Below are 101663 nucleotides of genomic sequence, written 5' to 3'. Positions count from 1 at the left end.
AACGCGTGGTGTGTGAGGTCTCCACAAAAAGCCAATAGCTCACTGGTCATCATATTTATTATGAAATGTATGGATGGATATTTTTTAAGGAGTTATGTATATATCCTGAAAATTATGTTCTTAACATCTGTGAGTCAGGGCTGGTCACCAGAAGGTGATAAACAGGTTCCTTTCAAGCAGGAGGTAAGAACGCTTATCTCTGTCTGGTCCTGTGTGTATTGTATGTCTCCCAGTGTAAGTCAATTTGTGTATTGAGCCTCCAAGCTAATCAAGTTTACAAAATCCCAAGAGAGGGAAAGTTGCAGGGAAAAAAACAAAACAGCAAGGTGTATCATGTTTACCAGTGAAGACAATAGATTTTAAGTGTGTAACAGGGAATACTCTCCTTCCCTTAGGGGAGAAGCTGCCAGTGTGCATGTCTTATGAACAGAGAATCACAGCCAATCAGGGCTGGTAAGCACTGTGACAAACACTTGGGGGTGAGCTAAACTTTATTAGACAGGAAAGTACCTTGTTAATCAAGTCTAGGACTTAGAATGCATGCTATGGTTTTCTTTTATATGTGACCAATTGTTTCCAATACTTCTACCTACTTCCTATTACTTGAATCTTGATTCTTTGTTAAATAAACACATACGAATTAAGCAGAGACAGTGGTCTGAGATGAAGCTGGTAAACAAGGGGTACTGTTCCTTTGGGAACAGCAGCTCCAGAAATTCTATGAATGTCCAGTGGAACAGGGGCTGGACGCTCCAAGGGGATGCTCGGAGGACTTGGGGGTTGGAGCATGCCTATTGCTAACTTGCAGAGGGACAGTGAAGATTGTATATGCTGAGTGAGGATTGCTTGTGTTGCCCAGGGCTGGTGGAGTCAGGGAGATGACCTAAAGCTTCCTCATGCTAAGGGCAGGTGGTAGTGAGGTGCTTCACAATGCTGGGTACCCCCACGAAATGTCATACACCCCTTTTGCACTGGGAGCCTCCACTACAAAGACACACCCCACCCCACTCAAAGCATTCCAGGTCACAATGCCACCCACTCAAATTTGGCCCTGCTGTCCCCGTCATGATGGAGGGGCATCCAGATCAAATCTGTAAGCTGGTGCTTTGTCTCCTCAGTTATTCCATAACAATCAGAAGCCTCTCTCCCTCGCCACAGCTGGGAACCTCTGTGTTATCAGACATAAGGCTTGTTCACATGGCACTACAGACTAGCCTAGAGGGGTACGAACTGCAGAGCATTCTAATGTGTAGTGTTCTCATTGCCCCGTGTAAACCCTGCTGATGTGAACTAAAAGGTGCCTAGTGTGTGTTAATGTAGTCCAGATTACACCAACCCAAACTCTTAGTTTGCACTAGCAGGGTCTACACGGGCAGTTAGAGCACTACACATTAGAGCACTCTGCAATTCACATCCCCATAAATAGGTCTGTGGTTCCATGATGACAAAGAGCCTCTCCCAGAAATCTGCTGCCCTAGGCAGCTGCTTAGTTTGCCTCCAGCTACAGTGGGCCCATCCCAGGCTATCACTCTAATCATTGGACCAACCTTCCTCACAGTTGGGACTCTAAGAGGCACAATAATCCTCTCCTCTGTTCGGGGATTCAGGTTGTCTCCTCTGTCCTCCAGCCTAGGCATCTCCATTTATGTATCTTATTAACTGGCTATATTATTTTGTGGTTGTTGTTTTTAGTTATGTTTTATTTGCATTAATTTTCTGTCAGGTGACCAGGATGAAAGTAGTCTAGCCTAATGGTCAGAGCAGGTGTCATGCCTAGGGTTCAGAGCAGGCGTCTGGAACCAAGCCTCAGAATGAGAAGCCAGAGCAACAGGTCAAGCCAGGTGACAGGAACTGGAATGAGCAGGGGAGAGAGCCAGGAGTGGTTCATGGCAGGGGAAGGTCCAAGGCAGGAGCAGTATGAACAAGGTAACACAGGAGCAATCACAGTGGTGGATGTAAGCATTTATCCCTCCAGTAAGCTGCTGAGGGTTTAAGACTTGGCCTGTTGGCCCCTGCAGCCAATCGGATGGCATGGCCAATCAGTCAATCTGCTTTAGTTGTACTGATGAGGTAGCTTGGAGACTAGCTCTGCTGCAGACTGTGATTCCTGACAAGAGTAGCAAGTGGACTCATTGAGTATTGAGCCTGTCATCTGATGCAGTCACCATTATCCAGAGAAAAAAGAACAGGAGTACTTGTGGCACCCTAGAGACTAACCAATTTATTTGAGCATAAGCTTTCATGAGCTACAGCTCACTTCATCGGATGCATAGCTCACGAAAGCTTATGCTCGAATAAATTGGTTAGTCTCTAAGGTGCCACAAGTCCTCCTGTTCTTTTTGCGGATACAGACTAACAGGGCTGCTACTCTGAAACCCATTATCCAGAAATAGCTGAAACCTTTCTTTTTTTTAAAAAAAACTTTTCTCTACATTTTTCAGGGCAAAACTGGAAGCCCCAAAACATAAACTGCCTAGTTTTCAGGGCTTTCTTTTTTTCAACAAAACCCAAACAAAACCAGGCCTCGAGGAAGTGGCGAGGCTCGAGGGTTCGGTTTTGTGCCAACAGAAAGTTAAGGGGAGCAGCCTGACCCCCGTCCCCAGGAGTAGGGGGGTCCAGGAAGAAATTTTGCCCAGGGCCCTTACCACAGAGTGGCGGGGCTCAGCGTCCAGTGGCCCTGCCTGTGCCCCGAACGCTTGCGGGTGCTTTGCGATGCGTTCTCTCCTGTCACCCAACAAGCCCCTGGGTTCTGGGAGGCTGCCTGGCCGCGGCCTGCGCCTCTGCGCACCAGCGGGACTTGCTGGATGAGCTCCGCGGGGCCGGGGGGGGACGCCTCTGCCTGAGTCCTCCCCAGGGCCCGGCCGGGCCTGAGCGAGGCCTGAGGCGCGAGGTGCGACTCGCCTGGTCCCCGCCATACACCCAAAGCCAGAGGCCGGGGCGCGGCTTGTGTTCGTGGTCTGTGCACGGAGCTGTTTGTCTCCGCGGCGCACACGGGGGACGGCCTCGGTCCTGCGCGTACCGCTGGGGGGCGGCCACAGGCCGGGGAAGGGCGAGAGCCGGTAGGCTGGGGACGGCCCCAGCGCGGAACTGCTCGGCCCGGGGAGCTGCTTCCCGGCGGGGACGGGTTCAGGGACGCACCTGCCGCCGCCGCCGCCGGACCCAGAAACCGCCGCCGCCGCCGCCCGGTTCCTCGGCCCGGCCACCCCGGGCGGGGGAGCAGGAGCTGGTCCCGCTTCGGTGCCGCCGCCCGCCGGGGGTCTGGGGCTGAGCCCCCGGGCGGGGCCATGGCGATCCCAATGGTGCCGATGGAGACCCAGCTGCAGAGCATCTTCGAGGAGGTGGTGGTGAGTCACCGAGCCGGGCCGCCCCCCAGGGGGCCTAGGGGACTGCGGGGGCCTCTGGGGCGTTGGGCGGCGGGTCTGGGTGTTGCAGGGTCTGTGGGATGTGAGGAGCTGGAGGGGGGTTTGGCCCGAGACTTTTTTACAAATTGGGGAGTGATCCATGCTTGCCTTGTGGCCCTTGCTGATGCTGTCCCCGCAGCGGGGGCCGGGGGGCAGTACGGGCCCCTGTGTGGTGATGTTACGGTAGGAAAGAGCGGGTGTGTCCCGCTCATGAGGGGTTGAAAGAACGAGGCAGCAGTGAAGCAGTTTGGTGGAAGAACGTAAGTCCCAGCTCGCTACTTGGCCTAACCGAAGCTAGATTGTGGTGGTTGGTAGATACGGCAGAAGTTGGTTTTAAGGAAGGATTTAAACGGAGGACAGATGGTGGCTTTGACAATTCTGATGGGAAGGGGTTTTTTTTTTTTTTTTTGTTTTTTCAAGAATAGGGGGATGACTTGGGAGAAATCATGGAAATACTTGAAAGAGAAGGGGGTGATCAAGGCAGGCATCATTGGCAGAGCAAAGACAGGGTTGATGGGTCATTCAGTTGTCGAGCTGAGTAGCACAGAACTAAATGATAAAAACACCTGAAAAGCAAAACTGAGGAGTTTGTGTTTGATACGGTGGAGGAGAGGGGAGCCAGTAGAGTACAACGAGTAGGGAGATGTGGTTGAAGCCAGGAAGACGATCCCAGTATTTTTAGTGGACTTAAGGAATGTGATGTGGCAGGTATCAAAGTCAGCGAGGTTGGGTTACAGTAGTCAATGCCTGGGATGACAAGGGCCTCAACGAGAGATCTGGCAGTTGGACAGAAAAGACTGAAACTTAAGCAGAAGCAACAAAACTTGCATAAGGCCTGGATATGTAGGTCTTAAAGTAGTCGTTTTCACAACAAACTCTTGCTGGTGGCCAGTCTGACGTGTTTTCCGAAAATACTTAATTAACTTCAGGCAAAACAAATAAATATGTACCTATACGTATCCAAATCATTGTAACATATTAATGTAGGTTTTTTTTCAGATTAATAGTAAAAATAATATAAAGTTCTCTCTATTCTTTACTGGACCTAAACAGAATAGAAACCCAAATAAAGTGTTTTCCATCTTCTTGTTTTGTGTTGGTTGTTCCTTTTGCTCTTTTGGATACCTTTTTTGTTAGTAAGTCTGCTTCTGTGAAAAATGATAGTTGCTTGTTAATATCACTTTTCACAGCAAGTCCTGGGACAAATTAAGCCCGGGATGGGGGGAGGCAGTGGAGGCCGGGAGGACTGGGGGAGAGATGGGAGTTGCGAGGGAGACATGGGGGGGGGGGGGTTTGAGCCACGAAGCCCAGCGGACAAAGCCGGAGACCAGTGCCCGAAGCCCCATGGCCGGAGCTGGAGGCCAGAACCCCGGGGCCAGAGCCTGAAGCTCTGGAGTCAGAGCCTAAAATCCTGCCGGCCCGCCACCCCAGGGCCGAAGCCCGAAACCTGGAAGATGGGTTCCCGCATTGTGTGTCTCCAGAAGCCGTACAGCACCAACTACTGCTGGTAGGTACTGGCCTCAGCAACCAATGCCAAGGCGGTGCATCCAGGAACAGTAGGGAGGGGCCAGGCCGCTGCTCCTTCCCTCTCCCCCACCCCCATTACGGCTTAGGGAGGAGGCCGTTGCTTATTTTTTAACAGAAAAATGTATTTAAATTAGGGCTGTCAAGCAGTTAAAAAAATTAATCACTACTAATTGCATGATTAAAAAATTAATAGCTATTAATTGCACTGTTAAACAATAATGCAATACCATTTATTTAGATATTTTTGGATATTTTGTACATTTTCAAATATATTGATTTCAATTACAACACAGAATTCAAAGTATACAGTTCTCACTTTTTATATTTATTTATTAGAAATATTTGGCACTGTAAAAAAACCAAAAGAAATCATATTGTTCAGTTCACCTAGTACAAGTACTGTGGCGCAATCTCTTTATCATGAAAATTGGTTTTACAAATGTAGAGTTATGTACAAAAAATAACTGCATTCAAAAATAAAACAATGTAAAACTTTAGAGCCTGCAAGTCCACTCAGTCCTACTTCTTGTTCAACCAACTGCTCAGACAGACAAGCTTGTTTACATTTGCAGGAGATAATGGTGCCAGTGTGTTTACAAAAAGAAAAGGAGTACTTGTGGTGCCTTAGAGACTAACCAATTTATTTGAACATAAGCTTTCGTGAGCTACAGCTCACTTCATCAGATGCATACTGTGGAAAATACAGAAGATGTTTGTTTTTATACACACAAATCATGAAAAAATGGGTGTTTATCACTACAAAAGGTTTTCTCTCCCCCCACCCCACTCTCCTGCTGGTAACAGCTTACGTAAAGTGGTCACTCTCCTTACAGTGTGTATGATAATCAAGGTGGGCCATTGCCAGCACAAGTCCAGGGTTTAACAAGAACGTCTGAGAAAGGGGGGGGGAGGGGGGGTTAGGAAAACAAGGGGAAATAGGTTACCTTGCATAATGACTTAGCCACTCCCGGTCTCTATTCAAGCCTAAGTTAATTGTATCCAATTTGCAAATAATTCCAATTCAGCAGTCTCTCACTGGAGTCTGGATTGGAAGGTTTTCTGTTGTAATATCGCAACTTTCATGTCTGTAATTGCGTGACCCGAGAGATTGAAGTGTTCTCCGACTGGTTTATGAACGTTATAATTCTTGACATCTGATTTGTGTCCATTTATTCTTTTACGTAGAGACTGTCCAGTTTGACCAATGTACATGGCAGAGGGGCATTGCTGGCACATGATGGCATATATCACATTGGTAGATGTGCAGGTGAATGAGCCTCTGAGCCTCTCCCCCCCCCCCCCTTTCTCAGACGTTCTTGTTAAACCCTGGACTTGTGCTGGAAATGGCCCACCTTGATTATCATACACATTGTAAGGAGAGTGATCACTTTACATAAGCTATTACCAGCAGGAGAGTGGGGTAGGGGGAGAGAAAACCTTTTGTAGTGATAAACACCCATTTTTTCATGGTTTGTGTGTATAAAAACAAACATCTTCTGTATTTTCCACAGTATGCATCCGATGAAGTGATCTGTAGCTCACAAAAGCTTATGCTCAAATTGGTTAGTCTCTAAGGTGCCACAAGTACTCCTTTTCTTTTTGTGAATACAGACTAACACGGCTGTTACTCTGAAACCATTGTGTTTACAATGTCACCTGAAAATGAGAGCAGGTGTTCACATGGCACTGTTGAAGTCCATGTTACAAGATATTTATGTGCCAGATGCATAAAGATACATATGTCCCTTCATGCTTCGACTACCATTCCAGAGGACATGCATCCATGCTGATGATGGGTTCTGCTCCAAACGATCCAAAGCAATGCGGACCAATGCATGTTCATTTTCATCATCTGAATCAGATGCAGCCAGCAGAAGGTTGATTTTCTTTTTCGGTGGTTCGGGTTCTGTGGTTTCCACATTGGAGTTTTGCTCTTTTAAGACTTCTGAAAACATGCTCCACACCTCATCCCTCTCAGATTGTGGAAGGCACTTAGATTTTTAAACCTTGGATTGAGTGCTGTAGCTATCTTTAGAAATCTCACATTGGTACCTTCTTTGAGTTCTGTCAAATCTGCAGTTAAAGTGTTCTTAAAATGAACAGCATGTGCTGGGTCATCATCCGAGACAGCTGTAACATGAAATATATGGCAGAATGCAGGTAAAACAGAGCAGGAGACATACAATTCTCCCCCAAGGAGTTCAGTCACAAATGTAATTAATGCATTATTTTTTTAACTAGCGTAATCAGCATGGAAGCATGTCCTCTGGAATTGCGGCCGAAGCATGAAGGTTCATACAAATGGTTAACATATCTGGCATGTAAATACCTTGCAATGCCGGCTACAAAAGTGCCATGCGAACGTCTGTTCTCACTTTCAGGTGATATTGTAAATAAGAAGCTGGCAGCATTATCTCCCTCAGATGTAAACTGACTTGTTTGTCTTAGTGATTGGCTGAACAAGAAATAAGACTGAGTGGATTGTAGGCTCTAAATTTTTACATTGTTTTGTTTTTGAGTGCAGTTAACCAAAAAAAAATCTACATATGTAATTTGCACTTTCAGGATAAAGAGATTACTCTATAGTACTTGTTATGAGGTGAATTGAAAAATACTATTTCTTTATCATTTTTGCAGAGCAATTGTTTGTAATAAAAAATAATAAAAAGTGAGCACTGTACACTTTGTATTCTGTGTTGTAATTGAAATCAATATATTTGACAATACAGAAAAACATCCAAAAAATGTAATAAATTTCAATTGGTATTCTATTGTTTAACAGTGCAATTAAAACTGTGATTAATTACGATTAATTTTTTCGAGTTAATCGCGTGAGTTAACTGCTATTAATCGACAGCTCTAATTTAAATATCTTTTTATATCCGCCCTGAAGCGACAAAAGAACATCATTAACAAACTTGAAATATTTTTTCTGAGAAGCTTGCTTTTGTCTGCAAAATTGTTTTGGGCTTATGGTTGTGAAGATCATCTGATAATGTGAACTGATCAAATACTGTGTCTGAATGTTAGGACAGACGCTTCCAATGGTTCTATTGTACTCATGGCTTTGCTGACCACTAGGGAAATTAACAAATAGTTGCTTTCAGTGCTGCTATTTGTAACTTTCATTACTCTGTGGATAGCTGTGAAACTAAGGGTATGTCTACACTGGAAACTTCAAAGTGCTGCTGTGGGAACCAGTGTGGTCATGCACGAGTGCTGGGAGAGAGCTCTCCCAGCACTCCTGGTAATCCACCTCCATCAGGGGATTAGCTCCGAGCGCTGGGAGTGTGGCTCCCTGCGTCTCATGCCTGTCTACACTCGCTCTTTAAAGTGCTCAGACTTGCTGTGCTCGGGGGGATGATTTTTCACACCCCTGAGCCAGCAAGTTAGAGCACTATAAAATGTAAGTGTAGACAAGCCCTAAGTATCAGAAGGGTAGCCATGTTAGTCTGTATCCACAAAAACAAGGAGGAGTCCGGGGGCACCTTAAAGACTAACAATCTGTTAGTCTTTAAGGTGCCCCCGGACTCCTAGCTATGAAACTGACTTTAGTTTCTGTCAAGAACGTAGGAGAGTCAATTCTTTGCAGGTACTTGGAAAAGCTATAAGCTGCTGTAAGCAGGCAATGCAAGGACTTGCAGGTGAAAAGGACTGTCAAAGGCACCCTCTATTCCTTCACATCCTATTACCAGTAGAAAATAATACTTAAAATATTTAATGTCATTATATATATATACATTGATGTGGTGCCATCATCTTGAATATTGCGTTCAGCACTAGACACCCTATCTAAATATAAAAGAAGTGTGAAAGGACCATACAAGGGCAACAAAAATTATTAGAGGGATGGAAATAATCTCACTTTTCTCCTTTCTGAAGTCTTTTTTAGTATATCATGTAAGAGGATATGTAAAATAATGAATGGTATAAGGAAGGTAAATTGAGTATTTCTATGTATCCTTATAATCCAAGACCATAGGATCATCCAGTAAAATTAAAAGTCAACAGATGTAAATTAAATAAAAGGAAATACTTTTATACGCAAAGCATAATTAACCGGTGGAACTCACTGCTGCATAATATAATTTAGGAAGAGAACTCGGTAGGATTCAGACAATTAGATCTGTATATTTATAAGAAGATCCACAGTTATACAAGCTAGAATAAAAAGTGAATAAAATAGAAATCCTCCTACTTCAGTACATAAATCAATCACTGTGGGTTAGAGAGAAACTCCCTCCACCCAACTGCTCAAGAAATGTTGTTGTATATTTGTCAAAGGGCATGGGAGGGCAGGAGGGACATTGTACCTGCTGAAGCATCTGGTGCAGGTCACTTTCAAGCGACAGTATATCAGGCTAGAAAGACCATTGGTGTGATCCTATGTTACTTTTTACTGAACATGCCTCATCTTGATAATTCTGTTTTCATTATTACTAAGTGTATCTGTAGCAGAGCTTTAGATCATTTTGCCATTAATCACGAAGAGTTGAACCTCAGTGTCTTTCTCTTACAGAAAACAGAAGTTATAGAGGAGGCTTTCCCTGGGTGAGTGTAATGACAATTTATTTGTGCATGTGATTCACTGTGACTATCTTCTATATCTGCTGTTTTAATTGTGCTACCTTTCAAGAACACATTGCAGATAACTAGTGTTCTTATTTGCAATAGCATGTTTATGGACACTCCTGAAGATGAGAGAACCAAATTGATCAGCTGCCTGGGAGCTTTTAGACAGTTCTGGAGCAGTCTTTCCCAGGTAAGCATTTCAGTATTGCTAATGTAGCTATATTTTACAGCACCTGATAGTGTACTAGATACATAGCTAAGGCATGATTCCTGTCCCAGACAGCTCACAGTCTAATTTCAGATGTGGGAAAGAAAAGTTGTAGGGAAATAACAAAACACTATGGTGATCTTAGACAGGAAGGATATTGATGACATCAGTGCAATTACATGATTACTTGGCAAAGGCTGGTGCATAACATGGTATAGTAGTAAAGAGTAACTCCTTTTATAAATATAAATATCAAAAGTACAGGGTCATTTCTGGGGTAAATGGGGTAATTTCTTATAGCTGTTGTGATCTAAGAGGTTCTGAAGGAGGGGCTTGAATGAAAGGAGGGATATATTTCACGAAAAACATTTATGCATAAAATATTACTATCCCATGACTCAACCATTCTTGCAACACATGGGTCTTTGATATAGGTAGAAAGAAATGCATTATGCATAGGGTTTTCTAAAGCAATCATTGAACTTCTCTGTTTACTTTATGCACTGCAAAAATTCACTCAAATCTCTGTTGATGCATCCTGTGTTCGGCAGCCTATTCCACTCTATTTCAAAGTAATCTGATTAATTGTTCCTGTTCTCAAGTATCATTCCTTACTTTGGTATATCCTCCTATTATAAAATGTTAATATTGGCAAATTAATGGTTTAATTTAATTACATACTGGATATATGAAGTCTTCATTTCAACTCTGTAGTCAGACCAGCAATATACTTTCTTTGTTTCTCTTCACATAGGCTGTTGGGATATAACTTTGTATGTCACTGCTTGGGGAAATTTCTTGAAATAAGATAAAAGTGGATGCTAAAGAAGCAATCTTTGACAGATTAAATACCCAGAAGTTATTATCTCTCATTTATTCCTTTTTCTCATAGTGTAGCAATTTGTGGTTTTAAGAAGAAGTTACTTACATTGCCATAGTAAGTAGTTTATTTTTCCCCTCCACTGTTTTCCAGGAATCTCATGAACAATGTGTCCAGTGGATTGTAAGATTCATCCACAGCCAGCACAGTCCTAAAAGAATTTCTTTCTTGTATGACTGTTTAGCAATGGCAGTCGAGACTGGTCTGTTGCCACCCAGGTATGTCTAGTGTGCGTGAAGCAAGAAATGCAATATGCGTAAGTTGTAGTATTGTAGACTAGTTAAAAAAGATTCCTTAAAACTAGTGTTCGTTGGAAATCATCTGCTTATTTTTATACATCACTCACTGTTGTGTTCTTTTTTTCCTAGAATGGTGTGTGAATCTCTAATAAACTCGGACACCCTTGAATGGGAAAGGACACAGCTGTGGGCATTAACATTTAAACTGGTCCGGAAAATAATTGGAGGTGTAGACTACAAGGTACTTTTCCTAAGAAAGTTTGGAAACTCTGGTGTTTTTTATAAGTTTACAGTGCATCTTTCTGGTGTTCCAGAGAAAGTGTTGAACCTGTCTCTGTCAGTTTAGTATTTCGTCATCAATTAAACCAGATATTCTTAACTTGTTTTCCTAGTGCGGGCCACATCTTAATTAATATTTTCTGATGTACACCTCACTTCCCAGTCATGGTCACAGAGTCAGCTTACTTTCCATTTTCAATTCTAAACTAAATAATATTCCTAATGCAATTTCAACAATTGTTTTCCTGGAAAAGTATTATTATAAAAGCATTTAGGGTAATATCCTCACCCACATCTCTATGCTGTGTAAAGGGTCAGACTGAGCAGCAATCTGTAGGTGTAAAAGGCACCTAAAAGAAGCACTGTATCTGGTGTGGGAAGATTTTGCCAGTGCAGGCACTGAGGAAGACATTCGTAAATCTGCCTCTTGGGGTATGTCTACACAGCAAAGAAAAACCCTTCGCTGGCCCATGCCAGCTGATTCAGACTCGCGAGGCTTGGGGTGCGGGACAGTTTCATTGCTGTGATGACTTCCAGGCTCAGGCTGGAACCCGGGCAGTGGGTTCTGTACTGTGACTCTTAGAAGCAAAGCACTGAACCTTACCCGTAATATTTTCTGAGCTGTCTTCTGATACGCTTTGGCTGCTAGAAATTGAGAATTTTTGTGAACGTTAATTTCTATATGATTTTCTCTCAGGGTGTGCGAGATCTGTTGAAGGTGATCCTGGAGAAAATCCTAACTATTCCTAACACAGTGAGCTCAGCTGTTGTACAGCAGCTCTTAGCAGCAAGAGAGGTAACTCTAAAATGTTATACGGTGTCACAATGGAAGAGTTGGTCTCGATCTTTTGTCATGGATTTTCACAGTATTCTAAAGTGGATCTCTTTGGAGCCTTTTAGATCTGATATAAATGAATAGCTAAAGCTGATGATGTGTTTTCTACTGGCTCTTGTGCTAGTGTATTTCAGGGTCATCTAATGGTGAGCCTTCTCGTATTATCTACAACAGTGGTTTTCTACCTGAGGTCCGTGACCCCTGGGGATCTACAGACTACATCTAAGATTTCCAAAGGGGTCTGCGCCTCCATTGGAAATTTTTTAAGGGTTCACAAATGAAAAAAGGTTGAAAACCACTGATCTACAACATTGCCATTTCCAGGCTATCTGAGCTCCTGAAATGCCCGGGTATAGTAGAATGCAGTGATGTAACCATGTCGATCCCAGGATATTAGAGACACAAGGTGGTTTACCTCTCCCACCTGGGCATAGTAAAGTCCGTTTAGAATCTCAGCCTTAAAGGGATGCTAAATAAGCTTTATGAAATCAGTATTAATATTTTCATTAAACCAAATAAAAAGAAAAACAGTTTGGATTTAAATATTTTCCATTGTTGCAACCAGATATTGCAATGTTGTGCTAGCGCATTAGAACCAGAAATTGAATCTCACCACTCTTCTTTCATTGTTCCAACTGAGTAAAATGTAAAAAGCAAACAGCATAAATGGTGAAAAACAAAATACAATTTAATTACAATTTCATTATAATCTAATGTGATACTAGTTAACACAAGTCACAGTTTAGAAAAGTAACTTAATGTCCCTTCAAATCTTATATGTCTAGCTTCTAGAGCTCATTGTAGTTTAAATATTTTGAAATAATTTGTTTATGGTAATTGTCCAAATTGCCTTACATTTTTAAATTTTACTTATTTCTAGGTTGTAGCCTATATTTTGGAAAGAAATGCTTGTTTATTACCTGCCTACTTCGCAGTTACAGAGATAAGAAAACTGTACCCTGAGGGAAAGCTTCCTCATTGGGTAAGGGTTTATTCATTATATTTTATAAAGTGATATGCTCCTCATTCTCTCCATACAAAATATTGGGTGTGATTTTTTAAAAAAAAAAAAGGATGTCTAATGCCTTGTCTATATCTAAAATTTAGGTTGACCTAACTACATCACTCAGGGCTGTGAAAAATTTCATGTCCTGTGCAATATAGTTTGGTCAACCTAACCCGCACTGTAGGTGCAGCAAGGTCAACAGAAGAATTCTTCCATCAACCTAGCTGTCATCTCTCAAGGGGTGAATTTACTGGAATAACAGAAAAAACCCTGCCATCGCTGTAGTATTTGTCTGCGCTACAGCGGCATAGCTGCAGCTGTGCTTCTGTAGCACTTGCAAATATACACTTAGTCTCTATTTGAGCACTAAATGAGGCCCCTATCCTGCAGTTGATTTGCTGGCAGATCCCTGTGCTTGCATGGAGTTAATGGCATGATCTGAGCATAAGTGCCTAACTTTCAAAATCGTTGAGTGCTCAGCAGGTCACATTGATTTAAAATTTGTAAAACTAGGCAATTTACTTAAGTGCCTAAATATGGACTTAAATTAGGCACCTCTTTAAAAACAACAACAAAAATGACACACAAACTTTGGCCATATTGCTTTAGATGTGCATCTGAATGTTATGTTCTTGAATTTTAGCATTTGAGACTAGGTTGAAATTCTTCCTGTGCCTACCAGCTTTATTCACACTCTCCATATGACTCGGAAGATAAGCAAATAGCTTTAATTTTCCAGTATGGCCAGTTTTGTGGCGTGATATTCACCATTACGGAATTATTTGGCATTCTTAAATAATGAAAACAGCCTTCACTTCCATTCAGTACACGTTTCCCTTGTCCTTTTGGTTCTTTTGAAGAACCAGATCTCTGGTTTTGCTTGCACAGAAAGGGGCATGTTTCTTTGATTAGAGGAGATAAGGGGTGAAACTCCCACTGATTTCACTGGGGCCAAGATTTCATCCAAGAAGTGGTAAGTTAAGTGCCTTTGAGGAATTGCTCAGGAGAAGAAAATGGTGTTCTATTGCTAAATAGAATTTTAAACCTGACATGAAAAGCACGAAATAATGTACATTGCAAGAATGTTGTACATATGAAAAGTAGCTATTTCGATTTGCTCTGATTTCTGCCAAAAAGAGCATATATCCTTCAAGTAGCTTACCTGATTTAATGTCTTGTTTTAAATTGAATATTGTGTTAATGTAAATAATTTAGTATTAATAATCTTCTTTCAGTTGCTAGGTAACTTAGTATCAGACTTTGTGGATACCTTCAGACCCACCGCAAGAATAAATTCCATTTGTGGTAAGAAAGCATGAGTGAATTGAATTTTTAGCCAGTAGGCCTAGCTAATTTGGGTTTAGCTTTATATGTTAATCCATGCAAAATGCTTGAGTGGGTAGCATTTATGTAATACCTATCAATGACTTTTTTTATCCTGCCTCAATTTTTAAAAAGTTTGAAAATTTATTTGGATTAACCAGATTAAAAATACTGCTTTAAGCACAGATAGAAAGTGGAAAATTGCTTCTTTTCACTTGCCCCTCTGCACAAAGTGATATTGTCCTTTCTGTGGTTTTAACCTGGCCTATGAATTTAAGGGTGTGCCTATATTTAATTACCTTTGCACTGGTGTAGATATGCTATGTGTCAGACTTAATGGACATTTTCTGAATCAACATCTAGACTAGGGATTTGCACCATTGCCGAATTCCCTAATTTATGTGAGCCTTTAGTCTCCATAAAAAAAGGCTCTTTCATTCAGTTTTACTTTTCTCAAGAAATCTGCAAAAGTTTGATTAGGGCATTTCAGTCCTGTTTAATACTATTTTTGCTCTTTTAGAAGAAGAGGGATGCTTTTTTTCCTGTACATCTTAAGAAAAGTAACTCCTGTATTTACTGCTGTTATTTCATTCGTCTCTGTACAGGACCTAAAATTCTGAGAGCTTCGATTATCTCCAGTTGATTCCTTTAATACACAAAAGCAACATAGTGGGATTAAGGATGTAATGTCAGCTGTAAACCACTGAGTTCCTTGATTTTTTTTTTTTTAATTTGTTTTTGCAAGAGTATGCACACACTCTTAAGTATATTTTACCGAACACATGGAAAAGATTTATTCATGTGACTCTCAGTCCTGTGTATAGTAGTCCAGCCCACACCCACTGCTACTACAGTATAGTGGTATAACTACTGCAGAAGGCAGGAAACCAGAGTGGGTGGACTAACCATCTACAATAACTCCTCACTTAACGTCGCCCCGGTTAACGTTGTTTCGTTGTTACGTTGCTGATCAATTAGAGAACATGCTCGTTTAAAGTTGTACAGTGCTCCTTTACAATGTTGTTTGGCAGCCGCCTGCTTTGTCCACTGATTGCAGAAAGAGCAGCCCGTTGGAGATAGCTGGTGGGGGCTTGGAACCAGGGTGGACTGGCAGCCCCTCATCAGCTCCCCTAAGTTCCCTGTGCGGCAGCCGCCCAGCAGGCTATCAATTACCGGGCAGTTCAGCTGTCCCTCCTCCCACTGCCATGTGCTGCTCCTGCCCTCTGCCTTGTAGCTGCTCCTAGAAGCCTCCTGCTTGCTGTGCGGGGGGGAGAGGGAGGAAGGGGGTGCTAATGTCAGGGTGTCTCCCTCCCCTCGCTCCTGCCCCCCCATCTCCACAGAGCAGCGGGGGACACCACAGGGCTCAGGACGGAGGGAGCTCGCTGTCAGCAGCTCCTGTCTCAACTTGCTGATCTACTTAAAAAGTCAATGTACTTAGAGTGGAGTCAGCGTACTGAAAGGGGCAATGCAAGTCTCTCTCTGTCTCTCATACTCACATGGTGTCTCTGTCTCTCTCTGCCATGCTGTCTCCCCTCCCTCCATTCATGCTGCCTTGTAGAGTGTGAGGCTACATTAACAGCAATGTGTTAATCCTTGAGGGCTTAGCTGAGTGCTAGTTCATCATTCAGCAGTAAGGCATTCCCTGGGAAATATCCCACCCTCTTCCACCCTCTGACTTCACCACCTCAACCAACCTTCACAATCATCATTGCTGTGTACAGTATTACATTGTTTGTTTAAAACTTATACTGTGTGTGTGTATGTATGTATAGATATAATACTACACACGCATATACAGAGAGAGAGTCTTTTGTCTGGTGAAAAAAATTTTCCCTAGAACCAAACCCCCTCCATTTACATTAATTCTTATGGGGAAATTGGATTTGCTTAACATCGTTTCGCTTAAAGTAGTATTTTTCAGGAACATAATTACAACTTTAAGCGAGGAGTTACTGTACTTTAATAGGGTGAATGGGGGAAAATAGTTATCCTTTAATTTCATTTTGTTTGAGGGAAGTTGAAGGCTCAGTGTAGCCAAACTGAATATTATTACATTACTTCTCTTGTGCTTTTGGATGTAATGACAATAAAAGAACTATGACCATCCAGCGAAGAGGCTTGACCCATTTACAGTAAAAGGTCCATAATGGACCATTATGGCTGAAATACAACTCTGCTTTAGTTATAAACATTTATTGGACAAAAAAAAAGTTTTATGGTCTGGGCATATGCTGTGAATAGGAAGACTTCTGAGGATAAATAGTATATTTTAGTGTCATATTACAAGTATTTTAATATATCTGGGGATGTCCAAACTGAACAGTTTATAGCAAAACATAATAGTTGAGTTTGCCCTTTAGCTAATGAGTTGAAATTTCTAATGCAAAAGGAATGATTGGTAACGTTGGGAGCTTCATGCTAGCCAATTCCTGAGGTGGGAGATAACAGATTTAAATAAATGTAGTGGAAAGGAGTATTGTTAGTAGTTTCCGAGGTGGGTTCTTGACCTTTAATGATTAAGTGCCATAGCCGCTCAACTTCCTTAGCATTTATCCTTTCTCATTCTGTGTAATATGTGCAGGACGTTGTAGTCTTCTTCCTGTGGTAAATAACTCTGGCGCCATGTGTAACTCATGGAAGCTGGATCCTACAACCCTTCGTTTCCCTTTGAAAGGACTCTTGCCATATGATAAGGTATGCATGTGTAAGCCTCTTAGTTATGAAAGCTTTGTGTGTTTAATCTATGAAATTACTATTTATTTGTAGATTAGAGAAAGGAAGAGGGCAATAATTTTGAAAACTTGGGCTATCCCATTTTCAGTTAGAACTTCAAAATTAATGAATTTAGTAGTTTACTAACAGATTAAAATCCTCCAAATACATGACACAGCAATGGCAAACCATACACACACCAGGTGGTATGTGATGTTTTTACTGCCTGGCACACTGATGCCCTGAGTTCTGAGAAGCAGTAGGTGTTGCATGCACCTGTTCTGCGTCTGTGTGTGTGAGAGAGGAAGATACAGAGGAAATGGAATGTGGAAAAAAAGAACTGTGTAGTTCATGCCTTGCATAACGGGGCAGGAAACTTGATTTCACATTTTAAATTGGTCTCAGACCCCAGGAGCACTGTGGAGGCAGTGTGCTCAGCCCCTTATTGAGAGGGATCTCGTTGGTCTCCTGAAGGTGCTCTACCCACATTTCAAAGATGTTTTCCAAAAAGTATCCCATCTTCATGTTGTCGAAGAAGGTCCCCCACAATTAGAAGTGTAAAACCAGGAGGAAGACACTCTCTGCTGATACTTACCTTCCTCTTGGGTATTTGAGAACAAAATAGTTCACCACCAGATGGTACATACCTGCAAATATAAACGTATTGAAAAGAATGCATTTTTAATTTTGTTACATTTAATTTAATCTTGAGGCAATGTTCGCGTATGTTTGTTTGTTTGTTTGTTTTTAAGGATCTGTTTGAGCCACAGACTGCTTTGTTGAGATATGTGCTGGAACAACCGTATTCCAGGGATATGGTCTGCAATATGCTAGGTCTGAATAAGCAGGTACTGTACTATACTGTGCTGCACAATTTAATTCTGCATAGAATCTGCACTATTCTTTTCTCTTTTCTTTGCTATAGCTAACTGAGCAAAACAGTTTAGGTCCAGACAGTGATTTTTTTTTTAATATCATATTAGGTAAATTGGATTCTATATTGTACCTATCATTTTTATATTGCTTTAAGGGTGTTTAAATTGAAAAGTAGAGATTTAAAATATTGATTTTTTTTTTTTTGCATTGCTTTTTTTTCCTATAAGGCCAGCCTCAAATATACCTTTGACAGACTATAACTTACCAAAGACAATTAGTTTTTTTTTTTAAAAAAAAGTTCTTGTTAATGTTCATTTAATTAGTTCCCAGAACTTTGTTGTACCTTGTTACTTTGGCATGTTACAGCATTCAATCAATGGAGCACTGATTATATTTTTTTATACCTTTAAGTGGGAGGGCTTGGTCTGACTTGGGATTCCTTGAGGCTGGCCTCATAGTCACTGTTTTGTCTTTTCTTTTTTTCTTCCTTTATTTTTGTTCTGTCCTGTCTTGTCCTGCCCATCCTCCAATGCTCTAGACCTTGAACATTGCTCAGGTATGTTCACAACCTTACTGTTGTATTGTGACTAACGATACGCTGGCCGCTTTGTAGCCACTGATTCCAGTTAGAGAATACATGTACGGTCAGGGCTTGAAATTGGCAGGACCATTAGATGCTAGGACAAGGGCAAATTCTCATTAAAATCTCTTAGGAAATGAGAGATTTATTTAATATGAAAATGTACAGCCCCAGTGGTCCTCTGATCCTAAAATTTTGGTTGGTTTGGACCACCACCACTTCCCCACCTGATCTATAGGCTTTTTCTTGGTTTGCTGGAATTTTCAGATGAAGAGAGATTATTGGTTCAGTCCTTTCTTTCCTTATGTGGATAGAAGAACATTCCTTGAATTCACTTTTAGCACTGTAAATCTGGAGTGGCAAAAACTGCTGAAATGGAGCTTGATGGGGATGTCACATTATCAGGCAGCCTCTGTGACAAATTCCCTTTCCTACATTAACCTTCTAGTGTCCTCCAAGCAGGGTGAACTAAGACAATACAAAGTGCTCGAAAAAATGCTTTTTTAAGCCAAATTTTATAAACCTTCTGTTTTATTTCTTATCCAAATTTACTGTATGGACTTATGCTTGAAATTTTAAATATCGGTCATTGCAGCCTTTTTATTCTTTAAATTTTGAATCCTTCTTAGAGTAGTAACCAGATCAACATCTATTTTTTTTAAAAAAAGTAATATCTGAGATATGTAAAATAGCGTTGCTGTTTGCAATACTATGGTGAAGGTTGTGTCAGTGTTTCCATTTATAAAACTTCTTTCAGGGATTTGTAACTTGATTGTAAAATTTGCATGACTCTGAAACCTTGTGTGTAATATCTTCCACTGTAAATAAAAAAACGATCACATTACACAAATTTCTTTATTTTATCAATGTATTTGACAAATAATACTCCATGGCATGTAATTATCCTAAATATTTTAAAACCAAAATCATATAAGGCAGCTGAAATGTTAAAATATGAAAACTAGCCTCTAGATTAATATTTAAATTAATAGGATTTTTTACCGTGTCTAAATTTCTATTTAGACAATAGATTAGGTTGTCACTTTGTGCAGCTTTTCATGGTTTAGTTGGTAAATAGCACAAGACATAGGCTAAAATGTGTACTGAATGTGTTGTATTTAGTTTATTCGTGGTGGTCTGCCCTTTCAGGCCAGAAGATCAAAGTTAGAATGTTAATTTTAACTCTAAGTTTGCTATTCTCTAATTAAAAGATAACTGAAATACTTTTTTTTTAGTTTAGTTTTTTGAGTTCTAGATGGTAATTTCTACAGTGTTTCAACCTAGAGTGAATTTTTATGGCTAAGAAACAAACCCTTGAAAAACATGGCTTATAATGGAAATGCTGACAGAACATGAACTGTAGCTGTGCTACCATAATACCAATATGTGGGCTTTCAGACCATTGTATTTGCCAGTAAAAGTTTAAGCATGAAATAGGGGGTGTATCAGGATAGAAGAGAAAATATTAAACTGTACACCTTAAAAATCCTATTTTTCACAGTTTTAAGTAGAATATGAAAGTTTATTCACATTTGGGTGTAGGTTAATTTATTATGACTGCATTGATATTTCCAGTAACTTCAATAAAATGTTATAGCATGCTCTTCAGGAAGTGCTATACTGGTGATGCTACCTATAGTAAAATTCTTAACTATTTTTGTGATGATAATCCATCCAGATCTAATAATAATAATAATAATATAAGATCTGAGTTAACCTGTTAAAGGCCAAGTGGTTGTCAGTATAACTGAAACTATTGAAAATGTAAAGAAAATCATTAATAGTGTAAACTTTGTTTTAAAAACTAATTTTGTGCCTTACCAACTCTTAGAAATAAATGCAGAAACAATTAAATCTAGGACCATGATCCTACAGTCATATCTGCCCCTTTTACTTAGCTATGCCTTGCAGACCCTCACTTATCTATCCACACAGATCCAGTTGCAGGATTGGAGCCTTCATGTGTACCTGTTAGCTCATTACAGTAGAAATGTGTTCAGGATAAATGTGATACAGGTAAACAGGACCCTTGACCTGATTATCAAATATTCTTAAAGGTGAACAGCAAAACTGTTAGTATTATTTTTGTTTTTGAACAATGTATAGATTTATTTTAGAAATATTTACTTTGAAAAAGTTCTTTAAGGTACGTGAAAAGTACAAATTAAACTGTTTTTCATATTAACCTTGTAGAGAAAACATCAAGGCAGAGAAAGATACACAATTTTGTACACTGATTCCAGGATTCTCAGTTTTTGTTTAGTCTTTTACGGCTATTTCTATCATATGGCTCTTGATGAAAAATTATAACTTCAAAATATTCTTTTAGTGTGGGGGTTCTGGCAGTTTTCCAATTTCTAGTAATGCACAATTTGGCATGCGAATGTGTGGTACACCATCTTTTGCGTAAGTGTTAAAAATCAAATCGTCCTTTAGGATGTACAGTTTGATCTAATTTGTATTTCATCTCCATCAATATATTACTAATTTCTTCCCAATATTTGTTTAACTTTGTACAGTTTCGTAGAATGTTCGTTATAGCAAATACTTGAAATATGATTAGTTATTTTGGATGCCATAAATTTCGGGACGCCAAATTGCCCTTCAAGGGGCCTCCTTTTCAGAAACTGCTGAACAGTCACCCCTTTATCATGTTTCAGGCTGGCATCCCATATTGGAGTATTACTTTATTTTCTCTGTGACAAATAAACATACATTTAAAACAAATTGAAAACCAGTTCCTCTTTAGCTTAGTTGCTTAGAGTTTGGGTTCCTTGATGGTATCTCTGACCCCTCAAACAGTGGAGTGCTCCAAGCTTTCTTTAACGTGTGATTTCTATCGCTTAGCAAGTGTACATGAAAGATAGCTTGAAACATTTTGTTTCTGTACCTGTAATTATTGTCTGCTGTTAATAATTTTGGACCTTGAAACAATTTTACTCATATTAAAATAGAAAGGAACATAAATTCTGGCAAGTCAAGTGTAAAAGTATAATTAGATGGGCCAAAAAAGAATTTGAAGCAAAAGATACACAGACTCAACAACAAACTTTTTTTTTTTTTTTTTAAAGTACATCAGAAGCAGGAAGCCTGCCAAACAATCAGTAGGGCCACTGAACAATCGAGGTGCTGAAGAAGCTTTCAAAGAAGACAAGGCCATTGTGGAGAAGCTAAATAAATTCTTTGCATCAGTCTTCTCTGCAGAGGATGCTAGGGAGGTTCCCAAACCTGAGCCATTCTTTTAGGTGACAAATCTGAGGAACTGTCCCAGACTGAAGTATCAGTAGAGGAGGCTTTGGAACAAACTGATAAAGTAAACAGTAATAAGTCACAGGACCAGATGGTATTTAGTCAAGAGCTCTGAAGGAACTCACTATGAAATTGCAGAACTACTAACTGTGGTATGTAACCTATTGCTTAAATTGACCTCTATACCACCTGACTGGCTGATAGCTAATGTGATGCCGATCTTTAAAAAAGGCTTCAGTGGCAAACCTAGTAATTACAGCCTAACTTCAGCAGCAGGCAAGTTGGTTAAAACTATAGTAAAGAACAAAATTATCAGACACATGATATGTTGGGGAAGAGTCAACACGGCTTTTGTAATTGGAAATCATGCCTCACCAATCTATTAGAATTCTTTTATGGGTTCAACATACATGTTGACAAAGGGTCCCTCACCAAAGACTCTTAAGCAAACTAAGCAGTCATGGGATAAGAGGGAAGGTCATATCATGGATCAGTAACTGGTTAAAAGATAGGACACAAAGAATAGGAATAAATGGTCAGTTTTCCGAATGGAGTGGGGGTCCCTTAAGGATCTGCACTGGTAACTGTGCTGGTCAACATATCCATAAATGATCTGGAAAAGGAGGTAAAGAGTGAGGTGGCAAAGTTTGCAGACAATGCAGAATTACTCAAGATGGCTAAACCAAACGCAGATTGAGAAGAGTTACGAGGGGATCTCACAAAACTGGGTGACTGGGCAAGAAATGAAATACAGTGTTGATAAATGCAAAGTAATGCACATTGGAAAACATAATCCCAACTATACAGACAAAATGATGGGGTCTAAATTAGCTGTTACCACGGAAGAAAAAGGTCTCTGAGTCATTATGGATAGTTCTCTGAAAACGTGCTCAGTGCGCAGCAGCAGTCCAAAAAGCTAACAATGTTAGGAAACCATTAGGAAAGGGTTAGATAATAAGGTAGACAATATTATGATACCTCTCTATAAATCCATGGTATGCCCACACCTTGAATACTGTGTGCAGTTCTGGTCGCCCCCCTCTCAAAAAGATATATTAAAAATGAAAAAGGTGTAGAGAAGGGCAGCAAAAATTATTAGGGGTATGCAACAGCAAAAATGATTAGGGGTATGAGGAGAGATTAAAAAGACTCAGCTTGGAAAAGAGACCACTAGAAGGCAATATGTTAGAGGTCTATAAAATCATGAATGAGGACGTGTTCACGAAACTTGAACCAGGGGGTCACCTGATGAAATTAATAGGCAGCAGGTTTGAAACAAACAAAAGGAAGTGCTTCTTTGCACAATGCACAGTCAACCTGCGGAACTCATTGTCAGGATGTTGTGAAGACCAAAAATATAACGGTTCAGAAAAGAACTAGATAAGTTCTCGGAGGATAGGTCTATCAGTGGCTATTAGCCAGCATGGTCAGGGACCATGCTCAAGATGTCCCTAGCCTCTGACAGCTAGAAGCAGGAACGGGACAACGGGATGGATCACTTGATAAATTGCTCTGTTTTGTTACTCCCTCTGAAGCATTTGGCTCCGGTCACTGAAGACAGAATACTGGGCTTGATGAACTGTTGGTCTGACCTAGGATGGCTGTTCATATGTTCTTAAAATCTTTGCTGTTCACCTTTTCAGCCAGCCGTGATGGTATAAAGGTTAAAGTAGAATATCCTCTTCTATGCCTTCTCCCAAGCCAGGTTGTAGTTTCATCTCTGCCTAAATCCATTTGTGCCAGGTTGTTTGAGAAAGGAGTTGTTGATTTTACCTTTGTCTATTCATCCTGGAAATGGAATTGAAGCATGAAGTGAAAGGAATGACTTAATACAGTATTATTCAGTTGACTTTCCTTTCCTTCTTCTTTTTATCACATTGTCTGTTTGGTACTAGGAATTTGAATTTCCTGGTATTTCACAGTATTAATATGACAAACATTATGGATCCACTGGTGCTAAGGTGTAAAGTAATCCTTTGATATTTTTTCCATTCGTATGGTTGCATGACAGAAATGACACATACCTCTATTTACTGGGATTGATTCAGCTCCTATTGAAGAAAATGGCAAAATGTTCATTAAACTGGTAGAAGTAGGATTAGACTCGATACAAATGACTGGTTGGAATTTTAACAAGCTAGTTACGAGCCTGGATAACCACCATATTTGGAAAAGAGGGCAATTTGTACCAGTTTTATCCATAATGTCTAAATCATTTATTAATTGTTCGTCAGATAGCTCAACCATCCATATTTTATAAAATATTTGAGAACTATGAGGACAGTTACATTATTTATTGAATTATTAAAATCGTTTAAAAATGTGTTTTCTCTAAATATTTTTTTTATTAGAAGCCAGTGGAAGTTTTTACCAGTTAACTATGGCATTCTTCAGGGATTGGTCTTATAAACTTTTTCAGAAAGTCAGAAATGGCCATTGTAGCACTATTCTGATTTTTTTTCATATTTGTTTGTGGTTTAATCACAGTTTCAAATATAAATCCCCATTTTTCAAGCATTTAAAAACTAGTTTCAGGATGAAACTCCAATTACTAGTCTGGCAATCATTTTTTTAAACCAAATTTAAAAAATTTTATTGTAATAAGTGGGTCTTAGAGGAGAAGTCTTAATTGTTCCAGATACTTCTTAAAATTCATGTATAATTCCAAAAATAGTCCTTTAACCCAAAAAAGGCAAATTAGTAACTGCTACTTCTGGTATTTTAAGGAGTTAAACCATGAGGCTATAGCAGAGTGGGGTGGGAGGAGGTATTTTTTCATGCTTTGTGTGTATATAAAAAGATCTTCTACACTTTCCACAGTATGCATCCGATGAAGTGAGCTGTAGCTCACGAAAGCTTATGCTCAAATAAATTGGTTAGTCTCTAAGGTGCCACAAGTACTCCTTTTCTTTTTGCGAATACAGACTAACATGGCTGTTACTCTGAAACATGCAATAGACTAGTCCATGGGATATGCCTGTTCTTAATAAATTAAAGCCCCAAACCTGCAAACGTTCACATGTGCATAAATTTACTCATGTGAGTAGTCCAAAGCATGAGGTTTACATGTAAGCTGCTTCAAACCTTTATGTACGGAAAATAGTAAAATGCCAGATATTGAGTTAATGCTGAAAGACTGTACTCAAAAACCATTGTTAAGCTTCTTCCCAATACCTTGAAAGTTATTTTAAAGCAATATGAATAGAGGATAAAGTGATCAGCTGTATGTTTGAATTTCCTGGCTCCAAAGTTTGTCCGAACCTTGATATTATTTAAATGTTAAAATATATATTTATTAAGACTTGTTCCTTAATTAAATGTACTGGGGATTTGACTACCGTTTTGTCAATTTTATTATAAACTATAGAATAAAATGTACATTACTAGTGGAAAATTCCTGCTGGAAATTCTGGCTTTCTTTTTCACGGTCATATTTTCCTGTCTATTGTATAACTTGAATAACTTTTATTTTTTAATATAGGCTAAGGTTGGTGGGCTGTTGGACATTAACCCACTGCCTATCAAGCTAGTGAATTTCAAGCCCTGTACACAGTAGTTTTGCATGCTGGATTATGAAATAGTCTGTAGTGTTGTCTGTTGCACCCTGCTCTGCTTCATAATTAGTTGCATTTGGAAAAAAGTATTCTCAACTGGTGGTGTTAATATTGCTCTTTGTAAACCTGTAATGTGGTTGATATGTGACAATGGCATTGTGTATTTGGAAGAGAAGGTGAAACAGAAATTGATGCTTCCCTTTTTAGTTAGAAGTTTGTGTTAAGCATGCTTCAAGAAAGCACAGCTAAACTTGTAGCTTTCTGCAGTTTTGAGCTGGCAAAGAGCATGTAAAAGAGGGGATGATGTTCACTATGTTTGTCAAGTTTTTCCATTCTTGCATTTTATTCTTAATTTGAAGGAAAAAAATCCCTTTTTCATGGCAAAAGACTAATATTGGTTAAAATTAGAATGAGCATCTCCTTTTAGCAATTCTTTCCTTTTTTATTAAAAAGGTTTTTAGGCTGCCTGGCTAGCAAGTCAATGAATTCATTTGTTAAGAAAGCCCTACATGTATTTTGGTAAAAAAAAAATTAAACTTCTCTTTTCTTTTAAAATAATAATTTTTTAAAAAGCCTTTTTTGCCTCTAGAAAGGGACACTGTATTTTCATGACTAGTATTTGAGCAGCTCAGTTCCTTCTTTTCTGTCATCATTAAAGTAATACTTTTTTCTTTAATTAAGGTTGCATTATGTTACAGGCATTAGGTGTAAAAATCTAAATGTAACTATTTTTAAACCTAGTCTGCAGAATGACGCAATAGATCTTCAAGCCTTAGCACTGTATGGAATGAGTCAAATTACACTCAGCTTTCCACCCCCTCAATAGCATGTAGGGCTTATCATTCTGTTTGAAAATGTATAAACATAAAGTAATACACAGTTCCTTACAAAAGTGTTTACAATATAAATTATGCACAGAAAATAGTCTAAACTTGTACCAAAAACTTCGAGTACTGCAGCTATTTTATTTTTCTCTATATATACACACACATATGTACCCACACATAATGAATATATTCTGTATTTGGTCATTGTTAAAAGACATCACGGAAGAGAGGTATTTTAAGAGGTGATTTATTTATTTGTGTGTTTAGGGGCCTGGAAATTGCTTATCACACTGTGGAGAAGCTGCAAGCTAAATAATTTTTGTGGTTCTCATCACCGTGGTATATAAACTAGTGCTTCACCATTACTTGGGACACTAATAATGTCTAAGACTATGTCTACCACTTGGAGCTAGTTGTGTGATTCCCAGCTTGAGTAGACATGTGGGGTGAAATTCCCAGCTTGAGTAGACATGCTCCCACTAGCTCTAATCGAACTAGCTTGCTAAAAATAGTAGCATAGCTGCAGTATCATAGACAGTGGTGAGCCACAGTATGCACTAACTGCCCTGAGTACAAAACTCCCAAACCTTAGGGGTATGTACTCAGGGTGGCTAACCTGGGCCACTGCTCTCCATTGCCCTTGCTACTGCAGCTATCCTACTATTTTTAGCACTCTAGCCCTCAAAGGAGGGATCACACCCCAGTTCCAAGTGTAGGAGACCATGATTTATAAAATAAAAATTGTTAGTGTACCGTTCACCTTTAGGATCCTAACCAAAGGCCGTTTCTTGCTGCCATTGAAATCATTGAGATTTCTGCTGTCAACTTTAATTGGAACAGAATTGAACCGGAATTGAAAGCGATCATACATCCCCTTAAGATAGCCTATCTGAATATTTGTTGTCTTTGGAATCCATCCTTTGTTTTTAGTGGTACAATTAGTGTTTTCTCTTCATATACACATAGACTCAGATTTAGAACACTTGGGCTTTGCAGGTGCCTATTAGATTCATGAATACTATGGCAGAAAAATAACATTTTGTACTGAAGAAAACTGTTAAATAATTCTCAGTTGATACTTGGTGTATGCGTGGAGGGGCAGGGAATTAATATGTGGTAGAATGTAAAATTATTTGTGACCTGTAACACAGTGCAGCTTTAATACACTGGCTTATCCTTTAACTTCTTAAGTTCAGACTTCATTTCATGCTTCCCAGCCTTCTGTCGAAATACTGTACTGAAATTGTTACCATTGTGTTGAAGTTAATTGAAAAGCTTTTGGAATACTGTATCTGGTCTCTGCCTTGCAGCACAAACAGCGCTGTCCTGTGCTGGAAGACCAGTTGGTGGATCTCGTTGTATATGCCATGGAACGTTCGGAGACTGAGGAGAAGTTTGACGATGGTGGAACCAGCCAGTTGTTGTGGCAGCACCTTTCCAGCCAGCTCATTTTCTTCGTGCTCTTTCAGTTTGCAAGCTTTCCTCACATGGTCCTGTCACTCCATCAAAAGGTACCTTTTCTGTGGCATTCTCTTTTGGTAAGATGTGAAAAAAATCTGTCTCTGTGAGACTGAAGCTTATAATCACACTGGCAGAGATGAGATGAAGTATTCATACAACATAAATCATTGTGTTCTTCTTAGCATATGCACAATGTGCCTCAGGTCTCATGTGACCAGGACTCATCACCAAATTTGGTCTGCTGGTTGGATCATTAGCTTCCCCAGCTTGGGCCGAGTACTGATGGGGAGTGCGACGTGGACACTGATTCATCCCCTGCTCCCTATCATGGCATTAACTGGTTAGGTCTTTCTCTTCGTTGCATTAGACTACAGGATACCATGCTGTACTTGGATACATTGTAAAATACATTTGCAGCTGGATTTTGAAGGTGGCCTTGTTTTCTTTCAGATTATACTGTTATACCCTTGTACTCAAACTAAATATTGTAGACCTAGCCTTTATAAAAAGCAGCTGATTTTCAAACCCATGACCCTTTTAGTTTTTGAGACCATTGTGCCCATGTTGTCCCAGTTATGGAAATGCAAATCCAGTGTTTCTAAGAAGTTTTTTTAATGTTCCCCAACAACTTGTGGAAAGCTTAACTATTTTAACTTACTGCTATATATATATATATATATATGAATGAATCTTAAGTGTTAATGTGCAAGAACTGGTTGGTTAGAGGCAATTTTTCCTCTGCCTGCAGTGTATCTGTTCCTAAATAAGGTGGGGTTTTTTGTGTTTTTTTTTTTAAACAGTTGGCAGGACGAGGTCTTATTAAAGGCAGAGACCATCTGATGTGGGTACTATTGCAATTCATCTCTGGCAGCATTCAAAAAAATGCACTGGCTGACTTCCTCCCAGTTATGAAGCTTTTTGATCTCCTTTACCCTGAAAAAGAAGTGAGTTTTCCATACAAAATTTAAAGCCAGAGTCATAATTGAATGTGTTAATTAAAATGAGCCTTCAGGAGTAATAATAATAATACTAGCTCTTAACGTGTACCTTAATAGTGTGTCACATAATTCAACAGGGAATTACAAAAATAAAGTGAAAACTACCGTAAGCTCAAATTTTATGTGCTGAATTTCTCTAATAATTAAATTTGGGTGGAGGGGACACATTTGGCACCACAATAAGTTGTAACTAATCTTTTAAGAATTTTTTCTATTCTGTGAAAGTCTCAAGGACTTCTTTTTCTTCTCTATCAATGTTTGGTGGCATTTCTGATACAAAGGGTTTCAATGAGTCTTTGGGTATCTGGGATAATGCAAAATGATGCATTCTCATATTTTTAGTGAACAAGGCATTTTAGGGGTATTGTTTGTACTTTTAAAAGGTTAACTAACATGATTTGAAGTGATGTTGTATGCAATTGCAAACCCACACTGTGAAGTTACTGTAGGGGTGGAGGTGAGGGGGAGAGTTGTGTGTGTATAAATGGCTAAATAAAGGGCAAAAATAGTAGCAGCCATCAGGTGTCTGACAGCATCTCTCTTTGAGAGATAATGTTGACTGTAACAGTGTCTGCTTTAAGTTTATAATCTGATTTGCAGAGGTGCTGAGTATCCACAGCTCCACTTGCAGGCAAAAAGGACTCTAGATGCTCAGCATTTCTGAAAATCAGACGCACTGATGTTAAATAAGGTACATACTTTACCCTTGATCTTTGTACGATCTTCTAACTGGTATCAGTTAATGTTGCAGACCTGGCCCACAGAAGATGATAATTAAGAGCTCATTTGTGGCTTTGACAGGAACTCTAAGCAAGAGGCAACACATTAGTACCTCAGGAGAGTCCCAGGAAGCAGATTGTGGTCAAGTCACAATCTGCCTCCTAGTTTAACTCTGCTTGATGGGGGAAAGCCCCTGTGGGAGGCCTCTTGTACCTAGTGCTAGGCAATGTGTTGTAGTGGAGGCTGGAGCCTAAGCTCTGCCCACTCCTCACCCTGTCCTGTCCCCTTTTGCGGAGGGAGGTATAGCAGCCCTTCAGACAGCACTATTCCTCCTTTCCCTTCTTCCTTCTTTCCCTCCACCTATCCCCAACCACTGCTACCTCTGAGTCACGAAACCAGCACAATGGAGTAAAGGGGGCACTTTATTCTCCTTGACTCCTTTGCACTGCTGTGCACACAGAACCACCATCTGGCCTTAAATATATAATTTGGCTGTCTTCACAGCCTTAGTTTTACACCTGTTTCATGCTGAATGCCTCCCCTGACCTGGTAGTGCGATCTTCAGCACACAGCTATGCTTTACACAACTTTCATTTCAGCACTGCAGTTCTTCTTTTCTCCTTAAGGAAAAATTAATCTTTTCTCAAGTGAGAGAGTGGGTGGAGTTTTTAAAATTATTTCATGCCATAAATAGAGTAAATAAGAAAATATCTTCTTTCAGAAAGGGCCCCCATACGAGAGCACGAACCACAAAAGTGATACTAATTTTGTATTCTGACTGGCAGTGATTTACCACACCGCTTTCCCATCCTGAAATGCACACTGTCCTGATTAGTTGCTGAAGTTGGGCATGGGGACACATGCTCGCGCACACAAATAGTTTCTGTAATGTTTGTGTGCATAGTTCCCATTGCCAGCTGTGAGATGAGCACTCAGACTTGCAGTCACACATCCTGCACATTGCACCCTGCTTGCAAGTAGCTCCTGTCACTTTGGATTTATGAACAGGCTCTTTGTGCATTTTTGTAGGAGCGAGAACTAAGTTAGAACATTTACTTTTTGATACTTCTCTGTCCTTGGGTTCTCTGGTGTGCATCAGTGTATAAAACCAACTGGATTTTGTCTCTTTCTACAAACCAGTTTTAAATGCAATTTAAGTAAATTGAGCAGATTACATCTTTTTCTTGTGGGATATTTGACTGTCAGATGCAAAGGCATCCTTTTTCCTGATGGGCTGTTAATGGAAGTTTTATATTGACTGTCAAAACTACTGTTGTTCTCTGTCTTTCTGTATTTTATCTCTCTTTCCATTTTTGAGCTTTATATCCCATAACCAATCTCTGAAATTTGTGCTATGCAAAACAGTCTGCGTCTGAAAGCATTTGGTTGTAACAAAAATAAGTATTTAATTCCCTTGACTCCTATATATTGTAAATGTAAGCATTTATCCACTGAAGTTTTTGAATGATTTATTAGGTTCTCTCTCATTCAGTCCTTGGTTCCTTTTGACTTCAGCTGGAGTTGTATGCACATGTGTGAGACCAAATTTTTTTATGTAAGTGTCAGAGTAGCAGCCGTGTTAGTCTGTATCCGCAAAAAGAAAAGGAGGACTTGTGGCACCTTGGAGACTAACAAATTTATTTGAGCATAAGCTTTCGTGAGCTACAGCTCACTTCGTAGCTCACGAAAGCTTATGCTCACATAAATTTGTTAGTCTCTAAGGTGCCACAAGTCCTCCTTTTCTTTTTACATAAGTGTGTTGCATATCAGAAAAAGACACTGGATCAGTGAATGTTAGTTTTGTTCCAAAGGTTATACATACAATATGTAATTTGTGTGTTCTTTCTTTAGTGTATTCCTGTACCTGATATTAACAAACCACAGTCAACTCATGCCTTTGCAATGACCTGTATATGGATACACCTGAACCGAAAGGCTCACAGTGACAACTCCAAATTACAGATTCCCATTCCTCATTCTCTTAAGCTTCATCATGAGTAAGCTTGGTTTGTTTCGGTTTTTGGTTGGTTGGTTGGTTTTTGGATTTTTTTTGTTTGGTTTTTAATTCCATATTACTGCTTATTCCTAGTCAGGACTAAAGAAGAAAAAAGAAAGTTCTAAATCCATGTTTAGAATTTGTTTTGTGTGATATGACGCAGTGTCAGTTTTTTCAGTTACTCTTAAAAACATTGAAGGTGAATTATTTTGATCATGTTTTAAAGGACTGTTGTCAGGTAGCTCAAGCCCAAATGAGTGTCACATAAACTAATGTTAAATATTTTCATGGCATTTTTAAGAAGAATAATTTCTCTTTTGACTTTAAACAGGTTTCTGTTTTCCTTACAACTCTACCATTACACTTGTGCTATTTATTGAGTACCAGAAAGTGAAACAGACTATTTTCCTGTTCAAAGTGTGTGAAATGCAAAAAAGTAAACAGTCAATAAATGGTGAATACTAAATTATGTTTCGTTTTCAGTTTTAATAATCTAAAATATAAATAACAAAAATAGGATTATTAAATAACTTTTAGCCTAACACATAACTCCAACAATTGTCCCTTTACCCAAGACTTATGAAGCTATTCTAATATTTACCTGCCTGGGCACAAAATCCTAATCACCTATTTACCATGATCGTTGAATGATAATGAAAAAACAAAAACTTTACAATGGAGTTACATGAAGGATTAATTTGGCCTCATATTTGCAGTGCAGATAGGTCTTGTTTTTCTTTCTCTTTTTCTGTTCTTTCACTTAACATTTAACCTGTCTTGATTATGCAGGTTCCTTCAACAGAGTCTAAGGAATAAAAGTTTACAGATGAATGACTACAAGATCGCCTTATTATGTAATGCATATTCAACCAATTCAGAATGTTTCACATTGCCTATGGGTGTTCTAGTAGAAACTATTTATGGTAATGGCAACATGAGGATACCTCTTCCAGGAACAAATTGCATGGCTTCCGGATCTATCACCCCATTACCAATGAACCTCTTGGATTCGCTTACAGTTCATGCCAAAATGAGGTACAGTAATATGGTTTTAAAATGTAATCGATTTACTTTTATCTGTGGATCTTAATGTAAGTGTAACTGTATAAAGAGGAAAGTTCATTGTTTTGTTTTCTTCAAAATGTATAGAACTTCTATCTGCTTATACAACTAATTTCTTAATAGTTTCAAGTACATACTTTTTTTTATTTTTATTTTTTTCAGTCTTATTCACAGCATAGCTACCAGGGTGATTAAACTGGCCCATGCAAAGTCTAGTCTGGCCTTGGCACCAGCACTTGTGGAGACATACAGTCGCTTATTGGTTTATATGGAAATAGAGTCCTTGGGCATCAAAGGCTTTATCAGTAAGAAAAAATGTTTTATTTAATAATACTTTATATTTCATTAGTACCCAGAAGCTATAATCAAGGTCAGAGCCCCACTGTTCAAGGGGCTGTATAAATATTTAGGAAGAAACAAAGAGTTGCTGCCCCAAAGAGTTCATATTATATAGCCCCAGTCCTGCAATAGATTCTACACGAGAACACCACTGTGCCTGCGTGCCATCTATTGTAGGATCAGGGCCTAAGTATTCTGACTGTTGTGCATAAGTATGTTGTTATCCTCTACAGATTCTCTCTTAAGCTTAAATATACTTAATTGGTCAAGCTCAACGTGCAAGTACATTTTCACTTTACTTATTTGTACATCTGCACTATATTGAATTTTTAATTAGTCAGTATGGAATAAATGTAATGCACACATCTGAAGAGAAATAACACATATTAGAGATGATACTTGTGCGTGTAGTGTTAGAGCTAATTCATTCTTTTAGTAGTTTAGGGCTTGCAATTTAATATAATAACTATGCTTTTACATCAGGTATAGATTTCATTTTCATGTCCGATGTTAAGAGGAGTTGGTGATGCGGTAGTATGTTTTTCTTAGGATAGACTTAAAACGCCTATAACTAGATAAAATATCACTAAAGATTTGCCTGATCTTGTGGTTTAAATGGGAGAGGCATCTAGCTACTCGGTACATATTTTATAAAAGGGTGTATATTTGCTCATATGAGTAAAATAGCCTTTTCCAAATGATCTCACTGGAAAATACTTGATACATTCTCTTCTCTCTTATTAGGTCAGCTGTTGCCAACAGTGTTTAAATCTCATGCTTGGGGAATTTTGCACACGCTGTTGGAGATGTTCAGCTACCGTATGCATCACATCCAGCCTCACTACAGAGTCCAGCTGCTGAGCCATCTTCATTCTTTGGCTGCTGTGCCACAGACCAATCAGAACCAGCTTCATCTCTGGTGAGTGAGGGTAACCATCACTAAACTTTTATCCCCTTCCTTAGTAATTTATTGAAAATCCTGCAGGACCTTTACAAGATAGGTTGTCAGTGTTTGCCTGATACACGCATCCTGCTAGCAGCTGTTGATTCTGCGAGGAAAGTGTTAAATGGGTTCTACTGAATCTGAAGAAGGTGGCTTCATTGAATGTAATGGAGCAAGATACTATCAGGGTATGGACTGAACAGTAGGACTAGCCAGAAGACAAGAATTCCATTTCACAACAAATTTCAAGGTTTTAGCATTTGGTTTTGTTCTGCATCATTGCAAGACCTTTAAAAGTGTTCTACGAAAAGCCAAAGAGAGATACTGTCCCACCACAGAGTGGCAAATAACCCAGGAGTTAGGGCACTCTCACTGGGATGTGGGAGACCCGGGTTCAAGTCCTTGCTCTGCCTGATTTGCAGCTGCAACTTGAACTTGTCTCTCCCACATCCCACCTGAGTGCCCTAAACGCAGGGCTATTGAGTTAGTGTCACTCTCTCTGACCCAGTGAATATTTAATTATTAATCAAAGTGGAACCACACCAATTGGAGAGATTAGTGGACACCCCCTGCAGAATACTCACTAACCCAGTGATTAGGGCTTTCATCAAAAAATTCCCTACCAGCTCCACTGAGAGTCCTGTGATAGAAGCTCGAGGTGCAGTCAAGTGTGGGGAAATGGCTTGAGTTGAACTTAATTGTTGAAAGGTCCTTGTTAATAAAGCCAAACTCTAGGAAGGGTATGAGCTCTTGAGTGAGTATCAAGCTCCTTTGTCCAGATCAGTTTTCTCAGTTGATACCAAGGAAGTCCTTCTGACTACATTCTGATCTCTTAGCCCAAGTACAACTGTAAGTTGCTTAGTAATTACCCATCTCTGCTGAGAGAGCAGGGAAAAAGTGAGGGGGTCAGAAAAGTGGAGGAGTCTGTTGTCATTGATTATGAACTTTTGCGTGTCTCTTGAAAGATAAGATCATAGTAGAGACCTGTCAACACGGAATTAGAGGTACACAACTAGAAATGAAACAATTGGACTCTGCATTGTAGGTTTCAGAGTAACAGCCATGTTAGTCTGTATTCGCAAAAAGAAAAGGAGTACTTGTGGCACCTTAGAGACTAACCAATTTATTTGAGCATGAGCTTTCGTGAGCTACAGCTCACTTCACGAAAGCTCATGCTCAAATAAATTGGTTAGTCTCTAAGGTGCCACAAGTACTCCTTTTCTTTTTGCATTGTAGGTGTTTAAGTAAATTTAGATGATACAATGTCATTATCTCTTAAATTGCTTCTGACTAGCAAGTGAGAAAACTAGTTGTAATTGGACCAGTGAAGAACTTAAAATAATGCACCTCAAATGAAAAGCAATATTTTATTTCCCTTCTCCACCCCCTCCCCCTTTGATTTTAATTCAAACAGTATAATAACTATCTGGCACTGTAAATGGAGAAGTTAGCTTTGCAACTTCCTGTACCACATTTATCTCTTTAAATAATGACTTCAGATCTTTGGACCGAGATTCTCAAATGTAAAAAAAAAAAAAAAAAAAAAAAAGATTTTTGGGTGCCCCACTGGGGAGTTCTTGCCCCTTTTCAGAAGGTATGTGCTCAGCACTTTCTTAAAACCCAAAGATGGAGGCATCCAAAATCACTAATCACCTAAAATTCTTGGCCCTATCCACCAAGAAGCACAAATACATTGTTCTTTCCCTACTAAAACTGTTTTGAAAACAATTATATACATATTATATGAAGCAAAAAGGTAACAAATGACAAGGAGTACTAAAGTTTTTCAGTTTTATAGTAGCAGTGTATTTATTTTTATATTTATTTATTTATTATAAAAAGCCTAACTTTTTTCCTTCTCTTCTTTAGTGTTGAGAGCACTGCTTTAAGACTAATCACAGCGTTGGGCAGCTCTGAGGTCCAACCACAATTTACACGTTTCCTTAGTGACCCTAAAACAGTTCTTTCAGCAGAGTCAGAAGAACTCAACAGGGCTCTGATTTTGACTCTAGCAAGAGCAACACATGTGACAGGTAAGAGTGAATTTGTCAAATAAGGGATAATCTATGTGAAAGTGAATTAAATCATCTTCCTCCAAATAGAGAGATACCACTCGGAGGTCAGCAGCTAGCATTAATGCAGTACTAACATTCTGAAATCAAGAATTAAATGTCAGTAATTCTGAAGTTAGTTTATTCTACAATGTAAAGTCAGTTAAGTTGCACATAGATAGTTTCCATTTTAGTTTTCCTTATTAAATTTAAATGCTCACGTACTAATGCACACCATAAATATATATGGAATGTGCAACAGGGCTAAAGTTAATGTTGTGGAAGAAGCCTTCTTAAAGGCGATCTGCAAAGCAAAAGAAAACTTGGCTTTTATGTCCTTTTTTACCTTTTTATGATTTATAAAGGTCTGATTTATGAAAGCTTTTTTTTTTCCTGGTTTTTTTTTTTTTTTTTTTTACTTTGAAATTTCAGATCTAGTCTGGAGACTGACTGGAGAATTAGTACAATTATAATATCAGAAAATCCAAGAGAGTGAAAATTTGAATGGGGAAGGGATTTTTGGCATTTTCTGACTGTTTTGCTCGATTTTTTTGCAACCTTAACATTGCATTATCACTAGCTTTTTACATTGACTAAGTTAGAATGTTTAATAGGATAATGCTTCACATGCATTTCTGTTTGGAAAAGTTGATTTGATTCTTTAAAAATGATTCTTGGAATTCCATGTTTATTGTCTCTCAATGATTTCCATATCATACCTACTCGGTTTACAAGCAAGGTGTGTTTTGCAATTGCCAGTTCAGCAAGCTAAGCCTAGTATCTTAAAATGAAACTGGGTTATTTCTAGCTCATTTGTCAACAACCATAAAGATTCTGCAACTGCAGCATAGGAATTCTGAAACTCTTATCACTTCTTACTTTGCGTCTTCAGCAAGATAGAATCCAGCCCATTCTCCCCACAGGTATGTTGGTTCTACAGAATTAATCAGGAGTGTGAAAAAGGAAAAAAGGGAGGATGGGCAATATAAACATTTTAGACAGACAAATAAGTAAACCTGTCTGTGTTTTCCAAGATTTAAGTCCTACTAATATAAAAGCCTAAGGAGGAAATGTCAGTTTTATGTGAAGATCCAATTTCACCAATCCGTTGTGTTTGATTAATGTTGCATATGTGTCCATTTAGACTTTTTCACAGGCTCCGATTCAATTCAGGGAACTTGGTGCAAGGACATATTGCAGACTATCATGAGTTTCACTCCCCATAACTGGGCTTCACACACACTAAGCTGTTTTCCAGCTCCACTGCAGGTAATTGTTTCAACCTAAGTGCTTGAACAGCTGGGAAAATAATTATCTCAGTGGGATCTTTGTTGTCCCCTTCATAGTTAGTTTTCTTCCCTTCTACATTATGCTCAAGTCACATGAGAAATCATGCATGGTTTTGAAATGGTAGGTGTTTTAGGATAAAATGTTTGAGAAGTGGTTGTTACCAAAAAAAGATAAAGCAGTGTTTGCAGATCTTTGCAAAATTATCCAGTTGATGTACATGACAAATGACTTCTTTCACATTGGAAAAGGTTTTCATTCACAGTGGAGATATGTCAGCAGGTTTTGCATCTGTAGTTCTGGCAGGGTGTGCTGCCACTTTGAGGTGTCCTGGTTTGTGGGGAGCTTGCTTTTGATGATGAGATTGGGGCGGGGAGCTGTTTGAAGGCCAAAAGTGGGGGGTTCAGAAAAGATTTCTTTAAGGATGGGATCCCCATTGAATGAGTTGTAGTTGTTTGATGATACCCCAGATGGGTTCCAGTGTGGGGTAATAGGTGACAACTAGGGGTGTGTGGTCAGAGGGGGTTTTATTTCTGTATTGAAGCAGCTTCTCTCAGGGTGTTAAGGTGGCTGTGACACTGAGTACATTTCCCAGACCTGAAGAAGAGCTTTGTGTAAGCTTGAAAGCTTCTCTCTCTCCAACAGAGGTTGGTCCAATAAAAGATATTAACTTGTCTCTTTAATATTCTGGGACTGACATAGCTATAACAACATGGCTTAAATGTTTCAGACTTGTCAGTTAATAACAAACAAACTTTATTTCAGGCATTTTTCAAACAGAATAATGTTCCCCAAGAAAGCCGTTTTAACCTAAAGAAGAATGTGGAAGAGGAATACCGAAAGTGGAAGTCTATGACCAATGAGAATGATATAATCACCCACTTTTCCATGCAGGGCTCCCCTCCCCTATTCCTTTGCCTCCTATGGAAGATGCTGTTAGAGACTGATCACATTAATCAGATTGGCTACAGGTGAGCTTTTAGAAGTGTAACTGCATTCTGTACCAGTTATAGCTTAAGGGGGTGGTAAGCTTTCTTAAGTACAGTGGGCACAGTTCTTCTATACTAGGGTAGCAGATTTAGTACATTGTTAGATGGTGGGTTTTGATGTACAGTTAGAAGGATTAACATACTTTAAGGATTGCATAATGTCTAACAGTAGTGCTTACTACTGGTTGGTCCTCTTTTTATCTCCTGATAAAAGTGACAGATGCAGGTGAACGATTCAGCTGTTGAGTTGGAGTTTTCTGGGTGGTGGGGAGAGATAAGCAGTCTACAAAGTCAGAGTTTTATTTATATTGAAGTACTGTTTTGGACAATCTTTCAGTTCATTATTTACTATTTATTTGAAATATTTTAATAACTTTAGTCAAAAGCAAATACTAAAAGCTTTATTGGGTTTGACTGCTCAGAAGGCTTATTTCTGAATTGAAGAAGTCAATAATTTTCATGGCTGTCTAACTCTCATTTCCAGTTTTAGAAAGCTTAACACGTGCTGTACCCACACAAAATCAGTTATCCTCTTTCCTCCCTCACTAGGCCTGTCAGAGCAATTACTAAATATCTGATAAAATGTTTGATAGGCTTCCCTACAGTTAGGAAATGTGACACCTTTGGTACTGTGTGTGTAAAAAATATTACAGAAAAAATTAACTAGTTTTAGCAGCATGTCATATCCTACTGAAGAATTCAGTTCTACAAGACTGATGCATGTATATTTTTAAAGACTTGTGGCCAGAATCTATCCATGAAGCTGAAAATGATTTATTTTTACTGCTAATTAGCAGCTTGTGGCATCCTGACCTTGGAGTGCCCTCACTTCTGGGAGTTGGGTTACACTTATTAGCATGTTTTGATGTTGTATTTGAATGCATATTTTGTATAAAAACTTGAAACACAATCCTGCAAAATTGGCCAGATAAAAATGTGTCAGGATTTCTATAAATTATGCAGACTGCTTCTGCTATGTGCATATTACAGTAACAAGATCATTTCTTTTCCTCTGCTTGCTAGAGTTTTAGAGAGAATTGGGGCTAGAGCTCTGGTTGCTCACGTTAGGACATTTGCGGATTTCTTGGTCTATGAGTTCTCCACATCAGCCGGAGGCCAGCAGCTCAACAAATGTATTGAGATTCTTAATGACATGGTGTGGAAATATAACATTGTAACACTGGACAGGCTGATACTGTGCTTGGTAAGTATGACCTTAGTAGGTTAGGTGCAAGATGTTTCTTTATCCAAAATTTGGCCAATGTCTTCTGATCCACTTCTACAGCAGTCACTTGCATAGGTGTATTTTGACTTCAGTTTTTGGGGAAGCAGCTCCAGGGCGGCACATAGAGGGCAAATTCCATGCCTGCCTGAGGCTTGCTGTTTGGGAGGCAACACCCTACTGTTCCCCCTGCCCCCTCAAACTATGCCCATTCTTGTGCAAATATATTGAATTGAATAGTGACTAATTACTAGTTCAATAATCAAGTAGTACTATAGAATTACAGATTTTTTTTCCCCCCTAAGTGAGTGAGTGAAAACTAGGAGTATCACAATTGTCTCATTCTCTGGTGGGAAGAACTCTGTCTAGCTTTATTGATCATATAACAGCATTGAATGAATTGGAATTATTGAGAACCAGCCCCATACAATGGTGTTGGTTCTCTTCCCTCTTAGCTTTGCAATGACTGTTCATAGTTTGAAAGGGAACAAGGTGCATGACTGATGCCATATTGGAAAATAAATGGAAAACCTCATGTGGCCTTTGCACAATGCTATCTTTGTTTCAGGGAGGTTAAAGATCTGCCAGCTGTCTCAAAAGGGTGGGTGCAAGGGATTGTATGCTCTGTCTCCTTTAAGTTCCCTAGCTCTTTTCATTGGTTAGTAATTATCAAAAAACTAGCTAAAATATTGCTTCAGGAGGTACTATCCTTTCACCAGATTTTAAAATGTCTCTTCCTGGTATGGATCTAGTGCTACCAAAAGAAATGTCCAAGATGATACATTAAAAACTGAATGCAGTGTTTGCAGTTTCACAAGTACCTATCCCTGGAATGACTAGAATTTTGAAACTGACATACCTTTCTTGATACTATCAGTGTTGGAGGGATGTTCATAAAATGGTTTTGGCAGATGGGTCAAAGCTATGATAGGGGATGCCTCTCACTGAGGAACATGGGAGAATTTGTCCACTGGGAAATGAGTGTGTTGATGAGCACTTATCAATGGGAGGGTATGGTGTCCAGAGTTCAGACCCTTGTTTCCATTCTGTGTCTACACGCACAGAATATAGTGAATGGGTGTGTTGGCTGGCCAATTATATTAAAATTAAGATGTTTAATCACCCTAAAGTCATTAACGATGAGGATACTTAATCATTGGAACAATTTACCAAGAGTTGCGGTAGATTCTCCGTCACTGGCAATTGTTAAATCAAGATGGAATGTTTTTTTCAAAAAGATCTGCTTTAGGAATTATTTCGGGGAAGTTCAATGGCAGGGGTGGCCAACCTGAGCCTTAGAAGGAGCCAGATTTGCCAATGTACATTGCCAAGGAGCCACAGTAAAACATCAGTCACCCCCCATCAGTTTCTCCCCCCGATCAGCTCCCCCGCCCGACTCCCAGCGCCTCCCGGCCACTGTCAGCCTTGCTGATCAGTGCTTCCCCCTCCCTCCACGCACCTCCTGATCAGCTGTTTTGTGGCATGCAGGAGGCTCTGGGAGGGAGGGGGAAGAGTGAGGGCACGGCAGGCTCGGGAGGGGGCGGGAAGGGGTGGAGTGGGGGCAGGGTCTGTGGCAGAGCCAGGGTTTGAGCAGTGAGCACCCCCCGGCACATTGGAAAGTTGGCGCCTGTAGCTCCAGCCCTGGAATCAGTGCCTAGACAAGGAGCCGCGTCTTAACGTCTGAAGAGCCGCGTGCGGCTCCGGAGCCAAAGGTTGGCCACCCCTGTTCTATGGCCTTTGTTATACAAGAGATCTGACTAGATGACAATGGTCCCTTCTGGCCTTGGAATCTATGAATGAAAGCAGACAGCATGAGCTGTAATTTTACATTGTTCTGCAATCTAATACTTGTGTTGTTTGTTAAAGGCTATGCGCAGCCATGAAGGAAATGAAGCGCAGGTCTGCTACTTCATAATTCAGTTACTCTTACTGAAGCCTAATGATTTCAGAAACCGAGTGAGTGATTTTGTGAAGGAGAACTCTCCAGAGCACTGGCTACAGAATGATTGGCATACTAAGCACATGAGTTATCATAAGGTACTATAGATTACACCAGAGGATTGTGCAATGTGTGCTGTGCAGTTGGGATGCTGAAGCTGTCCTTTGTTTTGTGTATTATTTGCATTTTGGTTATATGCCTTGTTCTGCTATTCAGTGTGTCATTTAATACCACAGCAATAACTTTTAAAGATACATTTAACATTAGTAACTTTTGAATATTTGGGTTAATGTAAAATAATTTTATGTTTACAGAATAATGTAAAAAGAAAATGTGCATGTAATACTAAAAGATAGAAGTGACTGAAGAATTAGGAGTCTCTGCTCATCTGAATATAGTTTAATCCCACATTTAATGCTTAATTTTTTCTGGAAGCCAGTCAGAAAGAATAAGGACCCAGTTTCTCTTTTGTGTTTGTGAATTGGGGAAAATATAGATTATTTGTTTTTTCATTAATATGGGTTTAACCATTAGTAATCATTAAGGGGCAGTTTTAACTAGGCTTCTGCAAGCTTCCACAGTATTGAAAATAGAATGTAACACTCACAGGAAGGGAAACATTCCAGATTTTAGTGTTGCCCAAAAAGTGGGAACTGCTGGCTGGGGCAGGGCGGGGCGTGACAGTTGGAATATTATATAAATCTTAAACTGTTCCCCGTCACATGATATATAAGCACCATCCCGCTATGCTTTATATGTCATGCGTGTGGTTCCTTCTCATTCCTTTCCCCAGGGAGAAATCACATACAAATTATTTTTAATGTATTGATTCAACATATGACAGACCAGTGTTCTCAGACTCCAGGGGAAGCATGTAATGTAAAATAGAGTTGATTTCTCTCTTGATCTTCCTTGGAGTCTTTGACAAGAAGGGTGGATAAATGATGGTATCATTGCCTGCCTGCTATCAGGATTAATTTCCTTTTAGTACTTTACACCTCCCTGAACCAGTTTTAGTGAATCTGAAACTATCTTTCTTTTTTTAAATACTTTTTCAAGAAAAAATGAGTTTATTATATTTTGTCCAATTATATTTAGTTACTGTGTTCATACCTTCTCTTTGCATGTATGTGTATACGTATAATTCCAAATTGTTTGGAGTGTCTACAGAATAGAGTACAATGTAGCTTCAGTACATTTTTAAAGTATTGCAAGTAGTCAGTAATGTTTTCAGTATATTTTTTTAAGAAATCTGTGTTTGATTTCCACAGAAATATCCTGAAAAGCTGTATTTTGAAGGCTTGGCAGAACAAGTCAATCCTCCTGTTCAGATCCAACCCCAGTACCTACCCATCTACTTTGGCAATGTGTGCCTCCGCTTCCTGCCAGTATTTGATATTGTAATCCACAGATTTCTGGAATTGCTTCCAGTGTCCAAATCACTGGAGACTCTACTGGATCATCTAGGAGGCTTATACAAATTCCATGGTAAGCTCTTCAAGCCCATTAGCTCTTTATACTTGCGATACAGTCACTGCAGATTCTTCATCATGGTGCATATCAGTAAAGGCCTGTCCATGATGGGAAACCAAACCTTATTAGCTGTCTGTCTGTTCTGAAGAGAAGCTTGGTTTACTAGCAGAACCATAATGGCTGACTCTTTTTGAACACTGATTTAGCTGTTTCAGTGTTGCATGGGCTTTGATACAGTAAACCTTGTTAGCAAAAATCTTGTTCAATGCTACCCACTCTATCCATCCTCTTCCTTCTCAGCAGGGTTCAAACACAGTTTTTTAACTTGGTTTTAACATGATTTTGTAATCATTTTGAGTGTGACGCAAACCATGTTGTAATAATGGCACAACAGTGTCAGTCTTGTTCTTTCTACTCCTTGTTTCTTGTCAAGGTCTCCGCATGAGATGCTCTCTAATGCTGTGTATTTAGCTATTTGTAAATAACGTTTTAAGCAATATCACGAACATAGAAATATTGGTTTTGACCCCCTTTCAGATAAACTTTTTGTCCAGTTTCATTTAACACAGTGGTACAGTAACAATAAAAACATGAGGCATTTCTACTTGGTGTATCTGTTTTTACATCACCCTTACTTTTGCATAAGCTTACTATTACCAATATAAAATTAAGTGCGATGCTACTGTGTTTCTGGGGTTTTTTTGTTGGCAGACCGTCCAGTGACATACCTATACAATACTCTTCATTATTACGAGAGGCATCTCAGAGAACGCACAAACCTCAAGCGGAAGCTTGTCCATGCCATCATTGGTTCTCTCAAAGATAATCGACCACAAGGCTGGTGTCTAAGTGACACTTACATCAAGTCTGCTATGAATGTACGAGAAGATAATCCGTGGATCCCCGATGACACTTATTATTGCAAACTGATTGGAAGACTAGTAGACAATATCCTTTTTATAATGATTTGTGCTAAAGGAAAATTATCAGTATTGTAGTTTCAGTTCACCAGAGTTTAGTTATGTTCCATACAGTTGAAACACTGTAGGACTGAGGGCTTGTCTCCACTTACTGATCGATCCACCGGCGGTCAATTTAGCGGGTCTAGTGAAGACCCGCTAAATCGATCACCAATCGCTCTCCCGTCGATTCCGGTACTCCACCGGAACGAGAAGCATAAGGTAAGTCGACGGGACCCAGCGTGGTGTAGACACCGCAATAAGTCGACCTAAGGTACTCAACTCCAACTGTGTTGTTCACATAGCTGGAGTTGCATAACTTAAGTCGATTTAGCCCCATAGTGTAGACCTGCTCTGACTCTCCCTGCCCATCCTCTTCCCCTTTTCTCTAATGCTAACCTGCTGGGAAGTTTGCTAGTTCTCTGTGCACCTTTGTTATCCTCCTCCCACAGCTCCACCGTTTCCTCTACTTGGCTGAGATGTCCAACTACAGGGGAGCTGGACTTCTCTCTGATTAAGGGAAACTAAAAGCATATAAACCCCTAGTTTACATAAGTTTTAAGCGTCTAATGATGCCAGTGATTCCACTGTCCTATAAGTAGAAAAAAGCACTTTGTGGTGGTGTTGTTCTGGAATGCCTCTAATTTTCAGTGGCAATCAGATAGTCGCTGGTATTTGTTCTTTGTCTATTCAAGACTTCAATTTTTTTCAGTGTTGCCACCTGAAAAATTCTAATACGAGTAGTATGTTTATATTTAACAATATACTTCAAAACAGATTATTGATAGCGTAGAAAATTCTCAGCATTTTTCTAATAAAATATCTTAGGTGTAGAGTAAATGGACTCTGACGTGGCCCAAACACAATGAATCTTCCTGTCAGAAAAGTATCTGTTGTATTGTGTGTATGTGTTTCTATATATACAGATATTTCTCTAGATATTTATTTTAAAAATGCTTTCCAATAACTGACTTATCATCTTAAATATGTGCCTTTGATTGACTGTGGCCATTAGTTTCATTCAGTACTGTCGTGTGTGTGTGCGTGTGTGTTTTATAAAAAATACATACACACACACACACACACACGTATATATTATCAGGAATTTGTGGGACTCTATTGTTTTGTTTGTGTATTAGATATATTTTGTTATAAATACATTGTGTACATGCAGAACTATACTGTTTGCTTCTTACCAGTCCCCATGTGGGAATTTGTTGTTTTCCTTAATCATTGTTACCTATGGCTGGCAAGTCACCTGGTCCATTTCCAAACTGCGACTGGAGATTCAATGAGTTTCCTAACCCAGCTGCCCATGCTCTTCATGTTACCTGTGTTGAACTCATGGCTTTGGCTGTTCCAGGAAAGGATGTGGGCAATGCACTTCTCAATGTTGTGTTAAAGAGGTACGCTGGACTTACAGAACTGCCCTCAACAAAAAGCAGTACAGTGGTTAAAAATCACTGGTTCTGAAACTTCCTTTTCTTAAACGTTGTTTTATATATTGCTATCTCTGGGAGGCGAGCAGTAGTATGGTGTTGGATGCCATTCTAAGAGCCAAGAACAAAAAATGCGTGTGGCGAATACCTGTACAATACCTTAAATCCCGGTGCTGGTGTTGACTGAGACTCAGCTTCATGTGGGAGAAATGGAGGAAGTACTGTACATTTGTCAGCAAATTGTCCAGTGTGTTCATAGGCGTTAACAGGAGAGGAAAGGAGTCATGTATAGCACTCCTTGTCCAGAGGGGGAGGGCCATCAGTTGCTGCAACAAAAGATCTTTGACTGCAGGGAGGAAAGCAGAAAAATTGGTAGGATGCTTGAGGTCCAAAAGTGCATCATAGTTTATATTTTTATACACATTTAATATCTGTTGTTATAATTTTCATTGTTGTCATCTGATATTGGAACTGCATTTTACAGATCTCATTCTGTGTTGCCACATGACACATTTGGCTTGATTCCTAGACTCAGTGACTTGCTTTTTGGGCCAGCAGGAACTGAAAGAGTTGTAAAGGGACGAACCACCTTGCATTTAATTAGTGATTCAGATGGCCATCTCTAAGTGGTAATGATGTGTTGAAAGAAAGGATTCCTTTCCCACCTTACTCAGCCAAGGAAGGTCGCCCTGATGCAGGCTTTGGGACCATGGGGAAATGAGTCATCAAAGGAACTGATATCACTGTGAAGACTTTATTCATACAAATGCCTCTAATGAAAATAACTTAAAAGAAAACATGCTACAGGAACAAAATTGTTTTAAAAGTTTTCTATGCAGTGTCAATGTGGTACTCAACTAACCAGTCATGCATTTGTATATATAGCTTTTTCGTAAGACAAAATGTCTATAATTTCTCTAGGAATATATTTCAGTCATCATAAATACATTAAAAGTCATGAGAAATTATGTATAACTTCAGAGGTTGTTTTTTTCTCTCCCTATTTGTAGTCAGCCTCTGGTGCCAAGGGAGAATATCACAGCTTGGATGAATGCTATTGGACTGATTATCACAGCCTTACCAGTGAGTTTGTATGTATTTTAAAATTTTCTGAACAGAGAAGAGAATGCATTCTTCCGTAAAAGCTGATATAGATGGTAATTTCAGTGAGGGATTAGTGCAACTAGTTTCTTTCTGATGCTCCTGGAGTAGTTCCAGAAGCCACTGGAAAGCTTATGAAACACCTGTGCTTTGTCCTTCATTGTCTGACCAAACTCACTGTGGGATTGGGGGAAGAGGGAGCACGAGAACTGGACTTTTCACAATCTTGTTTCCTTGGTACCTTGTAGGAAAATAAAGTTGCTATACTTTAACTACAAAAAATTTCTTGTGCAGTGTTTAAGCTTGAGAATGAAGTCAGAAAATTCTCTAAGATAAGAAGTCTGATGGAACATTAACTCTGCACGTCCCATATAGCTTTACTGAGCATAATGCAAGAGGAATACATTATAGAAAGGAAGTGTAAAATTTAACAAGGGAAACAAGAATAGAAAATATGTATAATTGAGTTTAAAATGTTTTAGTAGACTTTTTCACCTTTTGAAGATGCTGAGTTTTAGTGTTTGATGACTCAGCTTCAACACTGGATGAATATTTTTGATTTAATTTCCTTTTTTCACCCGTTTTCTGCTCCACTTTCCACTTGATCTACCAAAGTTATTTTCACACCCTCCACAGTTACATCATGCATCCCTTTGAAACCCTCTATTGTCTTCCTATTTCTCATTGTAAAAAATGTAAGCTTCTCATCTTCATCTACAAGTTCCTGCATCTCTGCTTTCTTTGCCCCCTCTTCAGTCTCCTACCTTAACATCTCCCTTTGTATTCTTTTCCCATCCTTGTCCCTAGCCTCTGTTTGCCAGAAGCTGGGAATGGACGACAGGGGATGGATCACTTGATGATTTCCTGTTCTGTTCATTCCCTCTGAAGCACCTGGCATTGGCCACTGTTGGAAGACAGGATACTGGGCAAGATGGACAATTGGTCTGATCCAGTATGGCCGTTCTTATGTTCTTAGCTTGTGTCTTGTATTGTTCCTATGCCTGGAACAGTTCCCCGATCCCCTTCCACCAACTGCCACTCTTTTCTGCTTCAGATCACTCTTTAAATTCCATATTTTCAAACAGTCCCTCCACCCTTCTTTTCATTAACAATCCCCATGCTCCCTCTCTCCTGGACTGGTGGTATGTTGTCTTATTTAGATATTCAGATATTTGTCAGGAAATGGGTAGGTAAAGTATTTGTATAAATTAAGAATGTTATATAAATATTTTTAATAATTTACAGTAATCTGCAGGAGGTGGGGGAGAAAGTATTACCTTTTCGTCTAAAAATTAAAAGAATAAAAATCATTTGGAGTTTTTTGTTTTGCCAGGAGCCATACTGGATTGTCCTCCATGATCGAATTGTCAGTGTTATCAACAGTCCTAGCTTGACTTCAGAGACAGAGTGGGTTGGTTACCCATTCCAGCTCTTTGACTTCACAGCTTGCCATCAGTCTTACTCTGAGATGAGCTGTAGCTACACTTTAGCATTGGCACATGCCGTGTGGCACCATTCTAGCATTGGCCAACTTTCCCTCATTCCAAAGTATGTATAATGAAATTTAACTGATTTTTAAAATTTAACTAATAGTTTAAAGTACACTTTTGACACCCCTTCCGTATTGTGTACAGCAAAATAATATGTCCAATATGTACACAAAGAAGTATATGGCGGAGAGAGAAAGCGAACCAGAACAAGTAATAAAAAAATCCTCTAAAACATGGGTGATGGTAGGGTTTTTTGGTTTTTAAGCTGGTTCTTGTCTCTCTTATAATATATCTTTGGGCTCTCCACCAGTGTGATAACCTCAGGGTATGATAAAGCAGGGATTGGCAACGTTTGGCCCGCGGCCCACCAGGGTAAGGTTTGTTTACCTGCTGCATCCGCAGGTTCAGCCGATCTCTGCTCCCACTGGCCATAGTTCACCGCTCCAGGCCAATAGGGGCTGCGGGAAGCAGCGCGGGCTGAGGGACGTGCTGGTCACTGCTTACCGCAGTCCCCATTGGCCTGGAGCGGTGAACCGTGGCCAGTGGGAGCCGCGATCGGCTGAACCTGTGGACGCGGCAGGTAAAGAAACTGGCCCGGCCCGCCAGCGGGCTTACCCTGGTGGGCAGCGCGCCAAAGATTGCCGATCCCTCATGTAAAGCATATTATATCTCATTTAGCTTGTGTTTGTTTTTTTCTTACTCGTTACAGTTTGGCTGCAGCTTATACTGGCAGTGGCAATACACTTGCTTAATGCCATCCGTTATGATCAACTCTGTGTAATTTTGTCTTCAATCTTTGTATGTAGCATTTGTTGCCAGTGGGGGAACTGCTTTGTAAATTAATAGACATTGCAGTGATACACTAGGAGATGTCCTTAGCAAGCCAGGAAGCTGTAGCATTTCATACCTTGCAGTTTATTAAAAATTTAGTTAAAATGTATTTCCATACTGCCTTATTAATGGGAGCGTTCAGAGCATGTATGGGGGCTTTAACTCAGCTTCCATTTTAGTTTTTCAGTTCACCTTTTAATATTCTTCTCCTGGATTTATCATTGTCTACATAAGTGGGAGATGGCATGAAGTACTCATGACAATTAGGTGACCCTATTCAGAGACTTAGTTTCAGTGTCATAACCCAAGAGGCCTGCATTTGACTCTCCCTTTCATTCTCCAGGCTGATCTTGGGTGAGCCTATGCAGTTTCTAGCCCTTGGGACTGTGTGAACCATTCATAGCTCAGTCATGATCCCTATGGCTACTTTTGCTGATAGACTAAGTATGGTTCTATGAGTGTTATTCAGCAAGTGTTCAATCATTTTTAACATGAACACTCAAGTTTGGGTTTTAGGGGAGGATGAAACACTTTGACTGTATTTCCACCATAGCAAAATGCTGTCACTCCCAACCAGTCTGAGGTAGAGCAAGAAAACCCCAAATGTAGTGATAAATGTCTGAGCCTAATGAGTGACGATAGTATTGAATGTTGAAAAATGGTGTTGATTTTGGTGGCATGACTACTTTAACATAAGATAAATGTACAAAACAGTGATGTGTCCTCTTTGAAATACTGCAGATTCCTCACTGAAGTCTTGATACCCATAGTGAAGACAGAATTCCAGTTACTTTACGTTTACCACCTTGTTGGTCCTTTTCTACAGCGGTTTCAGCAAGAGAGGACACGGTGTATGATAGAGGTAAAATATAGCTCTTGTCCTGGCTTTTATAGTCTAATTCAGCCTGGTCTTTGAAACTCAAAAGCAGGGGAAAATCTTTGAAATTAAAGCCCCAGTCCTGCAATTATAGGTGCTGACTTTTGGTTTTGCCAGTGGGTACCCCATCCTGGCTCTGCTCCCTACCCCAAGGCTCCGCACTCACTCTGCCCCACTCCACCTCTTCCTGTCCTCGCTCTGCCCCCTCCCCTTAGGTCTTCTCCCCTGAGCATCTCCTGCCCACTGCTCACTCCTTTCTGCTCCCTCCCTCCCACACACACCCGTGAAGGTGAGGTGTGTGTGTTTGGGGGGGTCAGTCTCCCCCGAAAACTGGCAATTTTCAGCATATTTATACACTTCTTTCATATTCTGTCATGGAATGTGTGTCTATCATTGGCATCTTAATGTAATCATTATTAAAATAGTAATATATCGTTACATTATCATGAATTACAGTATATTAAAGTCATTACACTCAGCTACAAGCTGTCTTCACTAACATCCCAGTTTAAAGACATTATGTTCAGTCTGGGCTTCATACCTCCTTAGGGCCTGTTTGGGAGCTGAGGCCACTGGTGGCTGTGGGAAGAAGGTGGATGGGAGGGACAAGCAGTGGAGAGTCTTTCTCCTCTCCCTTCCTTTCGTTCTCCCTGCCCCTTTCCCTTTCTCTTGTTTCTTCTCTAAGTCCTTGCTCCCCTTCCTGATGTTTCCCACTTCTTGCTTCCCACCCATGTCCCTTTTCCCATCTCTCTCCGCTCCCCACCTCCTGGTGGCTGTCTAGTGCCTGCTCCCAACCCCATCCTTGGGTGGGAAGATTGCGTCGTGGTAAATGCATAGGCCTCGGGCTCAGGTGTTCTGGGTTTGATTCTCTGCTCTGCCACAGATTTCCTGATTAGCCTTGGGAAAGTCACTTCATCTCTGTGACTTATCTCATCTTAGATCCCACCTGCCAAATGGGGCTAATGCTGACCCTGCCTCCTAGGCTAAATTCATTCATGGCTGTGTGATGATGGGGGAAATGGAGATACCAGTGTGGGTAGATTTGGGCTGAATTCCTCCACAGCCGGAGAGTGACAGCCAGCTCCACAGGGGGGACGGGAGAAAGAGAGGCTCAGGCCAGCTCCGCACAGAGTGGGGTCGGGGCTTCAGCCCTGCAGCTTCTGCCACTATGGTGGCTGGGGCTTCCGAGCCGGGGACTTCCACCCCACATCTTCTCCCAGGGTCCAGGGCTTCTCCTCCCCTCCCTTCCCCCCACGATTCCTGGCGGGGTCCGGGGATTCTCCTCTCCTCCCCGCCTGCCCCCCAGCACAGCTCTTGCTGGGGTCCAGACCTTCTCCCCCGAGAGTGCGAATCCTGATGGGGTCCAGGGCTTCTCCTCCCCCTAATCTACCACTGCACCCAGCCCTAGCCTAGCTGGGCTCCCTTGGGTCACCTGATGCCTGCTGTGGCCAGAGTCGAGCCTGGCTGGCAGGGAGCAACCATACACGTGGCCATCAGCCCAAGAGGTGTGGGGCGGCCCTAGGTGAGCAGGGGCTGGCTGTGCTGCTGCTGATAGCCCAGCACTCCCGCCCATGCCTAACCCTTAGGCTTTTTTTCTTTTGTGAGACTCACTCAGCCCCTGCCAGAGCAGAGAGGTGGGAAACAGCTGATCTGAGCTGGCCCGCCAAACAGCTGATCGCAGCTGCACGCAGGCTGCCCATAGGAAACAGCTCATCTGCTGAGGCACCCGCAAAACCGTTGATCCCTGGCTGCCAACAGCTGGTCATCCCAGTGGGTGCTGAGCACCCCCTATTTTTTTTCCATGGGTGCTCCAGCCCCGCAGCACCCACGGAGTCGGCGCCTATGCCTGCAGTGAGCTCTGCGTGAACAGAACCCTGTGCTTTCATGGCGCTCGCTACGTGAAGGGAACTAACCCACCAGTTTATTGAAAATGTATTACTTTTTAGTATAGAATGAACTTAGCATTTAAAGAAATTAAACATCAGGGTCAAATATATACACACATTTTATCACTGTTGCAGTGTATGCATAATAAATTATAGACAGGACTGGTTGCGCTAGTTAAGCCTTTAGTTAAGGTTGCCCAAAGCTCTCCATTATAAGTAAGGCCGTACCAAATTCATGGTCCATTTTGATCAATTTCACGGTCATAGGATTTTAAAAATCGTAAATTTCACGATTTCAGCTATTTCAATCTGAAATTTCACAATGTTGTAATTGTAAGGGTCCTGACCCAAAAAGGAGTTGTTGGGGGGGTCGCAGAGTTATTGTAGCGGGGATTGTGGTTCTGCTACTCTTACTTCTGCGCAGGTGCTGGCAGGGCACTGCCTTCAGAGCTGGGCACCTGGAGTGTGGTGGCTGCTGGCTGGGAGCCCAGCTCTGAAGGCAGAGCCACCGCCAGTAGCAGCACAGAAGGAAGGATGGCATGTTATGGTGTTGCCACCCTTACCTCTAGGCTGCTGCATGCAGAGCTGGGTCCTCAATCAGCCACCACCACTCTCCAGGAGCCCAGCTCTGAAGGCAGTAGCGCAGAAGTAAGGGTGGCATGGTATGGTATTGCCACCCTTACTTCTGTGCTGCATCGGTGGGGCGCTGCCTTCAGAGCTGGGTGTCTGGCAAACAGCCGCCACTCTGCAGCCGCCCAGCTCTGAAGGCAGCGCAGAAGTAAGGGTGGCAATACCATGACCCCCCTAAAATAACCTTGTGACCCCCCTTAACTTCCTTTTGGGTTAGGACCCCCAATTTGAGAAACGCTGGTCTCCCCTGCGAAATCTGTATAGTAGAGGTTAAAAGCACACAGAAGACCAGATTTCCCAGAGGGAGACCGGATTTCACGGTCCATGATGCGTTTTTTGTGGCCATGAATTTGGTAGGGACCTAATTATAAGACCCTTTTTCAGGTGCGTACAACTTTGCCAAACTTCAGCCATTCAAGTTGAAATTTTTGATGCTGGCTATCTGCCTCAGGTTGAATATTTTTTGTAAAGTTTTCATTAAAATGCTTCCACTGTTTCTGAGCATGTACCCATGATTTTTAAAAAAAATGTATAAATCTTGCAATTGTTTCATTACTTACATGTTTTGGAGTAAATGCTTGAAATTTGGCAGGGGAGTCACCTAAGTGTCATGGATGCATCTTGCCAGCCATGTGAAATTTCCCCAAATTTGGCCAAGTTATAAGCCTCTGTAAAGTTCCAGCTTTGACATGCTAAGCTAAATTATTAGACTTATTAGCGTGTAGCAGCTAAATTCTCTGAAGATTCTCAGTGCTCCCCTTGGTGTACCTCAGTACACCAGCAGCATGGAGGATGAGGAAGATCTATCCTGACTGGATTGCAGGAGGGGTAGGGCAGAGAGAGAGGGAATTGCAGGACCCAGAGGATGGGAGGACAACAGAAGGGGGTAGGAGCCAGGGGTTGGCGATAGGAGATGGTGGGGTGAATAGCAGCAATGGGGAAGGAGGAGAAAAGAGGGGGGGGAGTATACAGACACAAACTGGGGAATGTATAGGAACAGAGGTGGGCCAAACAGCCTGGGGGCACGGGGGAGAGAGGTCTTTAACTACTAGAGAATACTCCTCTCCAGAATTTGGAATTAACTGAGGAATCCTGAGTCTTTACTTTCCTCTGTTGTCAGGAAATAGTATGTATCTTATCTCCCTCTACTGCAGGGATGGACAAACTTTTTGGCCCGAGAGCCACACCGGCGTTGCGAAACTGTATGGAGGGCCGGGTAGGGAAGGCTGTGCCTCCCCAAACAGCCTGGCCCCTGCCCTCTATCCGCCCCCTCCCCCTCAGAACCTCCAACCCATCCAACGCCCCCTTCTCCTTGTCCCCTGACCGCCTCCTCCTGGGACCCCCGCCCCTAACCAACCTCCTGGGACCCCACCCCGCATCCAACCCCCCGCTCCCTGTCCCCTGACTGCCCCGACCCCTATCCACACTCCCGACCCTGACAGTCCTCCCGGGACTCCCACGCCTATCCAACTCACCCTGCTCCCTGTCCCCTGACTGCCCACGGTACCCTCTGCCCCTTATCAAACCCCCACTCTCCCCGCCCCCTTACCATGCTGCTCAGAGCAGCAGGAGCTCATGCAGGAGCTCGCAGCCCCGCCGCCAGTGCTGCCTGAAGGAGCGGCACACCATAGCGCTGGCGGTACAGCGAGCTGAGGCTGTGGGGGAGGGGAGACAGCAGGGGAGGGGCCGGGGACTAGCCTCCCAGACCGGGAGCGCAGGGGCCAGGCAGGACGGTTCTGCGGGACATAGTTTGCCCACCTCTGCTCCAGTGACTGGTCTACATAGAGGCTAGCAACTGACTATGGCTACCAGTTACTCTATTATCTCAACTGGTAGAGGTCTGTGCTGTGGATCTTAAGATCAAAACCCTGCTGATGATCTAAGTTGGGGGTCAGTATGACTCCACAGAAGGCAACTTCTGGGTTTTTTGTTTTGTTTTTCAGTTGTCTTTTTTAAAAGACGGAGGGTTTTTTTTTAATGTAATTTCTTATGTTAAAAGAACATTAGGGCTACATGCCTGCAAGGGGGGCAAATTTCCTATCTTAACATGACATTTAGGAGTTCTTGACTATGCAACTTTAATATTATTTTAATGTTTTTGGATGTAATGTGTGAACATATGATGGAATAGGTGTATATATAGTGTAGCTAAGTAATCATGTAACCTTGTTATTGTATATTTATGACCTTGCTCCTTATTTCTCCCGTTTCTTTGTCACTGTCTCCTATTACCTTATGCTGACTCTTGGGTTTAATTTTATTTCTTTAGACTTACAAAACAACAAAAAATGCATATTCTGTGCTTCAGGCATCCCTTAACCCTTCTTTAAATAATAACACATATCACAACAGAAAGACAACACTGCAACAAATTCCATCATTCGCCAGCACTAATTTGCTAAACCCTACGGCAAAAAGATTGAAGAATAAAAAAGAGGAAAAATAAACTATTCAGGGCAGGAGGGAGCATCTTTTTATACATTTCTATAAAGTGTCTAGCACGCTTCTGAGTGCTGTATACTGTAAACAGACACTAAATATTGCCTCCAGTGGCTTCTTTCTTCCCTGAGGAAGAAAATAGATTTTTTTTATATCTGTATTCCACATGTAGAGCAAGAGTATAATACTCTTCTAGAAAAGTAAAGGGAAAAAACTTAAAATTTCTTAGTCTCTTTAGTCCACTGACCACCTCGTTACTTCTCCATAAAATTCACTCTCCTCCAGCAAATCACATAAGCACACGCTTAAAGTCTGTTTCAGTCAATGAGACTTAAGTTTGTGCTTAGAACTTTGCTGAAGAGGAATAGTTTGCTGACTCTGGACATAGTAAAAATCTGATTAAAAGCATTGGGTATCAAACTACATGAATAAAGCTACCATAATTCAGATTTTTAGGACGGTTATTAAATTATTGTAATTTCCAAAGTGAGGCACCGTGGGGCTAGTTAGGCTACATGTATGCTATGAGCTAGGAGGTGATTCCCTTGCTCATGTACACATACTCATGCTAGCTCTCATCAAACCAGTACGAGCACAAATAGCAGTGCAGCTGGGGTACCGCAGGTAGGGCAGCGTAGGCTCAGCTGAGCCAGGCCTCATACAAATCCACCTGAAACTGGTTGGTATGTATTCGGCACAACCGCGCCTCTGCTGCCGCTGCCTGTGCTGCCATGGCCACGATGCTGGGTGTACTCGTGCTAGCTCAATGAGCGCCTGCGTGAGCATATGTACATGAGCAGGGGAATCACACTGCCGGGTCATAGTGTAGACATAACCTTAGAGTTGTCGGTCTTCTTTCACAAGAAACCAGATATTTACCGGGAAGTTCAGATAAGTAGAAGATGCACATAATAAATGTTTCTCCTTCACAAAAGAATAAACTTAAAAATATAGCATGTAAATCCAGACAGCAATGTTTTAAACTTTTTATTTTCATTTCATGAAAACAGATTGGGGTGGCGTTTTATGAAATGCTTCTGGATGTGGACCAATGCAGTACACATCTGAACTACATGGATCCCATATGTGATTTCTTGTATCATATGAAGTACATGTTTACCGGGGACAGCGTGAAAGATCAAGTAAGTTAACAATATACCTTGAAGCTAAAAGCAAGGGTACATTTAATATAACAATTTGTACCAGGATCTTTTTGTGTATGATCTTAAATGTAAAAGGATCACAAATCCCTTCACAGTTGATCAGTCTGTCCATTCCCAATCAATTACTGGTACAGTTTTTCATCGTTAAAAGCTGTAGGTCAGATTTTGAGACAAATTTCAGACCACAGGGAAATTGTGACTAGAGTTTGATTTTCTTTATGAGATGGCAATAGGAGTGCTGCTATATAAACGTCATAAGCATTTATATTTAGATTTTTGTGCTGTTTCAATCCACACCTTCTGAGTTTTACTTTGAGCTTTGGGTTCAAATTAAATAACCAAATTCCATCTGGTTTTGTTGCAAAAGCATAAATCATCCCATGTTCACCAAAAGGATTCTTGAACTTTAATTAATCTTTTACTGAAACCTGATGCAGGTTTCTATTTTGTAACAAAGTGTAAAGTCCAGATAAGTGTTATGTTTCCTGAATGCATTTTGCACGGCTTTGGTTGAGTCCTAATCGAGGAGGTTTTGGGACGAGAACTGACGAGATTCAGGGATTCATTTAGGTAACACTTACGATAAATCTGTCTTGCCGTATTGTTCTAGGGTTCATTCCTCTCTTGCATTAAAAATGTGTCAAATTACTTTGTGTTTTGATAATGCTTTGTCCACGTTTGTGGGTACGTCTAAATGACAGCTGGGAACATACTTCCCAGTGTGGGAAGACGGATGCGCTACCAGTGTAGCCAAGGGAGCACAAGTTGCTGCTCAAGTGAGTTGCCTGAGCACAAACCTGACCAGCTCCCCTGGGAATGTACTTTAGTGGCTAGCCCGAGCCGTTGCCCTTGCTATCCCCCAGCTATATTGCTGTGTTTAGCGCACTAGCTTGAGAAGAGCTAGTGCATGTCTGTTTGCCTGCACTGGGAAGCATGCTCCCAGCTGCAGTGTCGATGTATCCTGAGGGGTCTTTTTTTGTTTCGTGTTTTATAGGTAGAGAAAATTATTTGCAATTTAAGACCGTCTTTGAAACTCCGTCTACGTTTCATAACACATATCAGCAAAATGGAACCAGCTGCTATTCCTCAGCAATCCATCAACAGCGGGTCTCCAGCACCACAGCCTAGCCAAGTGCCTGTTAATGTTGCTTAGCCCGTAACACAACAGAGCAGGACATCATACTGGTGTCTATGTGAAGACTCTTTTCTATTGATCCAGATGAAACACTCTTTGGTCTGAACTTGGTGACATTGTGTAACAAGGGATGAGAATTATCTCCAGCCTGCTGCTTCATTTTGATTTGTGTGGTGAATCAGTTTGTGCATCATCTGCACTCCATTCTTCCTGTCTATTTGTATCAGAGACTAGATAAGGTATGTGTTGAACTGATCAAAGGTATGCTGCAAACAGTGGCATTTATGGATGTATGATAAGATGACTATTTTGTAAAGCAGCTCCATATCCCTCTTCAAGCCATCTTAGTTTTCCTTATTTCTGTCTGTCTATATTAGCTTTTTTCAGAGGTGTCTAGCATGGTGGTATGTAAACACCTAGTTTTCTTTTAAATGAAAATGTTGAACCTAAATGTCAGCCAGATCCTCTCTTCAAACCCTGGGGTCGAATATTAATCCATGGACTAAACATAAAGATGGACACTTCAATTGTAATTCACCAGTACTGTCTACTTAATCACTGGGGGACAGATACTGATGTCCTCCCTCATCTTGAGCACTGCCTTTTTGAAATCAGCGGGACTACCCATGTAATAAGGTACCATCCGACATGAGTAGAGGCGGCACAGTCAGCTCTTGCGTGCACAAATCCCTTTTACTTGACCTCCTGCTCATGAAGAGGTGGGGCGGTGCGGGTGGATTAATGTTCTTGATTTTTGATCATATGAACAAGTTTAGTCCCACAGGGAGAGTGCTTAACTACATGCTTAAGTTCCAGTGGCATAAGTCAACGGAACTTGCATATCAGGTTAAAGTTAAGGATATGTTTAAATGCTTTCTTCAATTGGGGAGTTAGGGCTTGTCTGCACATACCGCACTGCAGGGGCGCAGCTGCAGGAGAGCATCTTCTGTCGGCGTAGAATCCACCTCCATGAGAGGTGGTAGTTATGTCGACAGGAGAAGCTCTCTCCCCCGCCCCCCCGCGCGTTGACAGCGCTGTATATGCTGCGGGTTAGGTTGGTACGACTACTTTGCTCAGCGGGGTGGATTTTTCACACCACTGAGCAATGTAGTTACACCAATGTAAATTTGTAATGTAGACCTGGCCTCAGTCTCTTTAAAGACTGTGGATGACTCTTGTAAAGTAGGGAACTTACTGATGTCTTCATTAAAGTAAATAGATGAGCAGTGGCTTTGATCTAGCATGAACTAACAGGCTGCTAGATTATTAGCCAAAGACAATCGGAAATGGAACCGTGTTTAAAATCTGTGTATTCTATTAAGATTTGCTGGTTGATTTTTATTTTTTTTCTCCCCTAGTTGGGAAATGGTGTAATTTTTATTAGTCATTCATGGTTGGATTTTTATCACATCTAAGCTTTATTTTAGGTTTGTATAATCTACTACTTTAATTCCTCAAATTTTATTTGTGTATGTGTACTCTCAGTTGTTTACTAGGTATGACTCAATAACAAAAGTGAAAATAGTCTCAGTTAAGATCTGTAAAATACTGATCGTATTTGACATTTTTAAAGACTTTTTTTTAATTAAAAAACCCCTTGAAGTTTATGGTAATACCATTTGCCATCTTACGTCTTATTGTTTATTTGCCATGCTTTTCAGTTTAAAAATAGGGGTTGGTTAGATCATCGAAGTCTCTGTGTCCTCAATCTTCAGTTCTACAATAATACCATCTCAGACGATGATCTCAACAGAACTCACACGTTTAGTAAGGTTAGGCCTCATCAGCACCTCCTGCTAAAAGCCCTGGCGCTATAAAAAATAGCGTTGATTCAGTAGAAAGAATTCTTCATATCAGTCTGCATAGTCTACACCTAGTATAGTGTTAGAAGGCACTGTGTTGTCAAGATGCTATCTTTTAAATCATACATACCCCCTGGGATTCTAACAAGTGGTCCAGTGTGAATAATTACGAACTGCCTTATCTATATTCATCTTACGGTTTGCATAAGGTATGCAACTTCACAGGCAGTTTAGGACAGGAAGAGTAGGACTTCTGCATGCCTTTTAAAAAGCCGTCTTGTTCCATTCCAAAGTTGAGTTAAGTGATTCTTGTTTCTCCCAGACTGGATTTGGTAACACACTGCACCTAGGTGCCCTCCAGAAATCCAGTACACATCTTGGAAGTTTAGTCTGCTTCTCCAGAAGCCTCTCCAAAGGTTATTTTGGGGAAGAGCCAAAGGGTCAGTTGATAGGGTTGGGACACAGAAGGGCTGAGGTCTGTTCCCAGGTCTGCTATATCACTTTGGTCAAATCACTCACCACTCTGTATTTCAATTTACTTCTCTGTAAAACTGAGGTAATACTTGCTCACCTTTCTAAACAGGTTTAAAATGTATGAATGAAAAATGCAGTGTAAGTATCAAGCTTGATTATTGGTGTGTGCGTGCCCTCTGACCAAACAATAGCAACTTACTCTGTGCACGCACACGACAGAATAGTCCTATACTATGTAGAAATAATTCTTGGGATTGGCCTGGGACTACAGTGTACATCTGCAGTTCTTTGTAGCACCTGTTTACGGTCATTGGTCTTGCGTGGAGAGTAACAGAGAATTTGGCCTCCTGCCTTTAGGAGCAAATGTTTAGAGCTATTGGTAACCCGAAAACCTGTGAGGTTTTTCTCACCTTTTAAAATTGGAGCCTGAAATCTTTTGTTTCTTCACTAAGCAAGCTGCAACAATGTAAATTAGGCCTCTCCATCCATCTAGGGTCTACCTGTGTATATAAATGGGTTCAGTAGCTCAGTGTCTAAGCTCCTTCTGTTCCTGGCCTATGCAGAGATGACAAAATGTGAAATTGGGCTGAGGCCATCAAAAGATAATGTTTGGCCACTACCAGCCTGGGTTTGAACCTGTGACCTAAAGCTGAAAGGCTCTCTGTCCCATTAACAGTCTCCTGAGTCATTCTGTCTTTAGCTAGGTGGTAGAATTACTATCCAATGGGTTTAAGTATTTTTTAAATACATAAACGTGTTGGGATAAAGTCTCCTTTTGATGTGTGTGCAAAGCTCATTAGCAGGCTTCCGAGGTTGTCGCTCTAGACCAGTGGTTCTCAACTGATTACACATTGTGGGCCACAGGGGCCAGTTGGCAGGGCAGCGGCAGCCCTGACCCTGTCCCTCGCTGCGCAGGCCACCCAACTGCCCGCCCTGGACCCCACGGGGCTGACTGGCTACCCTGGACCTCAGCACATGGCCCCGGGCCCTGCAGGGCCGGCCAACTGCCCACCCCAGACACCTTTTGAACCACGCCAAGGGAACAACTCTACACGTTCATTCTCCACACATTTCACTTTTTCACCGTTGTGCCCGCCACGATACCAAGTGGCAGGACCTTCTACCACCTGTAGAGGGTGAGGAACCCCAGTGGATCAGTCTATATTGCACCCTATTCCCATGGCCTGTCCGGGATGTTGGTTGGTGGCTCCTCAATAGAGCCGTGAGCACGGGCGTGTACCTGGCGCACTTCACCCCCATCCCCGATGCCTGCCCCTTTTGCTATGTGAGGGTGACCCTGGCGCATGTCCATCTAGAACATGCTAGGTTGCAGCCCCTATTCCGGCTCCTCCAAGACCTCCTGGAGAGGTTCTGGCTGCACTTCTCCCCACACCTTTTCAAATACGCACACCCTGTCCATGGCCCCACGAAGTCACGAGACCTCCTAGTCAGCCTCCTCCTGGCCGTGTTGAATTGTTCCCTTGGCATGGTTTGAAAGCGAACTGGCAAGCTCCAAAGTGGCCATATATACAATACCAGGAGGAGGATGCTGGACGGAGAGGTGTGCTGTGACTGTGGGGCCTATTTCCATTCCTCCTTTGTCTCACGTATCTGGGTGGCGTCTGCTGGCTCCCTAGACAGCTTTGAGGAGTCGTGTGGCTATCTACGGTTCTCTGCTCGGTGTCTCCATCTGGATCCCTAGTTTTGAACCTATGACCCCAACTCCCTGCCCTGTTCTTCCTTAGTTGTCCCTCGTCTTCAGTTGGATCCCGGGTCCAATGGCTCCTCCTGCAAGGCTGGGGGAGGGGCCTTTAGATGTGGCCTGGCTTCTGCCCGCCTGCCTCCTGGGATTTCAGTAAGGCCCTGGAGCTCGCAGGACCAGCTGGTTCCCTGGACCCTGCCAGTCCAGCCAGCAGCCCCTGACCCCGCGGGACTGGTCGGCTGCCCCGGAGCACGCGGGGCGGGCTGGCTGCCCTGGACCTGGACCCCAGAGCTCGTGGGGCTGGGTAACTGCTCTGGACCCAGACTCTGCTGGAGCCCCTGACCCCACGGGCCTGCTAGCAGCCCCAACCCTGGATTCCCACCATGCAGGGCACGCCGGAAGCCCCGATCCTGTCCCCGCCACCCTAGGCATGCAGGTGGGCCTTTAACACGCATCTGAGCTGGGCTGCAGTTGTGTGTTAATTCCGTGGGCTGCAGGTTGAAAATTGCTGCCCTAGACAGTTGTAATAAGGTACCTGACCAACAGAAACAGATACCAGCATTGTTTGATGTGAAAGTCCTTTAATCTCTTATCTTAATCATCAGTGGTCTAAAAAGAAATGATTGTTTGCCTAATATTGCCTACGTTGGACTGAATGTTTTTGGTTAGAAGTTGCGCTTTTTTGCTCATGCTTTAAATTACTATCACAGCAAGCCTAGTTTGGGTACAATTTCAGTCCTACATGTGGGTAGCTGATTGTAGATTTTAAAACGGAAGGTGAGACCCTCAGCTGCCAAGACAATGGCAACATGGGTTAATGTTTGTGGCAAACACAGCAGGTGTGAATAATCAGATTTGTGGGAGGCGATAGAAGGGCCTGATGCGTAAGCATTGAGAGATTGTTCTCTGTGTAGGAGGCAGCATGGAGAATGCAGAGGCATGCACATGGTTGACTATTTTTAACTATCTGGTATTTTCACGGTGACCATATGTCCTGGTTTGGCCAGGACAGTTCCTTTTTTAAGCCCTGTCCCAGCTGTCCTGACATTTTTGGCAAAAGTGGGCAAGTGTCCTGTTTGCTCTTGCCAACTTGATCAATTCGCAAGAGCAAGTGGGACAAATGCCCACTTCTGTCAAAGAAGTGCGGTGCAGAGGAATGTGCAGGGGAGTGGGCGAGCGGCGACGCCAGCCCCGTGTGGAGGTGGGGAAGCAGGGGTCAGGTGAGCAGTGGTGGTAGGGGGGGCCCGGGCTACCCCAGGCAGTATTCTGTTTTCCCTTAGGGAAATATGGTCACCCTAGGTATTTTTGTATATAATGTATTTGATCAAAGAAAACTCATCTAGTAAGACTTGAACAACTGTCTGTAATGCCAAAGTCATCTGACTTAATTGGGATCAGTCTCTGAAAGAAGTTCAATTTAGTTATTAGCCACCAGAGGGAGCTTACATGGTGCATTCCCGTTCCATGGTTTCATAGAGCCATAAATTCTGAGGCCAGAAGAGACCACTGTGATCCTCTATTCTGACCGCTTGTAGAACACGGGCAATAGAACTTCCCCAAAATAATGCCTAGAGCACATCTGTATATTAGTCTGTCTGCAAAATTTCAATATAATGTTAATTAATATTTCATTTATAATGAAACCTACATACCCATTATAAAACTATTTCCCAAATCCAGTTATTTGGTATTTTAAAATGTAAATTTCTTTTTAATTTGTAAGATAACATGTTGGATGTGTTGACTCTAGCTCACTTTCTGCATTACTAAAACTTAAGTAATGTTACTTACTACATAGGGGGTTGTTTTTTAAGGAGTATCTAGTACTAACAGTTTGAAATCTCTTCCAGAAAACTTAGTTTAGTGCACAAGAAAAATGTCCACTTTCTTTTTAACGAACCAAGAACTTTATAGAGAGCAACGAAAACAAGGTAAGTAAATAGAGGTAATAATGTGATTTACTGCATAATGGTGGTAATAAATTATTTGACTTGACTTTTAGAATTTGTCATAAAGTAGAAAACAGCATGAGCAAATCTGACACTTTTTACTTCACCAGCCTCCATTAGCATGAGTGACAATTACTGTCTCATTAGTGTCTGAGCTTCAACGAAAAGCTTATTTTTGTGCTTGAGGTTACCAAAGTCATTCAGTAAGCAACAGTCATTAACAAAATATTATACTTTAGGACTGAAAAACTTCTTGGAACATAACTGTATATGTTCAGATGGATTTTTGTGGCTGGGGTATACGGTAACTGGAACTATGAGAACCTTCACGTGCTTTACCAAAACAGGACAAGATAATTGAAACAGCTGTGTTGACCGTTGTGTTAACTTCTTCTTGTGTCTTCCCACGAGCTGGATTGATCTCCATTATATCTACTACCGATAGCAACCCTGCAATAACAAATGACAATTCTACTGAGAAAAATTTCAATTGATACATAATTTTCTTTTCAGGTCAAGAAATTCAAAACTCACTACCACAGAGTTCCAAAGCAGGATGTATTTTTCCCCTTTGGGATTTTGTCTTTGTTCTTTATCAACATTAACAAAGGCTCGTATAAGAAGACAACCAGTAGTGTGCCTTTTCCCAGCGTAGGATAAAGATATTTAGAGTCAGATATTCTACTGTGCTCATCTTTGCTGGACACCACAACAAGGAGCTGATATCAGAGAGCTAATTCTGACTCTAATCCTCAGCCTCAAGCATCATTGGGGGGCTACTCTAATTTGAACCAGGTAGCTTTGTCCCCAAGGGTTCATACACTACCTGAGGCATAGCCAAAGTGCAGAATGCTCTGGATACTCCTCCCTCCCTGCCCAGAACCCATTCAGTCCCACCCCCAATATGTCATCTGAGCCAAAGGGTGTAAAGAAGAAGTCATAGGAGCCAGCTGCATCAGCTCTATGCCTGTTGGGGCTCCCATACTACAAAGTTGCATGTAATTTCTAACCTTTTTGTCCGTTTTTTTTACATTTTATCGAACGCCTGCGTTCCAATGAATTGACAAAGCACTTCACAAATTAAATGCTACTAAAAGACAGGTAGCTGTGGTGGTAGCTATGCAGAGACCAGAGTGCTACCCAGTAGGTACAGCATGGAAAATTTAGCCTCTGGACATCAGTAAATCCCTATTCATGCAAAATGTGCTATGAGCGCAGACAGGACCTCAGTTAAAGGTCTTTCCCAAAAGCCCTGCGCAGTTTATCTCTCTGAAGGAAGGATGAGGAGATGTTGAGGAGATTTGAACCTTTGGTTCCAGAACATCTAGGTCTGCAAAACCTGCTATTTAAGTCGCTACTCTGTCTCCTCCAATTTTAATTTTCATGAGCTCCACTCTTCAGCAATACTTTTGTTTTCTTTTCCTACACTAAGAGGGAGTGATACTTTCTCTGCTTTGATTAAATTTTCAATCCTAATGCTGTTTTAATCTGTAGGCAAAGAGGTGAGGTGATATTACCAGATGTGAGTACACTGGTTTGAGATCATGTGGATTCACTATTTAGAATGCCATGGGCAAAGTATTCCTGAAAGTTTAGATTTGAATGGGCCCTTAGAATATGTGTTAACTACTTATGCTAAACTGTTTGATCTCTTATTTAGCTGTAGTACTTTTCCCAGACCTGAAAAAGAGCTCTGTGTCGCTTGACAGCTTGTCTCTCTCACCAACTGAAGTTGGTCCAATAAACAATATTACTCACCCACCTTGTTCCACTAATATCCTGGGACTGACACCGCTACAACAACATTGTGCCTTCCCTGTTGTCTTTTTGCCTTTATTTTGGACTGGAATTCCAAGAGGTGGTGATAGTGTACATTGCAAAGCAGTCAAGGGCTGTAAACACTGAATGACTTTCCTCTGGCAATACAATGGGTATGCTAAAGAAGGTGGCAAGCTGCAAGAAACCAGTTTTTCCAGTCTGGACTTTGGTGAGTTGTAACCAAAAAATGGATCACCTAAGCAAGGGCCTTGATCACCTGACGGGGAGACCAGGAGGGTCACATGTCAGAGGGGGCTTGAAGTTATAAATGGACATGACCTGTTCTTAGCAGCTGTTTCTCAGTGACCAGGACAAGAATACAAGACTGAGCAGGAGAAAGGAAGGACTTGGGACACTAAAAGGAGTGACCAAAACCCAAAGGGGCTCCGCCTGGTGAGGACAAAGGAGGGTGAGATATGTTTGTGAAGGCTTTGTTACTTTTGCACGCATCTTAAGTCTCTTATGCTTGCTGAGTGAAGTGTCGGGGGAAGGGTATGTTAAGTTATTGGTGAGACTTGGGGGTGGTAGTTCAGCATTGGTCTTAAGCCTACTGCATTTGGATGATGGGGTCCCACTTACAAAAAGGGGTACCATCCAGGGAGTCTGAAAACTGGAAGAGATCCTGAGAATCCTGTTTCTCAGACTCAGTGGGCTTAATAGCATGCACGATCCAGTACTTGAATTTCAAACATAGGAGTCTAGTGAGTATTCAGCAGTGGGCGCTCTGCCAGATCTGTATCACTACCCATTCCAAGTAAAGCATGGCAAATAGGATTCATTTTCTTTTCCTTTTCTTTCTCCTACTCAAGAGCCACAAGCTATTGTAGTTTTAATGACAGGTATGGCTGAGGGTTTGTCTACACTTACCAGAGGATTGAAGCTGCAGTGATCGATGCAGTGGCAGTCGATTTATCAGGTCTAGTGAAGACCCGCTAAATCGGACCCGATAAATTGACTGCTGATTGCTCTCCCATCGACTTCTGTACTCCATCGGATCGAGAAGAGTAAGGGTAGTTGATGGGAGAGTGTCTCCTGTCGACGTCACGTAGTGTGAATCCATTCACATAACTCACATTGCGTAGCTTAGATCAACTTTTCCCTTTAGTGTAGACAAGGCCTTAGGCAATGCTCACCTAGTTTTAACTATAGACTAAGAACTAAATCGGGCTTTACTCTGGACATCCACAGCTAAACTGTGAGCTCATCAGCCTTCATCCTACATTATTACTATGAAGGAGAGTATTCTTGCAGTACTGAATATCACATTCTCTTATTTGATTTGTGAATTCCTCTTATATTAAAGCAGTGAAAAAATCCAATATGTACCTCAAAGTTAGAAAATCCCTCAGCATAACACTTCAAATGCTGAAGGTAGACATTATAAATGTTAAATCTAAAACTATATTAAGAATTTTCAGGTGTTTATTGTACCTGTTCTATAAAGTTCTTCTGCTATATAGATACCCTCCCTCAAAGTCACTCCTCCAGGAACTGGGGTCCCTGTAGCTGATGCCAGAGAGGGATCCAAGCCATCAACATCAAAACTTAAGTGAATTGGTCTCTTCTTACTTTATTGGTGGAAAGCAAGAGAATAAAATTAAACACATATGTTCAGAAAAGCTGTAAAGTGGTCCTGTGAAAATGTTCTTCACAAACAATGAAAAAACTTAAGCCCCCTGATTCAGACTTCTTGTGTCCTACTTAGAAAACGTTTGTGCCACATAACAAAGTTATGGAATGACATTCTGCCTTGGACGGCATCACAGTGAAGCAAGGAACAGATTGTAAATTGGCTCCATGTTTTTCATGGAAGTCACGGATTTCGTGACCTCTGTGACTTCTGCAGCAGCCAATGCTGGAGCAGTCTCGAGCCCCACCCAGACCCCCAGCAGCAGGAGTTTGGGTGTGGGGAGTCTCAGGGTTGGGGGTTGAGGTGCGTGGAGGTGCTTACCTCGGGGGATGCTCCCCAGAAGGGCAACAGCAACTCCTATCCTTCAGCTCCTAGCTCCATGTGCTGTCTCCACCACGGTTCCCAGCCAATGGGAGCTGCAGAACCAGGGCTTGGGGCAGAGCGGAGGCAGCACATGGAGCTAGGAGCTGGGGGGTCACCACTTCCCAGAAGCTGGGTAGGGATCCTGCCCCAGCCCCACCAAACCCCCCCTCGCCCCCCCAGCCTCCATGGTGCCCCCTGGACTGCAACTTCCTTCCCCCCGAGCACCATGGCACCCCCTGGGCTGCAACTCCCTGCCCCACCAGCACCTGTGGTGCCCTCCTGAGCAGGCCACCCTCCTCCCCCCCCCACAAGTTTTAGTAAGGGGTATATAGTAAATGTCATGGACAGGTCATGGGCCGTGAATTTTTGTTTACTGCCCATGACCTGTCCATGACTTTTACTAAAAGTACCCATGACTAAAATCTAGCCTTATTTATAAAGCATCTAGTATGTACATTAGGGCTGTAAAACTAGAGATGGGGGAGACCAATAGGGTCTTCTGATCTATCCTGCTAACAGTAAAGGAGTGTTCCCTAGAATATATTCACTAGAGTAAAATGAACAAACTTGAGCTAAATTGATGATGCTGTCACCATTTCCCGATGTGAGACTGTTCTAGTCTTACAATCTCCTTGGGACAAAGCTTTCCCTGAATTCCGCCTAAAGTTGTGCTGTTTTTTTTTTTAATTTCATCCTATCACTCCTTCCTGTTACTACTACCCTCTTTTACTACCCCCCATAAGACTGTAGCCCCCAGGATGGAGAGTTCCAATGGTAGCAGCAGGTGGGGGAAGCCCTAGCAGCCTAGCTCTGTTTGATCTGTGGGTGGGAGGAAGAACCTAGAGCCAGTATGGAGGCACTTATTATTACTTGTGTTCCCGTAGCACCTAGGAGCCCCAGTCATGAACCAGAATCCCATAGTGGTAGGCATTGTACAAACACAGAACAAAAAGAGTCCCTGCCATAAAGTACATGGCATGAAGTCACTAGAGGCCTCTGAAATTACCCAGGGGCCTAGAACAGTGCCTGATGACTTCCTTTGTAGTCATCCAGTGCCAAAGAGAGACTTGGACACAGTTGTGAGCAGCCAGTGGGGCTGATTTGAGTATTCACATCAAACTTTAAATTACACCAATTTAAATACCATTAAAATAAACCCTCTGTGTTTTAAATGTACGTCATGCAGGGGAGTTTTGAAGTGATCTTTGACAATATGATCAACAATACTTAGTGGGTCTTCTGTAACTGTCAAGGCAGAAATTTTGTTTCTCTGATCTTTGTGATCAGATTGACAGTACATAAATTGGGCTTGATTTATATGCATGAGTATTTGGCAAAATGTGCCGTGTTCTCTTAGATCTGTTGAACTTTAACACAACCACATAGTCCTATTACATATAGAGGAGCTCTTCTCCCACTGTCCTAGAACAATTTTGCTGTACTGTCCTGGCAGGTATCTATTCAGCATCCCTGGAGTGCGCCAGTGACTGACTGGGATCTCAAAATTCTGGGGTGATTTACCTGCTCATTTTTGTGCATGGGTTGCAGTGTAATTTTTATTCTGTTTAAAAAAAAATGAAATAGTTTCTTTACTTACTTGGCCAGCAAATAACTAAGTGTTTCTTCCATCACCTTCCCAATCCCAAGTTGATCTATTTCAGTCATCGAATAGTATTTAATACCCACAGATTTCAGAATACAGCTGAAAGAGACAGGGCAGACACATTAACAGCTTATGAATGCAACTAAAAGTACATTGTTTTTTCAGCATTTTGTAAATATACTGACATCTGAAATGTTTATCTTCCATCAGAGAACTAAGTACAAATATTAAGTAAATTTTACATTTTAATTCTGCTTACAAATTATCAACCAGATGAATTAATTATAAAGGCAAGAGTGGGGGGTAAAGTATTCTGCTTATATTCAAGTGCTTAATTTTCGAACTTGGGTATCTGAGCACATATATAGGCACCTAATCTATATTGGTTATATTTGAAATATGTATTTAGTTAATATGAACTTGGATGCCTTAAGTCACCATTTAGGTGCCTACAAATCAATATTTAAGTTCTTAAATTTGGATTTAAAATGTATGTATTTATTATACACATGCTGGTTTAGGCAAACAGGGGAAGGATAGGGAGCAATAGCTGGACAGGCAGGAGCAGTTGATCAAAGATATTTTTTGATTGAAGAAGCAGATGATTGAAGATGAAAGAACCAGATGGGTGGGTGAGGATAAGAGAAGAGGCAAAGAAGAGCAGGGAAAGCTAAGAGATGATGTAGAGAGAGTGGATTGGGTATTAGAGGACAAGGAGGAGACAGACCTGTGAGTCAGACTGGGGTGAAAAAGATGAAATGTACAGAGTAGGGGATGGGCAGGAAGGTGAGAGTTCTTGCTGGATTGCATCTTTTCTCTTTGAAGAAATTGGAGAGACTCCTCAGCACAGGAGAGGAGCAAGCAGCTGGTTTGAGGAGAGAGCCAAAGGTAGAGAAGAGGTGTTGATAGCTCTGGGTGCAGGCTTCATTCAGTCAGCAAAAAGGGGTTGAGCAGTTTGGGAGGAAGTTTTTGCAGTCACTGGATTTTCCCCCCATGTTTCACTCATGAACATGAGCGGAGAAAGCAGATATGAGAGGAGGGGAGGGAAATCACTTCTGGTGAATGTAGCATGACCTTTTGAGGTAAGATATTTAAAGATACTGTCTGCTCCCTGCAGTTATTGATTTATATATTGCAGATTTTGTCTGTCTTTGGGGAAGGTGGGCCTATTTTCTGCTTTATTTTCTCCCATCATAGAAATCTAGGGCTGAGGCAGGACCAAGTAAACCTAGACCATTCCTGGTAGGTATTTGTCTAATCTGTCCTTAAAAACCTCCAAAGACAGGGACTCTACAACCTCCCTTGGAAGCCTATCGTAGTCCTTAACTATCCTTTATACTTAGTTTTCCAAATAACTAACCTAAATCTCCCTTGTTGCAGATTAAGCCCCATTACTTCTTGTCCGACCTTCAGTAGACAGGGAGACCAATAGATCACCATCCTCTTTATAACAGCCATTAACGTATTTGAAGACTGTTATCAGATCCCCCCTCAGTCTTCTTTTCTCAAAGACTAAACAAACACATTTTATTTTTAACATTTCCTTGGAGGCCAGGTTTTCTAACACTTTTCTCATTTCTGTTGCTTTCCTCTGGACACACTCTGATTTAGCCACATCTTTCCTAAAGTGTGGTGCCCAGAATTGGACACAGTACTCCAGCTGAGGGTTCACCAGGGCCAGGTAGAGCGGGACAATTACCTCCTGTGTTTTACATACAACACTCTGTTAATATACCCCAGAATATTAGACTTTTTCTACAACTGCATCACATTATTGGCTCATGTTCAAATTGTGATCTACTATATCCTCCCTCCCACCCCATCCCCCAGTTCTTTTCTGCAGTATTACTGCCTAGCCAGTTATTTCCAAATCACATCACATTAAGCCTCACACTGGTCAAGGAGGCACCTACTCTGCAGTCTGCAACAACACCACACATCCATTTAGGCAAGGGAAATGTGGCATTTGAGCACTACTGAGAGAGGAACTAGACTCACTGTTCAGCAGTGTCCACATCTCTTAGTCCAATATACACAATGTCTTCAGCAGACAGGCACGGGGTTATCCACGAGAATCCTGGAACATCAGGCATCTCAGAGGATCAAAAGAGGTTTTATTTTTACTAGGTTATCCCCATAACAACCAGCCTCCTCCTCAAAGGGGGAGGGTGGAGAATAAGACTTGACTTCTTAAAAAGCCCAAAATGTGAGTGTAGAAAGGTTGGATGGATTGAGAGCAGGCTGAATTTCAGACCTTGCCCCCAAATCAGAGCCATAGGACACTGGGTCCTTGGAGATCCTCCTTTACCATGGCTCCCGACCAGTGGCAAAGCTTTGAAGCCCCTTGCTAACCCCAAGGGTTCAGGGCAGGGACTACCAGACTTCTTGCCCACAGGAGCCATGGGTGATCCATGGGGAAGAAGGGGTCCCAATATGAGGAAATAGGTGGGCAGGTTCCCTTGCTAATTCTAAATGTTACAATAGTAATAAGGGGGAGAAGAGGATGAGCAAAAACCCACATCTGTTTAGGACGAGTTTCCAAGATACTTGCAATGTAAAGAGGTGATGGCAATTGTATTACCTTGTCCTTCAATTCCTTTAGAAGGAAAGCCACTGGCTGCCCATGCATGTTCCCAGATGATGATGTCAATGGAGTGTTAATATCAGCATGGGCATCAACCCAAATTACAGCAAGATCAGGGTGAATCTTTGCATGGCCAGATATGCTTCCAATTGCCAAGCTGAATAGACAGAGAGTTGTGTGTAAACACAGGCATTACATGGCACAGCACACAAGATATTTTCCTTCTCACAGCACCATGCTAAACTTATTTGTAAAAGTATTTGTTGTTGGAAAACATTCTCTGAGGTTGAAAATCTGCAGCCCACTGTGCAGCCAAGGAAGGCTCGTCATGCGCTGGGAATGCTATATTTCTTCCTCTTCCTGGGGAGAAGCCAGGAAGAGGAAGGCTGGAAAAGGAAAAGGTGTGGCTGGCTTCCTGTGTCCTATGGAGTTGAGCTCGGGGGTCAACACTCTCTCAGACACACAGGGCAAAATTCTGGAACATTGGCAGGAACATGGCTAGCGAGTTCACATACTACCGAGATTCCCTGGTCCAGAATGGTCATTTGGGCTCTGATCCAGCAAAGCACTCAAGCATGTGTAGAACGTGAGTTGTCCCCTTCACTCTGCTGGGTATACTCAAGTGCTTAAAGATGCACAATTTGAATAGTCCCAATGAAGTGAATGAGACTCTTTGTTGTTGAGACCTGGCCTGAAATAATTAACATCTGTGTGGAGACCTTATTCTTTGGAATATAGGATTAGGGAGGTAAATGAATCGTCAGGCTGAAAACAGGACATTTGTGCTAAATAAGATAAGTAGATAGGTCAGTAGGCTAAAAAGACAATGAGTGAGTTAGCTAAAATGAGAGGTAGAACACCCAGGGAACTATTTACTATGAACTAAATAACAAGGGACAAAGTAAATTAGGAATGTAGAGAATGAGGGAAAGAGAAAGTCTAAAATGGACAGCATGTGGATAGAACATGTGGTACTGGGATCGGTTCCTACAGATTAACCAATCTGATCCTAAAGTGAGTGATGCAGCGTCCAGTAAATGTAATGCCATGTGTGAATGTGTACAAAGAGAAATAGTTTCTGTATAACTTTGGAGCTGTGATGTTCCCTGATCAACTCAGCGTAGCATTGCTGTATGCCAAATTACGATACCTGAGTGACGAAATCTGGAGTCAAACTGAGTTCTTGGGAAGCTGAATGAAAAGAGATCTCCAAGGGAATCCCAACACCATTTACATTCTTTAAAGCTATGCTCATGCTTGAGTGCTTTGCTGGATCGGTGCTTTGGTGAACAGCCACGTTAACTACCCACCCCTCCCTTACTGGAACTATTTGCACTGTGTAAAATTATGCACTTGCATAAGTGTTTATAGGATCAGGACCCAAATCTACATAAAACTCCAAGGCTGATTATCTCTTCTACCAATCTTTTTAAAGGGATGTTGGCATGGGAAAAGGCTTTTGATCAGATTTAACAGACAGCCGCTAGTCTTGAAACTGAACTGAAAGAACTTAGCTAAAAATGAACTGGCTTTTCATTTGGGTAGTCTGTGCAGCTCTGAAAGCCATTCATGCTTTTATACAGACAAGTATAACAAAGGACCTGTGATCACCGCCAACTACCAAACAGGTTTTTCCACTCTTCTTCGCTTCTGCCACAACGCTGGCTAGCTTCTCATTTGCGCTCCCAACGCTTCTAGGATTTTTTGCATTATGACATGGTCTGTCATTGGGAATGTCATCAAACTGCAAGGCTCCATAATCTTTAACATCACACCCTGGGATTAGCACAGTGGAAAGAAGTTAAAGGTCACAAGGAAGTACATTTTTCATTTAAAATTTCCTGTTCAAAACAATTGAACATTATTGTGTAGCAGGTAATACGGAGTAAATCACATGTCATTTGCAAAGCTATTTTATGCTTAGGTGTGTTTATTGTTTGCAGCTTAATCTATAACTCTGCTTTTCTTCTTTAGCTCCTTATTGAGCAGTTCCTAACCCAACTCACCCATTTGCCTCGGTTACCATTCTGAAAATCCGGAGGCTGGAGCTTATGCTGCTATTACTAGCATGGCTTCCAGAGGTATGTGTAGGAGAGCAAACTTTCACCCCCCAGAATAGCTAAGAGATGGTCAGCAAGGGCAGGTGTGGAAGGAACTAGCTGCTAGCTTAGAGGGAAAGGAGCTCTTGGGGGACAGGGATTGGTGTTTTGTTCTGTGGTTGTACAGCACCTAGCTCAATGGAGTCCTGGTTCTCCTAGGTGCTGCAGTAATACCAATAATAATAATAATTCGTAATGGTGCAATGGTTACAGTGTTGTCCTAGATTTGAGAGTCCCTGGTTCAATTCCCTGCTCTGCTGCAGGCTGCCTGTGTAACCTTAGGCAAGTGACTTTGTTGGTCTGTGCCTGAGTTCCCCTGCTGAAAAATGGGGCTAATAGCACTTCTCTACCTCCCACGTGTGAGCATAAATACATCCAAGACTGTAGAGCACTCGGATACTATGGCAATGGGGGCTATATAAGTACCAAGTAGGCAGCAGTGTACAAGTACAAGGCAGCGCTCTGTCAGATGGGGAGGCAGCAGTTAATTCAACACCAAATGAATGTTGGGTTCTGCTACTTCTGCAAGGCTTCAGCAGAGTTCTAAGCCTCCCAAGCACCATCGGGGCTGTGACCTAGGCAGCTTCCCTCTGCTCCAGAAAAGTTTGAAGAACATCTCTCCAGTGATTTTGAGCTTGGAGGAGTGGGGATGGGAAACATATTTTCAGCCTAAGCCCGCTTTTTTCATTCACACACATTTGAAAGGCCAGCCTTCGAAAAATATAAAGTTTCACAGTAAGTGATTGGGGGGGAAATCTACTTTTGGACATACGAAGTGAGTATCTGCTAAGATGACATCACCAGAAATCTAAAATAAGTACATGCTTTGTGCTGGCCAAGAGGAGGGGCAGGGTAGAATTGGGGCTTCTGGGTCAATTTGCATGAAGAAGGTAAGAGTCTCAAAACACTTAAGAAATCCTCTCGGGTGACAAAAAAATTGTGAGCACAAAACTTGTACAGCTTCTGTGATTTTTAGGTACTTTGCAATTTTCTGCAAATTTTCAAACATAGTGTTTTGGTTTTATTTAAACATTTGTCATTTTTTTTCATTGAAGATGCCAGAGCATTGCTTGCGTACTTGTTGGTATGTTTATAAAGGATAATGTTAATTGTATTTAAATTTGTGTTTTCCATTTGAAAAATACCTTGGGCTGTTAGTTTATCAATCAGGCCAGCTTCCTTCACCGCTGCCGGCCCGTCTTCCACTCCTTCCCGTGCCTATTAATAAGAAATATAATAAGTCAGGCAGATCATGTACCTGAGTAATTACGTAAGAGAAAAACCTGTTTTGGAGCAGAATTTACATTAAACACTACATTATGTGCAAATGTGCTGCTCTAAAATAATTTGATTGGAAGAAAAACAAGTATATCACCTCGTCTGTTCTGATGTAAGTGCAGGAGGCAAAAATCTATCCAGGAAAGAAATGTGGATCCCTATCCTGCAAGCTGATCCATGTTGAAATGAATCAGGCTCTGCATGGGTCCACCCACATGGACCCAGTTCATAGATTCATAGATATTTAGGTCAGAAGGGACCATTATGATCATCTAGTCTGACCTCCTGCACAACGCAGGCCACAGAATTTCACCCACCACTCCTACAAAAAAAACCTCACACCTATATCTGTGCTATTGAAGTCCTCAAATTGTAGTTTAAAGACCTCAAGGAGCAGAGAATCCTCCAGCAAGTGACCCGTGCCCCATGCTACAGAGGAAGGCGAAAAACCTCCAGGGCCTCTTCCAATCTGCCCTGGAGGAAAATTCCTTCCCGACCCCAAATATGGCGATCAGCTAAACCCTGAGCATATGGGCAAGATTCATCAGCCAGATACTACAGAAAATTCTTTCCCAGAAAATTCTTTCCCAGGTAACTTGGATCTTACCCCATCTAAAACCCATCACAGGCCATTGGGCCTATTTACCATGAATATTTAATTACCAAAACCATGTTATCCCATCATACCATCTCCTCCATAAACTTATCGAGTTTAATCTTAAAGCAAGATAGATCTTTTGCCCCCACTACTTCCCTCGGAAGGCTATTCCAAAACTTCACTCCTCTGATGGTTAGAAACCTTCGTCTAATTTCTAATCTAAATTTCCTAGTGGCCAGTTTATATCCATTTGTTCTTGTGTCCACATTGGTACTGAGTTTAAATAATTCCTCTCCCTCTCTGGTATTTATCCCTCTGATATATTTATAGAGAGCAATCATATCTCCCCTCAGCCTTCTTTTAGTTGCAGGATCGGGGCTGTAGTTGAAATAGGGCACAGAAAATAAATTGCTGTAATAGATCCATGGGTGCACATAACTGCACCTTAAGGGAGCCTAGATACTTGAAAAGTAGTTTACAAGCATCAAGCAGAATCTAGTTTGAAAGAAGAAAATAATTTCCCTGTATTCTAATTTTTCAGGTAATGGTAATTTTTCAGCCATTCTCTGTGTTTAAACAGTTCTATCAGCTAACAAAATTGATCTCTTTTTCATATCCAACCTGGCCTAGGAATTCTCAAGCATGACTTCTGGTCATTTCAAACAACTGAAAGCAAAAATCATTGTCGTCTTGTATACGTTTTGTTCGATATGAAATTACCGAAAGCTTCTGTCTAAGGGTTTGTCTTCATCCCCCACTACATCGGCACTGCTGCGATCGATGCAGCAGCGTTGATTTAGTGGGTCTGATGTGGATGCGATACGTTTACAGGTGAGCGCCCTCCCATCGACATAATTATTCCACTTGAACAAGAGGCAGAAGTTATGTCAATGGGAGAGCGTGTCCCACCAACATAGCATGGTGTAGACACCGTGTTAAGTGGATGTAAGTTACATCACTCTTTCTTTACACCCCTAAGCAACATAACTTACGTTGACTTAAGTGGTAGTATAGACAAGGTGTTAGTTACATGCAAGGAAAAGAACGGTTCTGGATGTAGGGAATGTTAACAATACAGAAACAAACGTTCACTACAGGTTCACCAGAGCATTTGTATCCTTTGTAAGGGTAACGGTTTCTTCTATTGCCTATTAAAGAAAATGATCATGTCCTTTTCAATGTATCATTTAAAATAATTATTAGCCAGCTCTGAGACTGAAACTGAACTCATTGTGCCATAGAGAGCAGCTGCTGTATTGTGCCCAGTCCATCTGCCTGATACATGTGTAGCTCACACTGACGTTAATGGGAGGTGAGTTGTTTTAAAGGTAAACTGGCTCCTCTTCATATCTATAGATAAAGGTTTGTCAGAGGCCGACTGCTTGGGAAACGTGGCGGCTGGACCGGAGGAGGGACACAGCAGTCTTTGAAGTTTCTCTCCTGGTTCCTCTGAAGTAACCCAGCTTCAGAGGGGAGAATTACATTTCTCTTCTAGCCAAGCAACAGCACAGAGCTGTGGCTGGGCTATTTTACAGTCTGACTTTTAATTAAAAAGTTGAAATGGGAACTGGCTGACTGGTCCCAAAGTAGTGCTGTAAGTACAAGCTACATTTTAAAGCAGCCCAGCTGTCTTTGAAGTGCACAGCGCAGCTGCATGAGGGAGGAGAGACTGCTGGAGGCCTCAAAGGCACAAAACAGCCAGTTTTAAATAGCTCCCATGTGCCTGGATTCAGCAATGTCCTTTCTGCAGCACTTCGCTGATAATACCACTCCGTTCTTTATTATAGAAATAAGCTAGAAGTTTGACACTCCAGATTCAGGGCACCATTATGCAAGGCTCCACTCATGTTTATGAGCTCTACTTATCGGAGCTATCCCTTTGAATTCAATGAAACCATGTGTGTGAATGAGAATTACTTGTATGAGCAAGACTTGTAGGACTCAGTTGTTTGCAGTGGAAAATGAGAACGGAACATGCCAGCTAGGATACAAATTATTGCCAGAAGACACCTGGATTCAAGGGAGAAGTCCAGGTAACCTTAATAAAATATATTATTTTAGTTACAGTAGCACCTACAAGCCCCAGCTAAGATTAGTTATTGTATTGTCCACATTACTGCAGTATCTGAGCACCTCACAATCTTTAATGGGCTTATTGTCACAACACCCTGTGAGGAGAAGTGCTATTACCTCCATTTTACAGAGGGGGATCTGAGAGTCCAAGTGATTTCCCCAAGGTCACACAGTTAGTGTGTGGTGGAGCAGGGGCTTGAACCCAGGATTCCCAAATCCTAAGTTAATGCCCTAATCACACTGGTGCGTCCTTCTATTAGATATACATATATATAGTAAGAGACTTTGCCCTGAAGAGTTTACAATCTAAATAGATCAAAAAGTGGGAGAAAAGAAGTACTGTCATGTTACAGACAGGGAACTGAGGCTCAGAAAGATTAAATGACTTGCTCAAGGTTACTTAGGAAGTCTGTGGCAGAGCATGACCTGAACCCATGTCTCCTGAGTACCAGTCCAGTGCCAGAAATACAAAACAAAGTCTCTATCATTTATTCCTCTCTATGTTCTTATCTTTCTACTACAAACTATTTCACAGTGGAAAGAGATGCTTTATCTAACACTAAAATGAGTTTTTGAAACAAACACATTTAAAATGAAATAGCTATATTCTAATACCAATAAATTATGTCATAAGAGAAACAGCCTTGCTGAATCAGACCAGAGTTCCATCTACTCCCATATCCTGTCTCCATCAATGTCTGGTACCACCTAACTGGGCTAGAAGAGAAATGTAATTTTTCCCCTTTGAAGGTGGAAGAAACCCTAAAATAGGCAAATATGAAATAACTTGTCCCCATAGAGTAAGTTTCTTTTTAAACGCATCAGTTAGTGGCTTCACTTATGCTCAGAAACAAGAGGGTATATATAACTTGCAAATGTTGAATCTTATCTGATTTTCAAAGGGGTGGAGCACTCATTGGCCCCGTTGCAGTGTATAACTTTGATATTCACACTTGCAAATGTTAGGAATTTCATTCTCAGTGTTGCTTAACAGATTCCACTCCACACACTCTTTAAATTCCTTGCTTGTTATTGGGGGGGGGGGGGTTTGTGTGTTTTTGAGATATGATCATGTCTGAAAGTGATCAGCTGCCACCGTTGGAGCCAGATTTTCAAAAGCACTTGGAACATTGGAGGCTGAGCTCTTTTGAAAATCTGGCCTTACATTTACACATTCATTCTGGGACTTGGGACCCCAGAGGCTGCAACTCCTTACACATCACATATTGTAGGCTAATTAATAGAAAGGGAGAAAGAAAAGCAAGTCCAGCTAACGCCTCTGAGTACAAGCAGCGCAGCCAAAGCAGAACGTTATGTATTATGTGTTTGTATCAGTCTAGACATTATAATTTTTTGTGATACTTGGGGTAAGGTTTTCTAAGGAATGGATTGCAGAAATGGAATAACTCTCAAAAAGAATAAATGGGTATGTTACTTTAATTATTAGTGCAGGTAGAAGGGGAATGAGCGTCTCCACAGCTAACTACAAGTCATGCCCTCACCCTCAGGTGCACTTTACAGTTTGAAAATGGAGAGCGTAGAAAGAGAGTGTGCTGGTACCAGGAGCAAGCACATTCCAGGTTGGAAAGAGAATCTGTTTCTTTTCCAGTGTGTGTAATTTTGTTTCTGAGACAAAGCTGAACTGGGCTACAGCATTATGCTGCTAGCTGAATAAAAAGGGACTGAAGACCATGCCCTTACAGCAGGCTGAAGAAGGCAGGGTTTTTCTTAAGGAAAAGCTCAGCTTGGGGGTGATGCAGTAAGTTTATCTGAAGGAAAGCCTTACAAAAGAGGACCTAATATTTAAAAGTGCTGAACACCTACATCTGCAATTGATTTTTAACTGGAAGGGTAGGTGCTCAGCACCCTTGAAAATAAGGTGACTTAAATTTAGTTTTCTATATAACTCTGTTTAGTCATATAGTCATACTGTTTATATCGGAAGGCCACCTAGACAGTGGTCAGCTTTGCCACTGGAATGCTTAAAGCTGATCAAGGTAGGAATTTCTAAACATACTAGGGCTGATTGAAAATTTCCATCAAACCCTGATTTTCAATGGAAATTTGCATTTTAGACCAAACAATTTATTTGTTCAAATTATCTGCCCCACCCCCTCCCCCCGAAAACTGAATACCAAGACATTTCACTCGTGAAGTGCTGCTGTGGTGCCTCATGCCACTATTCTCATCTATGGGCCAGGCCGCTGCTGGACTTCATCTTCCGTGATGCACTATGGCCGCTTGATTCCCATGATGCCTCAGCCTCCTACCCCTACAACGCCACTGAGGGGAGACTGTGATACATTATGGGAGGTGTAGTCTGACCAGGGAGCCTGGCTTGTAGAGGAGAACAGGAGCAAGATACACCTGAATTACAACTCACATGAGACACAGTGGCAAAACTTCAGAACTGAAATATTTCAGTTTTTAATTTTTCTCTGAAAACATTTTTTCCTGCAGAAAAACGTTTTCTAACCAGCTCTTTATTCTTTGTATTAGTTATGTTTTTGAATAGTATTGCATCACAAAAGTTAATGAGCTAATATTTCCATACCAGTATGCTCTCTTTACTTGTGTATTTATTTATTTCCTATGTCACTGCCAAGAACCTCATGTCTGTGTGTGTTAGGAGGAGGGGGGAAGTTACCATCTTCATCATTAAAGGACTAAACCTCATTCTTGGAAGCAGATTATTACATATATGATGGTGGAGGGTGTAATCTGGAAGCAAGTATAATCACATCAGAGGCATTGTGTATGCTGTGCCTAATTATTGAAATAAGCATGACTGCAGTAATTTCAATGTGCTCGGCAGGTGTATATCCGGAACTCCCCCTTACAAGATCCCATTAAGATTAGGAGAACTCCCATATTACACAAATAAAGAATGTAAATTGCTAACAATTTTAGTGTAATTATGTTTAACCCTACTTTTTGCTCATCCATGAATGAACACTATGTTCATGACAAATGGAGAATATTAATAAGGGAGTTTTGAGATCTACAAAGCTGGTGTGGGCAGAGAAGTTCTCTTGTGCTTCAGTTGCTCAAACCAAACAGAATTTAACTGAACTTTTTTGAAATATAACATTTGCACTAAGAACAAAACAACGCTAAGTGTTGCCTTTGGGACTGACATGGGTGAAAGTGCCTTCTCATCCAGAGCTGTGGAAAGCTGTGCTAAACGTGTAGCTTACTCCATATTCTTTATGCCTCCCTTTCTAATAAAGAGAATGAGACAAAGAGAAACCAGGAACAAAGGTCACAGACAGTAGTGGCTTCATAATTTCCAGTCTATAACCCCTAAACATAAGTGTTTATAAACACATTTTAGAAAAATTGGAAACACTCTACCTGTCCTTTTGAAAAAGGAGCCCAGATGATTCCAGCTGAGGTCTTCGGTCTTTCACTCATTCTGCTACACACCTTGCCCTCTGGGATCTCACCAAAATGGAACAGGTACCTCCCTCTGACTGGCAGAGGTCAGATTTCTCCCATTTATAACAGAAGGGAAGCTATTTACCATTGTGTGTGTGGGGTGGGGTCTTTTCCTCCACCCACTGAAAAGAGCAATTGCACAAGCACAGATCAGCAGTTGTCACTTTCCTGTCCTTGAGTCTATGCAACAGAATAACCCCATTAACTGTGTATTTTGTATTCGTTATTGTTTAATTTTACATAACTATGGCAAGCTTGTTAATTCAGAGCCTTTTTTTGAGTGCCAGACTTCTAGCTCTTTTGCAGGTGTTAAGTGGCACACCCTGCTGTGGTGTGCATTACACGGCAATATGTTCTTTGGGTATATTGTGAAGTAGAAGGCCTCTATCCGTCAGGAAAGTACACCCTGCTGCAGCCTGTTGCTGTTCTACTATAGCTATAGCTTCTTAATTTTAAATTCAGTGGTTTAAAAGAAACCTTAAAATCCAACTTTTGTGATATTTATGCAACAGCCTTCTAAGTGTTAATATATCCTTTTGTAGTAAATGGATGGATACGTCTTCATTAAGTGACAGGTTTATAAACAACTCCCCTGTGCTCCAGTAACTATTATTAAAAAGCCTTTTTAGGTTTCCTGAACCCACTCCCTGCCTCATATCACCCAATCAGTATGATTTGTCCTGTAATAGGAAGGCTCAGGACCTGCACTATCTGGAAGGGACAGACAAAAAGAGAACATAGTCATAGCTCACATCTCTGCAGTCCCTTGAAGATACTTTTGTGCATCAGCACTAGATATGCACTCCAATGCACACACAGGAGATAACAAGGGTGTGCCTGCCCACTATGAAATCTAACTCCCCGTCTCTGAAAATAGCTACCTGAGTCTGTTCAGGGAGTGGAGTGTATAGTCCAAATACAATTTTGATGATAGGGGATAAAATCTGAAAGAAACAAACTTACTCCTTTTGGGAACTTAACAGCCTTATGTTGCTGTCAACAAGTCTAGCAAGTGTTAAAACACTGCTGAGTCAGGCAAGCCAGGACCACAAAATTGAGGGCTTCTGAGCAACAGCCAAGGTTTTCAAGTGACTAGTTATTTTTTGGTGCCTCCATTTTTTGAAGACCCGATCTGAGATACCCGGAAAGAGACTGATTCTTTTAGCACACTTTCTAAAAATCAGAACTCATCGAAGCATGTCAAGTTAGGCATCCATAATCACTAGCCCCCCACTTCTGGAAAACTTGGCAAGCAACCACTAAGATTTCTAGAGATAAGAGCTATTCACATCTACAAAGTTCTCTTGACAGAATTTGATTTTTTTTAAAATCTCCCTTAGCCCCACAAAGATGCTAAGTATGGGCACAGTCCCATGAGGATAAAAGGCCAGGTTCTCCTGAACTTTTTTCTCCCCTTGTGTAATTCCTGCTCCCTCTCCACATCACTTCTCCCTGAAAATTCAGACCAAGTTACTTGTGTGGCAGCATACATATAAAAACAGCTCAGATGTATCTGCTGGGCTGCAGTGGAAGCAGTCATAGTAAATGCTTCCTGCATATTGGGGGAGTACATTAAGAGCCATCATTGCCAGAGCCATTTTACCTACAAGGGCAGCGGGGGAAAATCACTGAGAACCTCCGGAGGTGAGTGGATGCTGTCCAAATAACCGAGTCCCATGGAGTATATACTTTGTTCCACTCCTTTCCACCCAAAAGAAGGTTATGTCTTTTGGAGCTTAGGGTTATTAACCTGGCAGATGACGGGGGCATGAACTTTTGCAATCTGACCTACGTCAAGTGAGTGCAGCCAGGAAATAAAGTCCAGCTGCTGGAAGCCCTCCTGTGTGTCACCCATTTGTTACACTAGTGCAGTGATTTTCAACCTGTTGTCCACGGACCCCTGGGATTCCTCAGACTATGTCTAAGGGATCCACAAGAGGTTGTCTTTACCATAGAACAGTGGTTTTCAACCTGTATGTCTAAGATTTCCAAAAGGGTCTGCATTTCCATTTGAAATTTTTTAGGCGTCTGCAAATGAAAAAAGGTTGAAAACCAACGCACTAGTGAATCTTGAACTAACTAAATGATTTTTTCATAGTCACCTGACATAGGTCACGGTTGCCAAATTTATTACAGTCACCTCAATGCAATGTCACAATAGAGCCAACCTAGTATGCCTTGTTTTGGGACATTAGACACATCCTTTATAGTAGTCGACAGCGGTAAAATCCAATTACTTTTGCCTACGCTGCTTTTTTTCAGACTTCTTAACAGCTCTCCTGTGTGCCACCCTACTGGCGAAACCAGAACTAGTAAGGTGACTTCAAGGGACCTTGAGTGGGATAGTAAGGAGTGAAGGCACATTTTCATGCTTCTCTCAGTTTTCAGGTTTCCATTTCTAGTCACTGGGAGAGGTATGATGAAGGGACTAAAAGTAGAGGGAATAAGCAGAAAAAACGCAAAACATACAAGGAGACCCTTTCCTTGAGGATATCTGTACTTACTGTTCCTTTAAATCTGAAGCAGGGAGCCAGACGGGAAGGTCTAAGCAGAAGCTCTGCATTTAAACAGACTGAGGGACAGAATAAGTTTAGGAATAATGCTGTTTTCCTTGTTTTAATACAGTTTCTTGTTCAGTGTTACAAGAAAGTTGCTCCTCGGGCGCTTTACCGTTGTCGCATGGCATCCTTCCTTCTTCCTGTGTATATCCTGGTTTGTGGGGGGGAGAAAGACCGAACACTTAAAGATGACATAAGTCAGTTCAATAGAAAGTTTGGCAAAATTGTTTCTCTAGCACTATTGGTATACCTGGTATTACACAACTGGAGAGCTGTGCCAGAGCAACTAGAGGATTCTTGCCCTGATGTCCTTGCATTCTAAGGGCACACACTGGCAGAATACAATACAGGAAAATATAGTGGTGAGTATAAAATCAAATGCTTCATTTTTATCAGAAGATATCAAGAGAACATGACTATGTGGGAAGTGAGGGCATGGTGTAACTCCTTGCCAGAGGATGTTGTGAAGGCCAAGATTATAACAGGGTTCAAAAAAGAACTAGATAAATTCATGGAGGATAGGTCTATCAATGGCTATTAGCCAGGATGGGCAGGGATTGTGTCCCTAGCTTCTGTTTGTCAGAAGCTGGGAATGGGTGACAGGGGATGGATCACTTGATTTACCTGTTTTGTTCATTCTTCTGGGCACCTGGCATTGGCCACTGTCGGAAGATAGGATACTGGGCTAGATGGACCTTTGGTCTGACCCAGTATGGTTGGTCTTGGGAGTCCAGTGTTCCTTCATAGGGGAGATGTTGGCTTGGACTAAAACAGGGTGTATGTGTGTCATGCAATGGGATAGTCAATATTTTTGGAATCATACTTCAATAACTACTGCTGGATGTTGAGCTCTTTTCAAAGTCGGGTCATTACTGTATTTGCATGGGTTTTTATCAGCTTGTGCATGTCTGAAGGATATGCAGACAAATGGGCTTGGGCTTGCAAGTGGCTGTGGTGCATATTCATGGATTTGAGAACCTAATTTATGGAACCTACCCCATGGAAAGTTGTTCCATTACTGATTATTTTTCCATATAAATGCATTAAACCTTTGTTCTGCAGTGTCACCATTTTCTACATTGCTGGAAATTGCATCTGCTGGAAAGGATACCATTTTAATGTTGTTATCTGAATAAAACAAAATCCTCCCTGCTTGTTTCCAGTCCATCCCATATTCCCTATCAGCTCTTTTATGATGTGGTTAGAGTTCTCATACTGTGGCATCAAAGCTGTATACAAGTGAACTAGAAAAGACAGCTTTTGAACTTGCAGTAGAACCTAATGGGTCTTTTTGAGAAGACAGTTTGGGCAAGAGTATGGGCAAACCCTATAATGAATACCGTACTTACTGTCAAAGTCAGATTCAGGACTCACATAATTTGTCAGACCACTCTGTTTATTAGCAAGCGCTTTGCTAATGCACCCAGATGTGAGCCCCTCTCTGAGGCTCAAGATAACTTATTTATACAGCTAAGCCAAAGCCAATTTAACATAAGAGACAAAAGAAAGCAGAAACTGACAAATATACATACATATCTTATTTGCATACTAACGTTTACCAATCTCCTAGCTCAGTAGGAGCTCTAAGTTAATTAGTTTGAGGACCCATTGTCTCACACTCCTTAATGTTTCTCTTCCTGACAACTATATTCAACAAACCCTTCAAGTAGCATTTCTTTAATGAATTATAATGTCAATATAATTCATTCTACTTTCACAATCCCTCCTTTTGGTCAAGCTACACAATGACCAACAATGACTGGGTTCCACATATCAATCGTTCTTTATCTCTTTGTTCATCAGTGATATTTAAAATAATCAAATTAGCACTCTGGTTTGGGGCAGCTATCTGTGTAGCATGCCTGACACAATTTTGGATACAACAGGAAAGTAACTGAAAACATACAAAAATTATTAGGATTCCAAACAGGAGAGTTAGGGCTCCCTGAAACAACCAGTTTCCTATGCCAGAGAAATTGAAAAGGTTACTTAGCCTCCATACAGAACTTGGCTCTTTGTGGGGAAGATATGTGATTTGTTCTAAGTGGCTAGCACAATCTATTACCTCATTGGTGTTGTCTGGTATATACACACAGCAGTCTTTTCCAATGAGAGCACAAGTCCCTCCTTTTGCCGCCAGCACTATGTCCAATGCCTGACGGTTTTGGAGGGCTATCTGTCAGCTTGCCCCTGTTTCTTTGGCCAGGGCTCTTAAACTTTCTCCGGTTTCATTTGCCATTATTTCAACTACTGCTTGTAACCTTAGCAGCCTTTTTGCATGATGTATTACTCCCCCTAATGGTATTAAGGAGCTGCCAATGGCCTCTTCCCAGGTTAAGGGGCTTATGTTGTTTACATACCATTGGGCATCTGTTAAGTCCCTTCTTTTTTGCCTGAAATTGCGGAGGCGTTCTCGAGGGAAGCTTCCTAGCACTCGGAATTGTGGGAAGAGTCAGGCGGGATAACAGATTCCTGACCAATTAGCTGGTAGTGCAGTATAAGCTCTGGTCCCACACACCCAGTGATGGCCTATTAAGGCCAGGAAGGGTCGGTTGCACCCATTTGTCATATAGGTGTTTGCAAAGGAGGAGTAGTATCCCCCAAAGGGTACAGGGTAATTCTCCTTACTAGGAGTGGTGTTATTTGCATGACATTGAAAGATTGTATTGATTTCACTAAGGTTACCGTAGGGGGAACTTGAGTGATTTCTCTGTTTGATCCCAGGTTGAGAAAAAAATTCATAACTCCATACCCGGCCCGCCACTTTTTAGTTTTGTTTGAATAATCCCATACATCATTGGCCACAATATGCTGAAGGCAACGGCTTTTCCCCAGATTCAGCCCTGTCCCATTACACACCCCACACCGATGACCTTTTCCCTCCACCACACTTATCCATTGAGATGCATTTATTCCCACCGCTTCCCAAGTGTCATTGCTGTTCCATATTTTGTTAAACGGACGAGGCCCTCCAGTGAGGTCTGGGGACTTGAGTGGGTTAGCCAGGACAGGAACACCAGTTTGAGAGTGGGCTGGGATGTGGCTGCAGACCCAGCAATTAGAAATATTAAGGGTCTGAGCTATCCACACCTGCTGCTGGATAAAAGAATTGTCATCGTGGTCTCCCCAGACCGTAAGATACCAGCAGCCAAGGAACAGGCAGAGGCACATGTTGGAGGCAAGGCTCTTCTGGTTCTGACAACCTCAACTGAGGGAACCGCAGTCACGGTTTTATGCCCACCAGGCAGTAGGCGCTAGGTTCGCTACTGCTTTTTTTTCTTTTCTTTTTTTTTTTGTTCGTCGTCTGCTTCTGGCAACCCTTACGAGAGCGTGTGTTAGGATATAGGTATTCAGGCCTGTCTGTAAAGGCCTATACTCTAAGAATTTAGGTGTATTCTTATCACTTGGCTAATTATAGAGGTATAAAAGAAAGAATCAAAATCACTATCTGCTGGTGTAAGGGCCTTCTCTTACTGTGACAGTCTGAGGCCCTGTGCTTAGGCTCAGGCCTTTGGCTAAGCAACAGAGGCAGCCATAAGCTGGGAAGCGACTGGTCACCTCCTCACATTCCAAACTAGTCACATTGAAATAAGGTGCTATTGGGCTGTTAGGCACTATCAGGACAGGATTGTATTCCTATCACCTCCAGAGAAAGGGAAGTGTCTAGAAAATGTAAAAGGAAACTTAGTTTGACAGCATCCTGTGTGGCAAGAACTCACTTATCAATAGCTGGGATGTGAAATCCTCACTTCTGTATTGTTTTGTCATTATAGTTCCCACTTTGCTATTGTTTGTCTGTATAATCTCTCTGGTTCTGTGATTGTTCCTGTCTGCTGTATAATTAATTTTGCTGGGTGTAAACTAATTAAGGTGGCGGGATATAATTGGTTACATAATCATGTTACAATATGTTAGGATTGGTTAGTTAAATTTCAGGAAAATGATTGGTTAAGGTATAGCTAAGCAGAACTCAAGTTTTACTATATAATCTGTAGTCAATGAGGAAGTGGGGGTGGGTGTGTGGGAGATGGGAACAGGGAATGGGGTTAAGGAAATTGCAATCATGTTTTGCTAAAGGGGGAAATGGGAACAGGGAATGGGGGTAAGGAAATTGGAATAATGTTTTGCTAAGGGCAGGAATGGGAACAGGGACACAGGTGTAAGGCTCTGTGGTGTCAGAGCTGGGAAGGAGGACACTAAGGAAGGAAACTGGAATCATGCTTGCTGGAAGTTCACCCCAATAAACATCGAATTGTTTGCACCTTTGGACTTCAGGTATTGTTGCTCTCTGTTCATGCGAGAAGGACCAGGGAAGTAAGTGGGTGAAGGAATAAGCCCCCTAACAGCGTAGATTGTAAGGTATTGCAGACTGTTCCTCTACGTCGTCTTCTGGAGTCAAAATTGACTCTGCGTTGTCCTGAGGTGATGATTGGTTCTCTGGGGATGGTGCCTTCTTACACTGTGAAGCATGTATCCACGCTGCGATGCCAGATAGTTTAACAGCCGTCTGTGTAGTGAGCAGTACCTGATGAGGACCCTTCCACCGGGGCTCCAAGGCGTGCTTTCGATGATGGCGCTGTACGTAGACTCAATCACCTGGCTCGAGGTTGTGGCAAGCGTCGGAGGTGGGTTCCGTGGGCCAGGCAGCTCGAACCTGTGAATGGAAGTGACTTACAGCTTGCATTAGTCCCTTGCAATACTGAAGGAGCGCACTGTGAGTCAAGTTCAAATCTGGAACGGGAGTAATGGTAGTCATAGCTCGCATAGGGCGTCCCATAACAATTTCAAAGGGACTTAATTTATGCCTTTGGGATGGAGTGGATCTCAGGTCCATAAGGGCTAATGGTAAGGCTACTGGCCAGCTTAATCCTGTTGAGTCACAAATTTTAGCAAGCGTATTCTTAAGTACACCATTTCGTCTTTCAACTGCACCTGCACTCTGTGGGTGGTAGGGACAGTGCAACAGGTGTTTGATATGTAATACACGGTCCAGGTGTTGAACAAGTTGTCCAGTAAAATGTGTACCCCGATCACTGGACAGAGTAGCAGGAATTCCCTTGGCAGGCATAATATGATTTAACAGACATTTGGCAACAGACAGTGAGTCAGCCTTGTGACAAGGAAAGGCTTCAATCCAACCAGAGAATAAACATACCATAACCAATATAAATTCATATTGTTGACACTTAGGCATTTGTGCAAGAACAGTGCTTGAGGCAGGCCCTGGAACCCCTGGGCCACTTTTACAGGTTTACCTGTAAATATTATGGCTTTGGCAAATGGTACAGGCTGCACAGTGGCGGGCTGCAAAAGAGCTAAAATGGGGGGGCCCACCATCCTGTCTTTGTTACAGCAGAGACCATCCCCTCTTTCCGACATGCAAAACACCGTGTAGCAGGGCGGCCAGAGATGGGTAGAGTGAAAAGGGGGCTACAAAGGTGCCAGTAGGCGAGCGCCAAAAGGAATCAGGATGTAGAGAGCAACTCTGGGCAACCCAGGATTCTCTCTCGGTTTCTGGGGCAGAGTCTTGGAGCAGGGTGAGGTCAATGAGGGACCAGGAGGGTAAGAGGAGAGCGGAGAACAAGGGAATCAGACATTTCGACTAGGCGCGCTGCAGCAGCCACAGCACGCAGGCAGGGGGGTAAGCCTTGGGCAACAGGGTCTAAAGTGGCAGAGAAATAAGCCACTGGGCGGTTCTTTTCTCCGTGCATCTGAGTGAGAACTCAGAGTGCACACCCAGATTGTTCGTGGCAGAAAAGGGTAAAAGGCTTAGAATAGTCAGGCAGCCCTAAGGCAGGGGCAGAAGCCAAACCCTGTTTGAGGGAAACAAAGGCAGAATTGGCCTCAGGGGGCCACGGCATGGGGTCAGGCACAGAGAATTGAGTGAGTTCCTGGAGAGGTTTTGCAAGGGAGGCATATTGGGGAATCCATTGTCTGCAAAATCCAGCCATGCCTAAAAACTTCCGGACCTGGCGTGGGGAGCGGGGTCGGGGAAAGCTAAGAATAGCTTGGACGTGGGTGGGAGAAAGTGCACAGTAACCCTGGGAGAGGAGAAAGCCAAGGTATGTGACAGAAGCTTGACAGAGTTGTAGTTTAGAGTGAGAAGCTTTGTGACCCTTATTTGCTAGGGCAGTAAGGAGCACTAAAGAGTCAGTTTCAGAGGCAGACAATGAAGGGGAACCGAGGAGTAGATCATCTACATATTGGACTAGTGTGGACCTGGACGGGAAAACAAGGTCAGCAAGGTCTCGGGCTAATGCTTGGGAAAAATATGACGGGCTTTCAGTATACCCCTGAGGCAGTGTGGTCCATGTGTACTGTTGCCCCTTGTAAGAAAAGGCAAACAAGAACTGGGAGTCAGGGTGAACCGGGACAGAAAAGAAAGCAGAGCACAAATCAACAACAGTAAAATGAGTTGCATCTGGTGGGATAGAAACCAGAATCTTTGAGAGAGGCAAGTTTTGATTCTGTCCACCTATGATTTGCCTCTTCCCACCACTGCATGAAACAATCAACCTCTCCTTTTGCCAATTTAGTTTTAGGTTGGCCGAGTTTGTCTTTTAAGACGTCTACTCGGTCTTTGTCCCAAGATCCTAACAGTGGCCACTGAATTTTGGGATTCTCCTGAGTTAGCCTTTTGCATTCCCATACACATCTTCCCCCCTCCCCCCCCAAGGTCAGCCTTTTGAAGCCATCCCCCACCCATGTCATGAGGTTTTCTGTTCATTAAAACACAACAATGCTAGCAACAAGACAAACACCACAGACAAACAACACAAAACATAGATCCATGGTATTCTGAGTTATTCTTCTGCTGGCGCCAGCTTGCTTGTAGAGTCTAAAAACAAAAGAAACAATTTGCACCCCCCTGGTGGGGACAGATTATTGCTTCATAATAATACCACTTTCTTTTACAAATTTCCTTGCTAATTGCAGGAAAAACAGAAGAATTACCTCCAGGCTGTTCTATAGTCAGGCTGGTGAATTACCCCACTCACTGGTCATTTATGAAATTCATGAGGTGGTGTATCTCAGTTTCCCCTCTTGTGCAATAGACCATGTTTGCAATAGTTTCTCTGCTGTACCAAGCTATAAGTTTATTCTCAGGTAATAGCTGAGACACAGCTTCAGATTTTAGCACTATACACACACACAAAATTCTCTTTTGCCTAACATCCCTTGCACTGTGATTACTCTTTTACACAACTGTACCCCAATTACACTTCCATCTTGTACAACTAGACACAACCAGGAGCAGCCAAGTTAAGTTCCAATAGAAACCCCTTACATCCTTTAGTGATTTTGATTACATTACCCAATAGTCAAACAATTTTGATCAGATTCTCTCTCTGCCTGCAGCAGTCCCTTATAGACCATTTCTGTGGGAAAAGGACACATTTTCCCTCAGAATAGCTGTAAAGTCTTCCGGGGACAGAAGCGTAGTGGTGGTAGTAGCCACTCTACCTGACCCCCTTAGCCTAGACCATTTTTCCAGAAATTTACAGGAGTCTGGACTCTTCCTAAAATACATAAACTGAGCCGGCATTCCTTTAGGGAACTGTCCCGACTTAGACGTCTGGTTACCCATACAGGAGGACTTTACACACCAATCACACAAGAAGGAAAGTTGGGTTCGTCAGAGCGATGCCCGGTGCAACACACAAAAGGAGCCCACAGGCTACTGCCTCAATTGCTCTTGCTTTCACACCAAGGGTTTTACCCAAGGCGCAGTGCGGCTGTGATTGTGCAGATTTCACTCACTCAGACCGTGGGGACAGGAACCTTTTGGTCAGCCGATCCCTGGACGGAGATGGCGCCCAGACTCAAACACACCACAGGGAGGACGGATAGACACAGAGACAAGACAGTCCTCAGTCCGGACAAAACACAGAAATAATTACCTGACCAGATTCCTGATGTCAGATCTCAGGATCTCTACCAGAACAGAGTGGGAACCGACAGGTTCGATGGCGTAGACTTCACTGTGGTCATGCACTCTTCCGTTCTGGCGGAGGATCGCTCGGAATGCCCAGGTGCCGGCTTGCCGCGGCCGTCCTAAGAACAGTCAGGAGTCACACAGCCCCAGAGAAGACGGTTGCCATCTCGGTGGAACCTCCAAATTGTCAAAGTCAGATTCAGGACTCACATAATTTGTCAGACCACTCTGTTTATTAGCAAACTGCTTTGCTAATGCACCCAGATGTGAGCCCCTCTCTGAGGCTCAAGATAACTTATTTATACAGCTAAGCCAAAGCCAATTTAACATAAGAGACAAAAGAAAGCAGAAACTGACAAATATACATACATATCTTATTTGCATACTAACGTTTACCAATCTCCTAGCTCAGTAGGAGCTCTAAGTTAATTAGTTTGAGGACCCATTGTCTCACACTCCTTAATGTTTCTCTTCCTGACAACTATATTTCAACAAACCCTTCAAGTAGCATTTCTTTAATGAATTATAATTTCAATATAATTCATTCTACTTTCACATTTCTTACTGCTATTTTTGAGTATTCTATCTGTTTTTCATATCTGATACTAAGAACACTAGTGAATGTAAAGTATTCTTACCTTTATTTTTTGTTATCCAAAAATATGCTTTCTAGAGTGAAAGAAATCTCTTAGACTTGGGGTATACCTATTACAATATCTCTAATGCTGGATGTGCAAACTTCTAGTTAATTTTGAGCCTACTAAAACATTGTGGGTTCAAAGTTACAAAAACAGAACTTGAAACTTTGGAGGCTCGTTGGTCCTACAATTATCATTATTTATTTATATTACTACAACACCTATGAGCCACAGTCATGAACCAGGACCTCATCGTGATAGGTGCTGTACAAATACAGAATGAAAAGATGGTCCCTGCCCAGATAATTTACCATCTAAGTATAAGACAAAAGATGGATGTAAACAGATAGGAGAGTAAAAGGAAACAATGAGACCGTATTGTCAACAAGATAGGCAATGGTCTCGGCACATGAGCAGCGTAACTATTGTCAGGATTTTTGTAGGCATCATGCCAGAGTTTTAAGGATGGATTTAAAGATGGATAATTGAGGAGCTTTGTGGATGGTTACTGGGATCTCCTCCCAACCACAATGGGGCAAAGATACCTCGTAATGCAATGAACTACCCAACTGGGAACCACAAGAACAGGTTTCCCTGTTTTAGTATGGACATCTCTTTAAGATGTTGGTCCTTGCCTTTAAAAAGGGAAAAGAAAAAAATCACCATAATCAAGAAAATCACAAGGCTGTTCATTAGCAGGGTCCATTTTATTATGAAGTATTTTCTGAGGAGATGCTAAAAAGGTCATTTAATGGCCCAAAAATGCAGTTAAAATATATTCACTGGACAGCTTTGATAAAGTACAAATTTTTGTTGTGTTTCTTTACAGTTTTTCTCCTTTTGAATAAGTTCTCATTCAGCACTTTCCACTCGTTTCCAGACTCCTGGCCAAACAAGTGCAGAGGATATATTCAACCCACACAGTACTGCCGCTATTTAATTTTCCTTTCCTTAACTTCCTGTGAGATGCGCTGTCACATGAATCTTGGCAATAGTCCAACCTCAAGGTATACAAAGTGATTTGTCAACCCTGTTGACAGTGCATTCACCTCTCTCTGTCTCCTATACCAACTGTGTGTTTGCTTTTGTCTTCAGAATACCCACTGTGGCTTTTCTTTTTAATTCTTTTTTCTTTTGATGTGTGAAGTCAGTGTCAACAAAAGATCAGGAATGCTGGAGCGTACAAGTAGAGCCTGAGCAGTTGTAATGCAAGCTTCTCCATGGAATCCTGCCAATACATCTTCGTCTAGGTGCTATCCACTCTAGAAAAATGTGTAACCATATTTAATATGTCTAAGCTGTAGTGTAGAGAGGATACAGCTATTTTTAATACGGTATCAGCTAACCCTTTCTTCTCTACGTGTTAAAATGCTACAACAACCCTTAGTGCTGCACCCATTCTATGAGCCTAAGTAGTTCAAATTATTCTATCATAGATAGGGCCTAGAATGTATAGGGTTATTCAAACTCCATGTTTATTCAAGATGAGTTCCAAATGTCATTGAAGCCAATGGAAAGGAGTACTAGTGGCACCTTAGAGACTAACAAATTTATTTGAGCATAAGCTTTCGTGAGCTACAGCTCACTTCATCGGATGCATACTGTGGAAACTGCTCTAATAAATTGGTTAGTCTCTAAGGTGCCACAAGTACTCCTTTTCTTTTTGCGAATACAGACTAACACGGCTGTTACTCTGAAGCCAATGGGTGTCTTTCCACTGATTTCAGTTGGCTTTGGTCAGGATCTCAATCTTTAGCCACTCTGAGACTCCCAAAACATGTACCAATTGTGGTGGTTTCTATGATGTGCCTACCTGTCTGCCAAACAGCCATGAGGTATGCATTGACCTGAAGCAGGGAGCACATTGTAGACACTCTGTCTAAAATTTTGTAGCTGTCTTGTAAATAAACCAGCACATGTATGTATATTTTTTTAAAGAGGAAAGGATGGGAAAATGAGTCTGCAGGGTTCAGCCAACTTGACAGCTTGTCATAGGATAGGAAAGGAAAAGCAAATATAGGGCAGTTGCTTGTATGAATTAAAAATTGAGACTACATTTTGATTTGTATGCAACAAGTCTAGGATTGCCTAAAATGTCAAGGAAACAATGCTGTCAGAGAAAGACGGGGCTTGTGAAATAGATGTGACTCCATAAAACCCAAATTTCTATACTTCATTGGCAAACTAAGTGATAAGTTGACAGGTTTGTCTTAAAAAATATTTTCAACTCACCTAATAAATTATAAACTGAATCTAGCCAATGGCATATTTCCTCTGATGTGACACAAATCCAAAATGGATGTTCAGTAGTGCTGTTAGTTTACATAAAGGGCTTTGCAGAGACCATTGGCATTGGCTGTCTCTCTGTCTGAATTTAGATAACCTGAAAGACAGCCCTATATGGCAGCATAACAAACTATAGGGATTAAATGTTATAGATTTGGCGAGGGGAGGTATTTATTAAAAATCGCCGTCCTGCCTTCAGTCTTACAAATAGAGAGGGGGGATGGCCCAGTGGTTAAGACATCAGCCCAGGATTTGGGAGACCCAGATTCAATTCACTGGGGTGATCTTGGGATCTTTGTAAAAATGGGAATGACAGCACTGCCCTGCATCACAGAGATGTTGTGAGAATAAATACTTAGAGGTTGTGAGCTGCTCAGATATGAGAGGAATAGAGGCCATATAAGTACCTTAGATAGAAGAAAAGATCCTAAACCAATCTGTTGATAGGATCCTTTCTGATTAACTTAATACTGTTCATTTCAGTATCAGTTCTGCCACCATTTTCAACGTTATCCCCTTTTCATACACCATGGACGCAGGCTCTGTGCTGCAATGAGAAATAGGACATTAAGGTGGCAGCCACTGCTCCAAAGGTCTTGTTCCTCCTCCTGGGCACTAAGATTATCATCTCTTCTCAGCAGCATTTGTACTCTTCTACATCTCCATCCCTCACATCTTCACTTCTCACCTATTGCCTACAACAGTGTTAGGAGATTATAGGGAATCTTCTTCAGAATAAGGAGCAGCAGGAACACCATTGGGAGGACCTGTTCCCTTTTCTCTGGCTGTCTTCATTTTGTGGGAAAATATCTCATGCAACAGACAAGACATAATTTACACAAGGTACTAAAAGGGTGTGTAGGCTTCTGGAAGGCCCAGCACTAGAGATCAAAATAATCCCTGGAGTAACTCCATTATTTGGCCAACCCTTCAATCTGATACAACCAGCAGGTATTTTACCCTTGTGAAACTAAGCCCTTATCTACACTCAACTAAACCCTTATCTACTTAAACTATACTGGTATGAGTATAACTGAATCCATATTGAGGTTTGTACAGGTATAACTATTTCAATTAAAAAAAAATTCAATAACTGTGAGTAAGCCAGGCCAGGAAAGCCATTATAGTAGCTAAAGTTTGTATAGCACTTTGTAAATGGCTTGTGCTATAGTTATTGTTGTGACTTACCAATCACCCATCACTGAAGTTTCTGTTGCATTTCACACGGTGTAGATTAAACGCAAATTTTCCCAGTTATGGAAAGCATATATACTGCAACCCTCCAGCCTCATTTTCTCCTCTAGCTAGACATTCATTAACCTTTGCTGGCAAAGACAGCCTGGCTGATCCCTTCTGGCTTAAACTCTTTGAATCTTTGAACTCTGGGGTGTCCAACTTGAGAAAACTTGTACCTGAATTTCAAGGGATCATCTGATGAGAACTGTGGGTGTTCAGCAGCTCTGAAAAATCAAAGAACAAAGGCCCAGGTTTTCCAAGGTATTTAGGCACTTAACTCCTACTGAAATCAATGGGAATTAGGTGCCTAAATAACTTTGGTAATCTGGACCTAAGTGTGTCAGATTGGAACCACCAGAATACACACACAGGATCAATGACATTTTTGAAATTGTGGTTCTATGTGCATTATGGAAGAGTGGGAACCTAGGCATCCCTGTATTCATACTCTACATACTACTGCAATAATATTTGTACAAAATATGCCTTGTGGGGTATCATATGAAAGCAAATAAAATGCTGGTTATTAATATAATAAAATACATGTGTTAATGTTATATGTGAAGTTATGAATTCCCTCTGTATGATATTACTATAACATGCTTAAGACCAGACAGCCTAGCATAAGAAAAGGTGATAAACAGTCTGTCCTACAAAAGCAGTGTGGGTTTACCTCAGTTTACATATGAACAGTAAACAAAGCCATCAAACCAAATCAGTCTGGGTTATTCTGATCCTGAACTCAAGAGACAGAAAATTAACATAGCTCCTGCACCCCAGAGAGACACAGGAGACTGAATCCCTAGAAGGCCTTCCTAACATCTCTTTGGGGGTATAAGGAACAGAGAGAGACTCCATCTTTACCCTTCACTTTAGGAGATAAAGGACCCAAGTGATTTGATCTTTGTGATGGGTCCTGGCCAGGCTCAAAAAGAGACTGTGGATGAGAGAAACCATCTTGAACAAAGGCTGTATCTTGACAGATTGTTTTAGATTTTTAGACACGTTTTCACTTTTACTTGCTTGTAACCATTGCTACGTTTATCCCTTTCACTTGGTCTATGAAATCATGAATGGTGTGGAGAAAGTAGATAAGGAAGTGTTATTTACGCCTTCTTGTAACACAAGAACTAGGGGTCATCAAATGAAATTAATAGGCAGCAGGGTTTTTTTAAAAAGGAAGTATTTCTTCACACAACGCACAGCCAACCTGTGGAACTCTTTGCCAGAGGATGTTGTGAAGGTGAAGACTATAATAGGGTTCAAAAAAGAACTAGATAAATTCATAGAGGACAGGTCCATCAATGGCTATTAGCCAGGATGGGCAGGGAGGGTGTCCCTAGTCACTGTTTGCCAGAAGCTGGAAATGGGCGACAGAGGATGGATCACTTGATGATTACCTGTTCTGTTCATTCCCTCTGAAGCACCTGCAATTGGCCACTGTTGGAAGACAGAATACTGGGCTAGATGGACCTTTGGTCTGCCCCAGTATGGCCATTTTAATGGTATCCCTTAATCCCTACTCTTTTGCTAATAACCTTGTTTTGCTTTCATTGTAAATCATCAGTGCTGTGTAAGTTCAGTAAAGTGAGCGCTTCTAGAAAGCTGACATGTTGGAGTGTTTTACTGTCTTTGTAAAGGCAGTGAACCTAACATTTTCTCTGTGAGGGTCCAGTGAGAGGGACTGATCCTTGCAGCAGGAAGGTTTGGGGTTCAATTCAGGGCTGAAAGGGTGCTAAGGTCAGCCTACAAGGAGTAACCAGGTTGGGCAAAGCCAGAGTGGGGCTTCTGGGCTGCTGGTAAGCAGTTGGGGTCAATTGTCTAGACCAAAGCTGCACAGTCGGAAGACACCCAGGGTTACAAGGCAGATGGTGACTGAACCTCTTACCGGTGTGGGTGAACCCCAAAATGTTACAAAGAGACGTTTCAAAATGGTTACAGATATCCAGACAGAAGGGAAAGGTTAGTTTCAAGCTTTGATAGAAATGTCAGTGACGGGGGGAACCAACCAAACTTTTTAACCAACCATAGTGGACACCCTTTAAACTTGAACCAAGGCTAATTTTAAGTGCATTTTAAGTTTGTTCAATATTTCAAACAGCCCTATTTAAAAATAAAATGAAAGTGAACAGTTCACCACCCTCCACCCCCAAGTAGACTGTATATGTTCATGGTCTCCCTTTATCCTAATTATAGGTAAATCTATCTCTCAAAGGTTTAGATATGATAAACTTATAACCTACTGCAAGTAATTTACAGTTTACAATTTATATTACTGCCCATATTACTTGGGTTCTTCATAGTTTTGTCAGCAACGCCAAACCTGTTGCTGCCTCTCTTGGTGGCTTGTTTATGATGTTTCAGACCAGTTTCCTTGTTGATGGAGGAGTCATAGCAAGGAATATTTACTTGAGGTAAAACTCCCCTCTTTGGTCCATGATGTAGATACTCTCTTTTATGTCATGCCTTTTTTCTATGAGTAGAATTCATGTTGATATCAACAGGAGTTCCACACACACAATGTACAGGAGAGAAGAACTAGAGGAGTATGATAACACTAATAGCCCCTGACTGGCTACAGTATATTAATGATGTTTGCTTCTGCTACTGAATGAGATACAGCTGAAGAATACAGCCAGCCAGTTTTTCTTCAGTGGTATTTCAAATAGTAACAGTAGCTCCTGCTACCTCATCTTAAATTAATTTAATAATACAGAAGCAACTATGCTGGGGTAGCAAATCCCCACCAAGAGGTAAGGATGCTCAGTCTTTAGCGCCTGCTCCTTCTAACATTTGGTAAATTTGGGCATAGGAAACACCTGTGATTATTCTTTCTATCAGTTTTTCTGGGCCATTTCCAGATTGAGCATTTTAATGATTAGATTTGTCTGTCTTTGGCAGCTCTTTAGTTGGTTAAGGCTGGCAGGTAACATACAGAGTAATCTGTGTAATAACTATGAAGTTAGAGTCCCAGGTTTTGGTGTGAAGCCACCTGCCTAGGCACCTTTGCTCTTCAAGGTGTTTCTGCAGTGAGTCTGCAAACTGCTGATCAAAATAGACAGGATCCAGCTGGTTACAGGTAGAATTTCCCTTTTGTGCTTCACTGCAGAAGACAGTTGAAGACCACGCTAGTACAGAGCAGTTTGGGTCCATGAAAGTGACAATTGTTTTTTGTAGAATATAGTTTCTCTGATGCCCTTCATATTTAACCCAAAGCTAGAGAATGGCAGTGCAGATTCTCGGGGCTTCACTGTGCCTTAAAGACACAGCTCTGTGTTGGGGGCTGAATTGCATCCCAAAATTGTCTGGGTAGCATACTGCACTGTTTGTTCCTTTGCCCACTTCCTAGCCAGGGGATAAGAGCCCCTGGGAGAGCACGCTTAGAGTCTGATTTGCTCTGCCTGAGCCTAGGGTAGTGAATCCCCTCCCTACACACAGCTGCCCAGGACAGTCTAGGAAAGTGCAGAAAGGAGAAACTGAGACCCAACAATTAGTTACCACTCTAATTTCTCTGCAGCACCCCTAACCCAGATTAGAGCTGTAATGGAGTGGTAAACTGTATTTTACTCTTCAGCCACCAGGTAGCGGTATGCATAACATACCTTATTTAAGCTAACTTTAGCCATCCCTGGCAGAACATGAAAAGATCTTATAATGAACGCGTCTGGTGTGTATCTCTCTAAGAATGAAGCTCTGAAATCAATCCCTATCTGGTACAAAAGCCTGACCTGCTAATAGCAGCACTGCAACCTACCATGTACAAGGTGCACATGACAGAGCAACCTGGGGGCACCTCTAGCTTGCATACAGCTCAATGTTTCCCAAGTGACCGAACACCAGCTGGGGTTGGCTGGAGTGCTGTTGCCCTACGGTATCTCCATGTCAAGCCAAGCAGGTGGTTTTACTCCCTTTCTACTTCCCTCTGCCACCTGAGCAGTCCATGGGGAATGGAAGAAGAGGAGAGAGTCTGCCTCGAAGCATTTATTGTAGCTTCTTGACCTGTTTGAAATATGCTTGGCCCGCATGCTGAATACTACTGCAGTAGAGGCCCCAAATAAGATCAGAGACGCATAGTGGTGGACACTGTACATGCGAAGAGCAAGAGACAGCTCCTGTTCCTAAGAGCTTGTAGTCTAAATGGACAAGACAGACAAAGAATGGGAGAAAGTTTCCAAATTATATCCTAACAAAGATACGAACTCTGGCCCTTCAGGTTAATTCTGATGCTGAATCAAGGAAGGAAGATTTAATTGGGGATTGGTCCTGCTTTGAGCAGGGGGTTGGACTAGATGACCTCCTGAGGTCCCTTCCAACCCTGATATTCTATGATTCTAAACCACCCAGATAAATATCTGACAGTAAGAATAATATCGCATTGTGTCTTTGGAGGTAGCAAAGTTGGCGTTTAGGGTAGATAAAGGCAAACTAAGCACTGAAGACTAAGCTTTTGAAAACTAGTAGATGCCCTAGTTCTGTTGGTTCCTGAACTTGCTGAACAATGACTGCATATGCATGCAACATTCTGCTGGGAAGTATGAGCTCTGGGTTTTTTAATTACACTATATGTGAATTGAAAGTGTATATGTGTAATCTAATTACTGTAGTCTCATAAATATAGGGCTGACTGTTGGAGCAATGTGCTTAACTATACATATTTTAAGTAGTCTCATTGCCTTCAGTGGGGGACTACACGTTGATATGTAAAGTTAAGCATGTGTGTACAACTCTGCAGAATTGGAGCCATAGTACTTAACTAGTCAGTTAAAGTAATTTTTAATCTACAGATATTTAGGCAAATAAAGTTCTTCTTTTATCTCATTTTCTTGCATTCAAATAGGTAAAAGGGCAGTGACTGCAAAACTTTTCCTCCTGTCACATGGGAGAGCTTGCACTCTTACTGCAGATTGCTCCACTCTTTGCAAATTGTAGTCTCATGTCACTTGTTAGCACAACAGCTATTCATTAACAAAGATTGATCTGAGTTTGTGAATCAGAAACTCTATTGGAGGATGATCCCCTCCACCCCACTGACTGGAAATATTTTCTTCTATCTTGCTGCACCCAGAAAGTATGATTTGTATTTTTCTGGTTTTAATTCAGAAAAAAATATGAGTTCAGTACCACAGAGTGTTCGCCAAGCTATTACTTCCAAATGAGAAGCTGATTATTGTGACACCCAGTGAAGACAGAAAATATTTGCATGTCTTGAAAAGAGGGTCTAAAGACTGAAATGGAAGATAGGTAATAAATTCTGGGTTTGGAGCTGGGGAAGTTCAGTAGTGGGATTGAAAATTTACACCAAGCTTTGCCCTTTCCCCTCAAGCTCTCAAATTAAACAAGCTATGATTCCACTGTGACTGCTTCAGATTATGCTAAACATGATCATTAGACATGATTTACATTGACCTTGTCCTGCCAGTTCCCCCATTTATTTGTTGTATCTACCTGTTTTCTCTCTATCATCTACTAAGATTGTAAGCTCTTTGGAGCAGGGACTGTCTTTTCTATTGTATGTACATACAGTGCCTAACACACTGGGGCCTTGATTTCCCACTTTGGGGCCTCTGGTCACTACCGCAATATAAATAACTAATAATAATTCCAATCCAATAAGCTCATCCATTTTTGAGTAAATGCAACAACAATACGCTTATACAGTGGGGGTCCATCACACCCAATGTCCATGATCACACTATACAGCTTTATTCCAAGTGTCTAAGAGTGCCACAGGATCATTACTGATCCGGCACAGCCAAGTTAATTGCAGGCAACTGCATTACTACCACCAGTCCATGATTGGGCAGTGACTCCCTCCTGACCTCAAATCCGATCTTCAGCATTTGATGTGCAGGGACTGTGACACGTACCTCAAAATATCACCCTGTAACCCCCACATTCACCACTGTCATGTAATTGTGATATTTCATAGAAAGCATGCCATGTAAGATATCACATGAAAGGTCATGATCTGCTGAAACCTGTTGTTCTGTCTAAATATGTATATCATTAGTGTGGATAGTTATGAGATTTTGCTGTATGATTGTTACTGAAGTATGCTGTAAATTTGCTAGTGACATACAAAGGACCCTGTAGTGAGGCGGTGTGGCTTCCCGCCGCCCCGGAGAGAGACAAGCCCATCTGGGTGCCGGAGTGGGCAGAGCCAGGGAGCTCCAAGCCCGCCACTCAGAGGGTCAGGCGGCGACCCAGAAGTATAAAAGCTCGCCCTCAGAGCTCACTGGGGGCACAGATGCCTCCAGCCTGGCCCACGAATGGGAAGCCCCCACGGCCCAAGGTGCATGCCAGGCCTGGCTGGACTTGCCCTGCGGCCGCTACCCAGAGGAGTTGCTGTACCTGCCACTTGCCAGCTACCCTGAGGAACCTATGGTGCTGGATGCCACAGAGGACACCACCTGGCCCCAGGTACCCCAAGATGCGGGATTAGGAAGTAGTCTGGGGATAGCTGACCCTAATCTGGCTGCAGCACTGCCAGAACCCAGGTCAGTGTGTTGTGGCCAGGATCCCCACTGACACAGTAGCTGGTCTTCTGCCGCTGCTAGGGCCCCGGGCTGGGACGCAGTGGAGTGGGAGGGCCTGCATCCCCCCTGCCACCCAACTTGTGGGTGGCAGTCTCCCCCTCTCCCAGGCCCTTTAGAGGCCTGGGCCTGCTAACATTGGAGTGTTTGCTCAGCCCCTGCCTGAGGGCCAGAGTTGCTGACTTACTTGCCCTGCCCTGACCCAGGGCCTGGGCCTATTTCTATATACTGTTTGTTACTGCTCAGCCCCTGCCAGAGGGCCTGAGCACCTGACTTATTGTTGCCCCACACTGACCTAGGGCCTGGGCTTAAGGTGCTTGTTTCAGTTGCCACAAGGGCCGCCCAGGGAGACTCCTGCGGCCGGACTAATTTCCCCAAACATTATCTGTGTGTAGTGAGCTGGTGTGGCTCCCCGCTGCCCCGGAGAGGGTCAAGCCCCAGCTAGCCGCATTACAGACCCCCATCCAGGAGGGTGCTCCATGACCATTAATCAGCAGGAGAGTTGTAATCAAGGGATTTACAATTCAATGACAGTTGCCCAAGTCTGCACAATGTGGGTTTACTCGA

General features: G+C 41.7%; 2 protein-coding genes across 3 annotated transcripts; one reads left to right on the top strand and one right to left on the bottom strand.

Annotated features, from left to right (window-relative positions):
• The first annotated feature begins 3139 nt into the window (after positions 1–3139).
• MED23 (mediator complex subunit 23) lies at positions 3140–58116 on the top strand. 2 transcript variants are annotated; one of them, XM_077813049.1, is made up of 30 exons: positions 3140–3344; positions 9448–9479; positions 9603–9690; positions 10682–10806; positions 10957–11068; positions 11804–11902; positions 12822–12923; positions 14183–14252; positions 16852–16964; positions 17735–17830; positions 18397–18414; positions 27379–27579; positions 28330–28473; positions 31099–31244; positions 32033–32278; positions 32468–32610; positions 33389–33563; positions 35457–35620; positions 36783–36907; positions 37691–37896; positions 38938–39118; positions 41003–41173; positions 42347–42563; positions 43260–43496; positions 44748–44913; positions 45957–46029; positions 47381–47595; positions 49110–49230; positions 55211–55342; positions 56358–58116. In XM_077813049.1, exons 1-30 carry the CDS (start codon positions 3285–3287, stop codon positions 56514–56516), a joined length of 4137 nt encoding a protein of 1378 aa, XP_077669175.1. In that variant the 5' UTR covers positions 3140–3284; the 3' UTR covers positions 56517–58116. The 2 variants fall into 2 exon arrangements, with proteins under 2 accessions (XP_077669175.1, XP_077669176.1); XM_077813050.1 differs by lacking the exon at positions 18397–18414.
• A 4537-nt stretch (positions 58117–62653) lies between these two features.
• ARG1 (arginase 1) lies at positions 62654–79937 on the bottom strand. Its single transcript, XM_077813048.1, has 8 exons — positions 79826–79937; positions 73668–73740; positions 72025–72199; positions 70421–70580; positions 69838–69932; positions 67834–67938; positions 65675–65811; positions 62654–62875 (listed from the first exon to the last, which is right to left on the bottom strand). Exons 1-8 carry the CDS (start codon positions 79883–79885, stop codon positions 62700–62702), a joined length of 981 nt encoding a protein of 326 aa, XP_077669174.1. The 5' UTR covers positions 79886–79937; the 3' UTR covers positions 62654–62699.
• Between the last annotated feature and the right edge of the window lie 21726 nt (positions 79938–101663).

Source organism: Eretmochelys imbricata, chromosome 3 (assembly GCF_965152235.1).
Source record: "Eretmochelys imbricata isolate rEreImb1 chromosome 3, rEreImb1.hap1, whole genome shotgun sequence".
Taxonomy (NCBI): Eukaryota; Metazoa; Chordata; order Testudines; family Cheloniidae; genus Eretmochelys; species Eretmochelys imbricata.
The sequence above is the reverse complement of the archived record's forward strand: the minus strand, read 5'-3'. Positions and strand labels throughout refer to the sequence as shown.

What these genes read in the sequence shown, in the direction of transcription:
- MED23 (XM_077813049.1), top strand. Translation starts at nt 3,285, where the DNA reads ATGGCGATCCCAATGGTGCCGATGGAGACCCAGCTGCAGAGCATCTTC. An exon ending in GGGCATCAAAGGCTTTATCA is followed by an intron (nt 32,611 to 33,388) that starts GTAAGAAAAAAT and finishes CTCTCTTATTAG; the next exon opens with GTCAGCTGTTGCCAACAGTG. An exon ending in CAACTTTCCCTCATTCCAAA is followed by an intron (nt 47,596 to 49,109) that starts GTATGTATAATG and finishes GAAATACTGCAG; the next exon opens with ATTCCTCACTGAAGTCTTGA.
- ARG1 (XM_077813048.1), bottom strand. Translation starts at nt 79,885, where the DNA reads ATGAGTGAAAGACCGAAGACCTCAGCTGGAATCATCTGGGCTCCTTTT. An exon ending in GATGTGGACACTGCTGAACA is followed by an intron (nt 67,939 to 69,837) that starts GTGAGTCTAGTT and finishes TGTCTCTTTCAG; the next exon opens with CTGTATTCTGAAATCTGTGG. An exon ending in CTTAGTTATTTGCTGGCCAA is followed by an intron (nt 65,812 to 67,833) that starts GTAAGTAAAGAA and finishes CCACCAATAAAG; the next exon opens with TAAGAAGAGACCAATTCACT.